General features: G+C 35.2%; 5 protein-coding genes and 1 pseudogene across 6 annotated transcripts; 3 read left to right on the top strand and 3 right to left on the bottom strand.

The window, feature by feature from the left end:
- Window positions 1–806: 806 nt before the first annotated feature.
- On the top strand, window positions 807–27,028 carry LOC129255050 (signal peptide peptidase-like 3). The gene is made up of 7 exons (XM_054893601.2): window positions 807–887; window positions 9,422–9,534; window positions 15,701–15,879; window positions 18,801–18,889; window positions 20,176–20,375; window positions 20,899–21,008; window positions 21,357–27,028. Exons 1-7 carry the CDS (start codon window positions 847–849, stop codon window positions 21,423–21,425), a joined length of 801 nt encoding a protein of 266 aa, XP_054749576.2. The 5' UTR covers window positions 807–846; the 3' UTR covers window positions 21,426–27,028.
- A 3,884-nt stretch (window positions 27,029–30,912) lies between these two features.
- Window positions 30,913–38,092, bottom strand: LOC129276580 (uncharacterized). Its single transcript, XM_054912967.2, has 10 exons — window positions 38,023–38,092; window positions 37,408–37,575; window positions 36,438–36,641; window positions 35,497–35,530; window positions 34,629–34,773; window positions 34,062–34,175; window positions 32,650–32,715; window positions 31,934–32,077; window positions 31,484–31,594; window positions 30,913–31,156 (listed from the first exon to the last, which is right to left on the bottom strand). The coding sequence occupies exons 1-10, from the start codon at window positions 38,039–38,041 to the stop codon at window positions 30,938–30,940; spliced, it is 1,224 nt and encodes a 407-aa protein (XP_054768942.2). The 5' UTR covers window positions 38,042–38,092; the 3' UTR covers window positions 30,913–30,937.
- Window positions 38,093–41,337: 3,245 nt separating this feature from the next.
- On the bottom strand, window positions 41,338–58,700 carry LOC129276711 (golgin subfamily A member 6-like protein 2). Its single transcript, XM_064095893.1, has 3 exons — window positions 58,493–58,700; window positions 57,765–57,875; window positions 41,338–41,531 (listed from the first exon to the last, which is right to left on the bottom strand). Exons 1-3 carry the CDS (start codon window positions 58,698–58,700, stop codon window positions 41,338–41,340), a joined length of 513 nt encoding a protein of 170 aa, XP_063951963.1.
- A 1,117-nt stretch (window positions 58,701–59,817) lies between these two features.
- On the bottom strand, window positions 59,818–60,678 carry LOC129264068 (uncharacterized; annotated as a pseudogene).
- Window positions 60,679–68,551: 7,873 nt separating this feature from the next.
- On the top strand, window positions 68,552–81,530 carry LOC129255048 (ubiquitin-conjugating enzyme E2 L3-like). Its single transcript, XM_054893600.2, has 4 exons — window positions 68,552–68,706; window positions 72,920–73,015; window positions 74,560–74,746; window positions 75,485–81,530. Exons 1-4 carry the CDS (start codon window positions 68,680–68,682, stop codon window positions 75,628–75,630), a joined length of 456 nt encoding a protein of 151 aa, XP_054749575.1. The 5' UTR covers window positions 68,552–68,679; the 3' UTR covers window positions 75,631–81,530.
- Window positions 81,531–110,819: 29,289 nt separating this feature from the next.
- Window positions 110,820–121,992, top strand: LOC129255047 (uncharacterized). Of its 2 annotated transcripts, none has more exons than XM_064106816.1 (2): window positions 110,820–110,991; window positions 119,101–121,992. In XM_064106816.1, the coding sequence occupies exon 2, from the start codon at window positions 119,202–119,204 to the stop codon at window positions 121,899–121,901; it is 2,700 nt and encodes an 899-aa protein (XP_063962886.1). In that variant the 5' UTR covers window positions 110,820–110,991; window positions 119,101–119,201; the 3' UTR covers window positions 121,902–121,992. The 2 variants fall into 2 exon arrangements, with proteins under 2 accessions (XP_063962886.1, XP_054749574.2); XM_054893599.2 differs by lacking the exon at window positions 110,820–110,991 and adding an exon at window positions 114,866–115,331.
- Window positions 121,993–138,761: the final 16,769 nt, after the last annotated feature.

Genomic DNA, 138,761 nt, shown 5'->3' on the forward strand with positions numbered 1-138,761 from the left:
GTAACAAATCCCAATCAATCAATCAAATATGTTTATGATTACGTAAATGAAGTTTTATTTTCAGTTTGCACATGTTGCGTATTTTAGTTTCTGGTTGGATAACAAATGTTACAATTTGCTATCTAGATAATTGTTGTAATGATAGATGGACACTTGGACAGAGACTCTACTTTACTATGCCTACGATAGTAATACCTCGGTCACATTTGCCCTACGGCGGCCGTTCAGCCAGTCAAAAACAGCCATTTTAACATTATTTGTACCAGTTACATAAAGCTGGTTTTAATAAAAATGAATAAAACGGCTGTTTTGACACGCCAAAATGCCGCCGTAGAGCAAATGTGACTGAAGTGTAATTCACCTAGGCTTGCATTATATATGAACTCATCAATATGGAAACAGCTATGGTGGATTAAGTTTCACTGCAGGTTAGAATGAAGAGTCTTTATTCCTATGGAAAACTTATTCCTAACATTCATTAATCCATTACTTTGAAGGTTTGTGATCAATGATGCTTCATATTATTGTGATTAATGAGGTTTCTAATTATGATGAACTTTCCATTACAAGTAATTTAGGCCTACAGAGAGCACAGTGAAACTAACTTGGTAATCCCACCATTATCCCTGGAATAACTAGAAGTCAATTGAAGTTTATAAGGCTCAGAAGGGCATTAATTCATATCATTCTATTCATATTCAACATCCTTTTTCCTCAAAACAAGGCTCTCAATCAAATGCAATCAACTATGTGTTTTTAGTTCAATATAATTAATATTTTTTGCTTTCTTATTTGTTTTCCTTGACAGTACTAGCTACAGTAGCTTTTGCTTTTCTTCTGCTGCCAATGTGTCAGTATTTATTGAGGCCCTGCTCTTCAGGAACAAAGTAAGTAAAACAACAACAAAGTTACTTTCTAGCCCTGCTATTCCCAGATCTCCGGGAAGAAGCAAGAAGGATGAATAACTGTTTCATTCTATAATAGTTCATTTTGTATTTATAATCTAATACTGTATATTTTTAATATGATTTCGAAAATTGTATTGTTTGAAATGTTTATAACCCCGGTCGCAAGAACCCTCTTCCATTAATTTAGTTTTTTATTTACATCAGTGTAACTAAATCTTGTCAGAGGAAAAGTTATGGGGATACTGATGAGTATGTTGATGATGATGATGATGATGGAAATGGTAGTAATGATGATGATGTTAGATTCTACACAGCAAAATGCTGTTTGAAATTTATACAATGCTGTTTATTACATGAACCTCCCAGTAGTTGTTTAACAGTTTAAACATGGTCCCTGCTAAGAATGGTTTAAACAACCATGCACCCATGTATTATGAAAGCAAATTTCATAATCAAGAACTTTTGGTCTAAAGAAATAAGTATTGCATATCCTTTGGAGGAATGACTATTGGAGAATAATTGGAGTTACATGTAGTTGTTGGAGTATAGTTACCGGAACTTTATCTGTTTCTGGCAGGTGACTGGTGTGAATATGTGAAATTAATTTGTATTTAGAAACCTGAACAATTTTTTTTGGTGATTTACGAGTACCAGTATTGTGATTGGATGAATGTTTTGTCTCTGTAGGGCAGTAGACTTGAATGTGAATATTCCACAATGAAACATCTTTTGGGGGTGATTCACTTCAGCCTAAAATCTTCTCTTTTTTTGCTTTCATGTTAATTAGAGAGAGTTACAAAATATGTCTAATATTATAATTATAATAATATAATCTGTCTTGTAAAGAAGGGGAAATAGTATCTTATATTCACCCAACGAACCCTCCTAACCAATCCTTTGATCAAGTTCAGTTGATAGTTCTTTATACCTCCATGCAGCTGTTACACTGGGATAAAGTATCTTAGAAAATAAATTATTCATAGGACTCTTCTCAAATTCAAAGGTCAACAGCAAGATGGAGAAACAAAAAAGCCTTTGGGAAAATGGGACTGTTTGTGTGACTAAAACAGAAGCGGTATAGTGGTTTAAATTCATCCATGGTATCTTGCATTTCCTTCCTTGTTGGTTAAAGGGAAAATACAGTAGGAGTAAATGCCTCCCCCATCCCTAATGATGATTGAAAAATGAATAAAAGAATGAGTCAGTCAATTATATATATTCAAATTAAAAGGTAAATAAATTGATGAATCTATGATTCCAACAAAAGTATCGCCAAATCAATACATAAAAGACACATCAAGAAATTTCATTTGAGATTGACATTGATGCATTGTAGACAACTACAAGGCAAAGCATGTATTGCATTTCACCTTACCTATTAAATCTAGAGGATTCGATGTAGTATCTCCCTATGACTCAGACTTCCTGATTTACAAATGAAAGTACAAATTGTCCAAAGGATCTCTTGATTTAAAAGCCAATAGTTAAAATTTGTTATTTCTATTCTGTAAATGTCCCTGTGAAACCAAGAGTGGTTTGAATGTCGTCTAAATACACACCTTTTCCCTTTGTACATCTTGTATTATCTTGTATGTGGGGGCGTCGTGGTCTAGCGGTTAAGACTCTCTTCTTTCAATCTGAAGGACGTGGGTTCGATCCCAAGCCATGGTATGTTTTCCTTCAGCAAGAAATTTACCCCCATTGCGCTGCACTCAACCCAGGTGAGGTAAATGTGTACTGGCAGGAAGTAATTCCTCAAAAAGCTGTGTGTACTGGCATTGGTAGACTAGCTTATCCGGGGTAATATAGGAGCGCCTTGATCACCTAGCAAGGTGGATACGTGCGCTATACAAATCCTTTTTTTTTTATTTTTTTATTATTATTATTGTTATTATAATGTATCCATAGAGTAGAATGGGTCTGTGTAATACTAGCAATGTGAAATGATATTCTCATCCTTGTAATTCAGTATATTTGCTAGTGTACATATAATGCCTTCCATATGCTTATATTCACCTCCTGTAACTGATTTAATTGGGAAGTGAAATTATAATATCAATGATTATCTTCTATATTGTTGCGTATATCAATTACATATGAAGTTCTAACAAATGATGTTCCTTGTAAATGCTCCTCGTAGTGTTACTATTTTTAATTACTTACATTAACTCTTCATTGTTATTGGATTTTCTTTTGACTTGTTTGGGGTTTTTAAGGGGCATCTGAAAGCTCTCTGTAAGATTTATATTTTATATTTATACCAGGCTTCATGCATTTAGATTTTTTTTCAATTTCCCCCCGAAGAATATAAGGTTTTAGATTGTATCTCTTTCTCTCTCTATGCTTGTTTCATGATTTTATGTTTTCATTTATCTGAAAAATAAGTAATCAGTAGATTTACTCAAAAGGATATGGTCTTTAATGTGAGATACACTTTGAAAGTTGAGATTTTTGTTCAGGGGTATTGACCTGTGCTGCAGTCAGGTAGGGAAAAAAGGACAGAATTCTTTGATGGAAATAAAATGACGATAAAAGATTTGAAAAAGAGGACAACCTGGCCTACAAGCATGAAGATGGCTGACTGTAATTAGAATACAAAATGAGTTCTGAATAATTGAAGATGCTCAACCCCTTTTGTAGAATGTGGTTTTCTTTGTGAAAGTCTTCTCGTCATACCTTTAGGAGATGTTTTAGAAGAAATGTTTTGATATGTAACTGAAGACTCCTTATTCTAGGTACTGAGGCTAGTCTTCATTGCGTATCAATTTTTTAAAATCTGGTAATAATTGAATTATTTCTAAGTAATCGGAGAATCCATCCTCAAAGCAGGTACTCAGGAAATTACATTTTACCTTTTTTTTTTTTATAAAGGTACATGTAGGAAGGGGGAAGTTGTTTTATATTGCATGTTTTCAGGGCATTTGGGGAATGAAGAAAATATTGATTCAGAGATATACAATGTAACTAGACTACATTGATAATAAACTCTGAATTTATGTATCCATTGATCCTTGATATATCAACTTCATACATGTAGTGCATTCAAGGAAAGATATTTATTTTAAAAGATACCATTAGATATATTTAGCAAATACTTAAGAATTTGTTTGTTTGCATGAAATGTGTTTGATATAATTTATTTTTCTTCATTGATTGATTCCTCTTAATGTACCTACTTGAACTGTTTTTTATTACCATAATTATCTCAAAATGCCTTAATAAACCCATGAGACTAACCACATCTTGAACTTGAAGGAGTTGTTTGTTTTTCCACTGACATGTAAAACCACCCACTTTCCCCTTCTTTATTCTAACTAAAAATAGACTTGTTCTCTATTACAATACAGTTGTGTATGTATCCTATGGCTTCCTTTCTATGAGTAAAAGGGCAAACATTTTATTTGACTTTTTATTATTTTTTTCTGAATAATTTAGATTAAAGGAGATCTGGATATTAATTTAGAAAACTTCGTTATGATAATAAATTCATTAAAAAAAGTATGTAGTATACATGCATATAATGTGATTAGGGACCATTCATGGGTTACATTGATTTGACTCATTGTCATGGCTGTATACACAGACATTTTTCTGGGGTCAGGACGCGTACAAATTTTCAATGAAGCTCAAAAGCAAGGAAGAGAATTGACAGAGCTTCTCATTAGGGAGCTTTTGTATTTCCTAAAGTGAAATTGAAGGATTTCTTGTACACTTCTGGTGAATTTTGTGAAAAATTTCGGGGGGGGGGGGGGTGTGCTACTCCCCCTGAGGAATAGAATTATATTCCTGTAAATAATAGATGTCTGTGGATTTTGCAAGTAACTTATTTTTGTCTGTGGTATGACCTGATATTATTCCAACCTGCAAAGTTGTGAAAATTAAATCATTTTTGCCAGCTAAATTCCTAGTTACAAAACTCTTAATCAAGAGCCACAAAGGAGTATATTCCGGATTAATGTTATAACACCTTTCTTGGTCTCAGTCTATGGTCTAGAATTATGTAGAAAGGCCTTTAGTGGCATTTGTTTGAAGTGGCATTAATGGCCTTTTGTTTGAAAACTCTGACATTAGATTTGATAATCTATGATTATTAGAATATCACATTTCAAAATAATATTCTGACATGTGTCTGTGTGGTTTTAGGATGTGCAGTTGAACTCTTATCATTTCTTTCTGGTTGTACTTTTCTTTCTTTACATCCTTTAAAATTGTTTATTTAACATTGCTTTATCAGAATTGCTTTTGTTAGGTTAATTCCATGATTTCTTTTGGTATTCTATTTGAATGAATATCAGAAATAAGTCCATTGTCATCCCTCTGATTCTTTTGTTTTAAATGCTTTGGTTTGCTTCTTTTGTTTCCAATTGCTGCCAACAAGTTTACTTTATGTACTTTACTATTTTCTTTGGTAAAGGGGAAGGGATGATTCTTATGGTGCAGTCATATTTCATCTATGGCAGCCATAAGGCAAATCAAGAACAACATTTTTTGGTACCAGCAACATATCAGTTGTTTGAATAAAAATGAATAACACGGCTGCATGTTTTTGGCTCGCCATACGGCCGCCATAGGGGAAATGTGACTGCAGCATTACTACAATAGAGGGCTTTATTAAGGTGTACTGTACTCTATTCACAAAACTTAATTGTATTTTTGATGTACCCCCACTCCCCCCCCCCCCCCTCCCTGCCCCTTACGCATATACATTAACATAATCTTTCTGCTGGTATATTGAACATGGGATACATGTTTTGACATTAATCATTGTGAGTATTCTCACATGATAATAGATATATACTAAATCGCAGGGCAAGCTCAACTTTTCAATAGTAAAAACATAAGTGAGATTTTCACTTTTTCAGAAATATAAAACACTGAAAATTCATTCAACAGAACAGTGTCCCCCTGTAATATGGTTAAGCAGACTAGATGAAAGATTGTGAAAGGAACACATTTCAATTTTTTTTCCTCATCTTGATAATAAAAAAAATCTAGCCTAGAATTTGAGGTAAAGGGTTTGTCATTCCATGCCCATCCAGACTCATTCTGGTTAAATAGATATAAGGAGAGTGAATCAGAAAACATAAGGAAATGTGCCATTATAGACTTGTTCACAATAAATACTGTAGCCCTGCCTCAATTCTTCATTCACATGCATTGATGTACATAATACATTTTTGTATAACCTGATGAGATATAAATGTAGATGTACTCTCATCACAGGAATTTCTTAAATTATTCTTGAATTATTTAAATTAACTCAATCATAATTAGTCCTTTGAGGTTTCAAGAATCACCCGTCAGAATTCAACTTCACCCTTCTTCTTAATTCTTGTATTATTAATGTTATTTAGAGAAGTGTATCGATCAGATATTAAGTCTATTAAATGACCCCCAAAGTCACCATTCGAAAGACTTGTTGCATCTTAGTTAGTATCCAGGTTTGTATTCCCTGTATGTGATATTTCAAGCTGATATGAGTTGATAGACATTAATATCAATAACAGCTGATATGAGTTAATAAATATTATATCAATAAGGTTTTAATAATTCATGATGTGACTTGGCAGGTCCAAGTGCTTTATTATTACTCAGAGATCAAGATTGGGAGCTCTTCAATACAGTTTATTATTATATCCAAGTCATACAACATATCACATGCAGGAGTCGTGTTTTATGAAGGAGAGGATTTTACATAATGGAAATTAGGAGCAGTTGATACAAGTTGCCTCAAAATGAGGATTGTAGATTTTATCACGAGAGTAAATTTTACAATAAAAAATTTGGTTATTGTGGTATTTCAGCCCCTATCTAACCAAGATTCGAATGAAGAGGTCTCCTGTATTACGCCTAAATGTGAATGATTAAAAAAAACGGTGATCTTGTCACTTTAACTGCTTAAAGGTAGCTTTAGGAGATGTTTTTAATTTCCTGTATGGTCTTTGACTTTGAGATATATTGACATAAGTATTGCATTTAAATGTCAAATAAATTGATGAACATTGTATAATACACTGCACTGTTGACCGATATTAGTAAAACTGTCTATAAACATTTTCAATAATTAGAATTCTTAATCTTTATTGGAAAAAAATAAAACAATAGTATATGTATTTAGGGTTTTTTGTGTTCCTTGAAAGAGTTTGTATTGTGGGTCGTGAGCTGGTGCTGCTGATGATGCTTGAAGGAAGACTATCATTGAGATGAAGGATGTAGACTTTCATGACACTACTGTATATCAAGTTGAGATGAGTGTACATTTGAACATCAGGCAAGCAGAGGAAATAGAATAGGGTCATATCAATAACATGATTAAGGTTTTAGGCAAGATCTACCAAGATGCTTTCACATCTCCCTCTAATGAAATAACAATTCATATATATGAGAATATAAAAATGTAGCTTTAATTTTAGTAAATCCCCAAAATTTCATGTCACTATTCTAATTCATTATTGAATTATAAGAATGTCTGTCCCCCAAAATGGTTATGATGTGAAGAATATCTATAAAAAAATGTTTTCTCTTGGATAAATTTACCCAGATCTTACATCCAAATTTATTTTTGTTGTATGCCGGTGTATCACTCTGCAACAGGATTTTTTTCAGTGTGTACAGTACTTTGCTTTGAAACCAATTGGAGTGAAATAACAACATGAGCTTTATTGAGAATTGGGATGTGTGAAAGTTGCTGCTTCTAGAGTGGGAGGATGATAACCTTCCATGTGGTTTGGTCCTTGGTCAATGTAAAGTGTTGTTCTTTCCTTGACTACCACTCATAGAAGGTGACATTTGTGCCTTCTTTTCATCCATGAGAAAAACGTGTTATTTATTTTTTAATTTATTATCTTATGTTTGAATGCCCCCATCCCCTTCTCTCTCTCTTTCTCTCCCTCCCCATCTCTACATCCTTTTCCTTTTTTCGATCCAATTCCTGCACTATTTATCAGTCAAAACATCTTCTTAACTCCTTTTCTCATGACATTGACCTCTATTCACTTCATTGTAGGCCTAGTTTGTTGGTTTTGTGCATGTTCAGTTTATGCCTTCGTGACCTTTTTTCTGTTCTCCATCCTTGACACACATCAATGATTCAATGTTAATGCTCTAAAACATTCAAACTATTGCTATTCTTGTGTGGATTTATTGCCTTGATAGATGTATATGAAAGTGTTGGGAGAAAACTAATTTGAGTTAAGAGAAGTTGAAATTCAGACAGGTAAAAGTGATTGCATGGCTTCAATCAATTCATTGTATTCTTCCCTTTCATACAAGGTATCACTATACTCCTTCTAGACTAGACTATTTCCCTCTCTTCTTTTTCAGGTCTTCCTCTTTCTATTTCCGCTATATATTCAGTCATATCAGTATTAACATTTGTGTCAAGTTTATTATACATTGCATCCCAGAAAAAGGGAACCCATGCTCTTAGTTATAGGTAAATGATGTTTGATAGTAAATATACACTCATCATGAAGACCAGTTCTTCTCTAATCATACCTGATATGAAATTAAGGGAGTGTAAACATACTGTATAAAAATTGGTCAAAATTTATTTAGGATACACCCAACTTGCATAGAAAATGGAGTGCGTATTAGCATTTATTTAGTGTTCTTGGTTAGGTTTCACTGAATCTGTACATGAGTTTTGATGTATTTTTTCTTTGCAATTTATATATATCAAGTCAAATGGGTTTCCTTTTTGCTTGGACACACTGTATTCTGTCTGTACTTGAGTTTCCTGCTACATGTGCTGTTGTTGGTTTATTCACTTTTAAGATCTATAATGTTTGTGCTGGGTTTTTGTATGTTTTGGCCCTCTTTCCAGGTCATTTCACAGAAATCTGTTCTCTATCAAATGACTCAAATGTTGCTTCTTAAATGCCTGAATGTGTGTTTTATCTCTATAGCCTTCATGTTTGAATGAATGTTTACTGTATTGCAGGGCTCTTTTGAAAGGTTGGATGCATTTAGCATGGAGCTGTGTTTTATAGCTCCATGCCTTTAGGATATTTAAAAATAATTCTTTCATAATTATAATAATAATAATAATAGCTGGATTTATATAGTGCTTTTTGCCTGAGGGATATAAAGTTCTTGCTCTTATTACCGTGGCTTTAGCTCGAGCTACCATCAACGGCAATCAGTGCATGCAAGGAATTAATCCTGTTGGCGGTACCCATTCACCTCACCTGGGTCAAGTGCAGCACAGTGTGGATAAATTTCTTGCTGAAGGAACATATGCTATGGCGAGGATTCAAACCCACTACCCTTTGTTTGAAAGGCAAGAGTCAGAACCACTAGATTAATATTGGCAATATTCATTGTACCTGTTTTTTTTTCATCTGAAATTAAAGTATTGGCATTTTTAATACATTGAACTTGATTACTTGCATCTTGTAAAGTTATGAACACAAAAGTGTTCTTTAAAAAAATTGAATATGTAGGAAATCATAAAGACATTGTTGATAAAAGTTAATTCCTTATTTTCTTTCTCTTTTATCAATTATCTACAGAATTTCATTTGGGTGCTGTGGGAGATTCACTTCAGCGGAAATCATGTCGTTCTGTCTCTCTGTAATGCTTGTATTCCTGTGGGTAATGACAGGTCATTGGTTACTAATGGATGGTAAGAATGCTCTCAATTTAACCCCTCCCCCATCACCACCTCACACACACACGTATGCACGCACACCCACACTTTAGCGGAAATCATGTCGTTCTGTCTCTCTGTAATGCTTGTATTCCTGCGGGTAATGACAGGTCATTGGTTACTAATGGATGGTAAGAATGCTCTCAATTTAACCCCTCCCCCATCACCACCTCACACACACACGTATGCACGCACACCCACACTTTAGCGGAAATCATGTCGTTCTGTCTCTCTGTAATGCTTGTATTCCTGTGGGTAATGACAGGTCATTGGTTACTAATGGATGGTAAGAATGCTCTCAATTTAACCCCCCCCCCCCCCACCACCACCTCACACACACACACGTATGCACGCACACCCACACTTTAGCGGAATTCATGTCGTTCTGTCTCTCTGTAATGCTTGTATTCCTGTGGGTAATGACAGGTCATTGGTTACTAATGGATGGTAAGAAATAGAATGCTCTCAATTTAACCCCCCCCCCCACCACCTCACTCACACACACACACCCAGACACCCCCATGAGCTCTGCCATGACTGGTTGTTACTTCTGAATGGTAAGAATTACAAACAATATTTTCAAGAAACATCTTCTTGATTGCTACCTCCCACTCTGCCTAGAAGAGAAAGAAACTCACACACACACACACACCTTCACCCACAAACCCTCCCTCACACACTTCACTGAACACACTAGCTGGGTCACTTTGGTACAACTCGTTGAGTACCAGTACTCATGGATAGCAAGATTTACACTCAAAATCTTCATGAATACACTCCCTTCTTTGATTATCTCCTCCTACCTCATCTTCATTCACACCCACACCATGAATTAAAAAGGCTTTGGATGTTGCGGATCCGACACCCCTTTTGAGCCAACAAATCGGAGTCGGAAGACGGTGACTAGCATGGAATGTATTTCTTTATTCGTATACAACAGATCCCGTAGGTGGTGTATATACGCTTAGACAGACATCTCCATTATATAAGCCTCGCCCTAAACATGGCGTCGTTTACAAAGCCACGTCAGCATGCCCATATCTAAGCCGTCTAAGACATGGCTATGCCAACGCCAACACGTATAGCGCCCACTGGCAAACGGTCTTGTTGGCTGCTTTTTCAAGTGTGTCAATGGACTATAAAGTGGGTGTTGCCCGCCGTATCACTAAAAATGACTAACATGACTAACTGGTATTCGTGCAATCCTCTAACAAAATAGTTCCACTTTCAAATCAAAAACATAATTAACAATTCTGTGGAACTGATCAAATATAACAGTTGCGAATCAAGGACTCTACAATTTCATTAATACTGGTCCTAATGCAATAATTTCCATTATTATATTTAAGCAGAAATTATAACTCGTTACGGTTCGATTCCAATGACAATTTACTCGAATATTCAATTTAATTAATCCGCATTTAGAGCCCGGGTCTACAGTATCCTCAAAAATGGTAGTTTGACACTACAAGGCCTTCATTTTTTAGATCATCTCTTATAGTCAATACTACAATAACTAATTAATGCTCACTTAGCTTTATATAAACTGTAATTATTAATAGTGTGACTATGGTGTAATGTGATTGCTTCTAGGCATACCCAATAGCACCTCAGTAGATTGCTTGCTGATAGAGAATAAAGTCATATAATATTCATTGATTGATGCTCTGCTTTTACCCATGTCTAAGGCTTTGTTCACACATAGGTATGTTAATATAGACTCCTGAAATCAGATTATGTTATCTTAGACACAGTTAATATTTGGTGCATACAGCATCAGTTACTCTCTCAACATCCTATGTTTGAATTGGCTGCCATTTGTTGTTCTTTATTATTATAATTGTGGGCCATCCTGGGAAAATGGGTATTATAGGTGAAATTTTGGATTTTGGTTTTTTTATTTTTTCTGGTACATGGACACATGTACAATGTGTATACAAAATATTAGAGTCTAATTCATATTTAAATCAGAGATATGGCCAATTGAATCAGGGGTACCCCCCCCCCCTGCCTGGCTGTCTGGGTCGTCATGGTAGTCGGGCTTATTATTCATCTTTTCATGATAGGGAAATGTTGGTTCTTTTGTAACGCCCAACATACCTGGCATAGGCGAGGTGATCTTTTGTAGTGCAGACATAATTTTTATATATACACAGCTAGGCGAATACAATAAAACAAATTATTCTACATATTCAACCACACCCACACTAGAACCCACACCCACACACTCACATTACATGAAAAAAAAAAACCTTATGGAGACTATTTGTCATACTATATATAGTTCGTCATAGCGCGTAGTTTTAACATGAGAGGAGGTTCCCAGATCCAATGACCAGGGGAAGATGGGGTTGGGTTATTCATCTGATTTTTTTGTTGTTGGGGGGGGGGGGGCAGCTTATCATTTTTTTGGGGGGTGCCCACCCCCACAGGCGCCGCAGAACATTTTTTTGAAAATGGGAGGGGCTGTCCATGCAAACAAAAAATCACAAACAAATGGTAATTTTTTACATGTTTATACATGCGTTCTGGGGAATAAAAGTGGGGCCAAAGCCCCTGCCCACCTCCATCCTAGATTTGTCCCTGCCCTTAACCCCCCCCAAAAAAAAAAAAGAAGACACCACCATGCTGTTTGTCCATACTTCACTTTCTCGCAAAGTAAAATCTTTAAAAAATCATGCTTAAGCTTTGGAAAATAACCACAAACAAAATTCAATTTTGCAAAACCAAGTTTTTTCGGTGGCAATACACAATAGTGAAAAGCTGATGCGAGCTACATTTCATAAAGATTTAATATGACAGCAACTGATGAAATATCAACTTTCATTGAACTAGCGAATCAGGAAGCAGAAGGTTCACTGTTTTCATGGTAGTTTTCATTCGAGCAAGGGATCATATCCATATTTAATGAAATGGGCCACATTTGGTTTCTTTTTAGGGATGGGGTAGTCATGAAAATATATTTCACAAATTGCTGCCAAATTATCTGGATCACTGAAGGATTTTTTTTAGGGCACTTCGTTTGAAAAGAAGAATAAAACTGTGCATAAAAACTTGGCTCCACATATTAATACGACAGGTATTATAACTAACAAATACTCACAAATACATAGTCATCTTTTCTCTGCTACACTCTGTACACGTGTGTAATGATATGCGTTGTAAACATCTTATGCTTGAATAAAAAAATAATATCAGAGTTTAATTCTTGATATGGAAGAGACTACATACATTTACTCTCTTCTATGCAGCAGTATTAGCAAAACTCAGGAATGTGCATCGCTCTCCACTGTCCAAATTTGCACTAAAAATTATATAATACACGATAATCTCTCCTTAGTGTGTGTGTTTAACATTATCACAAACTTCTTAATACAGCAGCAAACTTACCACATTTCAATTTTCTACAATGACATCCTTCTAATGGGTTAGCAAACGTTACAAATTAAGTTTATTTTTTTTATCGAAAAACTTCAGAGTTTGTTCATTCAAAGTAAACATGTATTCATTGTTCAATTTCCTCTCCTACCGGGGGAGGCCGCGAGGTGCCTTGTCCTCATCTAAGATCTTTCCATATATCATATTCCCTCTATTTGGAAAATCCAGTTGATAGCTTATCTGGGAGTATCTGAGAGACTATGTCAGCAGGGTTCACCAAAGGGGATAATTTTCTTCCTCTGCATTGTTTGCTTTCTTCATGTTCCAGTCTTAAAAATGCCACGTTCCGATGACTCAAATCTACATGTTTGATGAATGCAATTGAAAAGTTCACCGATATTAATGTGTTATAAAAACAGTCACATTACACTCTCATTTCTTCATGATTCATGGACATTTATCAACAACATGATATTTAAAATACATTAACTTTTCACTCTTTGGCTTTGTGTAAATGTTACTTGTATTTCTAATAAAGGTGGAAGTACTCCCTGATGTCATATTTTTCTACCAAAAAAGATTTAACTATTGTTGGTTAAAAACATCCCTCCAAAATTCATGAGATGATCATATTTAAATGTTTAATTTGATGTATCACTTGCAAAAAGCTTTCTCTGCATGAGCTTTTATCCAAATTCTATATTTTTTTTCATTTTTTATTGTTTTTATCATTTTATATTTTTTCATATTTTCCATAATTCTAGATTTCATGTACTAATAGTGGTAAAATAAATGTTAAAACAATATCTTATAAAACGGCAATTAATTCGTGGAAAAATCGGTTACAACTGACATGATAAAGTAAAAACTGGCACACTATTTCCATATAAAATATGGATAAAGCATGGAAAGCTACCTGAAGCTGTGGTAATGGTGAATCCCATAACAGAGTCTTAAAGTACTTCTTGAAGGGCTGCTGTCAGCTGTATGTTGGTTCTGAGATGTCTTGTCCTCACTGCACTAATATAGTTGCTCTGTAGATCCCGTGCCTTTAACATGTTTAACACAACGAAAGAAAACAAGGCCAATTAGTTAACAAATTTTCAGAGTTAAAGTTTATTTAAAAAAAAAAAAATACTTAAGAAAAAAAACAAAAAAAAAAACAAGTAAAACTATAATTTATTTTTATTTTCAAAAATATGTCTTTTCATTTTTTTTTATAATATTGAATGATTTTGTGTAGAAAGTTGGCGAACCTCATGTAATGTAGCTCGACCAGATTGTAGAAAAAAATAAGAAATACCCCCCACACCCGCCCCCAAAATATATTGTTATTTTTTAATAAATTTCTTATAAATTGTGACAATCTGGTTTCTAGTTATAATTTCGATATCATTTGCACAGCTTTGGTGAAGTTCATACCAAATAGACCCCACCCCCTCCGAAAAAAAAAAAATTTGAAATCAGAAGTCCGACAAATAAGAATTTTGTTAGAAGAGGGGATTTGAAAAATGTCCATAATTAACCGATTTACAAGGGTACTCCGAGCTGAAAATAATTTCATCAAATGTAAGCAAATGCTGCAAATTTCATCAAAATCTGATAACAACTAGATCTAAAAGGGTTTTTCATGCATTATAAAAACAGTTATATGCACGTCTTAAAAAATATTCGTTAGATGGGCTGATGATGACACCCCACTTTAACTTTTCTTATAACAAAACATGAAATCATACTTATTTTATTTGGTCATACGTGTGTGAATGATATGTCACCTTTTTGCATTAATTAATATCTAGTCTTGGAGGGGGGGGGGGGAAAGAACAAACAAAATTTCATGTAACAAGGTGAGACATCTTTGCATCAGTTTGTCAAGTAAATTCATAAAAGCATGCATAGAACTGTTTCACCGAAATCCATATCTTTAAATTATCATAGCTCTTTTACTCCTTGTCCAATTTTGATTTTTTTTTATATACATTTTTTACAAACTTGTTGCATGTGATAGATTTAACTTAAATGGTTACAAGTATGTAACGGAGGCCTATCTAAGTACGTGCAGATCTAGATCTAGTTGATAGCCTAGGCATACATAAGTTAGATCTTAAAAAGGCCGTCAAAGTCCCGGACAAATACCGCGAATCGCTGCAGCAGTCGCATGTAATTTGACGTTTAAAGTCGTTCCTAAAAAAAGCTCTCTCTCGATCGATCCACATAAACACGCAACACAAAATTCACATTCACGTGTTTAGTTGCCATGTTCCTCGCATCGCAATTATCAATGAATTTAACAAAACAACTCAATCTGCAACATCATTTAACTTACCTTCATGGATTTCAGCCAAGGGAATTAAATTCAATCAACATGTATCCGAACCCGCCACCAAATATATCGAGCCGATATCAACAGTTCTGAAAAATAAAAATGCGCCTGACATTTTTTTTTATTTCCCGCGGGTTGTTTGTTTTGTTTTTCCTCGCGACGCGCGCCAGACAAAAGTTTGATGACACGCGTATTTAAATGACGTCCTAGCGCATTTATTGTCTCTCACCAATAGTCTGGTTTTTGCGCGACGCCACACAATTATTATTTTGCATATAGTGGTAATATGTTGCAAAAACTTATTCATCAAAAGCTGGTTTTTCTCAGGGATTTGAACATACTGTAGAACATTATAAAAAATATATATATATATATACACTGTAATATAAAACAAATTATGTTTTGTAATATACTTTTTTTCATTTTCTCCAACTACTATAGCTCTTGCAATGGGTCTATGTGTTACTATGATAGCTTTTGTTCGTTTGCCGAGTCTCAAAGTCTCAACATTACTCCTGACCGGACTGCTCATCTATGATGTGTTTTGGGTCTTCTTCTCTACGTATATATTTAATGCTAACGTCATGGTGAAGGTAGCAACCAGGCCTGCAGATAATCCTGTAAGTTGTATTTTTTACTTAGATACATTCTCTTTAAGAATGAGTCCAATTTGATATATATTGATTCTGATAAAAGCAGACAAATTGAAGGAAAATATCATTGAAGATTCGATGGAATCCATTGTAGAAGAAAACTGAATTCATATGAATATTCCGAGACGTTATTTTGCGTTGTCGCATACAAGCAGCTCCCCATATCTTTTGTGATATAAATTCCATAAATTTGGTTCAGTTTTCAAATTTTTGTAGTCCAGTCATGATATAGTTATTGTTTGTAAAATTACAAGGCACTTTGTGAAATATCCCTCAAGGACAATAATTATTAATCTCTACTGTCTTCCAAATGTTACTTTTAATCATTGTGAAAAATTAGCTACAGGTGTAGATCATTTTCACATCCTTGTCAACCAGGGTATTCTAAGCTATCAGCAATAATTATTAAACTCTTAATCCTGATACTATATACAGTGCGTCCCAGAAAAAACGAAACCGAGATTTAGCGATGATTTATCATAACTTAATCATAAATAAAATAGACAAATGACCTACCAATGTAAAGCTTAGAATCTCCTCTTTCATCTGGTATTACATTCACGCATGATTGAGCAAAAACAATTCGAAGAAAGGATGCCAAAAACTCATTTGGCGGGGGGTATCTGAATTTCAAAAAGAAAATCACATGACTAAAAAGTTCAATATCTTCTCTTTTATTTGATACCTAAATCACAGAAAATGGTCAAGTAGTAAAAAAGTTATGATCCCTCGAAACAATGCTTGTATTTCCATAATTTCATTAAATAAACGTGTTTTCACCGGTTTCCCACAGAAGCTATCGCACGGTAACAAAAGACTTAATGCATGACTGATCGTCAACAAAACGGAGTGTCGAGTGAGTTTGAACGCTAGCCTGTAAAACCTCTTCATTTTATGAAATTATTGAAATTCAAGCCTTATTTCAATTAGCCAGAATTTTGTTATTTCTTGACCATTTTCTGTAATTGAGGTATCAAATTAAAGAGCAGATATTGAACTTTTTAAAAATGTGGTTTTCTTTTTAAAACCCAGATACGGCCCGCCAAGTGACTTTTTGGTATCCCCTTTTCAAATTGTTTTTGCCCACTCATGCGTGAATGAGAAATAATCTAAGTAGTTTCAGATGAAAGAGGAGATTCTAAGCTTTAAAATGGTAGGTCATTTGTCTATTGTATTTGCGATCAAGTTATGATAAATCATCGATAAATCTCGGTTTCGTTTTTTGTGGGACGCACTGTATATCTACAAAGTAAACCTTTAGCAATATTTATGGAGAAATTTGTTTGTGGGTTGTATGTATTTAATCTCTGGATAATAATTGTTGTCATGGATTTTCTTTGGGACACGTCCAATATGAAATTCTTTGAAAAAAGTCAACTTTGTTTGATAGAAATCACCGGGCTTTAATCAATTAATAAAATAGCTGATAAATCACAATTTTCATTCTTTGTGTAATAGAAAAATGGTCTCATCCAATTAAATATAACAATTAGGTAGCACTTAACAGCCATTTCAATTTGTAATTACATCAAGACCTATGATAGAACCACAGTTGGTATGAAAAAAAAATGATAGCCTATCATTTTGGTATAGGGCCTTAGCCTACCTATAGTGCCTTGAGCTCTTTCACAAAAGTAGAAAATTATTGTAGCTTGTTGGTGGGTATTTTTTATATTTGATGGCAGTCTGTATGTTATAAGAGTTAAATTTATATATTACATAGGTTATTTTGATTTAGATCGGTGATAGGTCAACATGTTATCATAGCTGCAAGGATCGCATTTGTTATATTCTCTTTGTTTGAATTGGATGTCACTTCAGTGAATATAACATTGGTAATGAATTGATAAAATATGGAGGAATGTTATATTCAATTATTATTTCATCACTAAACAAGTCTTGGGATTGATTCATAAAGTTACATGTCAATGTTGGATGCCTGAGTTTTAAGACTAATTTTTTTCTACGACTAATTTTTCTTCTTTTACTTTCCTACATCCACAATAATGTACATTTCTTTATATTATGGTTGATATCCTTACTTGGTTTATTTTCCTTTCAATCGTGTGCGTTTCCTATTTTGTACATATTTGCAATGTTTTTTATATTATTGTGGAAATAAATGATTTGATTTGAATTATTCACGACTTTATGCTCTACTTTATGCAAAAATTTACACATGACATATGCTATTTTTTGTGTGCTTAAAGATTATTGCCCTACAAGAATTTTAATCTGATATTATCAGATTTCATCTTATCAGCAATCATATTGATTGAGAATCTAATTTGGTAGCCCAGAATGGGTCACCAATCTTACTGAAAGTCAATTCTTGCATTACTTATAAACAGCTTTATGAAACACAACCCTGGCAAGATATGAGTTCAAATCTTATTTTCTCTAGCACTGCAGGTGAAAATAACGATTGCTAGAATTAAGGGATCCCCTTTGCCTGTAGGCTAAGAGCAATGGAAGATTTTACATTGGTTTTAGACTCAGCTTTTTGTAGATGATTGTTGAATATATCCACCTGCCATGGAATAGTTTTTATGAATAATACTGATAATAAAAAATGCCATTGATTATGAAAAAAAATTATAGAAGCCCTGGTATAGGTCAAGTTAATGTGGTATTTGATCAGAAAGCAAGTTGTATAATTAAATCAATAAAAGGAGAGTAAGGATCATCCCTAAAACTTCAATATTTCAATGAATGATAGTTTTAAGAACATTGTCAACAATAAGTGTATGAATTGTTTTACCAATCAAGGTGAAGTTTAGCCCAGCAAAACATTCATATAAATTATGATGGCATTCTCTTTTTCTCTTTGTCTCTGTATCTTCTCCCTTTCTCTGTCCCCCTCCCTCCCTCTAATATGTCACTATTAGGTTGGTATCATGGCTAAAAAATTCAATATTCCTGGAGTTGCTCGTGATGCACCTCAGCTCTCTCTCCCTGGGAAACTCATATTCCCAAGGTAAATATTAATTTATTAATGTTTGTTTCTAATCATTTTATTATTTCATGATGTAGAAGATTGGATGATGTAATGGTCATATGGCTGTTTAATGGTTAACCCTTTCCTCGTTAAATGGAAAGGAATTAATTGGAATTAGTCTCTTAAAGGAATTACCTACCAAATCAATTACCAGATTTTCTTTCTTTTTTTCTCCCCTCTTGTTTCAGCAAGAATGTTGAAATTAAAAGCAGTTGCAAAGTATTCTTTACACATTTGTGTGAAGCCCTTATATTGATCAAGATAATAATGTGAAATTTCTAAACTACCATAAATTATGGTAATGGTGATGATTATTAAATAATGTGAAATAATATTCTGAGGAGTTTTTATCTCAGATTTATCATATTCACCACCCCCCCCCCCCTCAGAATAAAAAATATATAATAAAAAAAAAACATAACATTAGAAAGTAATGGCATGAAAGTAACTCACAGGGAAGTTAGTTAGGATAGGGGACAATGATTTGACCTTGTCCATAATTTTCAAGGCATACTTTCCTAAGAGTAAGTATCCTTGTGGGATAGTTCCTCCTGACAGTGTTCACACAGATAAGCTTTTCTTATGTGAACAACAATCAGTTCTGTTTGAATGTCCTGGTTTGGTGAACAGTGTGATCATGCTTGTGATGGGTTTGCAATTACATTTTATTTATTCACTCTCTTTCTCATACATAATACATTCAAGATAGAGATGAGAAGATGGCAATAAGATGACAGTAAATCCAGAATGTAAATTAGAAGACGAGAGAAGTGTGACCTTTGATGGTTATTGAAGCTGGGCTGTCAAGTCAGAATTAACTCCCTGACAGTTAAATGATATTAGGCATGACAAAATAAGTGTCTCCTGAATTTTATATTGATGATTTAGTTAATGATTTGTAAATTAAAAAAAACATCTCTACCAGATTGCTCAGTAAACCTTAATGTTAATTTGAAGCTCAACATATTGTTGAGGCAGACCAATCATCTAAAACTACTGACTTCCTCTGCTCGTCTTTACCTTTACTTCCAACGAGGCTTCAGACTATGAAGATGGGTGACGGTTGTTTTACACTACCCCAGGGCTATCGTGTGATAAGAGTTGATTTGGGTCACCCAACGATATTGATATCATAGATCTAAAGAAAATGGCCATCTATAATTACTCAACCTCCTACGAAATGACCTACCATCTTACGATTAGAAAATCCTCATTGAATATAATGTTCTCAACTTCAACCATCTTTCATTCATTTCGTTTGACAGCATGCACAACTCAGGTCACTTCTCGATGCTTGGTCTGGGTGATATTGTCATGCCTGGTCTTCTACTATGTTTCGTCATGCGTTATGATAATTACAAAAGGCAACAGACTGATACCGTTGCACCTGCTCCTATCTTACCACCAAACGGCATAACTCAAAAACTTACATACTTTCATTGTTCTCTCGTCGGTTACTTTGTAGGTAAGTCTTAAAAGCTATTGCCTTTTACCGTAATTCTAAAGGGGCATGAACTAAAGGAGCTGTACCACATAGTGAATTTCCTGCTATAATAGTTTCCTTGACAAAAACTCTCTTTTCTTATGAAGCTTTTCTAAAGTAACTTTAAAAATTTATGACATATCCCAGATTACGTATACATTTAATATGTTCAATTAAAGATTATGTAAATCCTCATGGGTAAATGAAATGATCCACCTTTTTGTACATCTGACCCTCTTTTTCTCTCCAATCTTCCTTCGCTTTATGAACTCCTCAAGTTACAAACATTTTCATAAGAATTAGAAGACATAGAAAACAGGAAGGTCTCACATACAGGGGATGGGACATGTATACTTGATGGAATTAGCATCATAAGTTTTTACCAGTACACCCTTTACCTCCATTCAATTAAAGAACAGTATCAAAAGTTACATGATGGATGATGCAGTCGAGATCCTAACCTATATAAACTGAATATGTCAGTTTGTCTCATTTCTTGACGTAGGATTATTAACAGCAACGATATCATCAGAGGTCTACAAGAACGCCCAGCCAGCATTGTTATATCTTGTTCCATTCACGCTACTCCCATTGCTTATAATGGCTTATCTTAAGGTACGTCATAATCTTCATCGTAATGTTTGAGGGTAGAGATCCTTAGGGGGTGGAATGTTATCATATTTCTTTAATATATTCTTCAACATCTCAAAGCACATTCTCCTGTGGTAATGTCTCTTCTATAGCACTGAACACTTGATACTAAATTTATCATAAATGCACAGTGTTATCCTGCTGCCAACTCCATAACATTGATCTAATTGATCATCCTAGGATTAGCAGTCCTCATCCTGGTGAGCCCAATCCAAGTCACTCAGACTTTCTTTCTGACGATCTGTAAATATGTTGTTCAGTTATGTTGAGACTGCTTTGAAATAATGTCATTTCTGTTTGTCTCCCTCTCAGGGTGATCTTCGTCGCATGTGGCATGAGCCATTTATCAAGAGCACACAGAACAAGTACATGGAGGTATGACAGGAGAGTAACAAACTGCACGTTGTGTAAATGAACTCAGATGGGAAATGAGTGCGCATGGAAAGTGAATACGGATTGATGGAAGATTCCATCTTGGATTCAGAAGAAATGTTTGCTGGAGTAAAGTGAAATGTTGAAATGGACAGAGCGTGAAGATGCACTTGTCAATGTCGCTGGTCATCGCTAGTCTTTGATCAAGAATGTATCTCTGTATATTAGTAAGATCAGAGATCGGACGATGATGCCATATCTAAATATTCTTTAGTTTCACGTTAACAAGAACCATCGCTTCGCTTCTTGCTTTTGTCTAAAAAACTTGACTCAGTAGCCACACTTCAGGGAATGTCTGGATCTGTTGCAATTGGTTGGATGTAGTTTTAGAGTCTTCTGTCCGAGAAATATTGAAAAAGGGCAGGGAAAATGAAAGTGGTCGGTTTGAATGCTTCAAGTGAGAAAAACATTACAATTGAAAGTTCGTGGACAGTGAGAAACATTGTTATTAATGTTTGATGTAGATGCAGTGACGGGTACGACCATGGTTTGCTTAACTGAAATAATATGAATTTAATAGAATGCGTTTGAAAAGACTTTATGAAAGAGTGATGGATCATTGTTGGGAAGAGGATCATGGGAAGGAGAATCATGACTAGCCGCAACCAGTGATGTCATCATCTATCAATGTATATGCAAGATAACGTAGAATGATTTTGATTGGTGTATGCTAAGCTTTGATTAGCTCATGGTATTGGTAAAAACTTTAATTGGGTGCCTGTGTATTCAAGGGTCAAACTATGTACATTGGTAGAGAGGTTTATGGGCGGTTAGCGAGAATACTAATCATACTGGATTATAAATACAAAGAGCTTTTGAAATATATGTACGAAATTATGTTGGTGTTCCTTATGTGAGCACCATATGATGTATAATCATTGTGGCATATAAAAGTTACTGTATGACAATCTGGTAGCTTCAGCTTCAATAACAGTATCATTCATAAATGAGGTTCAAATCCTGGATAGTATCAACTTATGTAAGTGTACTAAAATGAGTGTTAATAAGAGCATTATGCTCATATGTGTGTGCTGAAATCAAGCCAATAATTGGACCATAACATGTTAATGAGTGCTCTTGGAAAAGACTTAGTATTATTTGAATTAACTACGTTTTAATCCTATTTATGAATTCAAGCTCTCGATCGTAGATGTCACTTTATGTAAAATGATTTTGTAAAAGTTTTGATCAAACTGTTTTCAAATTCTGTCATCCTGAATTTACTTTTCATTCTCTGATTACGAGAAATTTCAAATTCTCTTTCTCTCTTTGGATAAAAATAAAAAGTTGAATTTTTACCAAAAGATCAAGCTACAGTTTGATTCACAAGGGAATTAAAAGGTAGTGAGACAAAAGTAATATTGACTTTTCTCACCCTTATCATCATGACACCAAAGCATAAAATCTACCAGTGAGAATAGGTTTGATTGATAGATAGAATGCATTAGTGTATCAGCAATCAAAATCAAGCTTTACATATTTTCTTCCTATACTATTGTTCCTTTCAAATATTATTACCAACTCATGATTGTGCTTATGTGTGTTTGTCAATTGTGGTTATGTAATTAACTGGTCCAAAGGTAGTAGAATTTGCTTAGAAAAGATGACAAAGTCTATTAACCCACTATCTTCACATCATTAATTAATTCCAAAGAATCAATCATTACTGTCATCAAAGTTTTTAACATGAGTACTTTCTTCTTACATACCTGTATGCTATGAAAAAAAAACAATGATCGGTTTTTGTCTCACCTGCATAGCAGAGTGAGACTAAAGGTGCCGCTTTTCCGACGGCGGTGGCGTCAACACCAAATCTTAACCGAAGGTTAAGTTTTTGAAATGACAGCATAACTTAGAAAGTATATTGTCCTAGTTCATGAAACTTGGCCATAAGCTTAATCAAGTATTACTGGACATCCTGCCTGAGTTTCAGGTCACATGACCAAGACGAAAGGTCATTTAGGGTCAATGAACTTAGACCATGTTGGGGGAATCAACATCAAAATCTTAACCTAAGGTTAAGTTTTTGAAATTACAGCATAACTTAGAAAATATATGGACCTAGTTCATGAAACTTGGACATAAGGTTAATCAAGTATCACTGAACATCCTGCATGAGTTTCACGTCACATGAATAAGGTCAAAGGTCATTTAGGGTCAATGAACTTTGGCCGAATTGGGGGTATCTGTTGAATTAACATCATAGCTTTGAAAGTTTATAGATCTGATTCATGAAACTTGGACATAATAGTAATCAAGTATCACTGAACATCCTGTGCAAGTTTCAGGTCACATGATTAAGGTCAAAGGTCATTTAGGGTCAATGAACTTTGGCCAAATTGGGGGTATTTGTTGAATTACCATCATAACTTTGAAAGTATATTGGTTTAGTTCATAAAACTTGGACATAAGAGTAATCAAGTATCACTGAACATCCTATGCGCATTTCAGGTCACATGACCAAGGTCAAAGGTCAATGAACTTTGGCCGAATTTAGGACTGACCGAGGATTGACCAGAGGGAGCGCACTTTTCCACAAAACTTGACAAGAAAAAAGATGTTATCACCACTCACTGGCTATATTTTCTCATTAATATAATATGACAAGCAAAAAGAGAAGAAAGGAACGTCTGTGGGGGGGTGCACGAAGGCCCACTGCTCTTCCCCCCCCCCCTCTCTTTCCCCCTCTCTCTCTTTCTCCTCCTTTCTCAACTTCCCTCATTTTGGACATATGAATGATATGTTATTGTCATTTGTTTTATTGGACGGACACGTTATTGCCATCTATTATTTATTTGTATTATTAGATTAAAATGTTTAGAATATGAATGTTTTAAGAACAGAGCAAGACTTGAAGCATTTACATTTTTTATTTTATTTTCTCCAATTGGTTTATGGCCTTTTCTCATAGTTTTACAGATCTTGGAATCTTGTTAAGATTTGAGAGCATTGGGTGATTTCAAGTACGGTGTTGAAATCTGGTGTTGGTGTTGTGACAACACCAACACCAGCCACAACACCGTACTTGAAATCAGGCTGGTGTTGGGATTGACCTCGGAAAATATGACGTATTTCCGGCAGTTCGTGTTGAATGCTGGTGTTGAATGTCGTCTGCTGAACCCAGCACTGCGGCTGGTGTTGACGATCTACGTGCAATATCCCCATTCACCAACACCAACCCCCCGGGGGGGCCACTTCCATTGACGAGTGGATACCATGCGCGACCATGGGGTCTCAAAAAGCACCCTAAACACGTATTTTCCATATTCTGAAAATGCACCCTTTAACACTTATTGGCGTGTGAAACCCTACCCTTAACAAGTATTGGAAACAAAACAATACTCTTGGCAAGTATTCGAAATGAACCCCTAAACAAGTACAGGAATATTTTGTCACGGGTCCTTCGGTCGTTGGTTTTACACATCATTTGCTTTAGTACGACCCCACCTTCCACACCTCGTGCAAATCGGACTCTAAACAAAAAGTGTTGGGGCAAAAAGGACATCCTTTATAAAACATTTTAAATTTGTTTTATCATCCCCGCAAATTTGACCCTAAACACGTAACTTTCCTAGCGAAATAGATATCCCTTTTCATTATTTTTGTGTTTTTGACACCCTTATCACGTTACGTACGTAACGTGCCCTATCTTGAAAAAGACATCCTTTTTACGTGTTTTTTTTTTGGTCGCGCATGGTATCCACTCGTCAATGTAAGTGGCCCCCCGGGACCAACCCCCAGGGATTGGGAAAATCATGATTTCAAGTTCGGTGTTGGTGTTGGCAATCTCAAGCTCGTGAACAGGCGGCGAACACGATGAAACATCCCCGTAAAATTAGCTTTTACAGTTAAGATGAGTACAAATCATTTGAGCTGTATATATTTTGATGAAGAATAATGTTCACTCTTTCGAATTCTTGAATTAATTAAAACATTGGTATTCTGTACGATGAGAATTTAATGCATTTCTCTCCGATTTCATTTTCGTCGTCGAGACTTCTCGCGTGAACTTGAGATGATTTAGCAGCGCAGCGCAGAGGCGTGACGTCATGTGCTATCGATAACGCAATCGGTATGATCGTATCATTCCTCTGAACCCAGCTCGGTGTTGGAGCTCGGTTCAGCGGCCTTTTTACGCTCTCAACACCAACACCGAACTTGAAATCACCCATTGTATCTTACCATTGAACGGCTAGTAAGGGGTTTCTCTTTTTCTAAACACTTTACCAAAATGTGTATTTCCTCTGCTTTTATCATATATTCACCATTAAATCATTAGACTTATTTCCCTAAAAATACATTATTTTACTTTGATTTGTTAGATTATGTTCTCTGTAAACTTCTAATTCAAAGTTCAGTTGCATCGGGACTGCTCAAAAAAGAGTTGTGATTGAACCAACCAATATTTTAAATATACAAAAAGCCATTGATGTCATAATTCTTCCTGTATATGCACTGTCTGTATGTAAACAAAGAAGAGAATGGTTATTGATTTTTAAAAATGGCACAGTACAGGGTGTTACATTTAGACTTTCAAAGAACCTATGTATTCCAAGTTAGGATTGAATTAATCATAACTGCTTGTAATACAGGGTCTAGTAAGAGAAAAACACTCATGTAATATTTCATACAAGATTATCCTAACATTGCTCATCATTCTCTTCTAATGTTTTCTTAATGCTTATGGGTTTCATTTCTTTTCAGATTTTGATCAAGGTAATGCCTACCAAGCCTTGAAGAAATGTAACAGAGATGTTTATCAATCATAAATTACACTGCAACATGTTGATTATACATGAACAGTTGTAATTGATTCAATATGATTGTGACTTTCTATCAATGGCTGCTCTACAATAGAGTTTGCAAGCTTGAGATAGAAATTAAGGGATACCATTCATCTGGGATTAATCACAACTCCTTAATATATGGAGAGTCATGAACAATCATGTTGATTTGATTTAATATGGTGATCCTTCAGGCTTCTCTATCAATCTGATTTGATTTAATATGGTGATCTTCTAATAATGACCTTCAGGCTTCTCTATCAATCTGATTTGATTTAATATGGTGATCCTTCAGGCTTCTCTATCAATCTGATTTGATTTAATATGGTGATCCTTCAGGCTTCTCTATCAATCTGATTTGATTTAATATGGTGATCCTTCAGGCTTCTCTATCAATCTGATTTGATTTAATATGGTGATCCTTCAGGCTTCTCTATCAATCTGATTTGATTTAATATGGTGATCTTCTAATCATGTTGGTGGTAAATAGTATAGCACTAAATGTTGCACTAGTGTGAATCTCAAGTAGTCTTTATCTTGTAGTTTTTGTACTGTATAAAATATTTAAAGAAAAATGATGGTATATAAATAAATCCAAACTCAGCAGTATTTGTGGATGGAGATCATGTAATCGATGGGTATAAATATTTTTTCTTTTATGATCATTGTTGACAAAATGTGGTTGTGTGCAGTTTATATGCCCAAACTTACATACACCCAGTGAAAATAAAATGCTGATCTTGAAAATGTGTCACAAAATAAAGAAATGGTCATCTTGCTTGTTTAGTTCAGTCTTTGTTTCACCCATGAAAATAAAATAGATTTAGAAAGAGAAAGGATGATAAGAATATTAAAGAAGGTAGAGATGGAAGGTGAGAGACATGTGGAGTGGGTAAGAGTAAAGTAAGAGAAGTGGAGGAATGGTAGAAGGGAAGGGAGATAGTAAAATAGAAGAGATGGATAAAAAAGTAAGGGGGGAAGAGGGAGAAATGGGAGGCATGGGGAAGATGAAAGTCTGCATGTGGATAAATTTATTTTTTTTAATGTAGTTTTTCATGTACACGTGTGTTTGAATGAACGCCTAATTTTTTCTAGAGTAAGGAATTTACTTAACACCGCTATTTTATCCTAAACTTTAATAAATGGAAATGCTATAGGCATTATTGGTACCTGTTAATATGCACTCTTTTAAAATGAATTATCCTGTCATTCTTCATGCTGGACCGCAAGTCAAAGTCTGATTTCCATGACGGATGTTGCAAATAACTTATACTTGTAAGTTTCATCCAACGAGGCTCAAGGATTTGTTCCCCTTCAAATTTCGAGGTTATTTTAGTTTTATTCTTCACTGCACAATCATCAATTATAAATGTAAATTTTAGTATGTGTAAAGTTCACAAACAAACATATGTATATTAAGCCCGTCTCACACAGCGATCCGATACGACTTATTTTATTTTATATATCACATTTTGCATTAAATATGATAGTTCCAAAAATATTTGAAGTTCGGCATAATGTGAGGAATAATGAAATCATAAGCTTGCTTTACGGCAAGCCCTGTTGGAGTAAAGTCAAAATCGGCTTCAAGTCGCAGCCGATGATGACGTCATTATGATCTGGAATTGAATTTGTTTTTATTCCTACATTGAGGCTCGAACTACATTGAATTTTTATTTCAGTAGTCCTACAACTATTCTGACCTCTGATGGCTAATACTTCATTGGTTGGAATGTTCATGTCAAATGTCTTTGAAAACGAATCGCATAGTGTGAGCTGGGCTTTATATGTAGACCTAATATAGATATATATATATATACAATGAATATAATTTAGGAATGCATTCAATTGTAGAACATAGCATTAGAAATAAAGAAAACGTCTCCTTGATAAATATTACCACTGAAAAAAGACAACTTGCTCAAAAAAGCAACAAAAAAGAGGCATAGTAATAATTAGTACAAAATAAAAAAATTAAACATATATTACATTATACATGCTCATTCAAATGATTAGAGTAACACAAAATAAGACACATATATGATAAAAGAATAGAAATATCAAATAATAATTATACAGTCAAGAGGGAGCTTTTTAAGAGATTTTCAAAAATAAAGTTAGATTTACGTAGTACTGAAATCAAAACCAAAGCGGAAAGTTTATTTGATGAAGGCTGAAGAAAATTTAACTAAATGAAAATCATTATTTTTTTTCGAGTGTTATAGTATTGCTTTTTATCTGAAACATCTGTTAAACAATCAATTTTGGAAATCAAAAAATCTATGCAATCCTCAGCATTATGTGTGTTGTTCGTTTTTGTTTTCTAAATCACAAGCGAAGGCCAGAGCTCCGTCACACAAATACAACAAAATTCTGTTTGATAAATGGCTATTAGTCTTTTGTATAAATTGCGCTAACAACGATCCTGATTAGGTATTGCAACTTTTTCGATTGATTACTGTTTCTATTTTGTGCAATTTAGACTTTCATGTCATGTAGTTTGCTCTTAATTGTAGAAAATCTAAATGTTAGTAGACCCTGCCCCTAGATGGATTTATGTAACACAATGATCTGTATGATTAAAACATAATCAGTAGCGAACACAATAGCACGCATTAAATTTTTCAAAAGAATGTTTTTAATTGCATTGAAATGCAACTAAGAGGGTCCATTGATTGCCTTGAAAATGGTTCAAATTTAATAACTGGTAATGGTGACTAAGTGGTAAAGCATCTTCATGAACTGAAGGGGTTACATCGCTGATTTCTAAAACTTTATTTAGTTTAGTTTATTCGTATTTCATTCAAGTACATTGATTGATTACCTCAGGGTTCTGTGGGCGGGCCAACTCTCTTTTCGATTTATTTATCTGGATTGCGACAAGTTCTGTTGAAACACGACATAAAATACCATATTTATGCAGACGACATCCAACTCATGATTTCCTTTAATTCGGATCAACTAGCTGCAGAAAGTTCCATCCATCGTCTTGAATGTTGCATGGTTGATGTTCACAATTGGCTGACTTCTCACTCTCTTAAGTTGAATCCAGCCAAATGTGAATTTCTTCTTTTTGGCTCCAAGGTACAGCTAAGTAAAATCCACATCGACTCAATCTCATTTTCTGGCCTCACTGTACATTTGTCAAGTTCTTGTCGCAATCTCGGTATAGTTTTTGATTCTCACATGACAATGTCGAATCACATTTCTTTTATTTGTAGATCCGTTCGCTACCAATTGCGAAATATTGGTTTTATTAGAAAATACTTGTCTCGACCGGCCACAGAAAAATTGGTTCACGCTTTAATTTCGTCCCGTCTCGATTTTGGAAACTCCCTTTTGTTTAATCTACCACAGAATCTGTTAGTCAAAGTTCAGAAACTTCAAAATGCTGCCGCTCGCATCGTTTCTCTATCCACCAGGCGCACTCACATTACTCCTATTTTAAGATCCTTACATTGGCTCCCTGTAAAGCAGCGTATTATGTTCAAGATTTTGTTGTTAACTTTTCATTGTGTTCATGGCTCATCTCCCCAGTACCTTATTTCACTTATCAAAAGTTATACCCCTTCAAGATCCTTACGTTCCTCCTTTTCCAATTCTCTTGTTGCCCCAAAAATTTCCAAAACCTGGGGTGAAAGATCATTTGTTTACTCATCCTCTAAGCTATGGAATAGCCTCCCTCAAAACATAAAACAATGCTTGACTTCTGAAACTTTTAAACATTACCTCAAAACATTTCTGTTCAATTCTTCTTAATTTCTTTTATAATTTCCTAAAAAGCGCCTTGAGCACTCTACAGAGTGGATTTGGCGCGATATAAGTCTAATTATTATTATTATTATTATTACATCTTGTCAAAATTGTACATTCCATCTGGAAAAATAAATCATCTATATACACCAATATTAAAAAGAAATAATGCGGAAGAGTCTACTGAAAAACCAAAGCTGTGTAACCTGCCAAATAGACATTTGAATACAATATATGTACATGTATGATTAAAACCAAACAAATCAAAGTAATTAAATATAGAAAAACACTAACAAAAATGTATTTACATGATATACAAATATACACATATAAGAAACGATCAAGTTGAAGAAATTTCGAAGAAGGCTTCATTATTCCACTATACCTAGTTCATTTCGTCAGATAGTGAAGAAATGAAAGGAAACTAAGTGGAATAATTGAGCCTTATTCAACTTTTTTCAATTTTTTGGGGTGGCCTATTTTCTTATTTTCTTTCCATGACGGAGAATACAGGGCCTTCTGATAGAGCATTTTCATAACTGGCTACCTGGCTAAGTGAATTATTATCATTGTTATGATATCAATTATTATCATTATAAATACTGTAATTAGTATTATTAATATCATTATTATTTTTTTTTTTTTTCAGGGATGTATGGCACAATAATTGAATAACATATCCATTTCATATACTTCAAAACTCCCTACCAAAACAGGAAAAAAGAAATCAGATAGAAATAGATATTGATATATTTGAATGAATTGCTCATGTTTGTTTATTTTAAAAATAATTACATAAGAGATATCCCCTGTATTCGACTAAGTGTAAGTCAATAATCGAATAAACTTTCATAATCTTAAAATGCGAGACTAAAAATCCACTTCACGCCAAATAATCTAGTGAAGATGTCAAAGAACGATCGTTCAAACAGCATGGTCATGATCGTAAGATTCGAGGACTACTTCATTAATACTATGTGAGCTTGTTTTCTTGACCATCCCTACATCTCTTGCCGATTCAATAGAATTCTCAGCTGTCAATGACCCGGGATCAGCGGGACCGTCAACGTGTTTGCCTTCGATGGCACGCTCGTAGAAAAAGCTTGCTTTGTCGACGATGTCGGGTAGAGCTGAAAGATTCACCTGTGATAATAAAAAGATTGAACAATATAAGAATCAACTCCACCTGGGTTAGAGTTGTCATTTTCAGAAAGATTTTGTTTTCTGATCAGTTATCATGAGACGGGTCATGAGAAACACTGGTGTACAGACGAGTGGGGGCAGACCCATTGGGCAAATCCCCCTAAAAAAAAAGAAAGAAAGAAAATACCGAGAAAAGGCGTGGAGGAGAAAGAGAAGGTAGAGGGGAATTGAGAGAGGGAAATAGACAGATGAAAAATATTTTCTGGATATCCTAAAATCTCACAAAATAAGATTTTCATTTTAAGAAAATTGTTTTGTCTTGCTTACCCTGAAAAATCCATTGAAAGGTGAGTCGAGATCAGCGACCACGAAACAGAGGATAGTAATACTAAATACAGTCATTATACACATAGCAAGCTCCATGCGATACGATTCAGCCTGAATGGTAAGAAATCATAAAATTAGAAATTTTATAAACGGAACCGGATAAAAACAACACACCAAGAAGACATATTACTGATCCCACATTTCTGTCGTAATTTTAATGTTAAAAAACTTCAGTATAAAAAGTCTGGATGATGAGGATTAGAAATAAAAGAGAATGAAAACCTAGGCAGAAATAACCGCAGAATTGACCCAAAAAAAACGAACATCCCAAGACTTACAACAATAATAGATTATTAATTTCTTGCATACTTATAAAAGCAAGTTATATTTAAATTAAATTGCATAAGTCAGCGACATAAAAGGATTTTACAAGTAAAGTTTTGATATTACATCAAGAAGAAGAACACCGAAGAAAGCAAAGAATCCGAGAGCTTCAAGAAAGAGCCATTTCAATGGATGAATCCGGGTCATCATTACTTCATATCGCTCTGAAGAATCCGAGTTTAATCCAACCACGTGATCCATTAAACTATCCTAAAGAAACAACAACAAAATAAGATACAAGAACAGTTTAACAGTATAAAAAAAAGATACAATAAAGTATTCATAGGATTTTTTTTTAGAATGCGATATAGGCTTATTGCATGACCATGACGAATTCTTTTGGTGATAAAATCCCCCTTAAAAAAAAATAATAATAAATGATAATAAAAATTAACCAAATCAAATCATTAATTAAACCGATAAATAATGAATAAGTTCATTGATGAAATTATGAATGATAGGCCGATGCAGCAATAGAAATACAAAAATGAACATAATTATCGAGAAACAGAAAAAGAAGTTAATGGGTGAAACAACAACTAATTATGAAAGTAAAAATGAAAAACATTGTGTTCATTGTGTCGACCTAGCCATACGACAATGAAATGACTTGAGGTGACATCCTAAACAGGCTTTAAGGCCTACAGGCAAGGTAGCCTGAATAAAAGAAGATGGTTTTAGGTGAGAATAGCATATGGAATAACAAAGAGGTTAAGTCGTTAAAGTCGCTTTAACTTACGAACATCTTTATGAAACACCCATCAGCATACCTATTTACTCACCAGAATATGTCTGTCCAAATGCCACTTCTTTTGTCTTGCTCCAGAATTCCTCAAGATAGGAACGATCTATAGAATGAGAGATATCATGATATAGGCCTCTGGTGATCTTATTCGACCAAATCCAAGCCACATGAGGTTTTTGACGTAAAACTTTGATGATTTTTTTTAATCCTCAAATTTACTTTATTAGAGAAATGAAATTCTGTTTTTTTTTTCTTCAAGATTCAACTCTTCAAACATTTCCAAGTTTTGTTTTTATTTTTACGAGTCAATCTAAATAAACGAAAATCAAGTTCACACACGTATTAACTAATTTGGAATATGGGTTTTATTCCAACTCATTTTAATTAATTGAATAAACTAAGTTGACATAAGTCTTTTGCCAAACTGATGTCTCTGCGAAAGGATTGCCAAGTGACGCAACTTGACAACTATATTTGCATTAATCATGGAATTATAGTATGATTTTCAGGATTTTTTTCTTATGTGAAAAATACCATTTTTAAAACATTTACTTTTCATAGCCTTAAGCAACTCAAATAAAGGTCGGACAAGGTGCTTGATTTGGAAGATTGGATCTTTTGATTTTGATTGACTTGTTTAATTTGACTCATTTCACACAATGCAACGAGAATTCAAGTTTTAATGATAAAAGAAAGTCTGAAGTAAAAGAATACAAATAAGTATAATCAATATTATTATTTAAAGGACAAGTCTATCCCAAACAAAATCAAACAAAACGCTGAAAATGTCATTGAAATCGGAAGTAAAACAATGTTTGTACCTGAAAGAGAGAAGATTTCAATTTTTGGCAGATTTGAGAAAGAGGACGCGTCTTTATTGAACAGCAATGTTGCAACATAGTGAAAGGTGTGACGTCATCAGTTCTCTCATTAGCATGTCACCGGGATGTACAAAATGAATGTTTTGTGAAATTAAGCGTGTCTTTAATAGTGTAAACTTCCACTTTACACCCTAATTTGATGAAAATTTAAGAGTTTTGTTATATTTTCCCCCTTTTGCAGTCGAAGCGTGGAGCGTTGTGGCCCAGTGGATTAGTCTTCGGACTTTGAAACAGAGGGTCGTGGGTTCGAATCCCAGCCATGGCGTAATTTCCTTCGGCAAGAAATTTATCCACATTGTGCTGCACTCGACCCAGGTGAGGTAAATGGGTACCCGGCAGGATTAATTCCTTGAATGCTTGAGCGCCTAGGCAGCCCAGCTAAAGCCGGGGTAATAATAGCAGGGCCCGCTGGCCCCTTTATTTGTCTCTAAGCTCTGATGAAACTATAGTTATAGAAAATAAAATACTGCAAGTATATATTGTAATTTTCAAGCAAGTGTAAAATAACTCCGTGAAGGGGGGAAAACTTATGCAGTCGAAGGAAATGAATATTTTCAACCACCCTCACCCTCCAGATTTGTCCACTGCAGAGGGCGCCCTCATAATCTTCTGTGCTTCCTTTACAAACACCTTGAATCTGACGAATTATCGTGACTGCTTCATCCTTCACATACCGATAGATCTATATTTAAACAAATATAATAAAAAGATGATGTCAGTATCAAAGTAACACTCCATGCAACTAAACTTACAATGTTTAGACCTTGAGTGATATTTTTTATTTTTTATTTTATCATTTCTATTAATTTACATTACCAATAGTTTTGTTTTAATTATTATCATTATTATTTACTCATATTGCAGATTTCCCAAGTAGACCCAAAGCGCTTACAAAAAATAATAGAATGCAATTATATTATCTTAAAACTAAAAAGTACGAAATAGGTTGATTTTTAGAGCCTTTTGGAAATTTGCTCGTGATAGAGTATAGTATATACAAACATTTTTTTATTTAAGGGGCGAAAATGTATATGATTCAAAAGTTCAATCCCTGAGTTATTTGACATATTAACAAGTTAAAAAAAACTTAAACATTAAGCATAATCATTTAAATCAATCAATGTTTATTACATACCAGTGCCTTCTCCTTCAGTGTGATATACGTCAGATGTGACGTCATAACGAGAATCTGGTCGAGTTTGGAGACTTCTCCAGAGACGATGCTAACGAGTGAACGTTGTTTCTCCATCGCAGATTGGTAAGAAAAACCAAAAGATGTTCTGTCAAATCAGGGCGTAATGTACCAACAACAATATTAGTAACGCAATAATATCATGAATATGGCGAAAAGGGCAAAATGTCTTAAGAAGTCGTGAGCGAGAAAAAAATGCAGACCTTTTCAAAATGAAAATTTAATTTTGCGTTAGAAAAGGAAAAAAAATTACCGTTTATACTCAGACTTTTCGTCCTTTTCTATTTTCCCCCGTTAGTCTGAGTAATTGTCGGTATCCATTACCCGGCCCACCCCCATGCTAGTGTGTGAAACGTTAAAGAGTTGGTAGATTTTCGTCGTAATCATTTTATGGGAGGGGCAGGTGTAGTTGACTTGGGATTTTAATTTTTGTGAAAAACTTTTACAAAATCATAAAGATACGTGAATCCAATCCCAGGGCGTTTATTAAAAAAAGCTTTACAAATTTATGTGATATCCGCATTAACATAAAATATTGCATTCATAATCGTTTTAACGTAATGTCACTTCCTGATATGTATACATTTCACTTATAATACATTGAGTTGTATTTTCTTTTATGTACTTATTTTTGTTTTCCTAGCTTCAGAACTTTGCGTTTATTTTTTTTTTGTCAGTGATGTTTAATAATTTTTGCTTTTGGAATCATGTTAACAAAGCATATTTTTTCTTAACTTAGAGTTACCCCGTATAAAAGCAAAATTAAAAACTAACTTAATTATTATCATCATTACTGAAGCCTTGTACTTACGCATAAACCAAACCGGCAGGCATGAGAAAGCAAGCTATATATGAAAAGAGGAAATAAACAAAAAGAGCATATTCATTCATTCATCTATTCTTTATTTTGGTCTTCTAATCGCTATACTACTTTCAATTTTTCTTGTGCTCATTTTTAAGAATTATCCATTCAAGGCTAAGTTTAAAAAAAAGATAAAATAGTATACATGTATGTAATTATAGTACATTTGCTGTCCTATAATCTCATAATTCATGCATCCTAGCATGCTGGGCCATTCTTACGGAATAAACTTCCAAAAGACATCCGCAATATTTCTTGTCTCACCACTTTCAAATGTTCTCTGAAAACCTGTTTATTTACACAAGCTTTAGGTAATTATTATTCCCCCTTTTTTAGTAGGTTTTCAATTTCTTCTTCTTTTATTTATTACGTCATGAGCATCTTTTTATGATGGATACCGGCACATTACAAATGTTCATACATTCGAATGGAATATTAGAATAGGATGTTAAAGGCTTGTTTGTGAAGTTTGAATATTGCAAAAAAAGCATTAAACATTAGATTCTTGGTAAAATGGTCTATATTCCTTGTATTTCTCCCAATTCAGATTCTTATGTAACTAAAATGCGAGCAGAAATGCATTATCATGATTATTAAATATAACAAAGTTTAGTGTATATACTTATACATTATTTTTAATCTACATCGATTATAACAATCTAACAAAGTGTCATGAGAATTGCAATGATTAAATTTTGCCTCCGACGAAGATTCTGCTAGGATCGAAAGCTTAGGCCCCTTTTTGACTTTCTGATTAAATTTTTTGATACATTAAAATATTGGGATATGGAAGTGTATTTAATTTATTAAATAAGAATAAATTATATCGTTTATGATTTAGAGAGGTAATAAAGATATTATGTTGCCTAAGGTGATCTTAGTAGTCTTACCGATGGCGTCATTGATGTCGGGTACGCCCTCGGGAAAGTCCCCCGGAGGCCAGAAGAAGCGAGCAACAGGAGAATAGATGTAAAGAACAAGTGGGCAGAATGCAAGAGAAAGGAGAGCAGGTAAGGCTATACGACACAGCGGTAGAGGGCGGTTGAAAAACATCTCCATACTATGGATCGTGTCGATGTCAGACATACTCAAAACTGAAAATAAAATACGATTTTCTTGCTTTTATAAGTTTATTGCCATTTTTAGATAAAGGAATGTTAAATCGATTTCACGGCTAATCGCAAAGACCAACTCCAAGGAAGATAATATAGTATACCAAGTATTCCATTTTTATGAGTGTGATAGTTTCTTTTTCTCTTTCTCTCTCGTTCTTTCTTTCTCTAACACACACCCTCCCACACCCACACGCACATCCTCCCTCACCCCTTCTTTCACCATCCTCTTTTTATCTCACTTTTCCCTATCTATATTTCCCCATATCAATCTCTATCGTTCGTTTATCTAAAGTAGATGTAAAGATATCACAAACAAGTCAACTCGAAGAAGAAGGTAAAATAATTATGTGGCTCTACCGGCCCCTCCCCCTCAACAGATCCCCCTCCCGCTCTCTTCCACATCCAAATGTTATGTCCCTTCATCATAATTTCTATCCATCTAACCTTTATCTGGAGTAGATTTAAAGTTATAAACAAAACGAATAAACAATATGAAAATAAAGTTTAACCCTTTACCGTCTTTCCCTTCCAATCTCCTTATCGTATGTAATCCCTTTCCCTTACTCTATCACTCTCTTTTTGGTATCACTTCTGTTGATTCCTTTCCAATATGGCATGCATACATTACGTCTGACCCCCCCCCCCCCTCTCCCCCTCCCTCATTCCTGACGCTGCTTAAACATTTTAACTATTCTTGCTATTACAATGTCTAAATGTGGTTGAATCATGACAATATTTTTCTTACAAGCATATTTAGCTGCTTCTCTCAGCTCTTGAACTCCCGCCATCTCAGCACCCCCGAATCTTGCTGATAGATCCCGGAGACTAGGCTGCGTAAAGTAATCTTCAGTTAGTTTTCTTTCTGCATAACGGTCTCGTTTTAATTGTGCCTTTATCATGAGTACACCAAGACCTGTCGAAATCAGAATAAAATAACTAAAAGGTTATCCCCTAGCCACCACTTCCACCATCGCCATCACAAGATCCGCATTTCCTCTTAAAGTTGCGAAAAGAGGAAGAGATGAAGAAGATAGTTTTAAAGACGAAAGGGGAATGAACAAAAAATGTATATCATCATTCGTGATCTTGCTTATCATTTGTCTTTTCACTTTTGAAAAACATTTGATTTATAACTAACAACTCTATAGAATAAGGACGTTATATCTTATCCACTATCAATTCGCCCGTGGTACCAGTGGCGGAAATTGCCCCCCCCCCCCCTCTAATGGAAGTTGCTATCTGTATCTGAATCAATAGGCAATAGAGCATTAAAAGGTCGTCCAGTTTGGTTCAATGTGACATCGCAAAATCACGATTTCGAATTACAGAATAGGCCTATCAAGAAGGTTTTCTTTCTTACCAGTCATAATGACAAGCATGAGAATAAATGGCGGGATAACTATCTCTGCGCCGTTTGGCGTACCGCCTGCTTCAGAATAAGACTGTGGTTCATCTTCGGGTTCCGCCGTCGGCCCTTCGGCTTCGGCTGTCGGCTCATTCTCGGGCTCACTAGTCGCCTCGGCAACGGGTTCGGATGTTGGTTCGGGAGTTGATGCTATGGCAACAGGTAGTGTACCGAGTATGAGGAATACAATAAGCGGTGTTGCTATCAATAGTTTCCGTGCGTCCACTCGGATGAGTAAATGACGTAATCGCCAACTGCAAAGCAAAAACAAACAAAAAATATTTGGAAAATGAAAGTTTGAAATCATAAATATTATTGAATGTTACACACCAGTCATATGTATGTTCCAACCATAATTTGCCATTACAAACACTGGTGTATAGATGGTAGCTTGAGGAACTGGATCTTTTAAATTACCACGACCAAGAAAAAAGGGGGGAAAGTGATAGGAATAATATGGTGAATCATTTAAAAAAAATTAAATGATATATCAAAATCTTTTTTTTTGGGGGGGGGGTTATCAAGCCCGACCGAGGAAGACTCTCTAAGATTTGTCACAAAATCCTCACCGGTCGGTCGAAGAAGCAGGGTATGACCCAACACCGAAATGGATCACAAAGTATATAGCTAACATTGGCGGATCCATGGGACCAACGCCCATCCTCCGCCCCCTGTTTGAGGCGCAGTAAGGAGGGGGAAGAAAAGTAAATAAAACAAGGGAGGGTATATAATAGCTATTGGACAATCGAAAGCTTACTAACATTCGTGCTATAATTGCCAGTTAAGTAAGTTCATTCTGTTCAAATGAATTACATTTAATGCAGTATACAAAAAAATATCTATGCTCGTGATTCTTTTGTTTAGTGAGAAACACAGCCGCACCCTCCTCCATGAAAAAACCCGTGCATTTAGCTCTTCGATCTGCCGAGAGGGGACATTTTTATCATTAAAAAAACATTTGTAAAAGATGTCTTGATCCGCCCATCGATTTATATATTATTTTTAAACCGTGTGTTTAAGATAATAAAACACTGATACTGATCTCTATGCAATGAAGGGCAACAATTCGTTCTCGGGGGGGGGGGGGGGGGGGGGGTGTGCCCTATAAAACAAAGCTTAACTTCTGCCCAAAAAAGCACCTTATAAAGAGAGAAACAAATTTTGGTCACGACCCTAATACTCTAATAGGTTTTTTAATCATGTCAAAGTTACAAAATGAATCGATGATATGAGAACTGCAACTTTCTGATGGTGATAAAACTACAAGACACTTAAATAAGAAATTCACAATCCACATCCTATCCACAGTCCAATCTTGTCAAATCTGTAACATTGAAACAAAAGAAGTTTGTTTTTGTTTGCTATACTGTATTCAAGGTACACATACTGTTTATACCCAATCCATTTATTTACCATTTTCCTTTCGCAAGCCTACTGATAATGTCGTAATGAGCTAAAAAAATAAGGGCCGTACATTGCATGAGAAAAGTTCAAAATTTTGACATTTTAAAATAACAATTATTATTTTGTGGTAGTTTGACCTACTTGAGAAGATATTGTCAAATAGTGATATGGATCGTAATCAAATGATATGCTGATATATATCACGTGACCAGTATAATGCTTAATTGACGGTATTAATGAGTTGTGTTGACCACACATGGTTTTGATATGGTAATGGCTTATCAAATATAAAAGTGAGAATTCACATCACATTGCATATCATAGGAATGGGCGGTAATCCCAGGGGGACAGGGGGACGTGTCCCCCCTACTCAAAATAGTAGGGGGGGGGGCACAATATCAAATGTCCCCCCTACTATTTGTGGTCTTTTATGATGGTAAGAAATACATAATTCAAAATCGAGATAAAACATGTATTTTAGGACGAGATGACCTTACTTTTGGGATGATAACCTTTTTTTTTTTTTTTTTGCTTGTCAAATTTATTTTCGTCGAAATGACCTTAAATTTGGGGTGATAACCTTTTTTTTTGCTTGTCAAATTTTCCAGCCCCTTGTCCCCCTACCTTTTGGGAGAGATTTCCGCCCCTGATAATAGGCCTACATCATTTTGCCTGGGCATTGATTTGATCACACATATTTGTTTTCTTTGAAATAGTCAGATATGTTAAGGCGACCGCATACCTTACGATTGGTCTGCGACTCAATTTTGGAAATAACGTAGTAGAATTTGATGCTAATATTGAGACTTGGAATATCTTAGTGTGTAAGGTTCGAAATCATCGTACGAATACCTATGTTTGAATCTGTGACTATGCTATCATCTTCCTCAGAACAAAAGCAAATTTGATATCTAGTCGTAATGACGCCTTTACTCCAAAATAAAGGCTTGCAATCTTTCAAAATGGTTATATTAGTATTCTTTCAATTATTTTTAATTTCAAATAAAATGATATGTTCCATTCACATTTTCAGAAAAAGAGCAAAATGCGATTTGTTCCAAAATCGGATCGCGAACAGTCGTAAGGTGTGCGGTGGCCTTTGGAGCTGTTCCAAAGGTAGCCCGTGCACGCGTGTGTTCTTACTATAATGCCATCTATGATGCTTTTATAATAACATTTCATTTAAACTTTTTTGCCCAAATTTTCCTGATTTTTTTCTCCTTTTCATTGATGGTGGAACTTTTTGGAAGCAAGTGCCGCCATGGCGCACCAGTGCAAGATGATACGATATTTTCGAGGAGGAAAAAAGGTGTTTAATTTCTCATCAAGAGCCCTTACTAAAATAAAAAAAAATAAAAAAAAATCTTCCATCACCTTCACCAGATCCCCACCCATCACCATAATCATCGTTATCTTCATCACCACCACCAGCATCTTAATCATTACCACCATCAGCATCTTCATCATCATCATCATCACCACCATTATCATCACCGCCACCACCACCACCACCATCATCATCACCACCACCATCATCATCATCATCATCATCACCATGCACCATTATCATCACCGCCACCACCACCACCACCATCATCATCACCACCACCATCATCATCATCATCATCATCACCACCATTATCATCACCGCGCCACCACCACCACCACCATCATCATCACCACCACCATCATCATCACCACCATCACCACCACCACCACCAGCATCTCCATCATCATCACCATCACCACTACCAGCATCATTACCACTAGAAGCATCTTCATCATAACCACCACCAGCATCATCATCAAGGTCAACATCGTCGTCATCATCAACCTCATCATCACCGTCTAATACCGTCATCATTATCAATCTTCATTATCACCACCACTACCACCACCACCACCACCAGCATCATCATCACCACCACGATCATCTTCATCATCACCACCACCAGCATCATCTCCACCACCAGAATCTTGATCATCATCAGTAGCAGCAGCATCTTCATCATCATTATCACCACCACCACCATCATCATCATCATTACCACCACCAACATCTTCATCATCACCACCACCACCACCAGCATCTTCATCATTATCATCATCAACAGCAGCATCTTCATCATCAGTATCACCACCACCATCATCAAGGTCAACATCTTCATTATCACCACCACCACCATCATCATCATCATCATCATCCCTTCAATCATCATCGTCCCTATAATTATCATCATCATCATCGTCATCATCATCATCATCAATATAACATCATCATCACCGCCACCAAAATCATCCTCATCATCAACTTCATCATCGTCATCGCCACCACCAGTATTTTCTTCATCATCATCATTATTTGCCGTCATTATCATCATTTGCCATTTGATTTATCATCAGTGTCAGCGTCTATAAACGGTAACTTAATGTTATTAGGGCCTAGACCTAAATCTTTCATTGAACTCTTCTTACCTGAGCGACATTGTAACTGAAGAAATTAGTATTCAGCTCGCAAAGATGTCAGTTTCGTCTTCTAGCTACCCAAATCCGATACCGTAAAGATGCAAGCCCCAAATGACAGTTTTCCTTTAAAAAAATATCAGAAGCAAGCTGCCCTGTAACCTTAACCCTGTAATTCAGACAGCTACGCCTACGGTTTGCATTTTTTTTTTAATTATTCGGATTGATTTGTTAATTTTTGCGCCTCACGTTAAACGCGCAACTTGAACGCACCACACATGTACGCGCAACCTTTGCGCGCAACTAATAACTACCGTGTTTACACTTGATCGGCTTTTGGTTTGCGATTTATCAAAAGCCGATGCAGAATCGGCTTTTGGTTTGCGTTTACACGTTGTTACAGCTCGCGGTTCAGAACCGCGAGCCGATGCAAAAACCTGAAATGATACGCACACCAACATTATACGTCATAATAAAGACAACGCTGGATCAGTGCGCTTACAATTACGTCACAATGGTAAAGTAAATTAAATGAGCACAAATTGCCGATGCAGAATCGGCTTTCTGTTTACACGTAGTAAAAAAGCCGATTCTGCATCGGCTCGCGGTTCTGAACGGGTGCAAATTGCCGGTTCTGAACCGCGAGCCGATGCAAGTTACTCGCGTTTGCACGCTATGAAAAAGCCGATGCTGCATCGGCTCGCGGTTCAGAACCGCGAGCCGATTTGAAAAGCCGATTAAGTGTAAACACGGTAAACAACGCACATGGTTAATAATTTTCTTATAGACCCCCCCCCCCCGGCCCCCGGGCCCCCCGCTCGCTCCTGCCCTGCAAATTCTGCCTGTGAGATCGATCATGATAGTAGCCCAAAATTCTGAAACCGCATACATGTGCACAATCCGATATTCATAGAAATTATATGAAGGGGTCCCCATGTCTGCGCGCCAAAAAAAAATCAACATGAATTTCTTTTTATTCCAAAAAATTGTCGGTTGATAATGTTCCTTATATTCTTATACGTGTGCCAAAAAATCTCATAAAAATTTAAAGGAAATATAATATGATTTTCTTTTTCAGATTGAATTTTTTTTTAATGAATTGAATTGTAACCTGGCGAACTCACCAAATACCATGATTGCAACATCTACTTCAAAGATTTTTATTTTTAATTCCCTGTAAGCCCTATAGGCTATATACGCCCTTCTCTCAATATATCTCGCATTATGACAATGCCCAATTCATGATGTCAGGTATTCGTCTTTCACAATACACCCCCCCCCCCCTATAATCTGTACTACTAGTATACTAGCTAGCTCCAATTAGACGAAGTGATTAAAGGGATGATCCGGGCTGAAAATATTTCTATCTAAATAAATAGAGTAAAATTCACAGAGCAAAATGCTGAAATTTCATCAAAATCTGATAATAAATAGCAAAGATATTGAATTTTAAAGTTTACCAATATATTGTGGAATCAGTTATAATTATGCACGTGGTCATGAATATTCTTTAGATGGGCTGATGATGTCATATCCCCACTTTCCCTTTTCTTATGTTATTACATGAAATCCTAATTGTGTCATTTTTTCATACATGTGTGAATGATATGTCGTCCTTATAATGAACTATAAGTTGCAGTAATGAATATCTAATTCACTTAAGGACGTTCCCCAGTTAAAGTGAAATCCATGTCATTTTCACCAAACTTTGCACATAGATACTTTAGAACCTTAATATTTGAAATATGCAAAAATTAACATAGGTCCTTGTGCTTGATTTTTTGCTATAGAGCTTCAAAGTTCACCTAAATTGATGTTCTTACAAATTGCGCATTCAAAAGAATTTGGCATTTTTAGACCGCCCAAGATTACTACAATGAGTTTAAACCTTTATTACTCTGTCAAAATACATGAAAAAGTCATCAAATTTCGCAAGAGAGTTAATAATTGTATCGTTAGAATGGAGAATCTATTTATAGTGCTATTTGTTTGCAAATTTAAGTTTAACAGCACTGCCAGTTCTTAAAAATGGCGTAAAAGATAACAAAATCCAAATCTAAAAAATGTGAAATTTCAGTAACAAACTACAAACGTACAATAAATGCTGCACTTTATTCAAAATCCATGTCATTTTCACCAAAATTTGCAGAGTTGTAAAGAAAGGTATACCTAAGAGGTACAAACATTAAAAAATAGGGGTTCATGTGCTTGTTTTTAAACTATCAGCATTTTTATTAGAGCAAATGTGCTTTTTAAAACACCAAAAATGCGCCGAATACTTTGTATCTATGTGAAGAAAAAATCAAAACCACTCTACCATTTATTCAAACTCGGGGTAATATTCGTGATTCTTGGCAGCACTGCAGAGTAAAGTATTTTGAAATTGTAGAGAATTTTTTTTAATCGTCCGTGGAATAATTCCACTTTTTAGCTTCATGAAATAACACATCGGATCTGCAGTTAAAGTGCAGAAAATGAGAAAAATCAGCTCATACCCGCAGCTAATCATTAATCACCTGTTCATCCATTGTGACGTCAGCGAGTCAATAAGTCAATATACAAAACATATTTCAGATTCATAAATTTATTTTCAAAAAGTCTTCTGTAAGATATCCTTTTTATTGTCTCGGTATCAACAAATATACAGCTCGCGCTGCGCGCTCGAGTTATTTGATTTTTCAGGTACCCATTATCCTATCAGCTAGCGCTGCGCGCTCGTATTTTTATTGGTGAGTAATGTATACCTCAATAATTTCCTCTATATAATAATAAGCAATTCTATAACAAACTACTTAAAATCCCCTTTTCATGACATCGAGATTTGCGCTCTCATTAATTTGTTAAAATATATTAACCCATGCATCCTATTCATAATTACAAATGTGCATAAAATATCCAGTTTTCAGGAATTAATATCAACAAAATTCGAGCTATCATTAGGCTTATTAGATTAATAAATAAAAAAAATACAATTTTCAGGAATTCTTAATAATTGAATTGTCCGTATATCTCGCGCTTAGGAAAAGGAAAAGAAGAAAATCATCATTTTCATATCGTGACAAAATGTCCTTAGAATGTCCAGGTTCTAGGTCAAAATAAAAATAATAAAAGTATCAGCTTGCGCTTCGCGCTCACGTCATTTATTAAGAACGATCCATAATATCCACTTCACAATTTTCCTACACAGTGCTTAAATTAGTGCTTAAATTGACCATTTTTCAGATAGGAATATCAAATATTTTCAGCTCGCGCTTCGCGACCACATTATTGATTTTCATGATAAAAAATATATTTAGAATGCCCAGATACTAGGTATAATTCTTAAACACACGCACACATGTTTATTAAGATACACAGCTTTTTCTTTCTTTAAAACATGCTTATCCAATTATCCAGTTCGGACTAAAATTTTCTGCTCGCGCTGCGCGCTCACATTATTGATTTAGGATACCCAATTACCAATTATTTTCATAGAGTGACCCATTTTTAGGTCTAAATCTCTTTTTTCCGTTTACTCTTCGCGCTCGCATTGTTTAGTTATATGCCTATCCTGCCCATGATTACAGAATATGCTTAGAATTTCCATTTTTTATGTTGGAATGTCAAATATTTTCAGCTCGCGCTTCGCGCTCGCTTTATTTGATTATTGAATATGTATCGCTTTATGGCTAACTACAAACAGTCTTCAGCAAGTCCCTTTTCGATGAGTTATATACGCATTTTGTTCAAGATCCCAAACATTGCCCAGAATGTTAGATTTTCAGGACAAGATACATGAAATTCCAAAAAATTAGCTCGCGCTTCGCGCTCGCACTATTTAAGTATGGCATATGAGATTACTATGTTTTATAAGAATAAAGCAAAGAAGTGACTTTTACGAAGAAACAAACAAAAATCATCTTTGAGTCGGCCGATCGGGGAAAATATGGGTGAAATTTTTTCGCCCCCCCCCCCCCCCTTATTGGCGAAAGCTGGATCCGCCCCTGAATTCAGGCCTTCTTCAGCACCCCCAGCCAAAATTCGTTCACAGGGCCCTGCTTAATCAGTTGTTATTCCAATATTTTAGGTTTTTAAAGGAAAGAATTTTAATAAACCTAATTTCATATAATAGAATACAAGAATAACAAGTGGGGATATGACATCATCAGTTTGCTCATTGAATATTCATGAAGACGTGCCTAGAACTGTTTTCACGAACTGGTTATTAGACCAACTGATAGAGTGGCAGTAGACCAAGTGGTATTAAACTGATCATCTGGACGATCTCTTTAAAATTATTGTTTTAAGATTAAATATAAATTAAAAACTCGGGTGAAACTAATCCCAATGTCGTATTTAAAAAAAAAAAATCTCAAACCACCCCTATAGCGGCAAAATCGGGGGGGGGGGGGGCTTTGGACGAAGGGTGCATGGGTTTGCCTATATAACATATTAAAATCTTAGGGGTATATTTCGCACGGGATTGTAAAGTCAAAGATGACTTGAACTATAAGGAAATCTTGAGTAAAATTAAAAGACTTATTGGTTGGTGGAAGCAGAGAGATCTTACGATGTATGGTAAAATAAAACTTTTGAAAATATATGCATTTTCAAAATTAAATTATGTTTCTTCCCTGATGACAGTCCCAAAAGACGTTTTTAAGGAAATAGAAAGAATTTCTTTTAATTTTATTTGGGGAGGAAGAGATAGAATAAAACGCAAGGTTCTATATCAAGACTATTCTGTTGGAGGACTGAGAGCTCCAAATTTTGAGGTCTTTGTTAAGACCCAACGAATAATGTGGATTAAACGTTTGCTAGATGGAGGGAAAAGTTCGGGTTGGAAAGCAACCTTCGAATATTTTTTAGCTCTTTAGGTGGTCGAATCATATTTCTGTGTGATTATGATACGAGTAGAATGAATTTGAAAGGTATACCATTATTTTACATAGATATGCTGAAGGCATGGCACGAATTGGATAAGTGTAGACATTTTGGAGGGAAAAGTAATTCCATTATTTTTAATAACAAGCGTCTATGCCTTAATAATAAGACCTTTTTTTATATTGAATTATTTCAGAAAGGTATAGTTAAGGTCTCGGATATAATAGTTGGAGGTAAATTAAGATCAGTTTCATACTGGTATAATCTGAAATTTTCATCTGAAAACTTGCTCAAAATTCAAAAGATATTTTCAGTAATAACAGAAAAGTGGATACAAAATGATTTTATGGAAATGGATACAGACAACTTTGAAATTCAATTGATGACATGGGCATGTTCAGAAACTATGTGATATAAAATCTAGACGAATATATGACCACTTCATTGAAAATTTTCAAATTAATTATGTATTTCATGTTACAGATGGGCAATCCGAATATGATTTGGGAATGGGGGAACTGAAAGAAGTATTTTTGAGACTGAAATGTGCAATGCTATATGCAATAAACACAGAGAATTTCAATACAAACAATTACAAGGGGCTGTGTACACAAAAAGGGAACTTTTTAAATATGGTTTTGAGACAGATAATTTCTGTTCCTTTTGTAAAAAAGAAGTTGAGTCTTACCAACATTTATTTTTTTATTGTCCTGAAGTTAAGCGATTATGGGAAGAGATGAGTAAAATATTTCAACTGAATGAACTTGGCAGTGACGTTTGGAAAACAATTTTCATGGGGATATCTGGAAATACTACAAGAGTAGCTTTAATAAACTGTACTATAATCTTAATTAAGTATATCATTTTTAGTTCAAGAAAACAGGAAATATTGCCAACCGTACATGCAGAAAGTGACACATTTGGTTAAAGAGTATAGAGATACGGAATATCAAATAGCGTTTAAAAAGGGGAAGCTGGGGGTGCACTTAAGGAAATGGGAACAAATCAATGCATACCTTTCTTAATACTATGGATGTATTGGTTGCTTCATTTTGTTTCTGTTTTGTTTATTTGTTCAAATACAGATAGTTGTACCAGAGCAGGATGCATTGTGTGTGGGTGTACGTGTGTAGATGGATGTGTGAGTTTTGTGACGGGGAAGAGGGGGGGGGGGGGGGAGCTGTGAGTGGTGGTGAGTTGAAGTGAGCTTGTGTGAGTGTCTGGGGAGAGAGATGAGGGGGGAGGTGGTATGGGGGTAAGGTGAGTGTGTAGGGACGTTTTTAGGATAACCTTCCTCTAAGTAACCTTTAAAATAATCTTTTATCCTTTTTTTATTTCTTGTACAATTAATATGTGCAAAAGAGATTATTTCTATTCTATTCAGGGAAAAAATCATTTTTTACAAAGTACGTTTTTTTTTATTTTGTCGATTGATACGGGTTTTTCCCCTCTGCTTTCACATTGTTATAGAAGAGAAATTTGGCAGTTTAATTTCATTTGTAATCATTTTAAAAATATTCGTAATCTCATTGATATTGATATATTTATTTGTTTGATTGTTTATTGATTGTATACATACAAAGAATCTTTATTTATATGAATTGTGATTGTAAACTTATTGATTTGAAAGAGGAAGAAAATAAAATATTATTCAAAACAAAAAAAATATAACGCGTCGTGACGTCACAGATGTTGAAGTCACCCACCATTTCGGTACAAGCCAGATTAAAGGTCAAGTCCACTCCAGAAGAATATTGATTTTAATTTATAGTGAAAAATCTAAATAGCATAACACTGAAAATTTCATCAAAGTCTGATGTAAAATAAGAAAGTTATGACATTTTCAAGTTTCGCTTATTTTTTACAAAACAGTGACAAGCAAATGAGACGATTGTGATGACAGACGGTTGTGTCCTTCACTCACTACTGTATTTCTTCTTTATTTTCATTATTATTTCTTTTAGCATTATACCATGTTTCATTTTTATAGATTCGGCAATTTGACGAATATTTCATATTTAATATAATAAAATACAAAAGAAATAGTGAGTGGATGACGTCATCAGTCTCCTCATTTGCATACCGACCAAGATGTGCATTATAACTTTTTGTGAAATTAAGCGAAACTTTAAAATGTAATTACTTTCTTATTTTACATCCGATTTTGATGAAATTTTTAGTGTTATGCTTGTTGGATTTTTATGTTTTTATTGAAATCAACTTTTTGTTGGGGAGGACTTGTCCTTTTCAGATAGATAGAAACCTCAAAAGATGGAGTCTGATTTCCATTGGGGCTGTGCCATGAAAAAAATACAGAACTAATAAAGGGAACTTATCTACATACACAAATCACATCGAACAGATAATCATAATATTTACAAATTAATAAATAAAACTAGATTAAGTTTATACACAAATGAAAAAAAAATCAACAAATGCATGGTTAAAACTATACACAGATAATAGAATACTATGAGGTAAGACATTACTCAAATAAATAATCAGAAACGGTTACCTTTATTCACTTGATAATTACCAGATTCAGTCCATGGACCTGACAGTGTATGCCTATTCGGTCATAATCTTGATCATGATACCAACATTTTCTCTTCTGTTTTCTTGTAGTGTCACCCAGTTTAATTTACTTAAGATTATGTAAAATTCACTGGCGGATCCAGGGGGCACAGCCGGTCCGTGCCCCCCCCCCCCTTGAGAAGCAAAATTAAAATTTGTAAAGTAAAAATGCCATTAAAACATAGGTGTGCCCCCTCATTAAAGTGAAGGAAAATTTTCCTCCTAAAAATGTGCCCCCTTGGAAAATCTTGGACCCTCCCCTGGTAAGATTTAAACCTAAATGTCGTAAGATCATGTCAGAATTATGTTGTAAACTGGTGTAAGCGTCAGGTGGGTGTTTCATAAAGCTGTTCGTAAGATACGAATGACTTTACGCACGACTAGTGATCCTTTCTTGTGCTATCTGATATCCCTATGTAATTGAGTTATGACCCAAGAACAGGTTCCAGTCGTGCGTAAAGTCGTTCGTAACCTTACGAACAGCTCAGGAACAGCTTTATGAAACACCCACCAGGGGCGTAACAGAATGATGTCGGTGGCCAAGGGGGAGATTTTGCGCAAGCGTTAGCACTAAATTCTATGCGTGATGAGTAAAAAATATATAACTTTGTATATGATTTTGACATGATATTCAGAAAATCTCACATCTCACACCCTTTTCCTTTCTCCTTTTCTGTTCTTGGTCGTAGAATTTTTTTTTGGGCCACGGCCCCCAAACCCTTCCATAATTAGGTAAGCCTAACGCCAGTGATTTATATGCGGGTGGGGTTCGGGGCCGCCCCAGAGGCCCGAGCCATTTTAAGCCTTAATATTATTATGCCTTTTTTTTAACATAAACCACGCACATAGACTTTACACAACACATTACTTCGACGGAGTGGCGTACAATCCAAATATTTTGAGGGGGTGAATTTGGGAAAAGATTCTATAAAGTTGCGAGAGTGCGAAGCGAGTGGGGAAAAAATGTTGCATTTTGAAAATGAAATTATGTGACAGATTTTGACATTATTCAGCAAAATAACATAGAATATCGTGTTTCACCTTTCCCCTTTCATTTCCTTTCTTCGCATTCTTCAATTTCCAGGGACCGCGTGACACTTTTGAAAATGGGGGGGGGGGGAGGGGGCTAAGTGGGCCCGTTTTCGCGGCCCCTGTTTTCACCCCCCCCCCCCCTCTTCACGCCAGTGCATCAACCTAAAGCTTGATGCAGAAAGGAACAGGGGACCATAATAGAGCTCTTTGAAGTTTACACTCGGATGCAGAGCCCCTAGGCCTATACTGCATGGGTTCTCGGGAAGAGCCCTCGGTAACTTTGGAGATTTAGCCACAGTAAACGTATAACTCGTGCCACTGAAGGTTGGGTCCTTTGGTTGGGTCATATGGGCATATGCTTATAATAATGTCTAACCCTCGGCTAGGGACATAATGCTTCTTCAGAGGATCTGGACGGTACCCCGCCAGCAACCTCTCGAAGTTCAGTAATTTTTGTCCTTATTATTGTGACATATTATACGCCATCCCATTCTTTCTTCCAGTTCTTTTCAATCCTCGCCTTCCTCGGCAGCCCGGCCGTGTTCCTATAGTCCTTTTTTTCTTTTCCTTTTTCTTCATTTTCCGACTCAGCTTTTTCCCTATCCTTTTTCCGTCCTACCCTTTTTCCCCTTCTTTTTGCATTTTAGTTTCTTTCCCTTATAATTTCTCTTTCCATTTTGCCATATTTTAATTCATATCCCTTGCTCACTCATTTATTAGTATTTCGGGATGATCTCTTCTTTCTCAAATGTTCCCTTTTCACCCCCCCCCCCCTCTGTCCTCCCGTTTTTCTCCTCTTTACGTCCTTACTTTGTTTTTCCTGTCCCTTTAATATTCTTTCTTGCCCCTCTATCCCACCGTGGTTCTAGGTTTTTTTTTTTTTTTTTTTGGGGGGGGGGGTGCTTCTGGGGGTTTACAATTTTTTCGACGTTGGTTTTTTTTTCAATACAATGAAAATGGCCTATTGTGGATAGTCTTATGCACACCAAACAGCTAGTCCCCCCGCTCCTACAAAAAAAAAATCAAATATCGTGCGAGGGAGCGTAGCGACCGAGCAAAAAAAATATCAAATTTTCAAAATGCTTAAGAATTTTTCATCTATATGCATCAGGGCCTGATTGGTGTTACAGATGTAGATGAGGGCATTTAACGTTAAGGGGGGGGGGGGGTAGGACTGGTTATCAGGAAATGGGTTTAAGCCTGTTCACGGTTGTAAACTGCGCACGAGCAGAAAAAGGTCATTGGAGAGCCTTCATAATCACTGGTATTTGACAGTATACAAATAATGAATGTGTATGCGTGCAATGGGAAGAATATTTTCATGAGATGAAAGATGTAAAGTTCCATTCAACGAGGCGTTAGCCGAGTTGAATGGAACTTTTAATCTTTCATCGAATGTAAATATTCTTTCCATTGCACAAATATTTGCATTCATTATTTGTTTTATATAACTCATATAAGTTACAAAGTTTTTTAAAATGTAAAAAAAGGAATAACAAGATAAAGATTAGGTTGGCCTATTTCCAGCAACTAATTTTTCTCTGATAATTGCTAGTCGGTGGATAACACCATGTATCGACAGCTCATCAGCCCTTTGCTTTCATGTTTGTGACGCGCATTGCTTCATGGATCTGAGTCGAGTGCGCACAGTCAGTTTGATCTGCGCTAACTTCATGCGCGCGAACACACACACACACATACACAATAAGTAGACATACAAGGATTATACTGAGCGAGCGCTAGCGCGCGTACCGTGCAATGGAAAAATAAAAAATGCACGGTCACCGTGCAATGGAAAATTACAAAATGCACGCAGTAAAAAATGGACCAAATATTGAACACCTTTCAACCAATCAGATGGCAAGAATCTTCGTTTGAGTTATATAATATAGCCTAAACAATAGTCAAATGTGCCAAAGGCAGACAATAAAACAGATTTCCCAACTTTACCCCTGATGTACTACAATGCCTTTTGTTCTTAGAATTTGAATACTCTACCGGTAAAGCTTACGCAACATCTACATTTGAAAATGATAGTGCTTATCCAACGAACGTAGAGGGCAGCAACACACAAGCGTGTTGCTCTAAGGAAGGTCAACTCCGCTCGAATTTTGTGACCACTTTAAAAAATAAGGTGGGGTTTTGGGAAATTTGTCGAGTTGATTTTTTTTTATTTGTTAATTTCAAATATTTTTTAATGAACAATTATTAGATCGGTTATTCTGGGTATGAATATTAAAAATATTACTTACATTTTTAAAGAAAATATTTAGCTTAAATAATCATGATTTTGACATTTTTCCTCATTTTGGAATATCAAGCCTGTGACGAGGATACCTCATATCTCTTATTTTCTTCTGCTGAATTTCGCTGCACCACTAATAAATGCATAGACAACCACCGTAATAATCGAGGTCATTTTTCTGGCCTGGGTGCGCCGAGTCTGGGCCGGTCGCGCAGCTAGCTAGTGACGTTGATGATGCGCTGGGGCTTCAGGCGACTCGTCATAGATCTAGCAACTTAGACAATGACGTCTAATTTGCCTGGCCTGATTTGAAGTGTAATGGCTTCAGGGCTGATGTTTATCAACGATGATTGTTCAAGGTTAGATTTCAAATTTTAAATGTCATTTGACTTTTAAGTCTATAAATCTGAAATAAAGGCGCTGTATCCCCGAAATCCGGGTCTAAATTTCAACTCTGAGTCCGAGACCATGGCATGGACGGCGAAAAAACAACCCATGCATCGGATGCATTGCATTGGCTGCGCGCTGCGCTGCAGCTGCACTTTGATGATGGATTCAGCGAAGAGCTCAGGGTATCACAGGCCTAACTCATTCCCCATAGACTCGTGTGTTAAATTGGCATTTTAAAAAATTCATAAAAAATAAGGGTGAAATTCGGGGGTCGAATGTTTACTACCAGTGGATAGGATTTTTATCTGGCAATCCATATCTGACCAGAAAAGGGTCCCTCGACCGGCTCATTTTAAAAATAAATTGGCGTGTTTGAAGACACCGTCGGGGGGAGCAGATTCATCACCTCAAACAGCAAAATAGCCCTAATCCTTCCGCCAGTCAAAATATAGTCCAAAGTTGGTGATATTTCTTCCCAATTTGGGAAAAGGAAGTTCAATAATTACCAAAAATAGAATCAGTGTTAGATGGACAATCATATGCATACACTTTGTTAATCAGCCATATCAAAATTTAAAAAATAGCAATGGGTTGGCTCGAATGAATATCTATGGCCTGCCTCTAGTGATTAGGCCCGTGAAGCCTCAGAGAAAATAAGGTGGTTATATTCAATCCCGAAATGCTTTGCGAGTGGTCACAAAATCGTCTCGACGCAAATCACCTAATACAGCCGTCTGGTGAAATCGCTGATAACAACAATCACCGATTTGGTAATGATTTTAGTTTCCTGAAACTTATATTTGTAAAGTTTTAAATATCAAAGTATGTTTTTATATGTATGTATATTCCTCAACATATTTTTTAAGTTATCTTTGATATTGTTGTAGTCATATTCTTTCATATTCGTTTTTTGATCGCTACTAATTTGTTGTTGTATTGGATCGGCATTTGATTTCGTTGGCATGAACAATAAAATACGCGCGCAGCTCAGCTGCATGCGCGTATCGAGTTGACCTTCCTTATAGCAACACGCTTGTGTGTTGCTGCCCTCTACGTTCGTTGTGCTTATCCTAATGAAAATCACAAAGGTCATTTGAGAAAAGCTGATCATGAGCCAACCGTGAACTCTCTCCCGAGGCGTTTTTTAAGACTTTGAACGTAGAGGGTATAATAGAACAGGGCAGGGTTTTAATATCAATGACACCCCTTGTAAATAATACGAGGGAATGTGGTGACCAGGGAAAAAATGTTTGAAGTGAAACCTAGCATTTGGAGCACAGTTTATGGTCTTTACAAATAAATATAGGCGGCGGAAGCGGGGGGGGGGGGGACGGGGGACCTGCCCCCCCTAAATTTGAGGTGAGGGGGACGGTCCCCCCCTAAAATTTTGGTTGATAACCTTTTTTTTTTTTTTTTTTTTTTTGCTTGTCAAATTTTTTACCTGTGTCCATCCCAAAATTTCAGGTGGACCCCCCCTAAATTTTTTGCCTTCCGCCTCCAATGCAAATAAATGTAGGCCTACATCTGCATCATCGTTAAATATTTATTACTGAATGGGATAGACAGGGATACTCATTCAACATTCATAAAGGCTGCAAAAAACAGCCCAATGATCACTGCCCTGTATACTAGTAACATAAAAGTATTGTAGAGAGTAGAGTCAAATCATTTTATATACATCTTGCTTCTATCATCGTGATCATGGGGTAGGGGGCGATCGCCATGAAAATATTGGGGATGCGGCAAACATATCGATTTGCCCTGCACAATAATTTTGACAGATTGAAAAAATTTAAGAATCAATTGCAAAAATATGGTTGACGAACATCTGAAACCGCTATAAAACCATCAGACTTGACATGAAAACCCTATTAAACATAAATCTGTAAACTTTTCGGTGAGCTTCACGTGCAAAATTCTGCATTATATTGTCTATGCCCCCTCTCGCCATCCAAAAACATGGATCAGCACTACTTACTCTAAACTATTTAAGTTTAGCCCTTATCTGGGAATATTATATAGCGACAGAGACATTTTCTAAAGAAAATTATCCTAAAGAATGACAAAAATTTGGAGCGCTTTTGACAAAACACGACAGGTTTAGGGTTTAAACTTAAAATTTATGGCATTTCGTGTTGAGTGAAGTATACTTTTTACGAAAAAAAAAGTGCAAGGCACCTACTTTAGCCTATTGCAGGAGATTTTTCATTTTATTTTACTATACTCACACTTTTTTCCCCTTTTTTTTCTTTCTGTTTTTATTATAAATTGAAATAAATCACAAAATTTACAAATGATTATTAGGTGATTGCAAATCACATAAACACAAGTCGTCCCTGTTTTCACGAAGTGACGGATACGAGGAAAAATTGCATTTTTTTCAATTTTGAGTTTTTTGCATTTTTGGACATCTATGACTTATATCTTGAACCTCAAAAAGTTTCAGATCACAAAAATGTCTAATTACGTTGCTATGACGACATGACATTCAAGAAAATACCAGGTAAAAGGATTTCTTGTTTTTACGAAGTGACGGATAAGCAGCCGCCAATACGTGAAAATAAACGAATACGCTTTGCACTCAAGAGTTTTTTCACGAAGTGACGGAAGGCATATATGTACAGTTTGGAACAGCCGAAGACCATGAAATGGTGAGTTTTTTTGTAAATGTAGGATACAAAATAAATGGTTCATCCTAACATCGTTTACCACATAATATCACCCATAGCAACCATCACACCCAAATGTCACTCTGACAAAATAACAAAATATACACTATTTTGGGATATAGCCTGCCGAGCTACTAGCACGTAGATACGGCATTTATTTCACATAAATTATCAACACTTTCATTTTTCAAAGTATGAAAACAACTTCTAACTAAATCTGTCTGAGAATCATACATATATAATGTTTTTATACCTCTTAACATTAATCGTGTGAAGTCATAACTAATTAAACTGTTATGCCCTAACCCTAATTTTGCCCGGGTTTAAAAAAACAGAGATAAAACTGAATCAGCACTAAACTCTGAAAAAACCCTATGGCCACCGCAACTTAAACTTTGATGTAACAACGTCTCCTACCAATTATCATTTTTTAATTCACTCTATAAAAAGAACTCCATATTAAAAAACGTGCTAGTGTGCGGTCCTTGGAAAGCTAGAATGACTTCCCCTACAACACCACACCCTTATCTCGCATCCCCTCTTTTCATATTCAAATGAAACACCTTCGACGCAACGGAATTGAATAATTCCGTAATTCCGTCACGCATGCCGGAGAACAATTAGTGTTCACCACTTATTGCCGTATAAACAACATTTGCCAGCTATACGATGTAACGCTGGCAAATACATGTTCATCCTAACATCGTTTACCACATAATATCACCCATAGCAACCATCACACCCAAATGTCACTCTGACAAAATAACAAAATATACACTATTTTGGGATATAGCCTGCCGAGCTACTATAGGATACTACAAAGAAGGGGAAAACATTTGACTAAACCTCAATCCGAGATAAAATAGAAAATGAAAAATATAAAAAACCAATCTCTATCTTCTCGATCTTATTTACATCATTGTGATTTTGCTGACTTGTAATGAATCAGAATCAAACTTTTTTTTTTTTTTTTTTTATAGAAGGAAATATGCACTCTTTTTGACCTATGCAAATATCGCTGGCAATAGTGTGTTCCTGAAATAATCTTGAAACGTTTAATTAATTTAACACAAAATCACGTATCCTTGTACATAGTTTGTTCAAACATAACTTTACGTCAGTCACTGGTTTTATACTGTATACTTCACTAGTAAACCATATTACAAATTTAAAACTTGAGATACAGTGAGCCTGTCCTCTAAACTATCTTCCACATAACCATCCTTCGCTTTTTCCCCTTTCCATCTACCATGCCTCTTCCATACTCTGTCATTTACTTTTGCCCTGGCAGCTGCCGTGGCTCCGCTTGCCCTCAAAGAATGGAGACCAATGTTTAAATCACCGCTTACCTCGCTTACGAGCGACAACTGTTTCACGTGTTCTCGTATAGCTCATTTGCTTATTCTTGTGTATCAGAAACTTTCTTCCCTTATTTGCATATGCGGGTTTAAATAAAAAATGATCTGATTTCGGATCTATCCCTGCAAACTCCATATACCTCTTAACAATGCTAATAGGACAAGCATTTGTTTTCCCTTTACAAATAACAACATCATCTCCTTTTCTGTACTGATCTGCCTTACTCTTTGAAATGTGTACGGACATATGATCATCATAAAAACTGATATCACTGCATTTTAAAGATCTGGCCTCATCGAATCTAAAAAATCCACTGAAGCAAAGAATAATGAATGCTAAATCACGAAGAACAAGAACATCATGAGTATCAGAATGTTTGTCGCAAAGATTAATAATCTGCTCATTCGACAAAATGTCCTTTTTAGACACTTTCTTAACGTTTTCCCTCTTAGCTGCTTCAACAATATTTATTACAAAATTATTAGCTGTAGGGTCTTGATAACCTCTCAAATTATGAAACCATTTAATGGCATACAATGCACCTTGAATGACACTTGGAGATTTTCCTCCGTCGATCAAACTCGTCAGGTATAAAGCTATATGAATAGGCTCAGCCGGGATCGCTCTGCCACCCTCTGTGGTAATAAATGTTTCCCATCTCTTAAATGTTGAATAATACTTGTTAACAGTCCCATCACTTCTCGAATGCACCAGATGAGATGCCATGCTATCTGATAGTTTCCGAAGCTTGCTGGTAACTGCTCCCGATGCCTCTACTTCATCTGAAACCGCCTTGCGTAGACCTAAACCTGTTAAAACAAAAAACATGTCTAAAATTGAAATTTCACAGCTAACATTGTGAACCCATGTTTCGGAAAACCGAAAATACCATTATTTCCTCTCCCCTTCTCTACTTCATTACAGGAAAATATGAAATACTCCCTGACAAACGGCTTAAATTTCTCTCCTTGTGAAATTTTTGGCCAATAAGGTGCAGATTTCCACTGCGGCACGATTAGAGTGCCTGCGGCCTTCTCCTGTATCGCTTTATCGATAACTCTCGCTGCCAATCGAGGTGGGGGTACCCACCAATTAACATCATTACTCCACGTCTGCTTAAATGCATCGACCCCTTTTGATGTTGGACAACCCCATCTTGAATTAAATTTTGCACACTTTGTGTTATAGTCACAAGCAAACCTGTCGAATGTGTGTGGCCCCCATTTTCGATCTAAAAAATCAAAAAATGTTGAACTAATACACCAATCATCACTGTCTGATATTCTGCTAAGACTATCTGCCTTCTTATTCCGTTCCCTTGGAATCCATACTACGTCTATACCTAAATGGTAAACCTCGCATGTCTGGTGAATATCAATCGCTATCTCCTGCAATTGTTTGTTTTTACTGCCTTTTTGCACAATACTTGTGACATTTCTATTATCCGTATAACAACGAATATTATACCCTTCCAGGTATGGTCCAAGTGATTTCAGAGCTCTATTTAGAGCTTCCATCTCTCTCCATGAAGAACTGTATTTTGATTCAAACTCTCTCCAAGAGCCAACCACTTCCAGGTTTAAATCCTCACAAATGAACGCTCCATAACCTGTACTCGAAGCATCAGTAAACATATTGAAATTACACGACTTCATTTGTGAAATGGGTATGCCATTAAATCTATCCATGTTCTTGTACCAAAAAATTAGCTCTTTTTCTGCTTCATCCGACAGTAATACTGGCGCATTCCACGATGCCCGACTATTAATGAACTTAAAAACATCTCTTGTCTTCAGTTGAACCATCGAACCCACAGCGGGCTGCATAGATATGATTTGCCCAGCAATTCCTGCTAAATCCCGCACTGGGATTAATCTCTTCCCTCTATTTGCTTTCACTAGAATACTTTGGATAGATTGTTTGCATTTACACATCCTTTCCTTTGTAATTTTTACCACCCCATCTATGAAATTCCAAGACAATCCCAACCAAATCGCCTCATTTTGGGGCATCCATTCACACTTGTCTTCAGCAAGAACAAAACCAAGCTTGCCCAAATCAGACCTAATCGTCTCGCTAACCTCATTAGCTTCGTCTATGTTACTGCATCCTGCGATACCATCGTCAAGAAACATGACCACCCTTTTCCCCTGTGATCTCCAGTATGTTATTGGAACCCTGGTCACCTTTGTAAAGATGTAACCGGCAGTGGAAATTCCAAAGGGTAATACATTGAATTGAAAGTATCTTGTTTGACCCTCAAAATCCCAAGCAAAACCAAGATATTGCCTGTGCCCTTCGAATATTTCTATGTGATGGTATGCTGACTTCAAATCAAAAGTACAAACATAGTCCCCCTTATGGAAAATGTCCTTACCAACTGATGCATCCTCATACTTAAACGTATTCTTGTACAGATGCGGGTTGATATGCCTACAATCCAATACAAGCCTGCGTTTACCTTTTTTATCAGAAACTGTCAAGGGATTTACCACTGTGGGTATTGATTCTACTTCAGATACACAACCTTTCTCTAATAACTTATCAATTTCATCCTTAACGAAATCTGAATGGATCAATGACGACCTGTTATTATGAAGCTTTTTGCTAACTGGCAAAGTATGCAACGGTAGTTTATATCCGTTTTCGACAACATCCAAAATCTCTTTACTAGCCCCAAAATTGGACCATATATCCCTATTTTGTTTCAGCCTCCCGACAGGAGAAGCTTTCTTATTTCCAGAACTTGCAATTTCATCATCAGTATTTTTGTATCCTTTTCCTCTCATATTCTCTGAGAGCTTTGATTCTTTTCCCATATCATCATGAATCAATACAAAATCACTTATCTGATCTCTGCTTGCCCTGGCTTGACACTCATTCCTCCAGTGTCCCGGTTTCCCGCATGAAAAACAAAGCCCCGGCTTCTTGCGCTCATCCGAAGATCCTCCAGCACCATGACGAATAGATGTGGTGTAAATCTCCTGCTCCTTGACGTTGGGACGCCACGATGCCTTGCTCCCGCCATAAGGTTGAAAACGCCTCGGCGCTATTTTCTTTCCTTTCTTGCTCTTCCTCTCTGCTCTCGTTTCTGCTTTCATCATGCGCTTTTCATCTTCTGAATTTTCGGCCAATGTGTTCCTCTCATATTCTGCAACCAACTTCCACCCTAATGGCGAACTGTCCGCCATTTTTATCAATTTCTGTCTTTTTTCAACTAAGTCTATACCTTCGATTATTTTGTCCTTCGCACCTGCGACAGCTCCCGACGTATCATTGGATTCGTTGAGACAATGCTCGGCCTCTTTCAGTTTCCTATGAATTTTCACATTCACTTTATGCTGCTCTTCGTTGCCTTTACGTTGAAACTTAAAGTTCTCGGTGTGCATTTCTTCTATCTTTGCAACTTGTGCATCACTTAGTGCTTTCTGATTTTCATTTATAGACTGGTGAAAATTGCTCAACCTATTAGATATCAAACCGTCCAAGTCTGTTAGCAATTTATTTTGCGACTGGCTCAATTTTGAATCAATAAGCTCAGAAATTTTTGCCGGATCCATGTTCGAAGATAGACGTAATGTAGCTGGAACCTCTTTAAAAAAACGTGCTAGTGTGCGGTCCTTGGAAAGCTAGAATGACTTCCCCTACAACACCACACCCTTATCTCGCATCCCCTCTTTTCATATTCAAATGAAACACCTTCGACGCAACGGAATTGAATAATTCCGTAATTCCGTCACGCATGCCGGAGAACAATTAGTGTTCTCCACTTATTGCCGTATAAACAACATTTGCCAGCTATACGATGTAACGCTGGCAAATACATTAATGCAGCCTTTAAAGTCATCTCGAGTGATTTCAACCCTTTTTAAACGTCTCTGACAGAAAAATCCTTAAAATAACGTCCAATCTCTACATACATTGCCCCACATATTCATTTTCGTGTCAGTAAAAATTGAACAGAGTATTGCGAGTCCTTTTTTTTGTCACTCAATTGAACTTGAATGTAAGTTTAGACAAACCATAAGGGTTTATAACATTAATCAAGACAAAATAGATTTAATGAAGGCTGAGGATTTGGTGAAATAATCATCTATAGGGGCATTAATTTAGGCCTAGATTTAGTCTAATTTACAAGAATTGCATTGCCATTGAATAATTTTGCGTTAACTCGTACTCGTTAAGTTCTAACTTGTCTTTACAAGTGCCCATATGAATAGTATTTGTAACCAATTTTCACCAAAAAAAATCTCAAATGAATACATAGATTCTATTGTCTGCTTTACTGCAGTGAACTCATCTAATTTCCTAGAAGTACTTTCAAACATATGTAATGGAAAGATACCCCCCCCCCGAGAAAGGGGGGGGGGGGCTCTCTATAAATAACAGTGTGAATGCTGAGATTATGAATTAATTTGGTAAAGTTAGTGGCCAACCCATGTGGGCAAATAAGTCGAGTCCTTAGTTAAAACGAGGATTACTGGGGATTTATGTTTTAAATAAATCTCAGTCTACATCTAATGTAGATAGAGATTTATACTTTCATGTTTGGTGGCCACTTACTCGCCCTTATTTCTATGACGTTTTACAGAAAATGAAAGAATCTACATAAATAACTGCACCTCGGATTTGATCATAATCATAATGATGAAGATATTTTCATTTTTTTTTTCAGATGCAGTATATACAATAAGCGACGTTTCAGAGAACAAACAAGAGAAGTCCTGGAACTGGTACACTTGCTATTTAACAATGCTGATGGCCAGATACAATTCCAGGTGAGAATTTTCATAGTGTTATAAACTCACTTAACATCCTGTCAGTATAAGTAATCCATTGATTTTCACTCACTACCAAAATTAATTTAAATTGCAAATCTAGTAAACAATGAAGTTATAAAACTACGTTGACTTAAAGTTATAATAACCAGAAAATATTAATTTTGAAATATGTTATAATTTAGCAGATATACATGTATTTCTAAATTGTAAAAGAGCATTATTCCCATTTTGACAAATGCTTGGTGTACTGCCCTAGAGCATTGAAAATTTGACATGTGATCATATTTTCAGCTGAAACTTTTGTATAAATTGGAAACATCTTATTCAAATATTTGCTGTAATTATCAGTGGTATATAGAGTGTATAAATATATTCTTGCACCATCATACTGACTGGGCAGGTTTTTGTTTGGTAAGGGCAATTTAAAATATTGAGTCTGCTATCTATCCTACAAACTTGATATTTGATTGACAAAAAACTTTGAAAACAAACAGATGATTTGTATATTATTTCATTTTACATACATAGGTTAGATCCAGGAGCCGACACGCTTGTCAGATGGGTCATTGATAATTCCCTGAACACCGCAGATGTGATCTGATTTGGTGACATGACAGTTGAATCGGTAGTGACTGGATTTTAATTGTGTGCCCTGGTTTTGAACTGTTGAAGTAACCAAACTAGAAACATCTTCTGAGAACTCTAGACTGCAATTCTGATGATGAAACTTTGTCTACACTTGTGAAAAATGTGAAGGAGTTGGCTCTGCCTCATGGCCTTTCAGGTTCAGGGCTCTCATCTAACTTTTTCTTTAGTTTCTAGCTGGGTAACTGATACCAATATTAATTTTCTTGTGATTTTGACTTCAACATAAGTTTAGTTTTAATTTTGATAGGACTTTCAAATCTGGTTTCAGTTTTAGAGCAGTGTATTATATAAAGAAACCATGTTGCTTGAACTAGTCTGTGCTCTTACAGTGATATGATTATGAACTCCTTCAAATATGTTTTATATATACAGTCAAATATAAAGTTCAGAATAGTCATTTATCTGCTATACTTACCACATGTTTAAATTGCTTATAAATACACATCGTCCGCATATGGATGCAAAAGAATTACCCTTCTTTATTCATTTTGTTGGTATGTTTTCATTTTACTTGGTGCCATCTAAAAAAAAATACTGCATATTCCTACATTTTTGTAAAACAGAATGTTACTAGCTTTATTGTGCTTAAAAGTATTGCATTGATACTTCATACTTACTTATAATAACATAACCATACAATTTAGACTGACATGCATTGTTTGATTGTTACAGGATATATTACTAGTAAGGGTGAAAATCATATTAGGTTTTCATGAATTCATCTTCAAAAGCCAGATGTGTTAATACAGACCCCCCCCCCCCTTCCATGAGTTTTTTTTTTGTCTATTAGGGGTGTGAGAATTCTTAAGCTGATTTCAGCTATTTTAACTTTTTATTTTCAGCTTGATATCCCTTTTTGTGTACAGTAGTTTGAGAGCTCATTCAGTCTCATCCCCTGACACTCTTCACACCTGGTTGATGCAGTTTTACAGTTGATGAGTCATCATTTTATTCTAGAGTACCCAACTGTTTATTTTCTAATGAATGATATTCAGGAAAGAATTAATACATGATTATTTTTAGCAGAAATTTTACATTAGCTTGAGGTTAAAGATACACTGCAGCACATGTTTTTTCTGTATATTTGTAGTAAGAATTTCACATATTTGTACATGATCCCACTAATTCAAAGATGTTACTTGCTAAAATCATGACAATTTAATGTAAAGTTTTCAAAGTTGGAACTAAGGTGTATTTAATGGATCTTTCTGTTTTTGGACTCTGGCAATAATTTGCTATTAAAAAACAAGTGTTTGATTGGAAATTGTATTGATGAGTGTATTTAGCCAATAACTTGAGAAAGATGGAAAAATACAAATCTACTAAGTCATTCGTATTTTTATTACTGCATTTTTTTGGTTGCTTTTGCCGCTGTCGTTCGGGATTTTGATTATGAATTTGTTAATAAATGATCCTGTTTGATACGAAGTTAAATAATTGATTTAAAATTATATTTCCTTGTTTGAGTTTCATTAGTCGATAATTTTTTATTCAAAGGTTTACATGTTTCCTTTGGTAAAGATTAGCTTTTAGCACTAATAGACTTTTTAGTACTTGACAATGTGTAAAAAGATGAAATAACTCTCAAGGCAACTGTGATCGACTGATTTAATTATGACATTATTTTAAAAAAAGTGTAGTGAATGTAATAAATAATGGTGATTATGTTACTTCTATTTTGATGGAAAAGAAATATACCATTTTACTTGTATATATGTATGTCAATACAAATAGACATAGAGAATACAACTTTCCTGCACCACTAGCATTGATTATATTCCAGTATTCTTGTGATGGAAGATTTATTCATTTGACATTGGAATATTTTGAGAGTAGAGTAACTTATTGAATTTGGTACTTGTTAGCAATTCTGTATTTCAAAATGTGGCATTCACAGACTAGGATTGCTGATTGTGTTAAGCAGGGCATGATATACAAATAAATATATTGTTGCATATGTTCAAGTTCTATTTAATGTATAAAATGATAAAATTCTGTCAATGTGTACCTGACAATTCACTTCTTATACATTTAGCAGTGCAATATTAGTTTCATTATAATAATTATGAATGTCGATGTGTTTGTCACTAGGTCCGATTATGGTCCGATATATTATTGAATTAAAGATATATTTCCATTGTTAACATTGTATGGAATTGGTAAAGCATAACCATTATCATAATGATTGATATGAAAAAATGTCATATTTTACTTGTCTATTTGTCACTTGCTGCTATGGTTTCATATGTTATAAAATTAAAAGAGTTCTTCTAAATTTATTTACATTGCTAACTTTGTGGAATTTGTTTTATATAGTTAGTATTTTCAATGATTTATGACAAGTCATATCTCTTATTTTGCATAAAAAGGGTATTTTTATATGATTTCCAGGGGAGAATGCATGACCATTTTGATAAAGGAAAACTTGAGTAGAGAAAGAGAAGGGGGCAAGAGTGGTTCTACTCGAAATTTGCTCGCTTTGTTTTGACAAATTCTTATTTTTTTTGGGGGGGGGGGGGTGGTTGGGGGTGGCAATCAGTCATAATTTACCAATTCTTGTTGCCATTTTAAAAAGTTAGTTCCACATTCAGTTTTGTACCATTTTCGAGGTAATTAAGTCTCAAAGAATAATTTTGAATAGCTAACGAGTCGGCCTTAACAGAGAATACCTTTAAGATTATAAACAACATTTAAGAGAAACTTAATTGGGATTTCATATTTTTAGGAGGGTGGAGAGGTTTAATTTGTAATGTTGCATTTTCTACTCCAACGGAGTCTTTGCTTAAAGGAGAATGAAACTCTTGGAGCAAGTTAGCTTTTGTGAAAGCAGAAAAATCAAAGAATAAGATCAACAAAACTTTGAGAAAAATAGGACTAGCAATAAAAGAGTTATGAGCATTTGAATGTCGAGATCACTAATGCTATGGAGATCCTCCTATTGGCAATGCGACCAAGATCTGTGATGTCACACACGTACAACTCTCCCATTTGGACACTGAAAATATACCCCAAAACATCTCTTTTTGCTCATTCTAATCATATGACAAACGATTCATCAATGATATAATGTTGTGAAACCTCTGTACTTGTCATCTCATAAAGAGAAGACCTCACCTTGTGATAGACTCTATAAAAGTGAGAATATAAGTGAAATAAGTACTAATTAAAGTAATGAGGGAGTTGTACGTGTGTGATATCACAGATCTTGGTCGCATTGCCGTTGGGAGGATCTACATGGCACTAGTGATCTCAATATTCGAATGCTCATAACTTTCTTATTATTCATTCAATCTTCCTCAAACTTTCAACAATATGTTTCTTTGATTTTTCTCTTTGATATGGATTCAGCTGGTTTCAAGGGTTTCATTCTCCTTTAATAGTCCTTTCTCAAACATAGAATTACGAAGACGAAATGTGTTGTATCTATTGTAGTGATTTTATTCATATCCTGTTAGGAAGTTTCCGTATATCAGAGTTCATCCCTCAAAAATGAAGATAATATCATGAATATTAAAATGAAATAGGCTTAAGTATAACACGTGTGTCTATTGGTCTTCCTGTTATAACTTGAAAAATGTAATCAAAGTATTCAAAGTGATTTTTTTTTAATTAAAAGAAGTAAATGTAGGCCTAATTAATCTGACATTTGGAATTGATTTTTCTTACAATAGCAAATAAAGAGATTATGTATATTTAGACCTCATTTATCGCATTGCATCGACAAGGCTATACGTGGGACTACGACAGAGCCTCTTCCCGTCACTTCGTAAAAACAAAATTGAAGCGCGTCCTTGAATTTCGGATTTTCACGAAGTGACGGTTATGCGAGCGGAGCACTATCCGTCACTTCGTAAAAATAAATCTAAGTGCGTATCGTAATATATTTTTTTCACGAAAATATGGTTCTGCTTAGAGCTCATTATCTTCTTAAATATTAAAGGAAAATGCAAATAATTGGACTTGAATATTGTCCAGAATATGCCCAATACGAGGATATGACATTTATCCACCCTGCATGCGTGGAAGACGTTGAGATTGAAGTCTAAACATTTGAACGCGATTTACTCAAAACTAACTTTTTAAAAGTTGCGCGCTCATCCGTCACTTCGTGAAATTAGGGACGAAGTTAGTTACACAAAAAAGACAAAATAACCATAATAATAAAAAAAAAACCTACCCACTTATCCTCCCCCACCCCCCAAAAAAGGAATGTGGCAAAGTGATAACTTAATATCAGTGTTATCTAAACAAAGATAGGTGATTTGGTAAATAAAGTAGACAAAACAAAATATACAAGCTATGATTATAAAATGGTTTCTCAACAACTATTGATAGGATTAAAAAACACAACTGGTTATCCAAGACGACATAAGGTTTTTAAACGAACAAGTATATCAAGGAAACTGAGATACAAGTTGCATGAAAAAATGGGAACTGGGGAGTGTTTCATCAACATTTTCATCCGACAAGTTGTCAGATCTGACATCTTTCTCTGATGTTGATTGGCTGAGAGGTACTGTTACTATGGTAACTGTCGGATAAAATGGGACTTGTCGGATAAAACGTCCGACAAGTCCTTTCATGAAACGCTCCCCTGATGTCTACAACCATATAACCAAAACAGTGCAGTATTATTTTTAAAAATGGGGCACTAAGCCTGTTATACAAAATATACATTATTAGTTATCATGTAACCTGTTGACATTTTTGAAAACCAAATTATAAGGTGAATCGCCACTTCTTAAAGTGAGCGGGCAACTTATTATTTTTCTTAGCTATCAAATATTCCAAGTCCTGTTGTCTTTAACAAATGTTTTAAAAAGAGCATAACTTGGAGGATTATTCTTAAATTTACATATATGAATATAATACTTCAAAAGTAAGAAAAGGTATGAAATGAACTTATCAGCTGGGAGTCCAAACATTTTTTCAAAATTAGAACCATTTATTTGAACATTATTTTGGGAAATTTTTGTTAAAAGGGATTGCCAAATAGGAATTACCCTTTCACATTCGCAAAACAGGTGGACTATTGTTTCCTCACTTTTATCACAGAGAACACAATTGGGTGAGTCCTTAGATTTAATCTTATATACAAAATCATTTAATGTTATGGCTTTATGAAAAATCTTAAAATAGAATGATCTTAATTTAGTGTCAATGGTTACTATACTCACACTTTAAGAGAGCATTAATGTATTCTTCATTCAGGTGATATTTTGCGAGGGAGTGTTTAGCGACCGAGCGAGAAAATGTTAGAATTTGAATATGAGCACATGACGACATGAATGGAATACTGTATTAATCTATTATATTTTTCTTTCCTTTTCCCCATTTTTTTAAGTTCCCGGCGAAACCCATTAGGGGGAGGGGGCAGATTGCCCCCTGTGACTTTTAATAACCAGTTATTAAGTCACATTTTTTCCAATCGTAAAACTGAAAAATATTGAATTTCCCAAAAACGTGGACACCGCCTTTAGTCGTAAATTCTAACGGAATCAGACAATGATTATAATTCTCTTCTTTTTTTTTTGTTTGGGGGGGGGGGGTTGTTTTGACATGCATGGGTACTCTGTGACCCCTCCCGGCTCCCCTTCCCCAGCCCCCACCCCCTTTCTGAAAAAATAGCTTATATACTGTAGCTCTTATTAAAAGCGGGGTAAAAATGGATGAAAATCATTTTTCCTCCGAGTCGTTGCGCCGCCCCTCGATCGCTCAATTTACTATGCCTCCCACTACTGGCGGATCCAGGGGGGGGGGGGGCGGCCCGTGCCCCCCTTTTGAGAGGCACAATTAAAATTTGTAATGTAAAAATGCCGTTAAAACAAAAGTGTGTCCCCCCTTTGAAAATGAAGACCCCCTTTTTTTTTGCTTGTCAATCAAAATTTTCCCTCTGCAAAATGTGCCCCCTCCCTTTGGAAAATCCGCCCCTGCCTCCCACCCCCTCCAAACAATTAAATTACCCTGTTCCTATCTTGCTCCCCCCCAAAAAAAAACTTGCAAGAGAGATACCGGTACTGTTATGTGTTGCTGCTGACTGGCTGGCTGGCAACCACCGGTCACCTCGACCACCGAATTTGCCGCTGAACTGTCGTCGCGTAGCGCTCGTGCTATCATCGCAGCTAGCTCTAGTATAGTACGTCGACGTCGAGGGCGCGCATTGATTTCTCAACATACAGCAATCATGGCGGCCACAAAGAGATTAGGGAAGGTAAGAGGTCAAGTTTTTCCTACCGCTTTTCATCTCAATAAGAATTGAGTGCATGAATTTTTATTTCTAATTTGCTCAGTAATTTTAAGAGCTACTTATGTGTCTGTGATTTCGTTGAGACCCATTGCAAATGTTTTGACGACCACTTCCACTTGGCTCGGTCTTCACGTCACACGGGCATGTCGGGAGCTACATAGACTCAGTACATGAAACATTAAACAAAACTCATTCACGTACGGTACCGGGTGAGTGTTTCATAAAGCTGTTCGTAAGTTAAGAGCGACAGTTCAAGAACGACTGGCGGTCCTTTCTTGTGGTTTATGTGATATTGGCGACGGTTTAGCACGTAAGAAAGGATCACCAGTCGTTTTTAAAGTCGCTCTTAGTCTTACTCTTAGTCTTAGTTGGACTTTTTCGAGTATTGGTACTCTGGCATTATCGTGGTTTATGTCACCAGTCCATTCACTGCCGTTTATTTAGTCGGCGGTGGTGACATCTTTCCACTCCCATTGACTTTGTACACAACGAGCGTGCACACACCGACACACACGAGAAGAGAGGTGACAAATTTTACGATAAGGCCGGTACTCTTAACTTATGAACGGCTTTATTAAAGCCTTTATGAAACGGCGGTACCGATGTTATGTGCCCAGATATATGGTAGTGTGAGTGTGACCTTAATTCGCGCGTTAGCCGTTACCTAATTTTGCACATGGTCGAATACTTCAATATTTAATTAATATTTTGAAAAACTGATATCACCAACAGAAAGAGCGACTTAATATTTAATTTTCTTAAAGGTAAGGTCTCAATTTGTTATTGGCAAAACATCGGCAAATTTTGTTAACTTTTGCATCCGCTCCGAGAAAATCCGACCCTCTCGACAAGCATCAAGAAATCGCCAGTTTGCAAGCCGAGGTCTCCAAATAAGTAAGTAAAATGTGATACCAACCGAATTTATGGCATTTTAACCTCCATCTGATATAATTATCTTACCTTTGCTTGATTTCTTTTCGAAAGCCTTGCAAAACGATCGTGCGCAAATTAAGGTCACACTTTTTTATGACACTTTTTCAGCCGAGCGTGCGCTAGTCGATCATCATGGAAATTTGAGATCGCGATGCCAACGAAACCCGTGACCTACTTTACAATTCCGTCAAGCAGCGAATTTGACTACGGGATCTTGCTTTCCGTTTGGTATTTATGATTTTTGATTAATTTTGTGTGAGCTGTGAGAAATTTTTTATTGAAAATCAACTTCATGACGATTTTTAAAATGCGCGCAAATTATGGTCACCCCATCATACAGTTGTGCTCAGAAGTATTCATACCCCTTGGAAAACCACATTTTTTTGCATTTTTGATAGAATTGGATTCGGTTACAAATCAGTCAAATACATTTAGGTTAGACAGCTGGCAGCCGTCTGTTTCGAGGAGTTTTTAAAACATTTTTAATTTTTTTTATTTCTCCTCGTACACAGACGGCTCGCTATCATACAGCCACCATTAGGGGGTTAACAATTCAAAAATTGACCAAAATAGAGATTGTTATTCCTTTTTGGCCTGAAACGCACCAAAACGGGAAAAAATAAACTTAAAAGGTGGAAAAAACAGTGATTTACTTCGGCTGTCGTGCAACTCCCACTTCCTGGTTGATCCAAACTTAATACATAAACATATGGCCATTGAGTCCCTGAATAGATCGAGTTAGAACTTGGGTCTCTGTAATTGGTGAGTGGAGCCAACGGAGTTCAGCGGAACAACCAACATAACAGAGTTATGTACAAAAGCATGCCATTTTTATTTTCACCTCATTTGCATATCAAAAGAATAGAACGTTCCTGGATTTTCTGATGTCCAAAAGTATTCATACCCCTGCCCTGAACCACAAGTTAATAAATTAAATAGCCTTTATCATCAATGACTGCCTCCAGACATCTCCTATAGTTTGTTACTAAGTTCTTGCATGTCTCTACAGGGATTTTGGTCCATTCCTCATTTGCAATCCTCTCCAAGTCCTTCAGTTTGCTATGCTTCCTTGCGTTGACCTTCACCTTGAGCTCTTTCCAAAGGTTTTCGATTTGGTGTAAATCAGGACTTTGGCTCGGCTACTCCAGTACGTTGACTGCATGCTCTTGAAACCATGTTTTGACCTTCTCCTTTGGATTGTTGTCCTGTTTGAAGATCCAATCAGGTCCAAGTTGAAGTGTTTCAGCAGACTGCCTGAAAAACAGCCCCAAAGCATTATGCTCCCTCCACCATGTTTTACTGTGGGCACTGTGTTCTTTGGGCTAAAGGCTTCCCCTTTCATCCTCCAGATGTAGGCGACATCTCTGTGTCCAAACAGCTGCATCTTCATTTCATCAGTCCAAAGAATAGACCTCCAAAAAGTTTTATCTTTTCCCAGATGTCTTCTGGCAAAGTCCAAACGTGATCTTGTGTGAATTGGTTTTAGGAGTGGAGTCTTCCATGGTCGTCATCCATTCAATCCTGCCTTATTCAAGGTCCTCTGGATGGTTTGCATGGAGATCTTGGTCCCTTGGCCATTGAGATCTTTTAGCATCTCCTTTTTGGTGATTCTGGGGTTGACAGCAGCAGCTCAAACTAAACATCTTGCTTGCCTTGCCAAGACTTTGCGCTTCCCTCCAGGTCTTTTAAGAATCTCCACTTTGTTGATAGTCTTGAACTCTCTGATGATGCTCTGGACAGTAGCCACATGAACCTTAAAACGCTTGGACATTGCCTTGTAGCCAAACCATCTTTGTGAGCATTCACTATTCGCAATCTCAGGTCGTCACTAAGTTCCTTTCGCTTGACCATGATGAAGTTTAAGCTTATTCTGATGAATTGACAAAGATCTTGCCACTGATTCTCAATTAATAGAACCAATGATATTTCTGGAATTAAAATACTGAGCTAAGAAGCTTTAACTAATTCAAGAATTCAAAAGAGTAAACATTATTGTTCATCAAAATACATAAAGCTCAAATTATTAGTAGAGTCTACTCATCTTAACTGTAAAAGCTAATTTTATGAGGCTGTTTCATCGTGTTCGCGAGCTTGAGATTGCCAACACCAACATCGAACTTGAAATCACAATTTTCCTAATTCCTGGGGGTTGTTGATGGTAAATGGGGAAATTGCACATAGATCGTCAACACCAGCCGCAGTGCTGGATTCAGCAAACGACATTCAACACCAGCCTTCAACACGAATTGCTGGAAATATGTCATTTTTCTGAGGTCATTTCCAACACAAGCATCACTTCAAGTACGGTGTTGTAACTGATGTTGGTGTTGTCTCAGCACCAGATGTCAAAATCGTACTTGAAATCACCGTATGATTGTGACAATCACACTGATAGACAATTGAAACAATGTATGGTTTAAATTCTCTGGTTCTGGTTGTTGGATCTGCCCATATACAAATTTTCTTGACCCTGAACTGTATTTGGAAAAAGATGAACATGATATTACAATATTGAAAAGACAATGAATTTTAAAGATTGCATGTATCTGTTCTGAAGCACATCCACAATCAATTGCTAATCAACAGTTCACAATGAATTTTGGGCCTACATTTAACTTACAAAGCCTTTTTTAGATATAGTGAGACAAAGTTCAGCAGCATGGACAGACAAATCACCCCACTTAGGCTACCTATTTCACATTCACAATGGGCGCGTCGTGGTCTAGTGGTTCTGACTCTTGTCTTTTAAACAAGAGGGGTGTAGATTCGAATCCTAGCCATGGTGAATTTTCCTTCAGCAAGAAATTTATCCACACTGTGCTGTACTGGACCCAGGTGAGGTGAATGGGAACCCGGCAGCATTAATTCTTTGAATGCACGAGCGCTGAAAGGCAGCTCGAGCTGAAGCCGGGGTAATAATAACAATGTGACTCACTCTGAATAGATTGTTTCTTGATAGATGGCGTTATACATGTACAAATGCCTCTTATTATTATTACATGCTTCAAGACAAGTCTCAAAGTTGTGCGGAAAGACTCATGACATGATTTCATTATAGTGTGTTTACAATTTCATGATATCGGCATTGCGACAAAGAGAGGCATACATTGCAGAGACGTATGTGTATCCCATTGATTTTGTGAACAAAATGTTGCTGAGCTTTCTCTCATTGTGTCCTGATGTGATTTAACTCTGTATATTTCTAATGATCTTTATTTGTTTTCATTCTCTTTGCTATTTATAGGAGCTGGAGGAGATCAAAAAAAGTAATGTAGCATGTCTTAAAGAAGTAATAGTAAATGACACAAACATTCTAAAATGGGAACTTACTATAGCACCGGTAAGTAGACAGTTTGGGGAAAATTCCGTGCATTTATTTACATTTCAGACTTGTAATAATTTCACCTTGTATTTTTATGTTTTTTTTTTTTTTTTGGGGGGGGGGGGGGAGTTGAAGCTTGGATACCCTTCATTGTCACTGTTTTCTTAGTTAAAAATTGACCTGCTATTTTTGAAGTGCTTTGTGTGAACCGGAAGAAAAAGGATCCTTCCTACCCAAAAATCACATCTTCACATCTATGAAATTGCCATCTATTTCATTGAGGGTATTTTGATTTAGTTGGGAATGAATGAGAAAATTAGGAATATTCCCATATTTTTTGACCCATCAATATAAGGGGCCCAAAAGCATATACCGGTAAACGGTAAGTTCAAAATCAGTGCCTTGCATTCTTATCACTGTCTTAAAATGTTTTTTTTTATGCCCATATGAATGTTAGAATAACAAACTTTTGTTGCTTTGCTTGCTTGTGACCCTTTCCCATGTGCATATTGATGTTAGTAATTTAACTACAACTGATATTTCCACATGTTGATCATTCAGAGTAGGGCCAAGTCAAAAAGTTTAACCACCATTTAAATGAGTGGCTTAAAGTATAATCTTAAAGTATAATCACATAAAAGTGGAAAATCAATCTTAGCCAACTTGTCGAAGTAGATGACAAATGCTGCCTGACTACTATAGAATTTCAGTTGAAGTACAGCCTGTGATTGGACTGAAGGCATGTCAAAGACTCAGCTTGATCAAGAGAAAGAATGTGTAGGTGTGAGGATCAGCATGGAAGAGAAATAAGGAGATGTATTTTAAGGCTTGGGGTGCTTCAGCTTGCCAGAAAAGGATAGTATCAGAGTTTATACCAAAACAGACCCTGTCATACATGCAATTTGACGAGTTCCCATGGCCTTAAGAAACAAAATGTATGAGGAAATTCAAACGATAAAAACCTTAATAAAGTGATAGAAGCTGACTATTAAAGCCAAGCAAAGAAGAATCGTTAAAATCGGCATCGTCCCAAGTCACCTGAATAAAGCCATCCAGAGAGAGTAAATTCCCGATAATGACAGTACTAAAGCCGGTGTAATAACATTATCATGTTAAGCAGGGCCTGCTGGGAAAACAGTTTTTGGAACTGAAGTGGATACCCTGGGTAAAATATGACATTATTATTATTATTATAATTATCATCATGATCATGATCATCATCATCATTATCATCATTATTAAAGGCCAAGGTGTTCTCGATTAATACAAACATACATGCACATCCATGCCAGGGAAGTGTTTTATGAAAGGACTTAGACGTTTTATCTGACAAAGTCTGTTTTGTCTGACTGTGTAACAGAGCTGCTTAGCCAATCAAAATTGAGGAAAGTTGTCAGATCTGACAACTTGTTGGATAAAAATGTTCAGGAAATGTCCCCCTGGTCGAAATTTTCTCTGCATGCATGATATGATTATTAGTCTTTTTAATTTGAATTGGATTTGTTTAACTGAATTTGAATTATCTTTTGTTTTTCTCCTCTCCTCTTCTCCTCGTTCAATAGAAGGATCCTCCATTTTCCAAAGCCATGTTCAAGATCGATATGAATTACCCTGCAGAGTACCCCTTCAAGCCTCCTAAGATAACATTTGTCACAAAGATTTATCATCCAAACATTGATGAGAAGGGTCAAGTATGTCTGCCTATTATCTCCCCTGAGAACTGGAAACCAGCCACCAAAACAATCCAAGGTAAAAACAAGATATAACATACCTGCCAGCCAGTAAGATTTTATGAGATATAGTAAGGTGTTTTTTTTTTCTTCACATTTGGAGACAAAATTCTGAAGCATAAATTGATTTTTTTAGTATGTGCAGTTTACGTTTAGCGTGTGTTCTCCTAAAATAAGATTTCATTCAGTAAGAATTGTCACTTTAAAAAATTGACAGTTATGAGTCCAAACGCATTGATCAGGCAGATTTTTGTGTCCAGAATCCAAATAGTTTCCATTTAAGTATCTTCTGAATTACATCAATGGAGATATTGTGATAGGCATTCCTTTAGAGTGTTTCATGAAACAAATAGTCCCTGCTAAATTTTCTCTGGTCCAATCAGATGCAATGATTTCAGAATAAATATAATTTATAACAAATAGTCAGTGAATGCCATTGACTTTCTGACTCGTGAAATGCTCCCCCAATGGAAATCAAATGAATGCAGTTGGATATGATGATCATAATGAAAATAGATATCCATGTTTTTTCTTCTCCATGCAATGATCCAAACTTCAGGATATGATGATCATAATGAAAATAATTATCCTTGTTTTTTATCATCTCCTCTGAAGTGATCCAAACAATATGATGATCATAATGACAATGAATATTCTTGTTATTTATCTTCTTCACTGCAATGATCCAGACAATATGATACGATGACCATAATGAAAATAATTATCCTTGTTTTTTTTTTTATCTTCTCCACTGCAGTGATCCAAGCCCTTCTGGCTTTGGTGCATGATCCAGAACCTGAACATCCGTTAAGAGGAGACCTAGCTGAGGAATATACTAAGGACAAGAAGAAATTTTTCAAAAATGCAGAAGAATTCAGTAGAAAACATGGCATACCACACTAATGTCAGTCAATCCTCAATCCCTTTCTCCTGCCTCTGAATCCCCTCCATCACTGTCCCTCAAACCCATAATGAACATATGTTCCAAATATTTGGTTTCAGAGAATAGATAGTTGCCCCTTTTATTTCATGCAAATTATTTGTCATGTGGAAAATGAAGTGTTATGATTATCACTGTACATGGTATCCTTTTTTTTTTTAGATCATGTAACAGGGCTGTATTATATGATTTATGCCCAGTGGTGTGGCCTAATGTTTTAAGAAAAAAAAGAATACTAATTTTGTTTTAATACTAAGGAGGAGGCCTGATCTATTTCTGGTTGAGATTTATTTAGTTAGAAACGATTCATTCCTAAAATTGTCCATACATTACATAATATTTCACATTTGACCCATATTGATTGAAAATTATTCTTCCTTTGAAATACCAAGTTGTCAGTCTAAGAATGATTTGTTTTCAGTACACCTATAACATCAACTACACATCAAGGACAGTATTGTTAATAAATAAATCTTGTGCTGATTAGGTATACTAGAATCTCATTTTTAAGCAAGACATACTGTACATGTAGGCAGCCTTTTTTCTGATGGCGATGTCATCAACATTGAAATCTTATCATGGTTAAGCTTTTGAAATGTCATAACTTTAAAAGTATATGGATCTATTTCATAAAGACATAGGGTAATCAAGTATCACTGATCAGCTTGTATTAGTTCCGGTCACATGATCAAGGTCAAAAGGTCATTTAGGGTCAATAAACTTTGACCATGTTGTGGTATCAACAATGAAATCTTAACCAAGGTTAAGATTTTGAAATGTGATAAACTTTGAAAGTATGATGAACTATTTCATTAAGTTTGCATATAAGGGTTATCATTTTAGGAAAAAGGTGAATGAAATTTTGGGTCACTAGGTAAAGGTCAAAGGTCATTTGGGAGTAAAGCTGATATCTATCAAAGTTAGGGGTTTGAATTTTCAGGATAATATTGAAATCATAAGTCTATTATGTTCAACTTGGATGTAATGAATAGATATCCGAAATCAGATTAGTATAATATCGGGTTACATGGTCAAGGTCGAATGTCATTTCAGATCATTGTAGTATGCTGTTCTCAGTTGACTCTTTTCCTGTGAATCAAATATTAAACCTGAGAGAAGTTATATTCACAAAGGGAGAAAGTGACTTGTCATCTCACATACAGTTGCACCTGACAGAAGATCGGAGGGGCGTGCAATTGTGTGTAAATAATTACTTGTCTGTCCCTCCGATCTTTTGTTACAAGCTTTCCTGTACCGCTGATCATGTTTGCATACCTATATTTTAAATTTAATTTTGCTGATTCATATTTGGCATTTTGAAATATTTTGGTATTTTCGAAAAAGAACCTTTTTCTCTTTGTATTTCTATTTTACAGCCAAATTAAACAACTTTAGACATTGGGAGAACATGTCATTGAATGTGATTATTTTGTTGGCAATATTTTTTAGGATTCCATAAAGTTAGACAAGCTCTCAGCCCTTTGTCAGTACAAGATTTTATATGAAAGGGGAATTGTATTGCCATTTATTTACCTTTGGAGACTGAATGATTTCATCGACTTCAGCCCACATGTATGCGGCCTAAATCCCTGAACAGGGTAAATGACTTTTCCTTAATTTAATCAGATTATATATGTATATATATATATATATATATATATATATATTTCACAATTCATTAAAAGATTTGTTTTATAATGTTCCTCTCAAGTAAAAGTGGTGTATCTGATTTGGTTAAGGTGTTGGTCATTTCTTTGGATGAAATGAATTACCAGTCAGTCTAGTTTTATCTTATTCTTTGCTTAGATCAAATTGAATTTACATAACTGGGTTTAAACCTAAGAGCATTGAATTTAGCTTTGTCAACAATGAAAAGAAATATAGTTATGCTTAAGAGAAAGCTATTTGATTCTATGAACCTGACATTTAGTAAAAGTTTACACCTAATGTGAAGGAATAAAATACAAGACTCTTTTACAGTTCTTGTTTTTTATTAATGGCACGTAGAGTCATATAATGTGATCTTCTGTTATCATCCAGTGTGTAGAATCTGAAACTGTTCTCTCTTTAGTAGTCCAACTCCAAGTAAAAAAAATGAAGCGTTAAAAGTATTGATATCTTTATGAATGTCTGCAAGTGATATTGATTGTAATATAATTGTAATTGATTTTACCTAGAGTCTTTTGAATTGGAATTCAAATTACTCAACCCTTTTTAAATTCTAGAAATGCATCGTCTAATTCTTACAGTGTCCTTTTCCCCCAACAAACACTCTCATGTAAGCAAAGCTTGTTTGGTTTTATCAAGTTTTTTTTCTTCTCATTGTTACATGTAATTATGGAAAGGAAAATTATTGAACAACTGGAAGTCTCAACTTATTACAACCATTTCCAGTGATTCCAACTGGTTGTTTAAGGTGACTGTCCCCTTTGTATTGGTTGATCAAGAGTAAGACTATCAACTGATAGAGTACTGGTATGTCCATATTCAAGTAAAATCCACAGATTTGTTTTCTGAAAATAAAATTATGTGGTCTATAAGAAAACAATTGTAAATAGAGAAGATCCTAGCAAAACCTAAGTTTCCTGTATACACATGCTGTAGTATGCAGATAAAGTTTGTTGGACACATGATAAACACTGTGAAAGGTTTAATAGATCAAGAGATTTTCTGTTGATGCACAGTTTTACTATGTTGGATTAGCTTTGATTTTCATGATTTTTACTTTGACTTTATTCAAATCTTTCGGCCTAAAAATTGTGTTTCTATGAATTCTACGTTATTGAATTCTGCATAATTCTTTGTTTTTTATATCACAGAAAACTGTGGATCATTATATTGAAAATAAGTAAATTTTGATGATGCAGATGATGATTACTTTGCAGCTGTAATCTAAAAGGATTGATGGAATGAGACAGATCTGGGAATGTATTATCGATAAAGACCATTGCCATATTCTACCAAGTTAAAACTTAATACTGTGTAAAAGCTCTTGCTCTGTATTATGAAGAAGGGAGTTCAATTTAGTGCAGTCAGCAATTATTAATAAATTATGTAAAACACTGCTATAGATGAGGGGGAATCATCTTGAAAGTACATGAAGTTGCTTTTTAAGTAGAATTTCCAGCATTCTTTACCCTATATGATACTCTCACTACTAGCATATAGGGATCATACAGCTCACATTTTGCAAATTATCTAATCCCTCAAGTGGATTCAGTATATAAACCGTTTGACCACTGAATTCTGTAATTCCCATAGGCTTTGTACCACCTGGATCCAGTAGGCAATGGCTTAACCTGTTAGAGACTGATTGATTTCGCTATGACATTTGTTTGTCATAAATTCCAGCCCCCATATATGCGAGTTCAGTATCCAACGGGTTAAACGTAACCATATCCCCACAATTCATGTAGTTTTCTCTTTTTTAGTTTTATAATTGTTGATTCATATCAGCATTTGCCATTATTTGTGTACATGTATTATAGTTTCAAAACATTGGATTTCTTATAATTTGTAATAAGGAGAGCAAGAAAGCTAGTAATAATTATCATGTATTATTATGTATAAAAGAGTTTGCAATACTGTTTATTGTAGTGATTTGTAGATGTAACAAAGTGAGATTTTGATAGTGTATTGCAACAAAATGTTCATAACATTGCATTTTTATGTTAGCATTTGATCTCTCAGCCATTCTTTTTTTTCATCAATTGACCCTGATTGGTCATTTATACCTCTATATTTCCTTTATCACATTTAGCTAACTTTTTTTCATGATTTTAGTATTATATTAAAGCTTAAGAAATGTTGCATTCATTTGAAACATTCGATGAAGCTACTACATGGTCCACGTAAAATAATACCTAGAATATACTATATACCAATACAAATAATTTTTTCAGATAAAAAAACACCTTTCCTGATCATTTAAAACAAATGATAAGTTACTTGTCTGTTATGCATTTTTTTTCTATGTATTTTCAATTATCGTCTACGTTTGTTCATCTTAAGAGACATGGTGTTGCGCTACTAGTTGTTACATTCTTTAGAGTAACGGTCTCTAGAGCACTTCATTCAGATGAAGGAAGTTACCACTGTTTAATGGTTTCAGGGAAATGACATTGTTGATTTTTTTTCCTCAAATAATATTGATACCTGATAATACACATGTCTACAGTAGGGAAATACCCTGTACAAGATATTTTCCAACCAAGAATTTTCTTTTCCATTACTCTACACATGTATGTTCTAATGTTTACAAAATTGTTCTCATATTTTGTTGCCTTCATCAATTTCAAACTAGTTTCATTGGCCCGTATTCTGAAGTCAGGTTTAACTTAGACCATGGTCTAACTCTGCTAAAATTATGGGAAGCCAAAAGTTTCAAATTTTTTATTAAGTTGTATGTTTTTATGTTTACTGTGGTCTTTCCTGATTCATCGATGATGAAGACAGTCAACTTTTTTATACTTCCTAGACAATTATGAATGATTTGAGAGCCAAATGAGCTGAAATATATCTCTACTGTTAGTGATTTATTTAACAATTGGCTTACCATACTTAAACCACTACTTTAAACCTGAGTTTAAAGTTAAACCCGACTTCAGAATACGGGCCATTGAGTATTGGACACTATTTTGTATGATGCCTAATTTTGTAGTTGATTCTAGAAATCCTTGCAGGTCTGACTTCTTTGAAATCCCATTGAAATGTGTGTTGTGGAATGAAGAATTGGAAGCTTTCCATGCGACTTAACTCTTGTGATGGTCTTGTGAAAATCCTGTCTGTCTGTCTGACTCTTCTAGACGGAATATATCTGTCATGTTTTTTTTTAAATATCTTTTCAATATAAAAGAGATTTTGGTTTGTGAAACAAGAAAATCATGCATGTAGCGATACTAGCAAAGTAGGACATCATGACATACATTTAAGCAGTCAGAATGGTCTTTAAAAAATATATGTATTTTTTCTACAAATATGTTTCAATTTAAAAGACATTACTGGCCCTGGCTGTTTACCAATGGCCATTTAAATAGTGTCCTCTCTCTTTCTCCCTTTCCAGTTGTAAAACACCAAGTCAAGTAAGGTAAAACTTTTGTAGTCTTATGTTGAGGAAGAATCATGCATAAAGAATAAATGATCATCTTTCTAGTACATGTTTTAATACAGTTACTAGTTATGTCATTATGTAATACCATTTATATTCTGTTAACAGTCCAAAATATCTGGGTAACTTAAACCTCAAATCATCTAGCTCTATGCTTAAACACTCTCTTTTAATTGTAGTGAAGCTTATCTTTCGCCTAATTATTCTTTTTACTAATATACCCAGAGTTTATCACTGTAGTGAATCTTTAATGTGTACTAACATTTAGAAAAAATGGCTTTTCTACATGTGATGTTTGTAGTTAGGTTGTGTTCTATAGGTTTGTCTGTCTACTTTATACCTTACAAATCTGTTGTTAAAACTTTGCTCAGAAGAAGTGAGAAATGCATGATTTGCATAATCTGGGGCCCGTAACACTAAGCTTAGCAATCACAGTAGAAGAATATTTTTATGATTGATTGCATTGACTACAATGTACAATCAATCATGAAAATGAAGCGTACGATTAATTGCTAACCTTTGTGTTACAGAACCCAGATCTGAAAATTGCTTTGACTTAAGCGATTATTTGACTTGTATGAATGGTTGACTTAGGCAGACTTAACTGTAGCAAGAACCTGGGTTTTTATTTCAAATTTATATGTCAGATGGGGGTCAGTGTTATATATGTCATTTCATATAAGATAATGGGTAATATTTCATTGTATGTAAATCTGATATGTAATGATTTGAGTAAAGGTTGTGTGATAAAACAAATATATGTGTTAAGGTAAATTTATTTCTCATCCCTTTGTGTCATTTTTGTCCCAAGTATTACCTTCAAGACAGGCTCACATTGCCCAAAGAATTTAGTCCAGGATAGGCCCCATAGAAAATTGACCAAACCTTGTTTTTTCATATATACAATATTTTTTGATGGTTTCTTGTCAATTCAAAGGTGCTGATTTCAAATCTGAATGATGCCACTTGTGTAACCTTGAGCATTTTCTGCAAATTGGCAAAATCCAATATGGCCGCCAAAATATGCAAATTACCCATAAAATCATAAAATTGCCCACACATTGGTTATAAAATGTACCGTATATATTCGTGTTGCAGGAGTGAAATACTCTCTGAAAAAATGTTTTTTGACAAAAAATATTTTCTAGATATTCAAAATGGCTGCCATAGACCTCTGTATTCTATATTATGTACAATATGAATGGGGAAAACTAAATTTCATAAAAGTGAGCACTAAATGCAAGTAATTGTGAATTTTAGTGAAATAATGGATGAAAACATGATTGCTAACGAAATGTATCATTTGTTATGTCATGTATGTAATAAATGATGCATTTTAATATTCAAAAAGCCACCAAATGCCCCGACAGTATTATGTACAATGTTAATGGGGACAAAAGAAAATCACAGGAGTGAGTACAAAAATGCATATTACTAGTATTAAGATAAGCGCGTGGAATACTGGCTAAAAACATAATTTACAAAGAAATAAAAATGCAATTTATGTGATAAATGCTGTATTTTGACATTCAAAATGGCCACCATAGGCCCATTATACTTTATGTACAATGCGATTGGAGAAATTAATTTTCACAAGAGTAAGAACTATAAAATGCATGTAATTGTGATCACCGAGTAAAATAATGTCTGAAAACATGTATTCTAGCGAAACATATTTCTTTTGTCATGCATGAGATAAATGCTGTATTGTGAAATTCAAAATGGCCCCTATAGGCCCAATAACAGTATTATCTACAATGTAAATGGGGATATGTAATTTTGTAAGAATTTGGATTTACTTGACTATGAAATCCATAAAATCCTGTTGTATGATAAAACATTATTTGAAAACATGATTTTTATGAAATACAGCATTTCTTCTGCCATGTGATAAATACTGTATTTTGACATTCAAAATTGCTGATACAAGCCCTAACTAAATTATGTTACATGCGTATAGGGAATCTACTTTTTACAAGAGTGAGATTCATTAAAAATGCATGTAACTGTGATGTATGAGTAAAAATATTGTCTTAAACATGATTTCTAAATGTATCACATATTGGTCATGGAGGTAACAAATGCTGTACTTTAAAATTCAAAATGGCTGCCATTGGTCATAAAAGTAGACAGAATTTGGCTTTGCTTGGCTATAAGCAGATAAGTATTGCATATAATTGTGATGTAAGAGAAATATTGTCTAAAACCATGGTTCCTAATGAGGTATATCATATTTGGTGCATTTAAGGTGATAAATGCTGCATTCTGAAATGGAAAATGGCCATCTTGGGCCCTTATTGTATTACGTACAATTTGAATGAGGACAGATAATTTTACAAAAGGGCATATGGCGGCCATTTTGAATTTTGAAATATAACATTTATCACCTAAATTTTAGATGATATGATACATTTCGTTAGTACCCGGTAATCATGTTTTCAGACAATATTTCACTCATACAACACCATTTAGTCGAGCAAAGCCAAAATCTGTTAAAATCATTTGTCCCCATTCACAATGTACATAATACTGTTGGGGCATGTAGCGGCCATGTTGACTTTCAAAATACAGTATTTATCACCTACCTGGCAGAAGAACTGATATATCTTGTTAGAAATTATGCTTTCAGACAATATTTTACTCATAGATCACAATTACGTGCATTTATGGTGCTCACTCGTGTGAAAATTTATTTCCTAGTTTGCATTGTACATAATACAATCAATGTCTATGGCGGCCATTTGAAAGTCAAAATACATCATTAAACACAAACTTTAAACCTGAATAATATATTTCGTTAAAAATAATGTTTTTTAGACAGTTTCCCATTTATTCATCACAAATAAATGCATTTCAGTGCTCACTCTTGTGATTTTTTGGTCCTCTTTCTCATACATAATACTGTTAGGGCCTTTGGCGGCCATTTTGAATATCAAAATACAGCATTTATCATATACATGGCATATTAAATAATATATTTCGTTAGCAATTGTGATTTAGTCAGTATTCCACTCGTTTCTCTTAATAATATGCATTTTAGTGCTCTTGCGATTTTTGTTGGCCCCTTTGCCATAGAAAATTATACTATTTGGGCCAGTGGCAGCTATTTTGAATATTAAATAACAATTTTCCCATACATGACATAATAAATGATGTATCATGTTAGCAGTGATGATTTTCATATATTACTTCGTCCATAGATCACAATTACTTGCAGTTTAGGGATCATTTTCGTGAAAAATTAATTTTCCCTATTCATATTGTACATAATAGGGTATACAGAGGCCTGTGGTGGCCATTTTGAATATCAAGAAATAAATATTTTGTCAAAAAACTGTTTTTTCAGAGAGTATTTCACTCCTGCAACACAAATACATACATTTTATACATACAATTTGCTGGCAATTTTATAATTTTCATGGGTAATATGCATATTTTGGCGGCCATATTGGATTTTGCCAATTTGCAGAAAAATGCTCAAGGTTAGACGAGTGGCATCATTCAGATTCGTAATCAGCACCCTCGAATTGACAAGAAACCATCAACAAATATTGTATATATGAAAAAAAAAGGTTATGCCTCTTCTATCCTGGACTAATTAGCACTAATTTACATTTCATGTCTACAAACTTAAGGTAGCTTTAATTTTTTGGTGTGTGTGTGATGTAAAGAGAAGGACAGATGCATAGCGATAAAGGGATTATAGAGGGGGGTGGGGAGCAAGGGAGTGGACCGAGCGTAGTTTGGCTTTAGATATTTGTGTGACTGCTTCCAGACACTTGAGCCCATATTTTCATGTAACTAAATACCTGTTACTATGCTGTAATTAGTCAAATGTCTGTTTCCTTAGACAAAATATTATCTTAGACCAAGTCTAAGAAGTACTATACTGTACATCCTTTAGAAGTTACTCTTAAAAAAATATACATGTATAAAAAAAAACCTGTTTATATTTTCATTACCTCGATAGCTTAAGGTCTTTATTCCCTGGTCCGCAGATCAAAAGAAAAATAAACTTGAAGGCAAAAATATCACTCCCCTCTGATGCTAAATGGAAAGAAACATCCACCCCTTACTAACCCCCCAAAAGTTTGTAAGTTAGGTATTAAATTGGGACTCCTGGCTGCAAATACATGTTTTGAACAAGTAAGGAAAAATTAGACAAAACTGAAAATTTCTTCAAAATCGGACAAGGAATAACAAGTTATGACATTTCAAAGATTCGCATTATTTTGGTGAAACAGTTCTATGCATATCTTTATGAATATTCAATGAACAAACTGATGATGTCATATCCCCACTTTTTCTTTTGTATTTGATGAAATCATGTTTCTCCAAGAATAAAAAAACTTGAACTGGTTTAATGCATTAGATATTAATTGGCACAACTCACTTTATTATAAGGGAGACATGCCATACATATCTCTCTTACCATATTTGGGATATATATATATATATAGCGATTTTAGGACAAGTAAATAATCTCGGTATAAGGAGGACTATAAAAAATTGGGAAATGGGTATATTTATTTATTAATGTAAAACCAAGGAGATATCACTCTAACTCTCCTTGGTAAAACCCCCGGGTAAAACCAAAAGAGGGATAATTCAATTTCAAGTTTGTCTTTATTTATTCATATTGGAAATTTGTTTTGTTCACAACTTCAAGTCAATAAACATAAAAAATGCCATATTAACATTAATTCCAGAAAGTTACCGTGGTACTGCCTCCAAAGAGGTTTAAAAAAATACATGTACAGCAATAATTAATAATAATTATTATTCTAAATATGTTCAAATTTCGTCCTCAGACCTTGGAACTTGTATTTATATTTGTAGGTAAATTGGATAAAAATAATAAGAGGAGAAAAATAGAACAGAAAGAAAAATATAATATTGCGGAAGTATATTGCGCGCCTCGCTCTAGCTAGGCGGGGTCGGCCCTTGCATAGCCAGGTCGCCCGCGCCGAGGTCGAGGCCGGCGCGACATGCAAATTGCTATGCGCCGCACCGCGCCGTACTAGTGTAACGTCGACGGCCGTAAAGTTGACCGAGTTGAACTGTTGATCATCGGCCATCCTTCAGCCTACACTACTACAGGCTACAGCTATCTGTTGTTTTTGCTTGTTGCTGGCCGGGGTTGCTTCTGCTTTGAACCTTTCGATAACGATGTTCATATCATCCTGACTGGTGGTTCTGATCAGAAACAGAAAGAAGGATTTCAAGATACCGGCATCACAGATTAGCATTAACTGAGGTGAGAAACGTAACGTTAGACACTGTCACTGGCACTTCAGCGCAGCTGCACTGCACTAATAAATTGCAACAGGCGATCTGCATCATGAACTAGCCTGGCTTGAGGACTTCGTCATTGTTCGTGATGATATTTTTTAATATTTTGACATATAATTTTTCATCACGAAGCCTTGAAACCCTTTCGATACATGCATAAGCGACACCTATACACAAGGATGGATTTCCATAGGAAATCCATAAGACCATATGTAGCTGGTGAAATTGGTTAGTAGTAATCAGGTAATATATAGTAGGCCCTATCTAGTATCTATTTATGTTTAAATTATCTATTCTGTATGACTATGACTGAACTGATGAACCTTCGCTTCAGCTCAGCCGACTGTTTTAGTTTTAATAGTAAAAATTAGAGGTTTCTTACCAGACCGATCTCGCGACCCCTCGATCCATTTGTAAACAACGCAAATACAATAGGCTTGACCCTTGAACTGCTTCGTTATGACGTACGTACTTTCGATTCATAAGCGATGTTACAAAATGCCGTTTTGAAGAACAATTTATAGATAAAAACTATTATTTAACAAATAATAAAATATGAAACTTGATAATAAAAAATAATTATGATTAAAATTCCATTGGAGGTTTGCAAGTAATTTATTTAATATGGGCGACGAAAAAGACTGTCAAAGACAACAACAAGAACAACGACTGTCAAAGACCCTATACCGTACTATAGCCTATAGGCCTACCTCGGGCGATGTTCGTGCAGGCTCCACTCCACTTCACTACCGCTCCACCTACCCGAACATCGGGACAGTTAACTCGATCGGATATTCCGAGTCACAAAGGTGGGATGGCAATCATGGTTATCGTAAAAATTAAAGAAAAAAAATATATAACGAGGGATATAAATGACTTAATATCATACTCTACACCCATTTTTCACTCCGTGTCCATCCTCCGGTTATCCTCAAAATTTGTGATTTTGGGCCAGTATCTTTTTCCTCACACGTATAGTATTCACGGCCGATTTCAAAACATCGCATGCGATCGCAATCGATCAGCGACCGATCGCATGCGATGTTTTGAAATCGGCCGTGAATAATACGTGTGAGGAAAAAGATACTGGCCTAAAATTACAAATTTTGAGGATAACCGGAGGATGGACACGGAGTGAAATACGGGTGTAGAGTAAGATATTAAGTCATTCTGATCCCTTGTTATATTTTTTTTCTTTAATTTTTACGATAACCATGATTGTCATCCCACCTTTGTGACTCGGAACATCCGATCGAGTTCACTGTCCCGATGTTCGGGTAGGTGGAGCGTAGTGTAGCGGTAGTGAAGTGGAGTGGAGCCTGCACGAACATCGCCTGAGGTACTATAGGCCTAACAGCTACTTGTTGATTTGAATTAATGATGTAAATAGTGGGATCAACAAAGCTTAGTAACCTAGCAAAATATGACATCTGATGATAGTCCTTCAACATATCTTTCTAAAGCAAGCCATATCCGTCAAATCCACTTGTCATGGCCGTATGACGTCACAATACAGGTAGGGGTGGGGTAGGGAAATGGGTCGCTACTTCAGTACAATCCCTATCGGTCCCAGCATATATTCAACTAATGTTTGAGGAATCTACATGTATAGTCACGTATTGTATTACCGGACACTATTATGATTCCGGACGCGCATATTACTGCGTTCGAAAACAATTTCGTACCGTAAGACTTCCCCAATTCAATTTCACAGAGCAATACATAGAACAGGATTGCAAAAACAAGGCGAAAAAATCCAACTTTTACCTTATTTATCTCTAAAATGACAGAAAATGCTTAAAATATCAACATACCGTAGTTTTGCATTAACAATTGATATATTTTCTAACGGAAATATGGGTCTGATCTGCCGAATTTCAATATCGTCCGCTCCTTCAATTGAATGATGAGGTGAGGTGTATTGTGGGTGATCGTCGACGGCTAGTTCTCAAGGTACCCGTGCGCGAGGTTTACCGTGAGTAAAGAGCCGTTGACGATCGGCAGCGCATCGATAGAACTTGATGAGCGTCACGATACGAACGAGCATAATATTGGAAAGTTCCATGAAACATGCAGCTAACAAGAAAAAATAAAACAAGTTATCAAACACGAATATATTACCAACATCTGCTCAGAATCGATATAAAAACAGCAAACAAAAACTTAGAATTTACTCATAATATGATATAAGAAGAAAAAATCACACAAATTTGTTCTTACATCATTATAATCAAGAATATCTTTACCCGTCCGGCGCGCGTTATGTAATTTGTCACGCACGAAGATAACCGTTTTTCGTAGAGGGGTATGCGGCAAGTGCAATGCAAAGAAAATGGTTGGTAAATATAAAATAATTTTAACATATTCATAATTTTTATAATATTTGGAATAGCAAGTGCGAATTTTTCTTGATAGTATTTCCTCTAGTTGTCATTTTTAAAGCACTGAAATAAAGGTGTCCAGCAATAGGATACACTGCCATATGTAGGTCAAAATCCTCCTTATTAATACTAACATTATATTAGACCTTGTTATGATTTACATGCTCTCAGATTTTGATACGTAAAGCTGTGGCCTGTTTCATGACGAGATGAGTGATACCTAGGAACGTCCTAGGACCATTCTTTCGAGACAAATCAGCGCTTTCCGTTTCACGAAAGCAATTCTGTCTTCCAAGTCTGTGACATTGTTTGATATTGATAGTATCTGAAAAATATTTAGTCTTCATCGTCGCCTGAACCTTTTATTATGGAAAGTAGACTTTTCATTAAAATCATATATAAATGGAGATCAAATAAGTTTTAGCTCATCCGGCCCGAAAGGCCAGATGAGCTTGTGGCGTGGCCTCTGTCGTCCTCCACAATTTCATAATGCTTCTTCTTCGTCATTTCAAGTCTGATTTCAATTCTGTCTGCTTTATATGATAGCATTAGGTGGGGGATTCAAAACTTCTACACAGAATTTAGAAACTCATTAAATATGCTAATTTATGTGCATTTTTCAAAATTCACAAAAAATGCTTCTTTATTTGTTAACCGATTTTTAATTTTTTGCTTCCATCTGGTAGAGCTTCATGAAGTTCACCAACTTCTACACAGAATTTTGAAATTTTGACTAGAACAATTTTTATGCTAATTTATGCATATTTTTAAAAATTCACATGAAATGCTTTTTCTTTATTTGTTGACTGATTTTGATTTGTTTTCTTCCATCTGAACTTCATGAGGTTCACCAAACTTCTACACAGAATTTTGAAATTTGGAGTAGAAAATTATTTATGCTAATTTATGCGAAATTTATTCGTAAATCACACAAAAAAAAAATTCTCCTTCATTTGTTGATGCAAAATTTCAACACAGAATTTTGAAACTCATTAAATATGCTGATTTATTCATATATTTTCAAAACTCACAAAAAATACTTTTTATTTGTTGATTATTTTTGTTCCATCTGAGAGCTACATGAGGTTCACCAAGGTTCTACACAGAGTTTAGAAATTTTGACTAGAAAATTATTTATGCTTAATTTATATGAAATTTATTCATATATCACAAAAATGCTTCTATGTTATTTCTTCATCAATTTCAATTCTATATCCTCAATTTATGTCACCAATATAATTCACTACAGTGTCAACTGGGCTGAATTATAATTGTGTTAAATTTCGTTGCGAGATGCCGGATGAGCTCCACATCATTGATGTGCTAGTTAATTTATTAGTGATAGTAGAATTGATGTATGGAGCTTACTTTATGAGGTAAGAGGATGTAACATTTTTTTAAATTCACGAACATAACTGGATAAAATTGAAATTTTCATTATTTCCCTTATCTAGAAAACGGTGCCGTTTCAAGGACACCTTTTGTTGATATTTCAACGAAATAGACCCTTGTCCGAAAATAAAAATTGAAGTACCGATAACGTAATGTCAACATTGTATTATTTCAATATTCTGATATTTTATTGCATGCTTATTTGAAGTGATAATTTTGCAAATTATGCTTTAAATGTTGATTTGTTGAAGTAAAAATAGAGGGTTTGAATGGAGTACACAAAATCAACGTGTCTTACTGTATGAGACTAAAAAGGAAAATATGAGTAGCTGCGTGTGAAAAATCGAATTGATTTATTTTATTCGTCAGATATAACGCAAGATATACAAATGTGAATAAACATACCTTTGCATGAAATGTAATCGAGGACAAGCAAAATATACTTGCTACAAACATGTCATGTGGGTAGAGTAGCATGGCAACAATTAAACGTATAGAAAAATGTGTGAAATCAGTATGATTTGGGATAGTACAAAATACAAATCCTATTGGCACGTACAAAACTAGGTCTCGTGTAAATTCTTTTTGGAACCAGGAAACTTGGTGTTGTAGGAAACCGTGGCAATAGGATTTGTACTTTGTACTACCGTACTCAGGCTAGCTTTGTGTGGGTGGGCCAATCATGTCTCTTCCAAGTTCCAGGGAACTACATTATCGAAATTGTGTCTTTCTAGAGACAATAATAATAATAATAATAATATGCATTTATATAGCGCAAAAACTATTTCTATATATTCTATTGTGCTGCAAGAGCTTCTTAGGTGCTGTACATACTATTGGAATAGATAGGTTTTTAATTTTAACTTGAAATTATGTAAATTTGTTAAATTCCTAATGTTGAGGGGAAGTTTGTTCCATAATCGTGGGGCTGCCGCTGACATCAGAAATGACCTATCTCCTAGTGTTGCTTTCTTGTGTGGGGGTACTTGCAGTGTGAGTGTATCTTGTGAGCTACGTAGGTGATGGTCATGAGATCGGGATTTCAATTTCAAGAGATCTGAGATATAACTTGGGGCCAGACCATTAAGACCTTTAAAGACTATCATTAGGATCTATGTGATTCTTTGCTGGACAGGTAACCAGTGTAATTCTCTCAGTAATGGGGTGACTGGAGAGAATTTGGGAAGACGACATATTAAATGTGCACATGTGTTTTACACTCTCTGCAGTTTGCTTATTTGAGAATCAGGTAATCCATAGAGAACACTTTTTACAATAATCCAATTTACTTGTGATACAAGCATGAACAATAGTTTTCATGCTGTCTTGATCAAAAAATTTACGGATACGTCTCAAGTTATAGATCATAAAATAAGCGGATTTACAAACATTGTTGATTTGTGATTCCATGCTTAAGTAGGTATCAAAGACTACACCAAGGTTTATGGTTTTATCTGATGGAGTTATAACCGAATTGCCAACAGTTAAGCTACAGCCCCCAAATTTTGAAACCTGACGTGGGGTACCAATGACCAACAATTCAGTTTTCCTATCATTCAACATTAACTTATTTTGAAGCATCCAGGTTCTACTATATGCCACATAATCTAAAATTTATCATCTCGTGATGCATTTGGGGAGAAAGATAAGTATAGTTGTGTGTCGTCTGCATAGCAGTGGGAAGTGATACAGGGAAACTCTCTTTTTATACCGTAAAGAAATCTACTTGTGTACATAGCAAACAATAAGGGGCCGAGACGTGACCCCTGCGGTACACCGAAAGGCACCTTGAATACATCTGACATAGGGCAATTCCATAAAATAATCAACCTTTTTGTACGTCCAACCCCCATTTTTCTCAAGTCTTACTTCACTTTACAAACTGACCAAGTCATGGACCCTTGAGAACATTACTGACTGTCAAACAAACAAGAAATCAGAGACAGAAAATTTTATGAAGTCCCCACATATAGGGGGTCGGACGTATATATTTTATGGAATTGCCCCATAGTATTATCCATTTCGATTGACTGCCTTCTCTCTGAAAGATAGGATTTAATCCATTCGAGTGCATTGCCATTGATTGTAAAATGATTTTTAAGTGTTTCAACTAAACATGAGTGGTCTATCGTGTCAAAGCATTAATGAGACCTTTTAATTGTCCATGGACATTAAGAGATCATTTTTAATTCTAAGGAGGACTGTTTCAGTATTAAGTAATTTTATGTATTTATGAAGGATTGAGAGTCTCTATCATTGGTATCAACATGTATATTGATATCTCCAACTATCATTAAAGGAACATTGGAAAGTAAGTGACTCTGAATATAGTCACTGAATTCTGATATAAAGCATAATACAGACACAGGGTGCAATTCTGAGTATGGAGGCCTATATATATTTATTAAGTATAACTGATATGATTTACATGAGATCTGGTACTCGGCAAATTCAAACGATGTTTGCTCACCAGCAAATGTTTGAAAGGCATTGATGGTTTCTCTAAAAACTAGTCCAGTTCCCCCACCACGTCGGTTGCATCGAGGGTGATGAATGAACTTATATCCGGGAGGAACAAATTTACACAGAATTGTAGCACTGTCCGTTAGCCAGGTCATAGGTAGAAGGTCGGCGTTACTGTCACAGATGAAGTCGTATATCAGTGATGATTTGTTGCGCACTGATTGAACATTCATGGAGCAAAGAAGAAGCTGTTCCGATGATCTTGACAGTTTTGTTTGTCGACATATTTGAGAAATATTTCAGAAGGGCTTTTGGCACTTTTTAACTGGTGATTTCTGCTAGACATTTTTTGTCTTGCCTGAATGAATTTCGCCAGAGACCTATTTTTGTATGAGTCACATTTCCTGTTGGTCGGATAGTATTTTTCTGTTGGTCTGTTAGTCTTACAAAAATGTAAAAGATTTTGTTCAACTGGCTCTCATTTCTTTATTTTTGCATCAATTAAGTTCATACTTAGTACATATGATCCTTGGTTAATACCACATGTGTGTCCATGAGGGTCATGGGGTCAAAGGTCACCTAGGAGTCAAAAGGTCAAATGATATGAGGCACTGGCGGATCCAGGGGGGGGGGGGGGCACAGCCGGCCCGTGCCCCTCCCCTTGTGAGAGGCACAATTAAAATTTGTAATGTAAAAATGCTGTTAAAACAGAAGTGTGCCCCCTCCCCTTTTGAAAGTGAAGACTTTGTTTTTTGCTTTGTCAATTTTTTTCAAGGACAAATTCCCCCTAATTTTGGGTTAAAACCCTTTTTTTTGCTTGTCGAATTTGTCCTTGGGGAAAATGTGCCCCCCCTTTCGAAATATGAGGTCATATCTGTTACAGACTTACAGAAATGTTTTTATTCAACTCGCTCTCATTTCTTTATTTCTGCATCAATTATGTTGACACTTGGGGTAATACCACATTTGTGTCCATGAAGTGATGGGGCCAAAGGTCACCTGGGGGTCAAAAGGTCAAGTTTTTGTTCAAATTACTCTCATTTCTTTATTTCTGCATCAATTGTGTTTTATTTGGTACAAATAATCATTGGGTAATACCACACATGTGTTTATGAGGATGATAAGGTCAAAAGATCATATATTGCATATTTTATCAATCGCGATTTCAGGCGAGACTTGGAGTTTGTGAACCAACTTGTTTCTCAAACTTTGAGAATGGCAACAACATCCCCCATATCATGCCCTTTGTATTGAAGGCCATATGTGATCATGGTAAAACCTAGTCCTTTGCCAGGACTGTTCTGCTTTTCAGTTGATCAATAACACAATCCTCTACCTCTACGCCCGAAATGAAAACAGCCACACGATTTCCTACCCTCATCACAGAGGGGATAGCGCGATCACTGGGGATGGCGCGCAGGGGAGAATGAAGCAAGGGGAGAGAAATAACAAGTACACCGACGTCTAGAATCTAGACTAGTGAGGGGCGTGAAAGAGGGGATAGCACGATCACTGGGGATGGCGCGCAGGGGAGAATGAAGCAAGGGGAGAAAAATAAAAAGTACACCGACGTCTAGAATCTAGACTAGGTAAAACCCTCAAAAAGTAATCAGAAATTAATATTCTGTTAAATATCCAAAATATGAAAAATAAGGGAATCTCAGTGTTCAAACGATATATAACTCACCACTGTTGTGTTCCTAACCCTCATGACAAAGAAAAGAACTTTGATTACCATCGAATGTTACTTTTGAGAAACGAGGGATTAAATTTGAAGCACACTTACCCTCACACTATTTGTGCAAGGTGACGATAAGAGGATTAGAACTCATTCAAGTTATCCTTGAAGGTTAGGGGTCATCAAATTGGCTCCAAATTTGTCACACTAATTAGGCACATCCTTTTCTTGATTATTACAGAAAAGTACAATGAAAGATTTTATGGAGTTTTAATCTATGGAGTTAAAAATACGGGAAATTCTTTGGGTTTAAGGAAGAAGAACAATTTGCAAAATAATAAACAGACAAAATATGGGTCTAATTAAAAATGTAAAAACAGTCATTTTGGGTCTGATTAGTACATGAATATAAAGTTTTTATTATAGAAAAAAGAATAATCTTTCAATAAATACCGGTATTGGTAACAAAAACTGAAAATTTACCATTTTGACCAAAACAACTTGTGATGTTCTACTGATTATCACAGTGTGTGGGTTTTGCCATGCCTGGTCACATACTAGAAATCAATAAGCTTCCCTTTTAAGATAAACATAGTGACATCATATAATGATGCAGTACCTGTGAGTAAAGGTCAAAGGCCATTTAAGGTCAATTTACTCTGGTAAAATATATCTAATCATAATTTGCAGGCTATTCACATCTCAGTGTGCCTTGACATATTTACGTCTCTAGATGGTGCTATGGCTGCGTTTAAATGCGACCTCAAGCCAGAATCATGATTTAACTCATGAATTGAATCATCATTTAAAACTCAAACATGAATCACAATACCACAGAATCAGCGTTTAGACAACCTTCATTTTAACGTTGTTTCTCCTCGGATTCGGGCCGATCCAGTGCACATCACAGTGCGCAGTTTGACAGAGGAAGGTAAACTTTTTCGCACGTGTTTTGGCTCTCAAAAATTCAATCTTTTGCTTCCAGAATTGAGTCTATTATATCTCATTTTGTTTACTTCTATTCATGGTGTCGGTTTATCAAAAATGGTGTTCAGAAGTGCATTTTCAGCGAAGATCCAATTAAATATTGACACCATTAACTCAACAAAAATTGAGGTCATTGTCTGTCCAGTTCATTACTTCATAAGCTTGAATTTGAAGACATGACAAAAATAACAAAAAGCAGTGGATGCGATGACCAACACAGAACTTGAAGTTAAATGCACGTGACAAGAAATGCATGTATAGCACATTATGTACATACACTGAGTATAGTGCACGCCTTGAGCTTGGCAAGAGTCAAACAGAAAGTAGCCCGACACAGTGACGTCATAGAATCATGATTCGATTCACGATTTTTTGTTTGTGATTCTACAGAAAAGTCTTTCCAAACGCCCCTTTTTCCGTGTTTCATGTTAGTAATTTGAAAGATGTTTATTTTCATAAACGCAATTGTGATTCTGCAGAATCATGTTTGAATCATGGTTCAAATCATGATTCTAGGGTAAAAAAGTGGCGCAAAATCAGTTGACATGAGTCATACATGTAGATCGCAAAGTCAAGGTCAAATGTCATTGGTTGATTAATTGTGATTTCATTTGTAGATTAGTATATAGCCCGTTTCACAGTCAGGCGCCACTTTTCATCAACCTAGGGTGTCAAATTTCAAGTTCAATGTACAGTGGTGATAATTATGTTTTTTATTCCTATGAGTAAGAATTTTATGAAAAAATAATACCAAGGCTTAATTTATTCTACAAAGCTGAAACATATAATGGCTTTTAAAAAATTTCTTTTGATTTTCAATGAAAACACCATACCATTTCAATAGAAGTAGCTGGATTGCCCTTTCGAATGCAAGCACTTTGAATTGTTTCAATGATTAGGTAGTGTTCAAGCTCTCAATGTTCCAAATTTTGAGATTTTATCTCTATTTTTGGCTAAAATGTGCCACTCTGAAGGAAAATTATGGGTCAAAATAGAGTACATGACATAAAAAAGTTTCTCCCATTTGGCAATTCCCTCTTTAGAATGTATGATATTTCATTAACGCAATGTTTGTTTCCAGTGATATACCCATACATAATGCCCACTTTGCTCATGCCTTTCTTTCAAGTTTTATTTTCAAAAGCTTGGTGGTGCGGATGTGACAAAAACAGATGTGAACGGACATTTTGATTGAGAATTATTTATCAAGTCCAAAACAATATCAAAATTAAATAAACCATAAGCACAAACGATATCACCACTCACAAAAACTAATTTTCTTCCCCAAAACACTTTAATTTCCACTGCCAGTAAAGTCAATGGTGCGGATGTGACAAAATAGGTGTGAACGGACAAGCAATTTCATTAAATTGGTGTGCTCTCACACAGAAGCTGATGATTATGTCAGGTAATATTACCAAACCATAAACCCACTTCAGTTGTAAGAGCACAATTATAATATACACCAGACCCTTAAATGTGAACGGACAATGTCACATCTGCACGACAAATTTGGCTTTGAAAAAAATGTACTAAAGAATAATCAGATTTTTTTCAAAGTCTTATGATTTATTTCCACTACCCATTATGTAAGAACTGCTATATTCATTTGGCCAATATCTAGATTAGTTAAGATATGGCAAAGTTGAGAAGAAAGCCATGTTTGCTAGGTTGACATCAGCTAGGTCCAGTTTGGACACATCTTGCACTACTGTGCACACACAATCTAGAGTTGGACTTATACCCCTTTCATAGTGCCCTCTTCATTTTTCACCGGCGAACTTCGCCGGCGAACTTCTCCGCCTCGCATTCCTCACTTCCCCGGCGAAGAAAAAAATGTACCCTTTCGCACTGACATTTCTTCCCCGGCGAAAGTCAACGGGCGATTGCAGAACAAACGAAAGAAAATTGTAAACATTACTTCTGACTTACCTATTACAAAAAGGTATCAAAAAAATTAATTACAACATATTTTGGAAGTATTACGATAAAAACAAACAATATCACCTTGTTTTTATATCTTAGCGCATTTTATACATGTAAAAAGTGCTTTTTAATAAATATTGTTAGTAAAAAAAAAAAAAATGTTCGAGGGTATCTACTTGGCCATAGCATTCAGCTGAGCTTGCAACTATCGCGCGCGGAATCTCGGTGCAGGGGACTTTGGGAGAGAAAAAAATTGACCTCTGACGTCATTAAAGAGGAGAAGTTCTCCTGTTTGCTTTCATACTGGCCTTTTCACCGGCGAACTTCACCGGTGAAACAGTTTCGCCGGCGAAGTTCTCCACCTCTGGAGGTGGAGAAGTTCTCCTGTGTACCTTTCATACTGGACACTTTCCCCTTCGCTGGCGAACTTCGCCGGTGAAAGGCGCAATATGAAAGGGGTATTAATATGCTATGGGAGGTAGACCCTATATGGGTCTATCATGTGCATACCAACACATTTAATCTAGCTTCAGATATTTTGTGCAGTGGACCAAAATTTGAAAAAATTGAAAAGCGGCGCCTAACCATGAAACGGGCCATACCCTTTATGTTATGTTATTAATCATGTTAAGTATTCCAGGGCCCCGTTCACAAGCCTTGCTTTTAAAGGGGTCCTAAAACCAATGTCTTTGCTATAATCTAATTGATACATGTTTCTGTCCTCTGTTGAATTGTATGTATATTTATTGTGATTGTAATGTAAACTTGAACTTGATTTGTAAAGTTACTAAATTGAAATTGCTGACCCCAATTTTCGATATTTTTCATTTCCACACTCCACAAATTGTTTGCAGACTGGTACATGTGTATCAAAGAGTAGCTGATATAAAAAAAATTATGTGAAACCACTTTCTGTTAATGAAATTATGTCAAAGGTCATTCAGGTTTTGAAAAATTTGCTGAGCTTGTAAATTCATGAAACTTTCATATACATACTTATGACAAAAATGTAGAAATATGCAGTGGTGATTAGAGGGTGTATTAGAATATTATTGTTCTTTGGACACCCAAAGTGGCATATTGCATACATTACATGTAATTGTGACATGTAATTGTACATGTAATTGTGACAATGGAATGGAGGCAATTTTTGTTCCTCAATGCTTTGAGCAGTACATGTACATGTATGTTAATCTATCACTATTTGAAATTCTCTTGTTGCTGCATGAGCGTGGTTTGCCAATCTTTTTTGCTTTCCCTTCCATTTGAATTCAATTGATTATGTCAAGAAAATGTGAAACTGTTGATGGTGTATTGTTTCTCACTTTCCATTTTACATTGTCAGGAAGTTTTGTTATCAGTCATTAGTGATAAAGTTCAAATCTTTGTAGTCCTTTAAAAGATTCAAGGAGCCATAGGAAAAACATTAGAATGGGTCAAAGGAAGGAACTGGATCCAACTTGACTCAACTTTTATCATTAAGGCTGCTGTACAAAGCCAGAGCTTTCAAATTGTTTCACCGTATCTAATCTGTGAATGTCATTCCTTGGAAGCTACATGTAATTACCCAGAATCCCACAAGCTTTTGTACATGGAATCCATAAATTTGTCAATCTTATGCCAGGCTAATGTATATCTTTACAAATTCTCAGTCTATCAATTAAACACAGTAATTGAGATTGGAAGCCAGTATATATTTTTTCATCTTTAAGGCTTTATCAAAGTTCAGGGAATTAGTCCATAACTATATAACCAATTTCTCTAGTTTCCCTCCTGACTATCACATGTAAAGAAACATGATTTCCATTGAGATAAGTCAACTCAGAGAAGGAATCAAGCTCTAGTTAGCATTCATGAAGCATCTGATTAGTGACTTTCAGTAACAAATTTACCATGAGCCAATCACATGCAAGGATTTCAGTAGCTTATAACAGTTGTTGAGGAAAATCACTTTGGACTATTTAGGTGGTTTCAAACCGCCTCGATCATAAGAATCCCCGTTAAATTACAAGAACTTTTTAAGTCTAAAAAATACCCATTAATTATTCCTGCATTCACACCGCCCTGAAACGTATCCTTTGGGATAAGTTCCTGAAAGTACGAGCATGCGCAGTATGGTCTGATAAGCTAGCGAGGCGCGAGATTCAAAATCACTAGCTCAGCAGCCACCCAAGGCGCCCGCGCCAAAGTACACGCTGGGCTAAAAGTTCCCGTAAATTGCTTTCACATTGCCAAAATACCTGCGACCTTGGAAAAGTCCCCGCGAAAGTTCTCGTAATTTTGACAAGTACCTACTAATTAGTGGGTATTTTCTTTCGGGGAGATTACGCATAATTTGCTTTCACATTGCCAATATTACCTGGTATTTTCTGATCGGGGTAAATTTCCCAATCAGAAAATACCTGGAACTGACGAACTTCGAGGCGGTCTGAAACCACCTTTTGTTTCTTGAAATGCTCCCCAGAATTCTAGAGGATATACAGAACAGGTGCTGTGTCAGGTCCATTGACATACTGGATAAAATAATAATCCTGTTATGAGAAGCTGACATGATTTGAAGTGTAGTGGGACTACAAGTTAATGTGGAAGTTCACCCTGAATATAAGTTGGTTTTTAATAAAAACAGAAAAAATAGAGAAAAATATTGGTGAAGGTTTGATGAAAATCGATCAAAGAATATGAGAGATATTGATTCTTATTGTGTCATATAAGCGAGCAGCTCTCCCATAGGATACATGTATATATCATGTAATATAAATTTCAATTGTTGATTAAACATGATGAATATTTCTTCTTGTAGAAGGTGTATGGAATGATGTGTGTGATTATATATCCCCTGCACAAATAAGATATCTTTCAGTTTTTTTAGAAAGTTGCATTTAAAAAAAACTATATCACAGGACATACATGTATGGAGGAGCTGGTCGTTTGTGATGTCATGAAATAAAAAATGAAAACAAAAAATCACAACTCTGTTATTATTTGATGGATTTATCAAATCTTCACCAACATTTCTCTCAATGATAGGCTTTAAAATCCACTCCAAAATTATGAAAATTTGCAATAAAATTTCTCCTGAAGTACTGTTTGAGGTGATTGTAATTGTACTGTATGCTGATGGAGTTGATTTTTATACTCAAATCATTTGTTTGGTCTTTAATAGTTCATCCAACTATTCAACAAAAGGAAAAGATTGAACTTGACATTGTCCCTGCAAAAATGATGTAAATTGGTCATTTTCAGGGTGAAAAAAACTTGAAATCTTTTTATTTGAAACACAGCTCATTGAAACCAAAATACATGATATGTATTGAGAGATAAAAGCAGTGCATTGTTGTTGTTATGAAACCAAACCATCCTCAGTTTAATCACCCTGTCATGGCCATTTCGCTTAGGTATTGCCCTATATCTAGTCAAAACATGTGCACTCAGAGTGAAAAAAAAATGTAAGACTCATATTCAGCTTTTATTATTAAATTAAAATATTAAAAAAAACTTAAAAAGTGTACTTTATACTTTGACTATGGAGGTAGTCTATGAACTGTGAACAGCTGTATTGATTGATTGATTGACAACGAATTTATTCATTCCAAAATTTCAACAAAGTTACAAAGTAAATTGATTAATGTTGTGATGTATTGATGTATTGATTAATCTTGTGAAATTATCCCAAGAAGATCCCTGATAATGATATTCAGCTTGAATGGTTTGTACCTATTTCTGAGTTACAATAACATGTAATTCATATAATTGTGATAATATAAGGTGATTTGCTGTGTATCTCTTACAGACCGTAAAAAAATTCTTAATCCTTGGAAATAGGTTGGGCAAAGGGGGGGGGGGGAGGGGGGGATCTTAGCCCCACCAATTTTCTGGGGTTAAGCTTTCACTTCGTTTTCAGACTACATTTTTACCAAAGTGGGCTTGCATGGTATTAGTAACTGTACTATTCGGCCCTGGCTTATTGCGGTGCTAGCTGGGTAATTGTCTTGCTAAAAGCTGTAGTCTGAAACCAAACCGGGCTAAGCAAAAACAGGACTAAGCATTAGCCAATCACAGAAGTCGAAAGTTCATGTTAAGTTAACTGTGTGAAAAAAACCATCAATATGTATTGTGATAGTCCAGGGTTAAGGTGTTAAATCTGCATGGCTTAGCAAATATTGTGGTGTCAACAAAGACAGCATGAAAACAATAACATACTACCGGGATAAGTATAATCAGGGTTAAGGAAAGTCTGGGGATAAGAATTTGTAGAAGCATAATACTCTGCAGATCTGTCAAAGCCCATCTAAAGCTAATGTGAACCGTAATCCAGTGTCAGCTCACATTTCATTATCACATTGGTCATTGGGTGCATTTTCAGTTGTTAGAATTCGGCACCTAGCGCCCTCTGTTGGTAATGTTTTGTAAAAATCTTCCTTTGTGCACTTAGGAGTCGGATATGAGAAAGCTACAGAATTTGCATTATAATACATGTATATTCTGAAATTTGTAGCGCATTTCATGTTTGAGAAGGGGTTCTATGTTAGCAAGACAAGAATATACTGATCGGGCACCCTACCAAAATGAATGTTAATGAAAAGTCTTTAAATTTATTCAATTGTTTTTGATAAATGTCCTTCACGACAAGTCATAACCATTACAGGGCACACACATTTTTATTGGAATAGTGGGATGCACTTAAAAAAAAAGGGGGGGGGGGATGATACTAAACTAATATAAGCCCAAGTATAAAAAGAAAATAGATATGGGCTTATACTTGTACTGGACGATGCACTGGCTTGCATAATTAGCTACATGAACGACACAACGATGTCCACTTGTTATTGGTAATATCTTGAATATTTACATAAACCTCTAATTTGCATTTATTTTCAATTTAAAAACAAAGCACAGCACAGGCATGGGATAGAAATGCAATACTGTAACATTCTGGTTGAAATATTTTACATTTTGTAATTAAACTTATTTTCATATTCACAAGTTGTTGTATTTTGATTAAATCTGCTAAAGTGATTTTACCCTGTGGAGATGACGATTCTACTCTGTAAGACAAGCAATATTAATGAAAAATAAAACCACTGGAAAAATATCTATATAGCCTATTAAAGGGATGGTCCGGGCTGAAAGTATTTATAGCTTAATAAATAGAGTAGAACTCACTGAGCAAAATGCCGAAAATTTCATCAAAATCGGATAACAAATAACAAAGTTATTGAATTTTAAAGTTTAGCAATATTTTGTGAAAACAGTCGTCATGAATATTCATTCGGTGGGCTGATGATGTCACATCCCCACTTGTTCTTTTGTATTTTATTATATGAAATTAGGTTTATTCAATTTTTTTCCTCCAAGAACTAGAAAAATTGGATTGACAACTGATTCAGTGCATTAGATATTTATTGCTGCAACTTATTTCATTATAAGGAAGACATTACTCACACAAGTATGAAATAATGAAAAAAAATATGATTTTATGTAATAACATAAGAAAACGGATAGTGGGGATGTGACATCATCAGCCCATCTAATGAATATTCATGATGACTGTTTTCACAAAATATTGTTAAAGTTTAAACTTCAATAACTTAATTATTTGTTATCCGATTTTATGAAATTTTGCTCAGTGAATTCTACTCTATGTATTAAGATATAAATATTTTCAGCCCGGACCATCCCTTTAATACTGAAAGTTTTCATGTGATAGTGAATTACATGTTTTCCCTTTTCAAAATTAGATTGATATGTTTTGGTAAGCTTGTTGCGCTTCTCATTACCTCTGTTATGTTGCTTACATATTACTTTGAGGTTAATTATTAATGGTGGCAACATGTATACATGTATGGCCTATTATAAGGGGACTGTTGTTAGTATTATCAGTCAATAGTGATGCAAGCTTGCATAAAAGTTTACCTTTTCAGTTTCAATAACCCAGGAAATTGGGCCAAAATATTACAATGAAACGATAATCACTCTGCCTTGTCACACTTCCTTAGAGGTCATAAAATGACCATAAAGATGTTTGATTCTTTTATATTGTTGATCCTGATATTAAACAAGTGATACAGAGTAACCTACATGTAAAGCCTAGTATACAGTATATGTACATGTAGCTTTCATCCAGGGGCAGGTTGTATTAAAAATCCATGCACAAGTGTTACACAAGACTGTTGTGCACACATGACGACTGTCTTGTAATAATCCAATACATATAAGGAATTTTGACTGTAAAAATAATGATTGCATTTAAGAAATCTTACGCAGTTTTGATAAAATATACCATAGAGCTTGCAGATATTAGATGATTTGTCAATATTTGAAATGCAAATCCTTGTACATTTAAATATTTCTGAATTTCAATTTGTGCAAAGTAAACTTGGTATTTACATGATTAATTCCCATTTTGTTATATTTCTGTAAATTCTGTTGCAGTCAATGGTAAACTCTTGTGCCTTTGAATTAGTTCCTGTAGTCGTATGATATATCCATAGAGATCTGTATCTCCATGTTATATTACTTCTTTGTAAACCATGAAGAAGTAGTGTAGCTGCGGGAATGGGAATGCATGCAAGCAAAGGGACTGAAGTAGACTGCCCCCCTCCCTTGATTGCACCTGGCTCACTTTTCCAGGTAAGCTAGTGTTACACTACTTGTTCATAGCAGACTGTAAGATTCAGTGAAGATGTTACTGTATGACTCGTTTTATGCTGCCATGCATACGTTTAGCAGTAGCCATCTCATCCTGAAACGTACACAGTAGTATGCAAAAACAGGAAGAGTCCCGTTATGAAGACAGCTTGCTTATCGCCCTCTGAGATCAGTCCTATGCTAGTCATGAATCCATATGAAATAGTCCTGTTTGTTTAGATTCTGGAAATCTGTCATAATAGGCTTTCATTATAGATACCAGACCTACGCCATTACCTTGGGCAAATTCCAGGATCTGCCTAGCCTAGCATCCAGGCTCACACTCTGTTAGCATGCTGCTTTATGCAGAGTTTACAAGTACAGACTCGAATAGGCATATCTAGGTGAAACAGCTCTTTGGCAATAGAGAGTTTTAGGATCAGTGAACGAGAACAACGTAGCAGTCTTCTGATCGTTCGAGTCAACGTCGTCGTCTGCCCTTGTTCACTACAGATGCAAATACTTTAGATTTCACTCGACTTGTACGTGTACATATGTACACGTGAAACAGCGCGATAACCAGCGGGTCATGTCACGCTGCCCGACCCGGAAGATCTGGCGTACCATCGCCTGGCGACCCGGTCGGGTGATGCGAAGGTGCAACTTGTGCACACGTGCCCTTTCACTTGCTTTGATTCCTTTTTACGCGAGTAAGAATATATATCGATATATATTTTGGAGGTCAGAAAGCAATTCCAAATATGATGAACATAATCGCTAGAGGGTATTCATTTGTCTCGCAATCTACTATGGTACAACTTACATTAATTTTGTGAAAGTCACTGAAAACTGTTTTTTAAAAGGGAAGGTTGATTTTCATGCTGGGCTTGAACGTTTAAAATGACGTCACTCACGTACACGTCCACTATGATTTAGGAGAACCTCAAAATGGATGTGGCGAGGTTCTCGATTCTTATAGTGGACTTGTGTGAGGACCTGAAGCATATGGCAGGCCAAAAAATGACGTCATCTCGTACCAGTCCTCTATGTCGACGTACATTTCTAAAAGTGCTCAATGTCTTTAAAGAGCACCATAGAACTATTGGCAGTTTCTTTCTTTATTCACTCATTAGATTATTTCTTGCAAGGTACATGTAGCCGGTTTATTTCCAATTCGTCTAATGCCAATTCGTCCAACTTGTCTACTAGCATTTCGTATACCATCAGTCCGTCCACTATCCACATGGCCTCAGTGCCAATTCGTCCACTCACCATTTCATCCAATAACCAGTTGGTCCAATAGCCATTTAGTCCATATACCATTTGGTCTAATTGGGCTAAGTATTAATTGTGCAAAGTGAATGAAAATAAAATAGATATTAGACCAACTGGTTATGAGACGAAATGGTCATAGACGACATAGACACCATTCTCATTACACTTTCTAAAATCTAGTTTATTGAAAACTGGATCAGGAAACCAGTTTGGAAGATCGCTTTGCTAGCGTTCCCATTTGATCACATGAAAGTGGTTTTCAAAATCACTTCACGTTGTTGATATGGAAACGCTCTCAGTGGGGTGACATGTTTCACGCGAAATTCTAAACCGCAGCGTAGGCATTTTACACCTGTCGTGTGGAGTAGCTCGCTCAAAATGTGCGAAGATCGCTTCCTGAAGAACAGTGTCCTCACGCTAAAACCAGTTTAATGAGGCAAAGCGATCTTCAAAACTACATCGTGAGGTGGTTTTATGAACCGGTTTAGAAGATCACTTCGACTGTTCTCATTACACATTAAACTAGTTCTCACTAAACTAGTTTCCAGTAATCTAGTTTTAGGAAAGTTAGTGAGAACAGTGTCGTAGTGATTAGACGATGTGATGTTGGGACCAAATGGTTGTTACACGAAATGTTGATAGACAGAATGGCATTAGACTAAATGAAAGTAGACCATGCGGTAAGTGGACGAGATGGCAGTAGACAAGTTGGCAATTTACCCATGTAGCCCCCCCCCCCCCCCCATACAAGAAAGTTTCATCAAGGCACGTACCCTTTACCTGCAGATACACACAATTTGACTACAACTGGTTGGAAACAGAATCGTGAGTTTCATGTATTAGTTTGAGCCTAGTATCATAGCTCATGCAGTCACGCTCCACAGAGTTACTCCTGGCTGAAGGCAATTATATCTAAATTAACAGTAAAATTCACAGAGCAAAATGCGAAAGATTTCATAAAAATCTGATATAACGAAGTTATTGAATTTTCAAGTCAAGCAATATTTTGTAAACAGTTATGTGCACACCATCTTGAATATGCAATATGGGGGCTGATGATGTAATGTCCATACTTTACTATTTATGTTGCATGAAATCATAATTATTTCATATTTTCATGCACGTGTGTATGATATGTCTCCCTTGTAACAAAAAAGTTGCAGCATCTTGTATTATCTTATACATTAAATCAGAAGTCATTCCAGTTTGTGTCATCTTTGAGGGCAAATTTTTTAATAAATGTAAGTTTATATAGTAAAATACAAAAGAATAAGTGGGGATATTGTACATCAACTTGCTCATTCCATATTCATGAAGACATGCACAGAACAATTTAACAGAATAATGCAAAACTTTAAAATTCATAGCTTTCTTATTTTTCATCTGAGTTTGATGAAATTTTCAGTGTTTAGTTTGCCTGATTTTACTTTTTCTCTTCCAATCCTATTCTATCCCCCCCCCCCAAAAAAAAAAATATAATCAGTGTACTGTAAGAGTAAATTCGGTGTGTTAAAAGTACAATAAAGCTAAGTTTAGAAGTGCCGTCTATACTAAAGTAGCAAAATAGGTTTCAATCTGATAAATGTATTGAAATCATCTTTCTTGCTGAAAGGCTAGAAACACATTTGGTTATTGTTTCTCTCTGTTGAATCAAGTGGTTTGGGGGAGTCTAGCGTGGTCTTGATGGTTTCAATGTTTTTTTGTCTGACCCGACAATGAGTGTTGTTATTAGCCTAGTTGAAATGGAATTATTTGTCGTTGTGATTCCAATGTTTTGTTATCCTTGATCTTGGCTTTTTTTTCTCATTACAATGCAATTTGATGATTATTGAGTTTTCAGCAATGAACCATCTACTAGCTACAGGCTTTTTTAAAATTTTCATACAGAATGTGCATGAAGATGTGTTATGGTCTCTTGAATCAAAGGGTCTAGGACCTCTGTTACACTGCCATACCAGGCTAGCCTGGGTCAAGTGGTGTATATGCACAGTGGACCAGAGTGGGACCATTTTGTAGTAACAGACATCAGAGATACATGTATGACGTCAGAATTATTTCAGGGGACGTGAAAACAGGCCCGCTAAGGTCCTTGACCAGGGCCGGCCTGGCCCGGTTAGATGGTGTAATAAGGAGGGTCTTGAATGCAAACGCTGATACAATATGGCAAGTTAATTTGAGTCTTGTGTTAGATTCAAATTTCATGTCAGGTTTCTTTAGCACTGTAATAAATAGTGGCCAAAACCGAATGTCAAACATTCATACCGTTGCACAAATTTACCATCCAAAATGTACCGTTGCACTGTTTTAACGTTATAATATGATGCAATTCATTGCGCTTAAATAGTAAATAAATGTAGGTGCAATACACATACTGGCCAAATGTGCATTGCTGAGCACTGCAGATCAGATGCGCGTATGAGGGATTTTGTTTTTGCTTTCAATAATTCTTTCTCATTGTAATAGTATATACATGTAAACATAGGGAAAAAAATTATTGTTCAACAAATATAGTGAATATTATTCGTGCAATGGTATGACATTTCACTTTTATTGAAAGAAAGAGACACTATTCACCAAGGTGTACCATCGCACTCATTCCTATTTGCTATTTGTATATTAGTGCGTAAATTATGTTTTGTTACACTTGATCAATTCCCCAGATAGGCATTACCATAATACAGCAACCCAAACTGAATTGGTCTATCTAAGCAACTAATGATGTGGTGGTGATTTTTTACCTGATTGCGAAGAAAGCATGAATGCTTGTAAGCAAGCAACCAGAGGAAAGACGGATAAAGTTCCTCTCCGAGGGACCTGGTAGGATTAATACGTTACCAAAGGGCACAGTGGGCACTAGCGCACCAAGTGGGAATCGGAACCTGGGTCACCACAATCCGAAACCCCCGCTCTACCGACTGAGCTATTGCGCCTCCCTAAAGTGAAGTGTGTGACTCTATACATGTATGTAACTCAGTTGATACATGTATGACCATTTGCAAATCAGTTTGAAAATGAAGAGAAATGTCATTTTATACTTTTACCTCTGACAGACTGACACGTTAAACATTTGCCACCCTTTGTCATTGTTATTAAGTGGAAATCTGTAATAGAGCTATATCATGTACAATGTAAATGATATCAAGGATGTCATCATGTCAGAAACACAGAATCCTTAGAATTTTCTGACCACATCTCCAGGAGTTTGGGTAATAATATCATTACACAAGAATCTGGAAGAAAGGGTCATAATCTTTGGAAAGAACCACAGTAACAGGAAATATTTGTTATTTCTACCTTTTATTGTTCCTTTGAATTGCTAGTCTTTTTAACATGCGATGATGGTGGAACTCAGTGTCAGGCAACTATTCTCCGACTGAATTAGTGTTCAGGCTTCACATAAATGGTGGATTTTAGCCTATTCTGTAGTTTAGAAACTAAAGATTGAATTGTGGTAGATAATAATAACAATGGAATTATATTATAAGAATCGCGCTATTATGCGGCACTTTATTGGAACAGCACCTATACTAATACATGTACACGTATATTTGGCCTATTTATTAAAATAATCATTGTTGCAGCCAGCTGGCTGCATTTGTGTTTTGTTTTTATTAGTAATATAATTATCCAATATGTCACATTATAATGATCATGCAATTTTACAAAGATTGCCAATGTAAGAAAGGTAACTACATGTATGCAAACTTTCCATTAATAGAATATAGAACATTAGAGGCATTATTTGCTTTGAGGTAAACAGAGCATACCACAACAAACATGATGTAAGATGACCGATGGAAAACCCCTCTAATTATGATTCCAGGTTTGTGATGATTCATCACACGTGTCATTAATAAGATGAGTTGCAATAATGATAATCGTGAGAACCAAAATTCCTATCATGACCTCATGTTTGTTTATTACAACACCATGGCCAATTTCTACCGATCTGGATAAGTTTGAAAGGGTTTATCAAACGATAAACTAGACTTTCTGGCTATTAAGGTTAAGAGTTGAAGATAATTGTGGTTTATGCAGTTGATGTCTGATTACAAAAACATCAAGAGTAGAAAGATATTGATCTCAATTGTATTTGCTTCATGTAGGGTCAACTATTACACTTGAATTTGCCTTTGTGTTGGTATACATGTCTGTGTTTCTTCAAATAGTTGCTTGGTTTTGAAGTGGGTACTGAAATTTTCTCATTACTATTCTTAAATTCTTAATGTCAAATTCCCTTCAATGTTATTTTACACTTCTCCCCCTTTTTTCAGGGGGGGGGGGGGGGTGATGAACCCTACAAACCTCTTTATAATATTCATAGTGCAGGTTTATTGCTTCTGAAACAATGCCAGGAAGGTCAAAACATGTACAGGTTTGGTTTGATAGCAAGTAACCTGGTCGTACTAATTTAGATGTCACTGTGGTTATTTGGAAGCCATGTTCACTCAATAGCAAGACTCATTATAAATTGCTTGTTAGAAAGCCATTTTACCACTACCACTTAGAACAGAGCTAGCTCAACACTAAAACACTTTGCTTTTTCACTGTCAAAATGTCAAAATTTTGTGTGGGAAAAGCAAGCATTTCCTTAGCCGGGGTTAGGCAGAACCTGTGTGAAATGGAAAAGAGAAATTAGCACAGGGTTAATTTTATAGTACTGCTTCATTATGAAATTATAACACAACCATCACAAAGAAAATACAGCTCCAAAGGATTCTGTTTACATTAATGAATGGACGGTTGAGAGTTTTTACCGACATTTTTGTGTACCATCAAGATTGAAGAATGTCTGTTAATGGGACATCGAGTTAGCTTACTCACTGATGTAATCTATCACAGATATTCCCATTCAAAAAAAAAACTACTCCAGTACTCCTGTCTAAAAAGCGGAAGATGATATTATTTTTATCCCTGCAGCCTTACATGTATAACATTGAAGAATTTGTGATTATTTAGACAGTGCCAATGGCAATAAATTTAACTCTAATCACATCACACTTCACCTTCTTGAACCCCCATAAATTGTACTCTTCAAATCCTTTGTGTCATACCTTAGAATCTCACATTTTTATGAACATTGTACAAATATGATATTGAGAAAGGTTTTGCTATTGTTAAATGTTGATCTGTACATGTATGGATCTTGTATTTCTTTCATGTCTTATATAAATTGAAACAAACTATATTTTACACTCTTTGGGTCATTTCCCCAAGAAAATGTACTAGTAACTCTTTTCATTATGCTTCAGACCCAAAATTGTGACCCAACTCTGAAGTTATTCACAGCAGAATCATGAAATTTTCACTCTAAATTTCTATTTCAATGATAAAATGGTGTTTTATGAATAGCAGAGACTACTCTAGACCTTTGAATAATTACAGATGTTTCAAACCATAGTCCTGAGCAAATTTATTTCAATTTGGAGAGGAGGATAAAGAGAATATTTTTACATCAAATTAGTTTACTATCAAATTGGCAATTTCACATCAGAATACATATATAGGTTTGCGAGACATTCAGTGCATTATTTTTTGTATCATTATTTTGTTAAAATTGTACACGATGTTTCATTTTCTGATTTCTCGTAATCTCTGTCTCTCTTTGCAGCTTTTCTCTTTGAAAACTCACTATGTTTTTCTAATAATATTTCTCAAGGGAAGGAGCTTAATGCAATAACTTTTTAAAAATTTTACCAACAAAAACCCACCCAACAATAAAACTTGATTGAAGTGCATAACTAATTTAATACACAAAGGATGTGAGATTGCAAATATATTTCCTATAAAAGTATAATTTGGAGGTGAATGTTTCATTGATGTGAATGTACATCCTGGATTATTTAGGGTACTGCAGATGTGTTTTTTCAAAAAAGTTAGATAATCATGGTCATTACAGATAAGGGTCACTGGGATTGCTTAATACTACATGTATCATGTAAAGGGGATTTTATTTTAAAAGCAAAGAGTGCTAAGTTCTGGAAAAAAAAACTATGAAAAGGTAAGATACATGTAATCATGGTCATTACAGATAAGGGTCACAGGATTGCTTAGTATAATCATGGACCTATTATAGGTCCATGGTATAATCATCGAAGGGGAATTCAGACTGAGATTCTAAAGGAATAAGTCAGTTTTGTATTTCAAAAGCAAAGAATGCCAAGTTCTGGAAAAAATGGGAAAAAGGTATTAAAAGGTAAGATACATGTAATAATGGTCATTACAGATAAGGGTCACAGGATTGCTTTAATAGTACTATCATGTAAGGGTAATTTAGACCGAGATTGTAAAGGGAGAAATCAGTATTGTATTTCAAAACCGAAGCTTGCTAAAAGTTCTTGAAAAAAAGCTGATAAAATATTGTGAGCTTTCATATCTTGTAATTATTTTATTGTAAGAATTTAAATGTTATAAGGACTATTGTAAAGGATAAGTCTGAATATCATGCGTGAAATGTGCTGGTCTCATTCACTTGTTTCTTTGTGAAGTGCCATTGCCTTTTGGCCAAGTCAATGAATTTATCAGCAATAGCAGTTGTAGCTTCAAATAAAAGAGGCAAGTTTACCTGCATAAATGGCATTTATATGATTATTTTTGTTCCATGAAGTTATAGTAGACATACAGCTACCCATATGCTATTTCATTGTTGACCTGGAGTTTTATTGAAGGGTCAAGTCCACCCCAGAAAAAAAATTGATTTGAATCAATAAAGAATAATTAAACAAGCATGACACTGAAAATTTCATCAAAATTTGATGGAAAATAAGAAAGAAAGTTATGACATTTTAAAGTCTTGCTCATTTTTCACAAAACAGTTATATGCACAACTCGGTGGTATGCAAATGGGAAAGTCATTGATGTCCCTCACTCCCTGATTCTTTTGTTTTGTATTTGAATTATACAATATTTCAATTTTTGCAGATTTGACAATAACAACAAAACTTCACAACCATAAATTGTTAAAACAATGCTTACACCACATATTCAGGGAGGAACAAAACCTCTTTTCAAATGACAATCAGGAGAAAATTAGAATATTTCATATAATAAACTACAAGAGATAATGATTTGGTGAAGTCATCAGTCCCCTCATTTGCTTACCTACCAGGTTGTGCATAACTGTTTTGACAAATTAAGCGAAATGATGTGATGTTTTTGGTTTTGAATAAATAAACTTGAACTTGAACTTGAAATATTACAATGTCATTACTTTCTTATTTTACACCTGATTTTGATTAAATTTTCAGTCTGAAGCTTGTTGGATTTTCCCTTAATATTCAAATCAACTTTTTGTTGGGGTGGACTTGTTCACACAAAATATCCTTTGTTTGTTGCAGGAATTCATGCCTTCCTGATCATGCTGGCAAGGAAATAAGATCATAAAGATTATGTAGAAGAAAGTCATTTTTTATGTGATTTTTGGGGGGGTTATAGCCTATTATGTAGAGAGAATTACAACAGCATTTCATGTAAAAAGATAGTGGCTACTTTTTCTTGAAAGTCATGTCATGCTATGGAACTTTAAAGGAGAATGAAACCCTTGAAACCAGCTGAATCCATATCAAAGAGAAAAATCAAAGAAACATATTGTTGAAAGTTTGAGGAAGATTGAATGAATAATAAGAAAGTTATGAGCATTTGAATGTCGAGATCACTAATGCCATGTAGATCCTCCTATTGGCAATGCAACCAAGATCTGTGATGTCACACACGTACAACTCCCTCATTACTTTAGTACTTATTTCACTTATATTCTCACTTTTATAGAGTCTATCACAAGGTGAGGTGTTCTCTTTATGAGAGGACAAGTACAGAGGTTTCACAACATTATATCATTGATGAATCGTTTGTCATATGATTAGAATGAGCAAAAAGAGATGTTTTGGGGTATATTTTCAGTGTCCAAAAGGGGAGAGTTGTTCATCTGTGACACCATAGATCTTGGTCGCATTGCCAATGGGAGGATCGCCATAGCATTAGTGATCTCGACATTCAAATGCTCATAACTCTTCTATTGCTAGTCCTATTTTACTCAAACTTTTGTTGATCTTATTTTTAGATTTTTCTGCTTTCACAAAAGCTAACTTGCTCCAAGAGTTTCATTCTCCTTTAATATAGATGTTTAAATACAGTAATCCAAAAGAATTTAATGATGTTTGTGGCTTTTTTGTTTAATAAATATTCTTTTTTCATGTCCCGTTCAACTTTTGAGACCAATTTTTTGATGCCTTGGTACCCTATTTAGAAGTAACCATCATGCATAATTTTGTACTTATGCAGCAGACCCAAAATTGTTCAAAATTACGATATCATGTACAATGTCAATGAAAGATGTGTATTCAGCCCAAAATTCATTAAAAGTCATTACTTTTTTTTATTGAAATATATTTTCTTTTATTGATAAGTTATTTAGTTTGATGCTTTATGAGTGAAGTGATGTCGCCAACAAATTTTGTTGAAAATTTGTTTTTTAAAGTACAAAAACAGGAATGTATAAAAAAAATATATACATAAGAAATTGATTTTGGTATTATTAGGAATTAGCATTTTAGGAGCTGTATTATTGAATTTTATCATGCCATTATATAGTTAATTTAGTTTTCTACCACCCTGCAAATTTTTATTGGGATCATGTGATCTGCTGCTGAGGTCTTGGGTGGGGGTGGGGGTGGGGGATAAAATATCCTGACAAGACTCAAAATACCTCGGGATTAGTATTAGGATTAAAGTCCTGCCTAACTATGAGTTTGAAGAGGTTCATGGTGGGTATACCAGTCTTAACCAGTCTAATAATACAAATAGATTTTGGATATGACTACTTTTTCACAGGTTGGCATGTGATCTAAATGAATTCTGTTGATGGTGATAGAAAATTGGAAGAAAATGAAATAAAAATGGGTTCCAAATTTGGAAAAATTGCCTATCCAAAAAAATTCCAAATATATATTGTTCCTTTTGGTGGCCAGCTGTGAAAACTCTGAAAAATTAGTTTTATATTAGATTCTTGATATTTATTAGTTATTCTGGCTTTATTTCATATTTCCTTAAAGACCCTCACACCCATATATACACTGTTCCCGAGCCGGAACCCCCCCCCCCAACGTGGACTTGTTTTGAGTTCACTGGAAGTTCAAGTGGTTGTGGTTTTAGATTCAAGATATACCATACTTAAATGAAGTAATTTACAGATAATGAAAAATATACCATGTTCATTACCTGCCTCTATATGTATACATGTCGGGCTTTATTGTGATTTTAGATTTAAGGTATGCCATACTTGAAGTAATTGACATAGTGACAAATATACCATACTCTCATAATGGAGAAATTGCACATTTTAAAAGAAATTATTGTCATAATGTGAAGAATATGCCATACTTTATTGAAGTAATTGGCTTTTTGCTATATAGTGAAAATGGTGAGAAACATACCATATTTTAATAGAGTATAAAAGTAATTTGCATATATACATGTATAGTGAAAATTATGCTTTGATTAAGCAAGATACATACCGGTACATGTATATTGAAAATATACAAGTACCATGCGTCTAATGTCTTTGTACAGTACTCAAGTTTACTCTAGCATGCTCTTATTGATAAGAAAAGATCTACTATTATTGACTGAAACTGATACAAATTATAATGATTTAAAAAAAAAATGAATATAAAATTTAAAAATGATATAGCTTTCAGAAAATCAAGGTGTACTGTAATGCATTGATCTGAGCTCATCAGTTTTCATTTGTTTCATTTCCCAAACTTTCATGTAAATCTTGAATTTTTTGCTCTTTGATAAAAAAATTGCTTTGTGGACTTGCGTAAGTATGTGTAAAATTTTTCCCTACCAAACAGTGTGCGTCATTATTACTCATCAAATGAATTAATGAATGTTTCAATTGTATGTTTCAAAGTAAATTACGATTTCTGCACTGAACTGAGACACACTTGAACTTGAACTCATAACAGAAGTTCAACATGTGTATCCAAATTTGTAGACAATGTTTGCATAGCTAGGCAAGAATGTATTAGCACTGTGGGTGTGTGTGTGTATGAGGTGACTGTATGTTTATGTGTATTAATCTAATGCTTTGGAGGGATAGTATTTTGTATTACACGATGCACTCATCAGTGCTGATTGCATATAAAATACAGGGTTCTCTTACTCATTTGTGCATAGGATCGTAACTCGTGTTTATGAAGAGGAACTTGCTTTACTCTCGATAGTTAGTCAGCAGCTCAGCTCAACATTTATTTCCCACAAGTCTCATCCCTTTAGAAACTTCCCCATGCATTAGTGTTCAGACAGTGCTAAATTGCTAGCGTAAATGTGGATCTCTCTCAGACGATGTGCCATACTGTTGGATATTATTTGCCATACGCACTGTTGCTTCAAACTCTAGAAGTTCATTGGATTCTCATACTATTATTGAACAAAGACTGCTGTTTGTGACTTCATCTATAGAGAATAATTGTGGATATTTTGTGATCCAGTTATAATTGTTTGTGAATAACATTAATCTGATTGAGTTTAATGGTAAGGTTTAATGACCTGTGCTTTTAAGTTTTATAACGTTGTTTTGATCTGACTTGAGTATTATTAGCTAGAGTATATTTTAGAACCATAGGGGTTTCATTACCATTTTATATATATATAACTGTTTGAGAACTTATTTAATTTTTCTGTATTAAAGATGAGTAATAATATAAAAGCTTTATTAGGATAAAGATTTTTCAATGAGTTGGGAATAATAGGCATTTGGAATCTTTTTAGCAACAAGTGAACAATATTGATGCAGCATACATACATTATAGTGTATATATTCACATGGTTATTCATGCTTATTTATTCATTCATTTTTTTGTTTTTGTTCATTCTTCCGTTTGTTTGTTTTTTATTTTCCTTTTTTTTTTTTTTTGGGGGGGGGGGGTAGTTTTGATGTTTCGTGTTCATAACCAACTATATTCCCCTGAACAAGTTTTTCTATTGTGCATGAATAGTTGACTGCCATTGTTTGTTTTTGTTTTGTTCTTAATAGAGACTTGATTGACCTGTCAGTCAATTTGAACATTTATGCTGCTATTCTAAATATTGTTTTACATGTATGCCCTTTTCAGGACCATTCTCTTTCTCTTTCTATGGTCTCCCTTGTGTTTAAAAAAATCTTCATCTTTCCTTCTCTGTGTTCACCAAATTGTTTCCTAATCCTTCTTCCACTTTCTAATTTTTTAGCTCATCCGGCCTGAAGTGCCAGATGAGCTTAATATGCCGTGGCGTCTGTCGTCAAAATGCTTCTTCTTCGCCATTTCAAGTCCGATTTCAATTCTGTTTGCTTTATATGATAGTGCTAGGTGGGGGATTCAAAACTTCTACACAGAATTTTGAAACTCGTTACATGTAAATATGCTAATTTATGCGCATTTTTCAAAATTCACCAAAAAATGCTTCTTCTTTAGACTTTATTTATTTGTTTGACCAATTTTGATTTTTTTTTCTTCCGTCTGGTAGAGCTTCATGAGGTTCACCAAACTTCTACACAGAATTTTTAAATTTGGAGTAGAAAATTATTTATGCTAATTTTATGCAAAATTCATAAATCACAGAAAATGCCTCTTCTTTATTTGTTGACTGAATTTCAAAATGCTTCTTCGTCATTTCAAGTCTGATTTCAATTCTGTTTGCTTTTAATATATGATAGCATTAGGTGGGGGATTCAAAAATTCTACACAGAATTTTGAAACTCATTAAATATGCTAATTTATGCGTCTTTTTAAAAATTCACATAAAATCCTTCTTCTTTAATGGTTGACCAATTTTGATTTTTTTTCTGGTAGAACTTCAGATTTTCAGTAGAAAATTATTTATGCTAATTTATGCAAAATTTACTAATAAATCACAGAATATGCCTCTTCTTCTTTATTTGTTTTCTTCCAGCTGGTAGAGCTGCATGAGGTTCACCAAACTTGTACATAAAATATTGAAATTTTGTCTAGAAAATTATTTATGTTAATTTTATGCAAAGTTTTTTCATAAATCACAAAAAACATGTTTTCTTTCTTCATTTATTGATCAATTTCAATTTCGTTGCTTTGTATGATAGCTCGAGGTGGAGATACAAAATTTCAACACAGAATTTTGAAACTCATTAAATATGCTAATTTATTCATATATTTTCAAAACTCACAAAAAATACTTATTTATTTGTTGATTGATTTTGATTATTTTTGTTTCATCTGAGAGCTACATGAGGTTCACCAAGGTTCTACACAGAGTTTAGAAATTTTGACTAGAAAATTATTTATGCTTAATTTATATGAAATTTATTCATAGATCACAAAAAATGCTTCTACATACTGTATGTCATTTCTTCATCAATTTCAATTCTATATTCTCAATTTATGTCACCAATGTAATTCACTACAGTGTCAACTGGGCTGAAATTAAAGTTGTGTTAAATTTTGTTGCTAGATGCCGGATGAGCTCCACATCATTGATGTGCTAGTTTTTCTTTGCTGTAATCTCCCTCTCCCCCCCACCCCATTACCACCTGTCTCTGACTTTGAACCTTCTGTTTCTTTTTTTCTTCTTGCTTTTGAGTGGGGACGTCACAGTGTTATAAAGAGGAATGGTTTATTATTCTGTTAGCTGCATGGTACACAGCATATTAAAAATGTAATAAACTACTGGCACCAAGCATTGCCACCAGTGAACCTTTCACATTGCGTTTTTTGGGGGGTTGCTAACATAATATTAAAGCCTAGCTAAAGCTTTTGTAAAAAAAATTTATAATCAAGTGTCAGCTAACCTTCCGATGAACATGACAGAAGTGTATTAGCCGCTATGTCATATTTTAACTGCTAATTCTCAAATATTTAGACCTAATATATCCAGCATCCTTTTGTGATGATTTATTTATTTTGTTAAGGTTTTTTAAGTGCATATTTAGTGATTGGATATCAGCAATCTACAGAGAGATTATATTTTAAAAAATGCAGCTTATTCCATACTTTGAAGTACGTATTAATTTTATATTAAAAAAGCATTCACATACTTTATTTTGATTGGGTGTAATTATCAGAACAAATTGATATTAAATGATAAATAATGAAATTATAAAAACAAGACTTGAAATTTTAATCAAGTTTACTTTATGCATTTTATATGTGGCCTTGTCTTGGTTGGGTACAAACATTTATGTATAATGTACATGATATTTGTACTACCCAAATATGCCAATCACAGTTGATGTGCATGCCATGTTTCGGTTGCATTATATCATTAGTTCTGAATATAGGGCTAATAATCTCGGACATTGTAAAAGTTTCAAAAATAGGCTTAAATCTTTCTATATATTTTTTTATTTGGCAACAGCCTTTTGACTATAAAGGCATGTACACTGTATGACTTTCTGCCAATGACAATTCGATTTCCTCAGCACATGTACAGTATATCAGCATTGGGTGCCTCATTGAAAGCATTCTAGTTTTATGTAAACCAGACCTGATATGGAAAGTCTGTTTAAATTTATCAATTGTACAAGTAACATAATTGTGATTCTATTGCAAACCATATACACAAAAGTTACTATCAATGGTAAATAATGAGCACTGCATCCCTGGAACATTGATTTTATCTTCCTGGAACCTTTTAGATGGTCTTTGTAAGCAGGGGGGTGTTTCACAAAGATTTAAGTATGACTTAGAGTCGCACTTAAATGCCTAGTTGCATGTGGTATAAAAGGCATTACCGCATTGGCCAGATCATACCAAGAGGACGCGCACTACTGCGTATTGATCAATTAGATCACGCGTTGCATATCATGTACGCGTCGGGATTTAAGTGCGATTTAACTCATATTTAAATCTTTGTGAAACACCCCCCTGGTTATCAATACATTTATTATTCTAATGGATTCATACTCTCTCCTACACCCTCCCCTGAGCGTATTACAAGAATTATTTATTTCTTCAGAAGACGACCCTCTGCACAGGATGTACCTTATTTAAAGAGTTCCCCATGTTCTAGCTCGCTAGGCCGTAAATAGACGCTGATTTAAGCTTGAATTTTATTTTTGGAGTGTCATCGTCATTTTCTAATCATTTGAATGTAGTCTGATTCCAAGTCTGTGACAAAGGATCGCCACATTTTTCAGATGACTTCTCCCAGGAAAGTAGATGTGTTCTATCACTTCATATAAACTTGAGTTTAAATTAGCACCACCTCACTGAAGCCTGAGAATTCGCTCACAGAGACTTTCTAAATAAATTAGATTGATGTGTAATTTATGTATCATTTTATGTTTCAGGTCGGAGTACCTCTGGAATGTGTGTACTGAAGCAGAAGAGGGTGAACTGATGATGTCATTCTATTGGAGGTGAATGCAGGAGGAGAAATCAGAATAACAAGATGACATTAGTGGTGTTTCCAGAAGGGAGTCAGCAGCCCTCGACTTCAGGACATCAATGTAGATCTGGAGGAAACAGAATGGCTGGTGCAGGACAGTCTTCAAAGCCAGAGATGTACAGCAGGGCTGTACAGACAGGCTTTCCACACACCCCTGAAAATGCCAATCTGCAGCAAACACACCAACAGCTGCCCATCTGTGTTTGTGGCCAGGCTGACGAGAACTGTTGGTGTGAGAGCCTTGGGTTCTTGAAGGACCAGGAGTTATGCAGGGTTGTCTTACAGAAAGGATGTCCAAGGTCAAGGGTTGCCCTCCTGCTGAGCATGCATGAGGAGTTCTGCAAATCAGCCAGGGGAGATCCCATCATCAATACAAGGAGACGAGGAAGTGCCCATGGAGATATTAGGGTGAGGCGTTCTAAAGCTGCACCTCCACCAACACTGCCACGTCCAAGAGCTCAAAGCGTGATTGTACAAAATACCAGAGCTGCCAATCGTCTCAATGAAGTAAACGCCAAAAGAAGTCCTCAAGTATCTGTAAAGCCAAAGAAATCAGTAGATCCTAATCAACAAGGACAACTTCATGGAAAAGGAAAGTGTGGTAACAAAGTCCTAACTAAGAAGGATCAGCAGTATACAAAAGAGAAAAAGTGCCTTGAAAGAAATGTATTGTCCAATGGCACTGCTTCAAAAGAGGAGAGCAGTTCAGCTGAAGAGGGAAGTCACTTGGACCAAACTAGCTATGTCTCCAAGGCATGGCTTTTATTTACAGGATGTGAAAAAGGGAAGAAATCCAAAGAATCTGTATCAAAACCTGAAGCGTTGTGTGATAAAAATCCCAACAGTGAAGAAGTTCCTGTCAATAAGGCATCAAAGAACCAATCAGCTCGTCTTGAAGGATCATTACAAAGTGATAAAAAAGATGATCCTAATAGGATCACAGGTCTTAGTGTTAGCTCAAAGAGGAAAGTAACAAACAAAGATGAATCAACTCCAATGTCATCTGAAAGCTCAAATAAAAATGCCAGCCATTTGAAAGTCAGAAAATCAGACGAGTCACTTCAAACATCCGCAATATTCAGAAGTGACAAAGAGCAAAGAGTTGGAAAGTCTGATATCAGCGATGAATGTGACCGCACTGCCCTCCTGGATAGAGTAACAATACCCCAAGATGAAGTGGAGAGTACCACCCTTGGTGCATGCCATCTTGATCCACAAGATAGTATCATGGACCAGGAACTGTCAATACTTATTTCTTTACCTCAAGAGTCTAGGGTGATCTTGAAAGACAGAGGTGTAAATGACTTGGACCAGAACTCTGAATTAGCTGGCAATGAAGTGAATGAAAGGTTAAAAGACAATGGGCATCTGAATGAGACCTTGGCATTATCTGTTCTCAAAGTTGACCGTGTGTCTTGTCAGGATAAAGAAATAGGCAATGATGTGTCCGATTGTGAATCAAGACTTGGTACAAGTCACGATGTTACGGTGATAGATAAGTCAGAGACGGAGGATGGCATGATCAGAACAGAAACAGAAAATTTCTCTCTTTCAGCTGCCTCTAGTTCACCCTGTTCAATCAAGGAGGATGATTGCAATATTGAATCTAGGCAAATCAACAACTCTCAAGAAATGGGCTCTTCTCTGCTCAAAATTGCACAAGGAAAACCATGTTCCGAATCTACTTTGCAGGTCGAGGATGATTCTCTACTTGGGGCATGTGCAATTTTGAAAAAGGACCAATCTGTTTGCAATAAATGTAACTCTTCGGAAGGAAATGGAATTGCCAAAACCTCCCCTGAAAACAAAGTTGTTAGTTGTCACTCACCTACTTGGGAAGAGGAATTCCCTGTCTTACCATCTATCGGCATTGATGAAGATGAAAAGCTAACTTCAAACCAACAACCTCCCATCTCTGAAATTCAGTCATGCGAAGCCTCAAGACAGGTTGTTAAGTCTGCTGCCGGCATAGATGCAGAGCATCATATAAAAGTAAATTTCAATGTGAAGCAGGATGAGAGTAAAAGAATGAAGAAGGATGATGTAATCATGAAGCAAGGCACTAAGAATTTACATCAGAAAGTGAGCAGAAGGTCAGAGAATGAAAAAATCAAAGAACGAAAACACCAGAGAATAATGAACCCACGCAAGGTTGGCATGTTGAAATATCTCATTTGCCAAAGCCCCCTCATCCTAAGTGAATTGAATGACAGTGACTTTGAAGATTCAGATAGCGAATCTGAAGATTTGTCCTATAACCAGGAAGATCGATTTGCCACTTTTCCGGTCGAGATTGTTCTCAAAATTGTCAGGGAACTTTGCACGCGTGATCTCGCCCAACTGAAGGTCACTTGCAAGAACTTTTACTGGCTGATCAAGAAGTACAACATTGTAGGAGTTGACTCAAGGTGGGTTGAGAATGGTGCATATCGTGACGACCCATGTATGAAGTGCGGTAAGGTGAGGGACAGACGGGGTGATGTGTCATTGTGCTATTTTCATCCCAAGTACTACTACAGAACAGGGAATGGAAGACACCACTGGACATGTTGCTTGAACACCAGCAGGGATGCTCCAGGATGCGTTGAAGGTCTCCATGATAACCAATGGACAACATCTAAGGTAATGAAGAGAAGCATCCCTAGACAGTGGAGTTTCAACATGTGGCATCTCTGTCCTCACAAGGATAACATGGATCCATAAAGGTACTGTCTTTAGGTTGCTGGTTACACACTTATCTAACTAAAGCCCTATAACACAAAGCTATGACTGATTGTATAGTTGATTTGAAGGATTGATTTCTTGTAATGACGAATGCAATCTGATAAAAAATCAAGTCTATGATCATTGACTGAACTTTGTGTTACAGGGCCAAGAAAGAATTTGACTCTTGTATACAGATGTTCTTTCCATTGTGTTTCCAACAGATAATATCTGCTTAAGACTGAAGGGCAATACTTGATCTCAAGTTTGGTGTAGATGTTGGTGTTAAGAGTAAATCGGGCTACCTAACCTGGTGTTCAACACTGAATGTGTATTTGCCAAAATTACACCAATTACATAATAGTTTAACACCAAGTGATGTAGGTCTTAGCATTAGCTTCATCTAAAGACCATTGCTTTGACTGTTGTAAAATTCAACCCAACTCCAACACAAGCTATCAATGCCAAAATAAACACCACCAAATGATTATTTCATCTTCTCAATGTTGAGTCAAATATTGCCTTTGTAGTTTTGAGCAGCAAGCACTATCTACTTACATAGCTCTATCAACATACTTTCAGGTCGTCACATGGCCATGTCAACTAACCTCTCACTCAGGGAAACTTGAGATTTAACCCTATATTGTCACAAATTGATAACATTTTGAACTGTATTTAAAATACAGAAGAATTCTATACGATGACGAACTAGTTCAGCCATTTTCAACTTCTGTTGTTTCCATGATGATATATTATACTGCCCTCAATGTCCATTTATAGGTCTTTCTCTTTGTCGTGTGAGTCTGTTTATATTATTATTTTTTTTATTGTGTAATTTACACTACACAAGCCCATTTGACATGCCATATTGCCTTTTATATACCAACTCATATGTTATGTGTGTATGTTTCTTTTTTTTAACATACAGTACATGTACATATAGCTGTAATGAATTGTAACACTTGGAGAAATCCCTTTGGATTTATTGTAATTGTATACATGTACATGTAATTCTAGGTTTTACTGTTAATTTGCTTTTGGTCTTGAGTGTGTACATATGAAAGAAAGGGAATTTGTTGTGTATCAATGAAACCAACTGGTAGAACACATGTCCATATATTTGTTGACATACAAATGATGCAAACACCATGAGAGAGCCACAATCTCAATTACACACTATGTCATGTCTTAAGAGGAAACCATGAAAAAATGGGATTATAAAATGATAATCAATGAATCACAATATAGCCTTGAAATTTGCAAAAGTTTTCCCAAATAAAACACATGCTCATCTTTCCGGTGAACATACTTTTCTCCTGTATGTTATTTGTCATGATCTGCAAAACAGGATCCCCTTGTCAAAGCATTCATGGTAATTTTCCACCCCGGGGGGGCCACTTACATTGACGAGTGGATACCATGCGCGACCAAGAAAACACGTAAAAAGGATGTCTTTTTCAAGATAGGGCACGTTACGTACGTAACGTGATAAGGGTGTCAAAAACACAAAAATAATGAAAAAAGGGTATGTTTTTCGCTAGGAAAGCTACGTGTTTAGGGTCACATTTGCGGGGATGATAAAACAAAATTAAAATGTTGTATAAAGGATGTCCTTTTTCTGGCTTTTTGCCCCAACACTACGTGTTTAGAGTCCCGATTTGCGCGAGGTGAGGAAGGTGGGACCTTACTCAACCAAATGGTGTGTAAATTAGGTAAAAACCGACGACCGACGGACCCGTGACACAACAATAACATTTACTTGTTTAGGGGTTCATTTCAGGGAATACTTGCCAAGAGTATAGTTTTGTTTCCAATACTTGTTAAGGGTAGGGTTTCAGACGCCAATACTTGTTAAGGGGTGCATTTTCAGAACATGGAAAATACGTGTTTAGGGTGCTTTTCGAGACCCCGTGGTCGCGCATGGTATCCACTCGTCAATGGAAGTGGCCCCCCCGGGTTTTCCACTTTGCTGAGTTAACTTTGGCAGTACTTACAGAGCTATCTAAAACCTGGTTTGTTTCCCTGCAATGTATCCTGTATTAAATAGGAGCTCAATGTAGACCCAAGCTATTTCCTCTAGTCATAAAACCATGACTAATTCATGTAGAAATCAACTAGGGGGTGGTTTCATAAAGCTGTTGATGAAAATTATCCATGATTTTACGATCGACTGGACTATGACGACCTTGATACAAGTTCATTTCAAGTCACAGTGTAAAGTTCAAATGTGGTGGTATTGGTTAAGTTAATATTGCAAATAATTTGAATTAAATATGGGCACTGTTTCAGAATACATGTAACATCAGTGTTAAATTTTGCCATCAACTATGCAACACAGGGAGCAGGGTAAACATTGAATTTTTAGATTTTTTTTCTTGTGTTCAAGGATTGACCAGCAGCAAAATCTGTAATTGTTAATTTATTATCAATCCATTAATAAAAGTAATTGTACATTCATACAGTATGATTGCAAAGCATAATAATAAACAACATACATGTAGCCACAGTATACAGATAGTAGTAATGCATAAAGGTGATGTAGATCATTTTTTTTAATACAGTAGTCCATGATTGTGTGGCATTCCCTTTAATTAGAATACCATTTTTAACATTAATATTTTGTTTCATTTATTTTCAAATTGATCTCCAAACAAATGTAATTGCCATGTCGTAATAAACCCCTCAAGAATTTTGCAAAGAAAGTATGAAGCAACCAGTCTTCTCATAGAATCAGTATTGGATTTATATTTAGTCTTCTCCTTGAATCAGTATTGGATTTATATTTATTCCTCTCATAGAATCAGTATTGATTTATATTCAGCCAAGGTTATTTACATTGGGTAATCTGATCTCAAAACGTGAGAAGGCCTCTATACCAAACCCCAATCTTTACCAGCATAGCAGCAATGACCTTCATAAAATGTCATGACAGCCAATTTATCTTTCTTTCCACCAGAATGCCACATTTTCAATATCATTAAATTACATTTATGATTGCCTACGAATTGGCAGTTTAATTTGATCTGTTTTCTTGATCGTGATAATTCAAACTATGAACCAACTGATTTCTAATTTAGAATTTAAAATGACTTTTAACTTGGAAGTATTTCTTCTAGCTTTACCTTTATTAGTTTATAACAACCATTGGCCTTATCAATTAAATATATTAGCTTATATTAGGGTTTGTTCATTGACAAGCCAATTTATTTTCAATATTTTGATACCAGATATAACTTTTGTAAATGTTAGTCACTACTACATGTAGCTGCTACTTAATTTCAAATAAAACTTGGCCCGCATGTTTGTTTTTCTATCTCAAATAGCATTGATTTCAAAGTACCATGGCAACCAGGCAGCCAAGCATTCAGAAATGTTAAGGTATCCTTTTTGCATTTTTCTTAGCCAAATAATTCAATTGAGTCTCATAGTCATAGGGGTAATTCCTTGAAATTTTCACACTTTTAGCCAATAAGCTACGTGTAAAATGTCTTTTTTACAAAATTTTTGCATCCCCACACCCTTTTAAGATAGGATGTACTTTATAAAACCTAGTCCCACTGTACATGAATATTTACAAACTACTATAGTAAATATAATTGCATTAGCCCTGCTACAATGTAAAATAATATGATACTTAGGCCGATATATTTTTCAGGTTTTTCACATTCTCCAACATCAATGCCTGGGGAGTTTTAGTGTTGTCAAAATCATGGCCTTACAAAGAAAAAACACCCCATATCATTCATAAGCTGCCGCAACATATGGAGTCCTATTAGTATGCTCATGATCAGTGATCTTCACAGGAACCTTTGGCATATAACAGAGTATGGCATGAGCTTGAGCCAAGGCCTTGTCTCCTTGCATAATTTATCCTGCCATTTCATGTGATGCAGAACTGTAATATAACAAGGCATATGAATTGAGTTTATAAATCCAATTTTATTATTGTGAGTGTATGCAGAGCTCTCAACTACTATCCATGACCCCTAGATCTAACATGCCAAGTGTTCTCATGGAAAAAAACCATGCCAAGTTTAATGGGAATAGCAGAGATGAAAAATAGACAGTTTGCTGTTTGTTATTTGTCTAAAACTGTTACAAGGTTAGATACATTGTATATTGTGGAAGGATTGGGGGGGGGCACTTGAGATTGTACACTGCTGAAACCAGGAGGGGTGGCTTGAAAATATTTTCCAGTGTATGAGCATAATTTAAATTGAGAGTTTTCTTTTAGCACCTTAATTGTACATCTAGAGAAGAGACAAAATGTCTATAGAGTTGTAGCCCTATTCAAAATTATCTTTTTAATAGGAAATAGGGTCATACACTACATACAAGAATACATTTGCAAGACCTGTACATTTGTAGACAGAAATCAACTCAGGAAAGCACCAACAATTTAGGGAGGGGGGGGGGATATTTTCAATTTCAATAGGATTGAAAAAAAAATGCCTGTGTGAAATAAGTACATGTAAGCCTAACTTTTATAATTTCATGCATTACAGATCATTTAAATGAAATGAAGCAGTTGTAGATAATTTAATTTCCTAATTTCATTCTAATTAAATATGACGCAAACATACATTGGTTCTGTATTGCAACAGGTGCCAGCATTTTTATGTATACATAGGCCTTATACATGTACATGTAGTATGATTCTAATCAGAGTAAATAAATTTTCATCAATATAAAAATTGCATTTCCCTTGTTCAGGGTGCCTCTAGGAAGGCTCAGCTCTATATTTAGGCATTCATAAATCAGAGATTATAGCTGAGAGATATTTTGAGTCAAATGTGGGTTTGTGAGGACTACTGCTAAGAACAGGGGAAAGCGAACAAAATTAGGTTTTCACCCATATTTGGGTGTTAAAACATAGTTCTTACATTTAGTTACATATATGATCGTCAAGAAGGGTCTAGTTATTTTTGTTGATCATTATCTCACTAACAATTCCCTGATAATGATATACATATACATACTTTATGTATACATACACCTATATTGTTATAGGCTTGCATGCGTGTCTACATTGTTTAACAAAACAATGCACACATGATGTAGCATTCATCTATACTTGGGGTGAAACAACATTACCCATGAATGTTGTAAAAAAATGTAAAAAAGCATATTTATAAATTAATTTTCGAATCCAACAAAAATACAGCATTGTATCCCCATTATCAAACCTTTCAAACTTCTTCCATGAATTAAGGTATATAATCCATTTATACAGATGATTTTATGATATTTGTTATAAGCTACAGAGACCCTTGCATCTGATTGGCTGAGTAACAAGATGTTTTATGAAACACTCCCTGGTATAACAAGTAAGGAATTCCTGGCATGTGAATACTGTAAAAGGGCCTCTAAGGAATGCTATTGAAATGAAATGTTACAAATATTCTCTATAAGTTACCGGAATGTGCGACCTACATTGTACATGAGGCAAGTCGGGGATACAATGCAGGCTTTATGAACAATACTTAATCAGTGTGATCATACATAGTTTGAAGTGTTTATCTATCTCATAAAGATATGATTCGATAGGTATGCAACTTATGGGGAGTAAAAAGGTACTGATGATAACCGATAATATATTATCTCACAGAGTATGTCAGATCCATTCATACCCATGTTCAAACTACTTGAAAATAATAACTTAGAATCTAACGCTTCCTATGTTTTAGCTATTTCATGAATAAACCATATATGGAATTGTTACGGAAAATGTTTTGTGACTCAAAGAAAGGTTCTTCCTTCAAAATTATCATTTTGAATATCCTTTATTCATGGATTCATGCTCTATGAATATTAGATTGACTATTGACTCATCTTGTCACACAGTTTCGTAAAAAAGATAGAAGTACGAGAATAAACAGAATATGAATGTCTAAACATAAAAACATAAAAACAATATCTGATAAAAGTTAAAGTTATTGAATTTCAAAGTTTACCAATATTTTTCTGAAAATACCCTTATGAATATTCATTAGGTGGGCTGATGATGTTATGTACCCACTTTCTTTTTCTTGTATGTACGTTATTACATGAAATTATATTTTTTTATGTGTACATGATATGTCTCCCTTTTGGTATCATAGTTTCAACAATGAATATCTTATGCATTGAATCAGATGCCAATCAAATTATTTTCATTCATGGTGGATGAAAGTTGAATAAAAGGAATTTCGTATAATGTGCAAAAGAATTAATTGAAGAAATTGAATCATCATCTGGCTTATTGCATATACACTGTATGAGGACATGTATATAACTTCTTTTACCCAAATTTTGCCAAGATTTAAAATGTCATAACTTTTTGTCTGATTTCGATTCAAACTTTGAGTGTTTTGTTTGTCTGATTTTACTTCATCTGTTTAAATCATATTAATATCAGCCTGGAAACCCCTTTAAAATGGAGCTTTAGATCTACAGTGTGGTACTTTATTATTTTATTGTCATTTATTGAAAAAGTACATCCCATAATTAAGAGGAAAGGTCAAGCAGTACAATTCTACCCATAGAATAAGGTTATATTGACATACATTAGTCAACATCTGCCAAAAAAATAATCCCCTTGAAACAATAATAATAGAAGCATGCATGGTGACATTGGCATTGATACATTGTATTGATATAGGTTGTATCATGACCCAACGATAATGTTTGGTTCACACGACAAAACCAAACTCAAAGATTAATACAAAGTTCTAAACTTAAATGATTAGCTTGGAATTTAGCCCCATTTAGATTCACTTGAAAGTTAGCCATCTTGGAATTGAGTCGAAGATTAAAACTACTTGGCTTAAACTAGATGGTTTCAAACCGCCTTGGTCGCAAGAAGCCCACTTAAATTACAAGAATTTTTTCAGGCTTAAAAATACCCATTAATTATTCTTGCATTCACACCACTAAAAAAATACCCTTCGGGATAAGTGAAGTTACGAGCATGTGCAGTATGGTCTGATAAGCAAGTAAGACATGAGATTAAAAATTGCTAGCTCAGCAGCCACCTACGGCGCCTGCGCCCAACTACACGCTGGGCTAAAAGTTCCTGTAAAATGCTTTCACACTGCCAAAATACCTGCAACCTTGGAAAAATCTCCACGAAAGATCTTGTAATTTTGACAAGTACCTATATTATTTAGTGGGTATTTTCTTTCTGGGAGATTTGTTTTCACACTGCTAAAATTACCTGGTATTTTTTATCAGGGGTAAATATCCCGATCAGAAATACCTTGAACTGATGAACTTTGAGGCACTCTGAAACCACCTTCTATGTTCCCACATGGGGGGAGGGTCCCCTCTTTGTTGGTTTTAGCTTGAAAGTTGGTTTCCAGTGCACCCTAGGCATCATACATGGTTCTGTGATTTAATCGAGTGTAATAAATTATATCCTAAACATTAGGTGTAGTGTGGATGATCATAATGCTTCAAGGCATGCATTCTTTTTCAATGATTAGATTTCATTGATGATTAGCCAACGTATGAACATAACAAATATATGATTGTGATTGTTTCAAACTAAAAGTGTTTGGACATGATTGAGTAATTGCATATATTCACACAATGATGTAATGATTCCTCTTGATAGAAAATAGCCTGAAAATGTTTCCATTTCACCAGGATATTGAAGATGGTTTATAGATTCACATTGTCATGTGTTTTGCTGACAGAGTATTTGATTCATTTAAATTACCTACACTAATATTGTGAAGTTCAGTTGAAGGGGATTATGATTAATCAAATTGTGAAATAAAATAAAAGATAAAATGACTGGAACTCCTTGATTCAAAATGCTATTACATACTTGATATAGGGACTAAAATAATTATGATGGCACCTCAATTTTGAAATATTGAAAGACTGTCCATTGTTCAAATAACTGCATTATGGCACAAAATTTTACAAAACATTCAAATTTTCATGAAGAATCAGTCATTAAAAACTGATAAGGTCATTACATTTTTAAAAGAATTTAGTAATTTGAACCACAAAATTAACAGTCCAATGTCATAAATATTTTTGAAATCTTTATCAAAACTTCTGATTAGTGTTATTTTTGTGAATTCTTTTGAAACTTATAAATTCTGTTGAGACAAATAACTGGCAAATATCTGATAATCTTATTTTCATCCTCACTTTTCTTATTTTGAATTTATGTCACATCAACATTTCAAATTCTGCCTATAGCAAAAATAATCTGCTAATATTTACTCCCGTCTGAAGGCCACTTGTGGGAAGAAAACAAGATTGAACATTAGACAAATACTGCTATGAGAATTCTATGAATTGAGGTGTGTGTTTTCCTCCGAGACGTCGACGTGTGTTCGATACGCCGCTCACGCATGATCCTAGATGTGCGTGACCTTTGATTGAAAGAGAACAAAAGAAATGTGTGAAAAATATTGAACCATGTACATGTGTTTGCTGTGGGAATACAAACAAGAACTTAAGTACATTGGAATACCAAACACTTCATACTTGTCCCTAACTATTCCATATGGCAAATGTTTTGAAGTTGGGCAAATATTTTTCTATAATTTGACTGTTAAGAGCCATATAGTGTACAAGCGGTCTCTATTAAAGTATGGTGGTTATCTATTTCAACTGAGCAGAATCATACTCTATGTCATCTGACTATTAGCTACTTACAGATCATCTTGTCTGTCAATGTTGATACAGAAAATTATTTTAAAGGGCTATTTTTTATAATATTGAATAAGAGTTTGAAGTCCCCTTACATGTTTGAGATTGTAGGGGCTGAACTGTCTTTGATATTTTGGGCTGGAATCGTTCTGTGCTCTGTCGTCTGTCTATTAATTCTTTAAATATTTATAGGTTTTTTTTGTTCATTATTAGCCTAAAGCTTGAAGTCAGATTTGTTTACAACAAAATTTGATAGACTTGGTTATAATACTTGTTTACTTTCTCTATTGAATGCATTATCAGAGAATTTAGAACTATTTATCCAGTCAACAAAAGAGAGAAATGATGCTAATATTTGAAGGAGTAATCTTAAAATCTAACATTTCATAATTGGTTCCAGAACATGTCTTTGTGATTGAGATGAAGTCTAGATTTACACAGACATGATTCAACATTGTGTCTAAAATAGATAATCCATTCCAAAGATTAAAAGGAAATGAAATTTAAACAAAAATATGCTGAACATGACTCCCTGTTGGTTCATCTATAGACTTCTAATCCACCTCTGTTATCATGATTCTAAGAAGCTGTTACATAAAGCTTAGTAATTGATCATAGGTTGGATTTCTAGGATTGATTGCATTGATTATTGTGTATGATCAATTGTTAAAGTCAGTCCCACAATCAGTTGCTAAGCTTTATGATTCAGGGCCCAGAATGGCGCAAGAGATATTGATCCCAAACGCCAACAAAGATGATTTGTTTGATAAAAAAGCATGTCATTTTTTAGATGTGTCATTTATTATTTATAAAAATCTCCTCCGTAAACATGTGTTCAGTAATCTGTGTTTGGTTCACCGCATATTATTCTTGTATGGTATTATGTTTAGGTTTTTATTTACAACTAACCTAATCCAATTTGAAAGATGATACGCAAGCTGTCAGGTTTAAAATGGATCATATTTTGTTGTTGGTATAGGGTGTCACAAAAAATATCTTTCAGAAGTTCAGGAAGTGCGTTTTTTGCATCAATTCTAAACAATGGAGCTTAATAAACTGCCTCTGGTAATAAAACTAATTCACTGAGAAATTAATCTTCTTTTTAATAGATACTTGTAATATTCCTTTTTTGCATTTCTGGAAATCAGTTTGATGATATATCAGTTATCTCTCTTTGAAATATTGAAGATGTCTATTAAGATATATTTACAAGTCAGCACAGGATAGTGTGGTCTCCAAATATATCAGTATGATCTACATGTGTTATGTTTACAATATTTTTTGTAACCCTTACCCCTATAAACTCATTTTTCATAAACATTGTGTCCTTGTTCAGACAAAGCCTGTCTAGATTTATCTTGATATCAAAAGAAGTGTCATAGACACTGGTGATCAAGAGATAATAAGAAATGATTATATTTTAATGGAATCAAGATATTACGTGGGCATGAGTCAATGCTGTCTACTTTTACAGACGGAAGTTAATTCCAGGAGCTCTGTTTTCATAGAAAGTTGCCAAACAAAACCCACATACTGTTTGGCATGCATTATGTCTAGTTTGTTAGAATTTTCAGTTATGGAGGAAAAGAGATTGTTTTGAAAGTTATTGTAAATTTTGAACTAGGTGTTTCTTCCTTCAAAATACATGTAGGCCTACATGTATGTGCAAATAATACTAAAAAGAAAGAGAGAACATAACATGATTATAGTGGTCGTAGTGTTCCTCATGGAGTATAGCAATATTTGCTATTTTGGGGGTATTTCATTTTACAAAATCAACTGTTCTAGAAAATCTATGTCTTTTTCCTAAAGCCATGAACTGGGACCCATTTAAAAACTTGTCTCTCTTAATGATACCAAATAAGGCAATGTATCTTGCTATGTCTATTAAAATAATCTTAGCAATCACGGGTTGTAGTGACATAAGTTGGTTAAAACCTCTACGACAAGACGTGTTAAGAGCGTAGGGGTTGTCATGGTAACAGATTGACTTAAAGCTCACTTCCTAATGTGATTGGTTGTATCTCAGGTGAAAATTGATGCTTATTTTCTGATTTTCCTGTTTTTGATGTAATCTGATCTTCAGTTATCTTTAGCTTTCCCAGGTGTGTATATTGAGCCAGCAACTTCTTTTAAAGAATACCAGGGTAATTTCTCAGAGTTTGCTATTAAGGGAAACAGGGTACCTTCAAGCAACTAGAAGGATTAGTGGAATAATGAGGGTTACATTAATACATCTATAGACAATGTCTTGAACATGGTATGGATTAGTATGATAATGAACATGAACAGTCATGACAATTAAAAAAAAAGTTCTGATGATATATATGGTCTCCTATTAAGATGTAAAGATGAGAGTTATATTGTCAGCATACATGTAGATAATGGATATCTACCTGTATACACTGTACACTGTAGGTTGCTCATTATTTATTCTATTACACTTTTATTTTGTTTTTCTTTATTTATATTGGTTTTTAATATCAGTATAAAACCCAACTTATACTGAAGGGAAATGGGTTAGATGTTCAGTATTTTTTAGAATGAAAATTGAAAATGAGTTTCAGAATAAGTGAAATATAGAATTTCGACAAATCAAATTTATGAATACTAAATTCATATTTGTGCTTTCATGAAGAGAATAGAGTTGGTTGTTGTTCCATGTTATCAATTATTCTATGCATAATACTGAAATGGGTGGATTAAAAAAGCTGAGTGTACTTTGAAAAGATTGATGGATATCGAGACCACTAAACTGTTATTATAAACCATATGTTATTTCCTGTTCTGCGTCATTGGTAACAATGAGTGCTAACACGTACAACACCTGGCTTTATTGACGTCTTTGAAAATATACTTTCCAATTAATATTCTTTACGTACACATGAATGTTGTGAGATGGACTTGAAGTACCAGTAGGTTCGGGGATGGAGGGGGGGGGGGGGGTGCAGGGCCTCTAGTCTATAAAAGACAATTTTGAATACTGCTTTGGGTGCCTTGGTTTTAATAGAAGGCCTACAATACATACAGAGAGAGTTAAGGTTTGTCAGTGCAAGTAATATTACAAATTTACTTTATAGGCTAATCTTACGCCAATATTTAGGTCAGGAGCTAAATTAAAGGTACAGGGTAAGCTGGTAGGCAATATGTAACATTTCCATACACCCCCCCCCCCCCATTTCATTTACAGTCTAGCATAAATTCCCCACAGTCATGTTCTTTGGACCACACATCCCTTATTTCCTTACACTGGGGTACAGTTGATTTTTAATAGGATTGTATTAATCACAATCGGAGGTAAATGAAATAACAAGTCTTATAGGATTACAGGTGGAATATTTCCTGCCCCCATTTAATCCGTCAGAACCAACAAACCGCAGGTCTTATTGTCAACATGTTTGTTTCTTTGTTTTGTTCTTTATATACTATTTCTTGATTTAGGATTAAGAGAAAAAGACATGTTCTAGGATGGAATAAATGGACGTCATGAGGAAAGATAATTGAATTAAACCATTTCATGCCACCACATTTTGAAGCCAACGTTCAAGATAAATTTCAAGAAGTACATGTACATGACCAGTAGAGCATTGACCCTATAATGAAGCAGTTATAGAGATGTTTGATATTACATTGTGGTCAGGCTTGCTTATCCTATGATAGAAATTAGGGTGATTTAGGGTGCGTTTATCCGCCACTTTTTTACCCTAGAATCATGATCTGAATCATGATTCAAATCATGATTCTGCAGAATCACGATTGCGTTTAGTCGAAATTGAATATAATCATGATTAGAATCACAAACATGAAACACGAAAAAAGGGGCGTTTGGAAAGACGTTTCTGCAGAATCACGTACGAAACTGTTCGAATAAACGATATCGTGATTACAATCATGATTCTATGACCTCACTGTTGTGTCGGGCTACTTTCGATTTGACTCTTGCCAAGCTCAAGGCGCTCTATATGCTCATTGTACGTACATGATTATGTACTACGCATGCATTTCTTGTCATGTTCAAGTTCTGTGTTGGTCATCGCATCGTCCACTACTTTTCATTTTTTGGTCATGTCTTCAACTTCAAGTTCTAGTAAATGAATTAACTGGACAGACAATGATCTCAGTTGTTGTTGAGTATACAGTATCAATATTAAATTGGATCTACGCTGAAATTCACTTCCGAACACCATTTTGGATAAACTAACAAGATGAATAGAAGCATATGGACCCTATATGATAGAAGTAAACAAAATAATGTATAGACTGAATTCTGGAAGCAAAAGATTTTTCGAGAGCCGAAACACGTGCAAAAAACTTCCTCTGTCAAACTGCGCACTAGTGATGCGCACTGGATTGGCCCGAATCTGAGGAGAAACAGCATTGGAATGAAGGTCGTCTAAACGCTGATTCTGTGATATTGTGATTCATGTTTGTGTTTTGAATCATGATTCAAATCATGATTCAAATCATGATTCTGGCTTGAGGTCGCATAAACGCAGCCATTGTTTCTTGGCAGGTGTGGGAGTTTCTAGTCTAGACCTTTTAGACCTTGTGTCTCATTCAGAGAGAGTCTGTGGGTGTAGACTATTCAATTGTCAGTTTCACATCTTTTTGTTTTTCATAGGATGAGGTGGGTTAATGTGGGCTGGGGTTGGGGTTGCGGAATAAAAGAAAGTTATCAGCTGAAAATTGATGAGAATAGAAGAATAGCATTAACCATTAGCATTTGTCATCAGCTTTGAGATGAGTTTCCTTGTATCCGTGGGATTCTTTGAGGTTAATCAATTCATCACATGTTTTTGGAATAAAATGTATACATTGCATATTGCAGGTGAGATAATTCTAACCCTCCCATCAATTATTTGACCATGCTCTTGTGGTATAGAGGACTGCATGATGATGAAAGATATATATTAGAGAACATTGGATACGCCAACCGTGTCACACTTCATGAATATTATGTGTCTGATATGGTTAAGATTATGATGTACATGTAGCAATGATAAACATGTTTGTGTAATATGCATGAAGCTACAAAATGAAGCTTTTAACAACAAAAGGATTTTTGTCTCCCCTGCATAGCAGAGCGAGACTATAGGCACCGCTTTTCTGAAGGAGGTGGCGGCGTCATCAACATTGAAATCTTAACCAAGCCAAAAAGTTTTTGAAATGTCATCATAACTTAGAAAGTATATGGACCTAGTTCATGAAACTTGGACATAAGGGTATTCGAGTATAACTGAACATCCTGCCTGAGTTTCAGGTCACATGACCAAGGTAAAAGGTCATTTAGGGTCAATGAACTTAGATAATGTTGGGGGAATCATTATTTAAATCTTAACCAAGGAGTTTTTGAAATGTCATCATAACTTAGAAAGTAAACTTGGACATAAGGGTAATCAATTATATATCATTGTTTTGCACACATTCTTAGGTCACAAGATCATGGTCAAAGGTAATTTTTGCTCAATGGACATACATGTAGTATTTTATTAAATGAATGTTTCCTTTTGTGAATAATTATTTTATAGTTTCAAAGTCAGCACTGCTGCTATATCGAATCGCGTAATGCAGGCGAGACTGCCAGAGGCGTTCCACTTGTTTTATTATGCTTGAAACATATATTAATATGATTATTTTTTGTCTGTCATATATAGGCCTAGTCTTGTATGATGATTTACTAATCTTGACCTGTAAAGGTTTCCTTTAATACATAATGATTTTGCTGATTAAGCTGAGGTTAAAAGCCAGACGATAATATAATTAGAGGCATGCATTTCTTGAGGACGGAGGTAGTTCTTTGAGAATTTTCTTTTTTACACCTAAAGAAATTAGGAAAATACCATCATATTGATTTAAATATCACCAAAGATAATACAGTATATTGAACATATCGGTACATGTAATATAGCCATTAAAAAGCTGTTATCTTCCAGACATAATACTGAGTAAGTGATTTAGTTATACAAACTAGCCAACATTACAATGTTTCAGACTTCCTTGGCAAGAGACTATTTGCTCTCAAATATTCGTATCTGAATGACACGCGCCTCTAAACCCAAGATAACAACAACAACAACAAAGGACCTGTTGCTTCAGGGACCCATTCATAAAAGATACAATCAACTCTGTACAATCACCTGTAAATATTAATCAGAGCTGTTTACATACAGTCTTTATGTAAACTGATTTATTTAGACTCTATTGTTTTAATTGCTTATTTGTAGATAGTACATGTAGGATTCATGCTGTATTATCTTTGTGATTTTTTAGCTTTCTTCCTTCTCTCTTTCCCTTTTGTTTTATTTCTCTCTCTTTCTTTCTCTCTATCTCTCTCTCTCTCACACACAAACACACACACACACTCTTCTCTGTATCTGTCTCTCACACACTCTCTGGCATTCTTCATAGCATAAGATCTCAGGAAATGACCGTGCAGTAAACCTTGCCTAATATGGGATACGTTCGGCAAGCTAAACACAATCCCACATCTACTCTGTTTCCTCCCAGTTTATCAGTCTATTTTTCACGGATCCAGTCCCAGTGTTAGTCTCTTCAATCTATGCTTGCCGTTCTAGGCAACACCCCCAAACAACTCAAGTTTTTATGTGAGAGGAAGTCATGAAAACTCGGCTATAAGCTAGATTTTCAATGAGTATTAGTCAGTTTTAAATCAAATAGTTGAATTCCATGAAACATACATGTAATTATCCTAAGTATGTATGATCTGTTATAGCTGTGGAGTAATTGGTCACGGTAATTGATAGTAATTAATGATCCTTTAGGAAATCTTAAAAATCCAATAAAATTAAGAGCTTCTTGATAATTGATTTATCTGATTAGATCCTCCCCAGATATTGAACCTTCTACAGTTTAGTGATCAGATCTGGAAAAACCAATCAAATCTTTTAAAAGAAGACATTCAAGAAATCATCAATTTACTCTTGATCCACATATTTACTAGTAATAAATTACATCAGCACTTTAAGTAATAACTCATCTGTCACATGGTCAGAGGGTTGGTTTTCAAAATTTTCTACAAGATTAAATAAAATTCAAGTGATTTGAAGTGAGTTTCAGAATTTCTTAAAAATATTCATGATGATTACTGCAGCACGCAAGTCTTGTCTTTTTATGAAAATGATATATTTGCAAGATTCAATAAAACACCATATTTATACATATTACATAACATATTATTCATGAATTTTTAACAATATGATGCATACCTAACTATATTCAGTATACCTTGTAAAACTGAACATAGCTTGCTGATCAATGGTAGGGCTGAGTTTGATTCTTGATTACATTGATAATTATATGCAATCAAGCATACAAATCAACTTTACTATCATCTGCTAGGTCTTGTTTTACATCATGTACCATAGTTACATTGAGGTTCAGTTTAGACTCATTCCTAAGTGGTTAGACATTTATTCTACCAGTTGGTTTCATGTGCTAGGTAGTTTTAAGCTACTAGTGAATAATTTGAATCATTTGTAAGCCTGACTTCTGCATTTTGTATGTTTTATAATGCAGGTTTGAAAGCTGTTACACACAATGAACATTTATACTTTTCTATCTAGAGGACTGTTCAGCATTTCTTTATTTTAACAAGCATTTTAGTCCTGATTTTATCATTGCTTTAGAATCAAATTGAAATGTATATTCCAGTATGAATTTGAATAATACAAATTTAAACTTTTGTCAAAAGTATCGTTGATATGCATTGATAAAATCAGGCCTCATCAATAGAAATGCATCGTTATATCATTTTGCCTAAAATTATTTTAAAAAAATCAATCCCCCTTCTATGAAAATCACAAGTTTGAATTGTTAAAGGACAAGTCCACCCCAACAAAAAGTTGATTTGAAAAAAGGGAGAAAATCCAACAAGCAAAACACTGACAATTTCATCAAAATCGGATGTAAAATAAGAACGTTATGACATTTTAAAGTTTCGCTTAATTTCACAAAACAGTTATATGCACATCTTGGTCGGTATGTAAATTGGCAGACTGATGACGTCACCCACTCACTATTTCTTTTGTATTTTATTATATGAAATATTCTAATTTTCTCCTCCTTCTCAAGTGAAACAAAGTTTTATTTCTCCCTGAACATGTGGAATTATCATTATTTTAATAGTTTATGGTTAAGTTAAGTTGGTCCTTATTGTCAAATTTGTAAAAATTTAAATATTGTATTATTCAA

The sequence above is a fragment of the Lytechinus pictus genome, chromosome 2, assembly GCF_037042905.1.
Source record: "Lytechinus pictus isolate F3 Inbred chromosome 2, Lp3.0, whole genome shotgun sequence".
In the NCBI taxonomy this organism is placed as follows: domain Eukaryota; kingdom Metazoa; phylum Echinodermata; class Echinoidea; order Temnopleuroida; family Toxopneustidae; genus Lytechinus; species Lytechinus pictus.

Excerpts from the sequence above, each read along its gene's own strand:
- LOC129276580 (XM_054912967.2), bottom strand. Across the intron at positions 31,595-31,933 it reads TCGGTGTTCTTCTTCTTGAT|GCTGAATCGTATCGCATGGA; the intron begins GTAATATCAAAA and ends CTTACCATTCAG. Across the intron at positions 31,157-31,483 it reads CTTTCAATGGATTTTTCAGG|GTGAATCTTTCAGCTCTACC; the intron begins GTAAGCAAGACA and ends TTATTATCACAG.
- LOC129255050 (XM_054893601.2), top strand. The coding sequence starts at position 847 with ATGTGTCAGTATTTATTGAGGCCCTGCTCTTCAGGAACAAA. Across the intron at positions 20,376-20,898 it reads TCTCGTCGGTTACTTTGTAG|GATTATTAACAGCAACGATA; the intron begins GTAAGTCTTAAA and ends TTCTTGACGTAG. Across the intron at positions 21,009-21,356 it reads TTATAATGGCTTATCTTAAG|GGTGATCTTCGTCGCATGTG; the intron begins GTACGTCATAAT and ends TCTCCCTCTCAG.
- LOC129255047 (XM_064106816.1), top strand. The coding sequence starts at position 119,202 with ATGACATTAGTGGTGTTTCCAGAAGGGAGTCAGCAGCCCTCGACTTCA.
- LOC129255048 (XM_054893600.2), top strand. The coding sequence starts at position 68,680 with ATGGCGGCCACAAAGAGATTAGGGAAG. Across the intron at positions 73,016-74,559 it reads GGGAACTTACTATAGCACCG|AAGGATCCTCCATTTTCCAA; the intron begins GTAAGTAGACAG and ends CTCGTTCAATAG. Across the intron at positions 74,747-75,484 it reads AGCCACCAAAACAATCCAAG|TGATCCAAGCCCTTCTGGCT; the intron begins GTAAAAACAAGA and ends TCTCCACTGCAG.
- LOC129276711 (XM_064095893.1), bottom strand. The coding sequence starts at position 58,700 with ATGTTTACTGATGCTTCGAGTACAGGTTATGGAGCGTTCATTTGTGAG. Across the intron at positions 57,876-58,492 it reads GGATAATAGAAATGTCACAA|GTTTAGGTCTACGCAAGGCG; the intron begins GTATTGTGCAAA and ends TTGTTTTAACAG. Across the intron at positions 41,532-57,764 it reads TCATCTGGTGCATTCGAGAA|ATGTTGGTGGTGGTAATGAT; the intron begins GTGATGGGACTG and ends GTGATGATGAAG.